The sequence below is a fragment of the Myotis yumanensis genome, unplaced genomic scaffold (genome assembly GCF_028538775.1).
Source record: "Myotis yumanensis isolate MYYU_CA2020_CCGP unplaced genomic scaffold, mMyoYum1.0.hap1 SCAF_13, whole genome shotgun sequence".
NCBI lineage: Eukaryota > Metazoa > Chordata > Mammalia > Chiroptera > Vespertilionidae > Myotis > Myotis yumanensis.
This window is the reverse complement of record NW_027223764.1, coordinates 24,629,338-24,773,516: the sequence shown is the minus strand read 5'-3', so window position 1 is coordinate 24,773,516 and position 144,179 is coordinate 24,629,338. Positions and strand designations below refer to the sequence as shown.

General features: G+C 39.8%; 2 protein-coding genes and 1 non-coding gene across 4 annotated transcripts; 2 read left to right on the top strand and 1 right to left on the bottom strand.

Moving 5' to 3' along the window:
* Window positions 1–7,409: 7,409 nt before the first annotated feature.
* On the bottom strand, window positions 7,410–12,016 carry PPP1R3C (protein phosphatase 1 regulatory subunit 3C). The gene is made up of 2 exons (XM_070431887.1): window positions 11,895–12,016; window positions 7,410–9,874 (listed from the first exon to the last, which is right to left on the bottom strand). Exons 1-2 carry the CDS (start codon window positions 11,906–11,908, stop codon window positions 8,935–8,937), a joined length of 954 nt encoding a protein of 317 aa, XP_070287988.1. The 5' UTR covers window positions 11,909–12,016; the 3' UTR covers window positions 7,410–8,934.
* Window positions 12,017–82,628: 70,612 nt separating this feature from the next.
* Window positions 82,629–137,850, top strand: TNKS2 (tankyrase 2). 2 transcript variants are annotated; one of them, XM_070432713.1, is made up of 27 exons: window positions 82,629–83,075; window positions 90,384–90,608; window positions 92,951–93,046; window positions 94,546–94,582; window positions 94,760–94,835; window positions 95,198–95,292; window positions 96,005–96,071; window positions 100,684–100,870; window positions 101,930–102,051; window positions 105,005–105,096; window positions 105,185–105,263; window positions 108,326–108,497; window positions 108,778–108,857; window positions 110,453–110,598; window positions 111,479–111,644; window positions 113,786–114,005; window positions 116,816–116,925; window positions 117,616–117,804; window positions 119,588–119,840; window positions 120,669–120,751; window positions 121,916–122,036; window positions 124,604–124,701; window positions 125,536–125,610; window positions 128,280–128,385; window positions 130,494–130,680; window positions 132,910–133,066; window positions 134,333–137,850. In XM_070432713.1, the coding sequence occupies exons 1-27, from the start codon at window positions 82,886–82,888 to the stop codon at window positions 134,393–134,395; spliced, it is 3,492 nt and encodes a 1,163-aa protein (XP_070288814.1). In that variant the 5' UTR covers window positions 82,629–82,885; the 3' UTR covers window positions 134,396–137,850. The 2 variants fall into 2 exon arrangements, with proteins under 2 accessions (XP_070288814.1, XP_070288815.1); XM_070432714.1 differs by lacking the exon at window positions 117,616–117,804.
* Window positions 131,100–131,202, top strand: LOC139022282 (U6 spliceosomal RNA). Its single transcript, XR_011473660.1, has one exon. It is a non-coding gene; the product is annotated as a U6 spliceosomal RNA (small nuclear RNA).
* Window positions 137,851–144,179: the final 6,329 nt, after the last annotated feature.

The following is a 144,179-nucleotide window of genomic DNA, read 5'->3' as shown; positions in this document are numbered from 1 at the left end:
GGAGGTGGGCTCAGTTGGAGAAGCAAATCCAGGGCCCAGGGGTACCATGAGCATAATTTAGAACAGGGGACATGCATGGGCTCCAAGTGGGCACATCCCATTGGTCTCATGGACTTCTCACTCTTTGGATGGAAGTTCGGCTGGAGAAAATCAGAGAAAGACCCTCTACAGTGCAGGGGGATTGAGGGGGGGTGTCATGCACTTATTAGTACCAGAAGGTAGAACTGGGACAAGTGGATACAAGAGAGAAGGAAGAATATTCCATAGAGAACCTGTCTGCCCCCTCCCCATCACCAGCATGAATATCTATGTCCAGCTCTAAACTCATCTGTATCTTCAGTTATTCATAATTGTTTGTGGTTGCTACACTATCATCTCTAACTCAGTACACATTAGTGCCTCCTTACCCACATTTTCATTTTCTGCATTTTCCGTTACCCATGGTTAACTGTGGCTCGAAAATATTAAATAGAAAATTCTGGAAATAAACAATTCATAAGTTTTAAATTGTGCACTGTGCTAAGTAGCATGAGGAAATCTCCCGCCATCCTGCTCTGTCCTGCCCAGAACATGAATCATCCCTTTGTCCAGAATATCCACGCTTATACATTACCCACCATAAGTCGCTTAGTAGCCACCTGGGTTGTCATAATTCCTGTCATAACTCCCAGGAGTCCCCTGGTATCACAGTGCTTACATTCAGTAACCCCCATTTTACTTAATAATGGCCCCAAAGTGCAAGAGTAATGATGCTGACAATTTAGATATGCCAAAAAGAAGGCATAAAATGCTTTGTGTAAGTGAAAATGTGAATACAGTACAATAAGATATTTTGAGAGAGATCACATAATGTTCATTAGAGTATATTGTTATAATTGTTCTATTTTATTAGTAGTCATTGTTATCCTCTTACTGTGCCTAACTTGTAAATTAAGCTTTATTGTAGGTAAGTATGCACAGGAAAAACATAGTATATAGAAGGTTTGTAGTTTCGGTCATCCACTGGGGTCTTGGAACATATCCCCCATGAATAAGGAAGGACTATTGTTTATGAAAATACAGTCTTTCTCCCAAACTTTACAATAGTCCCCACTTCAGTCTGTAGTAGCATTGCTTTCCTGTGCCCCAAGCTAAAACAATGGAATCATCTACTCTGTCCTCTCCACCTTCCCCAATACCTAGTTTATCTCTCTGTCTGAGTGGGAGGCTGCCCCTCTCTACTCCGGTCTGACGCACCCTTAGCAGATAAACAAAGGCTGGGAGACCCTGCTCGGAATCAGAAAGCAGGGTGGTGCGGGGGCCTAAATTTTAATAAAAATATATATTAAATTTTAATTTTGTATACAAATTTTTAATTATATACATAGATTCAAGTAAAACATTGAGAGGCCTGACTTTGGAAATTGGCAAAACAAAAACTGCATGTCGAAGCAGTTACCATCTTTGAGAAATAAAAGTATCTTAAGTTTCATCATGAGTCGCAGGAGGCATCAGTCAGTGGCTGCACCCACCTGCAGCAGCCTCACAGGCATATGACAGCTCCAAGGGCATTTCAAGTTTGTGCTTCCAACATAAAGCTCTAAGACCCAAAAACATCTATGACAACGACAGTTGTCACAAAAATAGTTTAATGTGCACATAGAAGAGTTGCTGTTTGCTACCAAGGTGGTTGCTTTGGGAGTTTAGTTCCAATTTTAAAAACTGCCAGCCAAGACTTTGGTAGCAACAAAATCAAGATTCTGGCAAGAGGCTGGGTCTGATTCCACATGACCTAAATGGTCAGCGCCAGAGTGTCAGCTTCCACAAGGCAAGAATTGTATCATAAAGCCAAAAGTAGACATATGAACACATAGCTCATAGCCTATTAACTAGAGCACATCTGAAGATTAACTTTGAAGGTTGCATAGCCAAGAGTGTACCCAACTGGATATTTGAGTCTTTGTGCATCTCTGCTTAAAGCCGTGTCTAGTTACTTCGAATCTGATCAGCATTCTAAGTGGCTGGGATAAAAAAATCTACTGAAGGAAGTAGGTGCATGTGACTCACTAGCTCCTCCAACTCAGTGGACTCAAACTGTCATGAGCTGTTAATGCCAAGATCCATTAACAGAGCATGAGTGGGGCAAAGGGGCTGTGAGACCCTGCGTCGGCAAGTAGCCAGGAGCCCCACCTGCTAGCGTTATGACTATCCTTTTGTGCTATGTAGCATCTATTTCTTTTGTTGCTGTAATGGCTAGTTCCTGGCATAGGTGCAGCCTGATCATTGTTTCCAAAAATGGTAAAACTAGATGATGATATAATGCAGTTGGAACTGATGCTAAAGTGGGAGGCTGCCTCTCTCTACTCTGGTTTGACGCACTCTTAGTAGATAAACAAGGGCTGGGAGACCGTGATAGGAATCAGAAAGGGGTGGTGCAGGTGCTATAGTTGTAGGTGGCAGTACCAACAAGGGGCTTTCCACTCCATGGTGCCATTTGGAAGGTTAAGGGAGGGTGTTTACCATCTTAAATAGGACTTCCCTTTTTGTCAACTAGGACCCCAGGGGTAAGCACTAAGAATCCAGAGGATAGCTGGTCCTTAACAGAAACACCTAAGAATTTAGCTTTATTTTTCATTTTTACATCAGCAATGAGAACACAAAGGAAACTTTTACTCAACTTGACACAATCTGGCATGTCAAAAGAAGGTTAGTAAACCACATACAAGTAAATGGCCCATTGTCATCCTAAAGACTGGCAGAACAATGCTTTCAAAATCCAAATGTTCCAAAACATTTTACTATTCTTAAGAGTTTTACAGGAGGGGAGGAGTGGGTTTATAGTTGTTCATATAAAAATCTATATATATATAAAAGTCTAAGTGACTGACCGGCCAGCCGGCCAGTACATATGACGCGCACTGACAATTTAAAAATAAATGTTGACTCGTGCATGCGCGATACATGTAAGGCTCTCGCTGGTGCCAATCGCACACGAGTGTTTCGATCTATCATTGTTGATCGTAAATTTGGTTGTTTTTGTTGACATTCAATGTGAACCACTTTGCGATTTATTCATCAACCGTCCAACCGACCAACCGGTACATATGACACGCACTGGCAATTTAAAAATAAATGTTGACTCGTGCATGCACAATACATATAAAGCTCCTGCTGGCACCAATCGTATGCATGTTTTAATTTTATAGTACTATATTATATATACTATTTTGACATGTAATTTTTTGGAGTAATGTAATTACCACATGAATCTTTCTTCTAATTAATTTCCTTTCAATGTGCACGAATCCGTGCACCAGGCCACTAGTAATATAATAATTAATAAATAATAATAAAAGAATAAACTCTGGGTTTCACATACTCACAATTGTAAACTTTTTACTTTGCCCCCACCCTGTATAATGAAGAGATTATTCCTACCTACCCAAAAATATATTGAAAATAAAATGAAAGTTTTATATAGGATGCAAATGGGAAAGTTTATACTGTGCTTATAGGTATTAATAAAACCTGTTTAAATTTATTACAAATACATATATAAAAGTATATGTATACATGTATACACATGCGTAAGTACATATGGAATAATATGTATCATGATACAAGAAAATTTTGCCTAAAAATGTAATATTTTTAAATCCTTGTTTGTATCCCTTCCAATTGCCTCCATCTTCCTCCATTAGAAGTAGCCGCTATGCCAAATTCTAATTATTTCCTTGCTTTCCTTTAGATATAGAGATAGATACATAGATAGATCTGTTAAAAATGTAAATATTCAGTTGTGTGTGGTTCTGAACCTTGTGTAAATGGGTTATACTGTATATATTGCCTGCAACCTGCTTTTTTGCTCAATTTTGTTTGTGAGATTCATTTGTGTTGGGAGTAGTAGCTGCTATTCATTTCACTTATGCTTTCTATTCCATTAAAATATAGAATTTTAAGAATTCAGAAGTCAATAATCTGGGAAGGGTGCATGCAAAAAACTAAACCTAACACTCAGCCCATTTCTCACTCAAGGCATTTGCAAATGCTGAAGTTCCAGTATGCCCTTCCTCCATAAGATTTTGTGATTCAGACGTCTGACCTCCTCTAACCCCAGGCTGGCATGGGGCAGAGGGGCATGGGGATGCTGGCTTGTCTGAGCCAATCAGAAAGTCTTGTTATCCTGTCCAGGGTTTGGTTCATGCACGGACATGTGCCTTAATTCTGGTAAAACATGGTGGTGGGGGTGGGGGAGTCTTTGGTGGATGGTGGGATGAATTCCTGGGAAAAGGTTTTTCAGCCATAAAAAGTGACACAACAGCCGAACCGTTTGGCTCAGTGGATCAAGCGTCGGCCTGCAGACTGAGGGGTCCCGGGTTCGATTCCAGTCAAGGGCATGTACCTTGGTTGTGGGCACATCCCCGGTGGGGGGCGTGCAGGAGGCAGCTGTTTGATGTTTCTAACTCTCTATCCCTCTCCCTTATTCTCTGTAAAAGAATCAATAAAATATATTTTTTTAAAAAGTGACACAACAAAGAGATGAGTTTCTTCTACTGGATGGTGTTATGTCTGCAAATAATGCTGGGAAAAGTGGACACCATTTCGTAATGAGGAAGCAAGTTAGCACAGGGACAATCAAAAAGAATGAGGCCTGGCCGCCAGGGCTCAGTGGTTGAGCATCAGCCTGTGAATCAGGAGGTCACAATTCGATTTCCAGTCAGGGCACATGCCCGGGTTGCAGGCTCGATCACTAGTGTGGGGCGTGCAGGAGGCACTCAATCAATGACTCTGTCTCATCATTGATGTGTCTCTCTCTCCTCCCTTCCTCTCTGAAATCAATAAAAATACTTTTAAATAATAATAATAAATAAAAATATTGAGAATGAGAGAGCAAAAACATGGCAATAACCGGAGTTTAAAGCTACTGAATTAACCAACTTTGAAAATACCCTACTTTGGCACTCATATTTATGAGATCATAAATTTTCTTTATTGTTTCAGCTAGTTGAGTCAGGAATCACCTTGCAACCTAAGGCATCCTCATTAACAGACTCTTACATACAAAAGATCATAGAAGAGAAAAAGAGGGACTAGATTGGTAAAACTAAGAAGTCTATGTTCAGGTTGTTTAGCAGGAAATGATTTGGGCAGGGGCAGGGGAGTTGGGAGAAAAGGTGAGGGGTTCAGACTATACCTGGTGATGAAAGCTGAAGAAGACAGTCTGCAGATTGAAGCCCAAACTTGTGCAGAACTTTTGAACTCACAGTAATGAAGCTGCGCCCAGTTTACTAACTGCACTAGGGGTCTCCAGCCTTCCAATTTGGGGATAAACTAAAAGGAAAGCCATAAATTTAGAAAAGAATAGAGTTCTTTCTTAAGTAACTAAATTAAACCTTGTTGGGATTTTTTTTCAAGCCATTCTCCCATCTTAAAAAATTTTTAAGATTTTTTAATTGATTTTTAGAGAGAGGAAGAAAGAGGGAGAGAAACATCGATGTGAGAGAGAACCATCTATTGGCTGCCTCCTGCACACCCGCTACCGGGGATCAAGCCCACAACCCAGGCATGTGCCCTGACCAGGAATTGAACCAGCAACCCTTTGGTGCACAGGGCGATGCCCAACCAACTGAGCCACACCAGCCAGGGTTCCCATGTTACATTTTAAAAGCAGTGCTGTTTCTGCAATTAGGTATCAAGATGTGAAATATGATGACTCTGTTCCATATGAAACACTTAGGAACACACTGCTCTTTGACCAAGCTCTCCTTCAGTCATTCACATGAAGCCTGGGGATAAACCAGCATTGGGTTAAGCTGGCACAGGCGACCAGCAAGAGCTGACCAGAGCCATGCCTGCCTGGAAAGGGGATAAGAAAGGGGATAGCTACAGAGGAGGGTCACTGGGGAGACTTCCAGAAAGAAGTGTGAAGCAGAAGACAAAAAGTCACTGTGCAGCCTGAAGATCATTTTCCAGCCTGACTCAACCGGGCATGGGACCTTGAACAAGTCATTTCCCTGCTCTTTTAAAAGTTAGGCATTGGAACTTTTACCATTTGCCACAGCATGGATGGAACTGGAGAGCATTATGCTAAGCAATATAAGCCAGTTGGAGAAAGATAAATATCACATGATCTCACTCATATGTGGGATATAACGATCAACATAATTTGATGAACAAGAATAGATTCAGAGACAAATGGGGGGGGGAGGGTTAGAGAGCAACCAAAGGACTTGTATGCATGCATATTAACATAACCCATGGACACAGACACTAGGGTGGTGGAGGCTTGCCTGGGGTGGGAATGGCTGGGGTGGGGGGGAAGTCAATTGGGGAAAAAGAAGACATGTAAAACTTTAGACAATAAAAAAATTAAAATTAAAACGTTAGGCATGGCAGTCCCATGTCTTCAAGGTTACTGTTAGATTCCCATTTGATTTTCTCTATCCCATGGGAAGAGTGTATTCTCTTTCACCCAACCATTAGCATGAATAGAGAGCCAGAGGGAAAATAATAAGGGTAATGACCTCCAATGCCAGAAAGGTCAGGCAGATAATCTAAGAGAATGAAGCAGCTGGTGGGAACTGTGACAACATAAGTCAGATGTTCCATGTAGGGACATGTGCCTCATCTAAAGGGGCAGCTACTGTTCAATGCTAGGTAGATGTCACCATGAAGAAAGATCTGGCAAATTTTCCGAGGGGGGAAAAATAGATTTTTAATAAATGTAGTTTGTTGGTTGTTTAACCTTGGCAATAAATTCTGATTTTTAAAAAAGAAAAACAAAATACCTTGTGTCAAATAAAATACATCTGCAGCCAGATATAGCCTGCAGGCCTATAGTTTTACAACTTCTGAAGAAAAGGATGTTATGACATGATATAATTTGTTTTTCATAATTTGGCTTTTCAGTAGGTCAGTAGTTTATTTCCCCTTACATTTACGAGACACTGCAGAAGCTCTTTCTGAAATATTAGGCAAGAACTGACACTACAACTGAGGTTCACAAACCTGCTACCTGTCACCCCAAGAAGCTGAAGCCACTGCCCCCTACTATGCCTCTGTGCAACTCCAAGCTTTGCCCCTTCAAGAAGGTGCTGGAGCTCAAGAGATAGAAGCCATTCCAGCCCTTCCCACACCATCTCCTCCCCCATCTTAATGCTAAGAAGTGGCCCCCAAATAATCCTGACCCAGCAGAGTATGTATGATGAAAATTCAGCACAGACAGTGACAGTCACGGGTACAGTCCCAGCACGCCCCCTGGACCCCAGCCCCAAAGATCAGGTAATAGGAAGTCACCCACAACAAGCCTGGAGACTTGTGAATACCTTCAGGTGACCCAAACTAACCTCGCCCAGTTCTCCTTAAACTAAACAGGAGAATTTCAGTTCATGGTGTCTTACTTAAATATGACATTGACAAAGAAAACATACTTTGATCTTATATCAAACACTTTTATTCTTAAAGTGAGAAGTTAAGATAGCTATAGGAGAGTGAAACATGTAGAGTAGAAAAAATTATGGGTGCTAACCAAACTTCAAATACTGTCACAGCAGAGTTATTCCAATAGCACTTTTCAGCATGGCAGATCACACGTGTTAAAATTAACTACATTCTCTGAACACCTCGCAATGGACATGCACAAGTGATGGAAGCAAACATTTAGGGACTACTGTCCTTGAGATCTTACAGGATGGATTTATGCACACCTCTAAACAAATATATTACAACACATCCAAAACAATTCACATTCACTTAAAAAATACATTTTGACTTGGTACAAAGACTTGAAACAACAAGACGAATACAGGCAAGAAAAAGAATGCTACTTTTATGTGCAAGGTACTGGATTCTTGAATTGAGAATCAGTGTCAGTCCTCACTTCCAACATCACATCGAAAAAGTGTAGTGGAAACGTAAGTCACCTTCAATATGAAGGATGTGAGTTGTATACACTGACAACACTCTCGAAGACACAACAGTATTGCAGGAGGAATGCCAGTATACAGAGTGGACCTTTTTATGAGGCTAAGCACTCGTGAGTTATCAGATGACCCTTCAGATATTTGGGTTAAGTGACTAGAATATTCTGGTTTAATCAAGGCACTTGCCAAGAGCTACCTTTGACATGACAGAGCCCCTACAAGTTGTTAGCCACTGGTGATGGCATGGTTTTTTGGTTAAGCAGCATTCTCTACTGAGAACCCAAGCATGATGCCTTGATCACAAACAAGGTCACTTATAACATTACAGCTGCAAAACCAGATTTGCCTAAACTTGCCCCAAATCATGGTTTTTGATCAATCATGTCTGAATAGAAAGGCTTCACTTAAAATCTTGATTCTCCAGAGTTATAATTCACCTTTCTTCAACACCACCCAACACCCCTAAAGCGTGTTTGGTTCTTCTCCACAAAAACACATAGACTGGATCTTTTTCTCCCTTCTACAAATTACTTCCCCAGGAGAGAACTGTAGAACCAACTTAAAAACACAAAATAATCTTACATTTCTCACCAACAGTTAAGTATCAGACCTCCCACTCCTTCTCTGACTCGAGCTACAGAGTCCTTTGTGAACACTTTACCAGACGTTCCTCATACCCTTAACACAGCTTTCCTTCACCATCAACTGTCCTTCTTCAACCTTTCCTTGCCCAATGTGAAAGCTAGTGAATTGAGAGGGAAGGAGAAATGGCACTGAAAAGTATTACTTTGATAAAAATGGGATTCCAGGCTATTACTTAATCCTCCACAGCAAAATTGGACAGCATCATCCATATAGACCCCAACACTAAATTCTCCAAGTGGCTACCTTTTTTTGTAGCCAGGTCTCAAAGCTCAAACCTAAACCTACTGAAGGAAAGTAGCGAAGACTTCCTAATATTGAGCATTATATTATAGACCTAGAAGTACATGGGGAATATGACAGGTCCACACCATTTACTAGGTTGCTTAATTCATCGATAAGAGGCCAAGTTCTCCATTCTCCCCCAGCTCTGCCATTCTGGGAAGAACCCACTGGCCAGCCTCGGACTGCCAAAAATTGTTGACTCTAACTCAGTCTTGGGGGGCACCTGGTACAAGGCACAGTTCTGGGATGCCGTCTGTGTCTGAACGCCATCAGGTTTCCATTGCACATGAACAATTCTATAATTCTGACCCTCATTGTTGTCCCAGAAGACCTGCCCGTTAGCCTGGTAAGAAATGCAGAACTCAATTTTTTCCTCAGTTGGAATGACAGAGGGTAAGTCAATGGCAAACGAGAAGGTGTCACTATCTGAGCCACCATACACATTTTTCATGTAGACACAGTCCACATTGGTATAGTTTTTCCAAGTATCAAAAGTAATACGGATCTGGACCTTCTTCTCGAAGCTCACATTTTTTACCTTCACAGTCCCAGTCACTGTTCGCTCTTGAAGAGAGCAGTTCTCCAGACACACAAAATTCTTCTGGAAGTGGCTCCGAAAACTCAAGTAATCGATTGAAGGCTGAGGGAAATCTAAAATCAAGTTTTTCTCCTCATGGAGCTTCAAGCCAGAGGACAGATCATTAAGGTCCAAGAGATCAAACTGGAGATCCCACGCTGGTTCTTCTGGAAGGTCAGAGAAGACATGGATGGCGGTGAGGGAGAGGCCCTTGGAATCTGCAAACACAACCCGTTTCTTGGCCTGGTTGTGTGGACTCTTCCAGTCATTCTGTGATTTGGCTTCCTGTTTTATATGGAGACACGGTTTCAGGGGCTTTAATTTGTTGACAAAATTTCTTCGTTGGAGGTCATCATACGGGCCCAGGAAATTCTTCAGAGGTGGGGAATGAGCCAAGCAGAGCCTCATGGCCACATCCACTGGCATGACTGAACTTGTCAAGGGCCGTGGATCTAAAACCTGGATCATTCTGGAATATAAGAAGAAAGGTAGTTGTCACCTGGATCTAGAATACTCTTCCCCTGCTCCCAAATACACACATACTATTTTGTATTGGCTAAATTATTGCCTGCACAGTAAGTATCAAGGAGGTGCTATCATATATATTTTTTTTAACAGTATTATAATCAGATCTGTGTTCTGTGTTTGATTCTACCATTGACTGGTCACAAGGCCATGGGTTAACTGTTTAAAACACTTGGGGAGTCTCAGATTCCCCAACTGAGACATAAAAGGGTTGGATGGGGTAATCTTTAATGTAGCTTTAAAAACCATTGGTTCTGTTCTGGACCAGTGCTTTTCAAACCTGTCTGGTCACAATGGCCTAAGGAGTTGGTTTTCTTTCTTTTTCTTTAATGCAGAATCCTGGGACTTAGAGTCACTAAGGCAGAACCTTTGGGGTTGGGGACAAGGAGTTACATATGCTCTTAAAGCTTACAGTGATGTTAATGACCAGACAGGTTCTGGAGCCATAAGACTCTGTGCTTCCTCTGGCTGCTTTCCTGATTTTGCTATTGAATTGATTATACAACTCTGAAAAGGTAACACACTTGAAAAAAAAAAGTTCTCATAGAACCGTTTTGAGAGTGAGAAGGCTGAAACGAGTGAGTGAAGTCAGAGAATTATCTCTGCACTTGGATTATCATGCTCTTCCTCATAAGCGACTGAAATGCAACCCAGCAAAGCATGCACTTAAAAACTTCACACAATCTATGTTTCATGTATAAAGACATCTATGAAAAGACACATTTAAGTGGAAAAAGCTGATAACCTGAAAACTGAACTGTTTTTACATATATATATTGTGTGTATATATATGAACATATAAATATCAAAAAAGTTCATAGGAAATGCACCAAAAAGTTAATTATCTCTGGGTGATAGGATTGTAGGTGATCTTTTTTTTGTCTTTGTACTTTTGGGGCATTTTCTAATGTTTGGGCAATAGATATTTATAACTAGAAAGATAATAAAGCTATTTTAAAATTTAAACAAAACTATGCTCAGCAATATTAAATTAAGAAGTGCCCATCAAGTAGGATTTTTTTCCCTGGCCGTTAGCCCTCAGTATGTATTGCCAAGCATATGGGCTTTTCTTCCCTATCCTAGCCTTACAGATAAGAGGTGTATGTATACTGTACATGGCATTTCTTAGTAACTCTTCACAGCAGCTCTAAGCAAGTAGGTCATTATCCCAAAATGGATAGTAAAAGAACCTTCACAGAATTTATTTTATCGGTCCTGGGATTTTTCTGGAAGATCTACAAACTTAGAACAAAAAAAAAAAAAAAAAAGAAAGGGAAAAAAAAAGCTAAAGCTATATTTGTCAGTCTAACAATCCTTAACAGGAAGGATTTTTCGAGAAGTCTGCTAAATGTGTCTGAGGAAGCCATTTAAGATGATTTTGTGGGGAGGTTTGCTTTGTGGGTTTGTTTTGTATTTTTTACTTTTTGCACTTATTGAAAGGCAGTTTTAAAATTTAGCCATTTCCCCGAAATTTTAAATCCTGGCCAAGAGTTCAAAAATCATCCTTTGCTCAAACTCGGCCGCTGAGTTTGCTGTGGCAACCCGTGATAAGAAGAGTGGAGGACGACGAATGAATGCAAATATGGTCCTGTCGTTTTCTCCCCAAGCTAAACTCCCCAACCAGCGACGTCAGAGTGCCATTCCCTCAAACTAGGAGTCCTTGGGGGCCTTTGTGCGGGACCAGGAGATGACAGTCGGAATCCATAAGGGAATCAGAACTAGAGCTGACTCTCCTTGAGACAGTTTCTGGTTTCAGATGCGGGTTACCAAAATCAACTTCGCCTAAGCACCGAGCAAATCTCCACACCTCCCAGGCCTCCCACTGCTCGATTCCACTCAGCAATGATTGAACGTGCCCTCCCGTGGGGTCTGCATTTGCAGAGCGGACAGAAGGGAAGCGCAGCCCAACCTCCCCGCAGCCGCCCGCACCCCTGTGCTCCTGGGCAGGTCTGCAGCGAACCTACCTGGTGCAGCTCATTAGGCAGAGAAGCGGCGTCGGACAGAGAGATCGGCACTGGCTGCCTGTGCAAGTTCGCGCCCCGCTCCCAGCTGTCCCAGCTGGGCAGTAGCTCCAGTGGATTGCGGGTGCGGCTTCCAAGAGGCCCCTTATCTGCTCCTGACCACGTGGCCCGATCCCGCGACCAACCAGCTCCCAGCTGGGGCGCGAGCCCTCTCCGGAGTACGTGACCGCCGTGGTGCTGGACTCCTGCAGGGTGCGCTCCGCCAGGCAGAGTGAGCTCCCGCGGGGGCGGGGGCGGGGTGAGGGCTGGCCCAGGGAGAAAGCCGCAAACCTCCCCCAGGCCGGGCGCCAGCTCAGCCCGGCTGCTGGGAAGGAAATGCCTTGAGAGTCTTGAGGCGTCTGTGCACAGTTCCATCTGAGCACAGAAAGCTGTGGCTCTTTCCCCAGGCTTAGAGTATTTGAAACGTTCATCTTGTTCATTGCTAGGTGCATTCTTGCATCTTCTCCCACACCTCCGCCAGAAGTTGGCTGCATATACTTTGATTAGGGGGAATCCATAAAAGCAGCCCGCGGTAGCCTGAAGGCTGCCAGGAATGAACCATTCTCTAGCAGATGTCGCTAATTAAGCCCACCAGCCCCATAAAGGGAGGTGGCATTTAATGAGAAGGCACTTGGTATTGCGATCTAGTCTTCAGTTTCTCTCCCAGGAAGAGAACCCTAAAGCCAGAAATGAAATGGCCTTTTCGGCTCACATGGCCGGTCAACCACAGAGCCAGTTGGTCAACCCAAATCCCTCGACTCCGTTTGCCGTCCTTCGGCAGCGGTGTGGAAACCAACAGGTTAAAATATCACACTCTTCAGTTTCATGACTCTGCGAGCCAGTTACTTCCACTGAGGTTTTGTTATTTGTTTGGTTTGGGGAGTTTTTAGACCATCAGCTACAACCATAAAATTATATTTCTAAGACGAGGACGAATTCTTTTTATAAAACTCACATCCTCTATTCACGTAAATATCCAGGGGTCAGTTAAAAAATACAAAATTCCTTGTGTCTTTTAAGTAACTGTCAAACAGTGGAATTGTTAAAGTGGCGTCATTAGAATGAAGAAAAAGAAATACCTGCTGAGTATCACTGGGGAAGATACTAAAATGCTGGGGCTTGAGTTGTGAAATGAAATATCCAACTAGAGCAGCGGTTCTCAACCTATGGGTCGCGACCCCTTTGGGGGTCGCCTAAGAACACATATTGAATATATAATTACATATTGTTTTTGTGATTAATCACTATGCTTTAACTATGTTCAATTTGTAACAATGAAAATACATCCTGCATATCAGATATTTACATTATGATTCATAACAGTAGCAAAATTGCAGTTATGAAGTAGCAACGAAAATAATTTTATGGTTGGGGGTCACCACAACATGAGGAACTGTATTAAAGGGTCGTGGCATTAGGAAGGTTGAGAACCACTGAACTAGAGCAATTCAGTAGCCCCTCAGCCCAATCAAAGCTAGCAGAAAGCACGTATTCTTTGGGTTTGACACTCACCAGCTACACCAGTGGTTCTCAACCTTGGCTGCACATTAGAATCACCTGAGAATCTTGTTAAAATCCTGATTTCTGGGCCTCATCCTCTGGAAATTCTGTTTCTTTGTTACTAATGATGAGGCCCAGAAATCAGGATTTTTAACAAGATTCCCCGGTGATTCTAATGTGCAGCCAAGGTTGAGAACCACTGAGCTACACGAATCCAGGCACGTTTAGACTCAATTTTCACACCTGTACATGCAGATAGAGAGTAAGGTTGTTCTGAGGATTACATAAGATTGTGCAGATGAGAACACTCAGCACAGTGCCCAGCACAGGTATTCAACCCACATCCGTTCTGGCCGGTCCTCCACTCCTTAGTATTAATTTTCACTGTTACCACAGGAGGCCAGAACCTGAGCTGAGGTACTGATAAGAGCTACTGATAAATGCTTGTTGAGCCTTTATTGTGTGTCAAACACTGCTCTAAGTGTTTTATGTCTTATCTTTTTAATTTTCACAACAATCCTAGATGGTGTGTATCATTATTGGTCCCATTTTATTTATTTTTTAAATATATTTTTATTGATTTCAGAGAAGAAGGGAAAGGAAGAGAGAGAGAGAAACATCAATGATGAGAGAGAATCATTGACCGGATGCCTCCTGCACGCCTCCTACTAGAGATTGAGCATGCAACCCCGGCATGTGCTCTTGACTGGAATCTAACCCGGGACCCTTCAGTCCCCAGGCCACCACTCTATCCACTGAGCCAACCCAGCTAGGGCTGTTAGTCCCATTTTAGAGGAACGATAATGAGTCATTTAAAGGTCAAGAACTGCCCACAACCTCACAAGTAAAACTTGGATTAAAATCTAGCTGATGCCAGAGCAACAACCACTGTACCACACTGTCTTCCTTTAATTACTCATCAGCAATTAGAATGATGGAGGTGGAAGGTGCCTTAGGTAGCATGGGCTTCAAAGTCTTTATTTCACAGATGAGGAATCTAAAACTCAGAGATGCTGAGCTGCTTGCCAGGGCCTGGTTAGGTCAGAGCCCAAATTAGAACACTGGGTAGAGTTTTCTCCTCTACTCATGATCATATGTTGAGCTTAAAAAGTGGATATTACCAATTAAAGTTATGAGAAACATAAAATAATAAAATCCTACTTGGGGGTATGCATACATAGGGAATAAAATATGCTCTACCAAAATTTTAACAGTGCTTATTTTTTTATGGTGAGATTCACGAATTAACAATTGCCTCTCTGTATTTTTAAATTTTTCTACATTGAACATGGACTTCTGTAATTAAGAAATCACTTTAAAGGACATTAAAAGTTTCAGATTTAAGTAACATGTACAGCCTATCTATTAGGTGCCAAGGACTGTGTCATTTATTCACACAGTCCTTTCGAGTTTGCCCTTGCTTCCATTCATGCCACTTTCTCTCCTGCCCCCTGGAGGTGACTGATGCCATAAAAGCCGCTCTTTGAACTCAAAATAGATCCGCAAACAGGGCTCTCCCCTAACAGGAGTCAACACTCAATAAACCTCTAAACCGGTCCCTCACGTCTTTTTTCCCCCCAGCTTAATGAGATCTGATTGACATATACCATTGTTTAAGTTTAAGGTGTACAACGTATTAATTTGATACACTTAGATGTTGTAAAACCATTACCACCAGAGCATTACCTACGGCCATGTAAGTTGTGCTCTCTTGGCAGCTTTGAAGTATATAATACAGTATTATTAACCATTTTGTACATTAGATCCCCCAAAGTTCATATTCTTTGACCAACATTTCCCCATCCCCACCACCAGTTCCTGGTAACCACTATTTTCTGTTTCTATGAGTCTGTTGTTGTTGTTTTTTTAGATTCCACATATAAGTGAGATCATACAGAATTTGTCTTTCTCCATCCGACTTATTTTACTTAGCATAATTACACCCCCCTCACTTCCTGGTTCTTACCACCTTTCATTATGGAATGAGAGGAATTGGGAAGGAATCAGTGTTCCTAGGAGTTGCAACAGTGAAGAAGTGGATTAGGACTTGTGGGGAGTTTTATTATTATTTGTAGGTTTTCTCCAACTGTGGTTTGGCATTACTTTGTCCTGCCCATCTTGACAATAAATCTACCAGTGAGGGTTTGTTTATTTATGTATTTTTAATCCTCACCCAAGGATATTTTTCCATTGATTTTTAGAAAGTGGAAGAAGGGGGAGATACAGAGTGAGAGAAACATCGATGTGAGACAGACATATTGATTGGTTGCCTCCCACACGCACCCTGACCAGGGCCGGGGATCAAGCCTGCAACTGAGGTATGTGTTCTTGACCAGAATCAAATCCTTCAGTCCACAGGCAGATGCTCTAACCACTGAGCAAACTGGCTCGGGCAGTGAGGGCTTATTTATCTACGCAGTATTCCCAGCCATGCCAGGGGTTTCAAGGACTCATAAGTCACAGCCCTTTGGCCTTAAGGACATTATAATTTTCATTACAAAAACCCAAGTTTGAAGTAATGAAACACCCAAGGGACATTTTAAGGAGCTACTAAGCAAGGGCTGAGGATTGCATGGCTTACACAAGTGGGTCTCTTATAGCATTTGCCCAACATGTTACCAGAGATCTACCCTTATGGTAAACACCCTCGGGATTCCCAAGTTGCCAATTCATTTTCTGCAACATTGCCCTTTTTTTCATGCCCAATCAAGACAGTACTTGAGAATTCAACCTTATATTTATATTAAAATGTCAGTACTGTAACCACAATTAGCAGTAATGGGATGAACCTCATAACTGACCTTCATACCCCACAATGTAGATAGAGTCCATGAGGTTGAAAACTATTCATTTTGATTAAAAGGACCAGGATTTCTATTTTTGAGAGCAGAGAGGAGCCAATTCACATGTCTCAGTGAAAAGTAAGCTCGTAAACTAATTCCTTCTTTCTTTGTTAGTGATGTTGGATGGGAACACAACATCAGGTGAGGGAGTGTTAATTTAAACACACACACACACACACACACACACACACTGCTTACTTTGGGCCATGCACTGCTTTAAACACTTTAAAAATATAAACTCATGTAACATTTATAAGAATCCTGTGAGGTAGAGACCATAATGACCATCCCCATTTTACAGATGAGGAAGCTGAGGTCACCTTGGGGGTTTAAGTAACTTGTACAAGGTCACACTGCTAGCAGACAGTAGGACCAGGTTTCAAACCCCTCTAGAGTGCATGCTGCAAGTTGAGTTGCTCTGACAAGCACCACACTGGTACCTCCCAAGACCAAAAGGATGCTCTATAGAAGCCCAGAGAAATTCAGAAAGGGAAGGGCTCCCTGTGGAATATCTGTGGAAACTTCAAGGAGGAAGTGAGATTTGGAAAGCCAGGAAAATGGAAAGAATTTTTTAAATGGTGCAATATCATCTTTAGGGCATTTAGATGATAAGAGTCATTGGGATTCAACCAATGAGAGAGTAAGTAAGACCAGAATTGAAAAGGTGCCAGCAGCCCATCATTCTTTTCAAAGGGCATAATCCCAGAGGACAAGAGAGAAAATTAAGTGTTGCTGATGCAGTGCCCTCGGCGGTCCCGGATCTGTCTCTTATCTCAACAGTATTAGGACGGAACAGACTCAGGGACGCCCCTTCTTCCAGCCTCCGACCCCGCTCCAACCTCATTTCCAGTCACCACCTTCAGAACCACTTCAGCCATCCTCGGCCTCCGTGACCAGCCTACACGGCGTTTCTACCTTAACTCCTTCTTGCTGGACAACCATGAGCTCCCAAACCCGTCAGAATTATTCCACTGAGGGGGAGGCTGCCGTCAACCGCCTGGCCTGCATCTGCAGGCTCCCACCTACCTCTCTCTGCGCTTCTTTTTCGAACACGAACACGACGACGTGGCTCTCCAGGGCGCAGGCCATTTCCTCCGCGAGTTGGTGGAGAAGAAGCGCGAGGGCTGAGCGGCTCTTAAAGTTGCAAAACCAGCGCGGTGGCCGCATTCTCTCCAGGACGTGCTGAGCCTCCCCAAGATGAGTGGGTGAAACTCAGGGCCATGGAAGGCGCCCTGGCCTTGGAGAGGAACCTGAACCAGGCCTGTGGGAGCTGCAGGCCCTGGTTCTACCCACTGACCCTCAGCTCTGTGACTTCCGGGAGAACCACTTCCTGGGCGAGGAGGTGAAGCTCATCAAGATGATGGGCAACACCTGGTTCCCCTCCTCAGTCTGGCCGGCCCTGAGGCTGGTCTGGGTGAGGCTCACCCTCCAGCAGGACCAGGAGCCTTTGGAGCCCAGAGGCCTTTAAAGGAGCCCCCTCTGCATTCCCTGGTGTCTGGCTTTTGCCTGAGCCTCACCCCGAAACTGCTAGGCAACCTTTTAACCACCCTGGAGACCTCTCCCATGCATTGGACCAAATGAAACAATAAAACTCTTTGCAGAAAAAAAAAAGTGTTTCTGAGTTAGAGTATGCTATTAGTCATTCGGTTTGCACTGAGGGAATTATCCGGTGTAATTTTCACTGAAATTTTTTTAGTTTTTGCCTCTTTTAAAACATCCCTGCAAGAGAGCAATTTGGCCACAGGCGCGAAGGCACGATTGTTGTTACCAACAGTAAGTGGTTAAAGAAAGTGCAAGACACTTGAGACATATGAGGTGGCTCAGCGGAGGTGAGGAAGAAGGAGAGGGAAGGGGGAATAAACAAAAGATGGCACATGTGGTCTCTCTAATAATCTGTTGAGATGTAGAGATAAAAAGACTCATACCAGGGTGGTTGAGTAGCAAGTGGGTCTTGTGAATTTTGTACACATTTGCTACATGTGCTTCAGGACTTTAGAGAAAGGCAAGGTCTCAGGGCCAGGATGGCCAAAGAGGACCAGGACATGTAGGGGAACTGCAAAGAGAGCAGTTCGGCCAGAGGGGAGGATTCTAGCTGGGGGTGTTAGGGGAAAGGGTCAAAGGAGAGAGAATCTTTGGACTTTTCTTGAACAAAATTAGAGATCTGAGTGCTACAAAACAATGAATGAAACAATGAGCAATGAATGAAATAATCTAACTGTAGGGGACAAATTATTCTCACATGCTCATAAGTACATCTCCAAGTTGCTGTAGTTTCTCCATATTCATTGGATTTGTCTGTGCTGAGTGAGTCTGATATTCTGTACATGTTCTCATTGCTCTCTCGGCCACAGTGCACACATCTAGTTTCAGACCCATTTAAAAAAAATTTTTTTTAATTGATTTTAGAGAGGAAGAGTGAGAGATAGAAACATCAATAATGAGAGAAAATCATTGATTGGCTGCTTCCTGCATGCCCCCTACCGGGGATCTAGCCTGCAATCCCGACATGTGCCCTGACTGGGATTGGAACCCTGACTGGGAATGAACCCTGACCTCCTGGTTCATAGGTTCACACTCAACCCCTGAGCCACACCGGCCAGGCTCAGTCCCATATTTTGCTAAACCTTAGCATTCTGAATTGCTGTGACTTTGCACTGATTCTTAGCTTGAAAACTCAAGAGCTTCTGAGATGTAGCAGCTCCCTGTCTAACCACTCTACTTGTCAGGCTCATTCTGTCCAGAGACAGGTATTTTTCTGCTTCATAACATGGTTTCTGGACTCAGCTATGAACTGTGGCTATTGAAGGAATTTTAAAGCACGTTGGGCAGAAGGAATCCAAACTGAAACAGATCCCCCATTTATAAGGTATTACAACATTTCCGTTAGAACGTGACAAAATTAAACTTCTCCTCTACCAAATCACTCCCCCTCCCCGCCCACCATATACACACAAACACATCACATCACCCCACCCCCAAATCTGAACATAACTGTTAATAACCACCTGCCCCATAAGATGTTCAAAACCCTTTATTCCCTTCTTTTATTATCTCCCTTAACCATGGAGAGAGAGATAGCCAGAGCCAGGGTTTTGTGCCTATCAGAGAACTATTTCTGTGTAGCTGCTACAGGCCTAGGAAGTGGTGAAAAGCTCCATTTGGGGTAAGATGGTGTCGGGGGGAGCAATTTCTTAGATCCTACCAAGTCCACTATTTTCACTAGGGCTTGAATATTTTGTCTGAAGTGTAGTAAATCCTCTAGAATGTCAGCCACAACTTTAAAAACACATTGCAAAGCCCACTTTTGCCAAGCCTTGTTTACGCTTTCTAAGGGAGACATTAATTTTTTTAAATGAACAATGTTACATTTTTATTTACTAAAATTGGCAATTATTTGAGACTGCCAATAGATAAACAAAAAGTTTCAAATTCTCTAACTTCTCTTATCAAAAAAACACCTCCTGTAGTCAAAAATGATGATGTTGGGCATCAAAGCATTAGGGCTTGCTTTCCTGTGTACATTGTTGAGCTTTTGTTGTGACATTAATATGTTTTTGAGCTCAGACAATTAGTGATTAAAAGAGAAGTTTTTCTTCCTAAAGAAAGGACAGAAGGAATAAAATGAACATTATTAAGAACAAACCATGTGACCAGCACTGTTAGGTCCTTTCAGATATTTATGACATAATCACTGGCTATAATATTGGTACAATATAATGCTTCTTTTTTAAATTAAATGCTATTACATTCAAAAGAATAGAAGACCATTGCTTAAAACAAAACAAAAGGTGGTTTCTCTTATCTTGCTTCTACCCTACCCCACCCTCAAATCCAAAGTGTTTGGATGCTATTTATCGAGTTAGTCTTCTCTATGGTTGATATTGAAGGAGGTTCATATTTTGCAAACTACAAATAGAAAGGCAAGATTTGATTGGTAAAGATGACAGGGGCAGTATTTGAACAATAACGTTTTGTATGCAATTAGTCCTTTCAACTTTACAAATATTTTATTTCATTTAATCATTATTAAAACCCCGAGAAGCCACTCTGCTTATTATTTCATCTTACAGATGAGACTCAGTTGGGAAATGACTAAAGTAGAATTCAAACTATTAAGAGAGGGAGTCGGGCTTCAATGCCAAGACCTAACTTCACATGCAAATACCTTAATCTGAGTAATTAGCTGGTTCATTTGTAGGTATGAAACTAGGATCTGAGCAGGAGCCCTCTGTTGGACACTTCTGTCCTCCTCACTCCCATATTTAATCACCAAGTCCTGCCTGCTGCTGCCTTCTCAGAATGTCTCAAAATTCATGTCTTCTCCATTCCCTTGCCACTCACCATCTCTCAAACTGTTATAACCTTCTAACCAGCCTTTCCCAGCCTCTATGTGTCACTCAAATGGATCTTTCTCACAACTAACAAGCTGTCTAAAATGTAGATCTAATCACAAAATCCTTCAATGGCTGCCCATAATCTAAATAATCAAAAATAAACTGCGGACATTCACAGCCCTCCAGGGTCCCTGTGTATCTCACCAACTTCATCCCCATTTGTCCTTCTTGGCCCTCTCTGTGCTCATACACTGTCCCTCTGCCTGAGTGTCCTCCTTCCATTCACCTTTGCTTGACTCCTCTTTTGAAATTCAGCTCAGCTGTCATCTCCCCAAGATACCTTCCATGACTTCTCTCCAACCTGCCTTAGGGACCTTCCAATGTGCTCCCACAATGCCCTGTGATTATCAATTCACTTATCATCTACTTTTTTATTATATTTATTTGGGTAACATTGGTTAATAAGATTATGTAGATTTCAAATCTATGATACAATTCTATGATACATCATCTATATATTGCACTGTGTGCCCACCACCCAAAGTCGAATCATCTTCTGTCACCATATATTTGACCCTCTTTACTACCCCAACCCCCTTTCCTCTGGTAAACATCTTACTGTTGTCTGTGTCAATAGAAAAGATGAAATACTGCCATTTTCGACAATATGTATGGATCTTGAGAATAACATACTAAGTGAAGTGAGTCAGACAGAAAAAGTTAAGAACCATATGAGTGAAATCATATTGATATGAAACTGAAAGCAGCATATAAACAAGTAAAAAAATAACTTACCATCTACTTTTATAAAAATCTGTTTTGTTTTATTTCGTTTTGTTAGCAATATCCTATAGAAAGAGATCTCTAAGTTGTCTTTATTATTATTTTCTTTTTTAAATAATCATTATTATTTTTAGAATATTAACAATTGCCCACAGAGAAAGAATCAAAAAGAGAAAAGAGTTTCCACTCAAAAAAGAAAAAAGTGCAATTCTAACGGTAATTTTGAGAATTAAAAAATATTCCAGATTTCACAATTATTTTTTATAAAGAAGAAATATTTGGCCCTGGCCGGTTTGGCTCAGTGGATAGAGCTTCGGCCTGCGGACTGAAGGGTCCCGGGTTCGATTCTGGTCAAGGGCATGTACCTTGGTTTCGGGCACTGTTGGGAGCCATTATAAATCACACATGCATCTCCAGTTTACAGCATAATAGGTTTCTGGCTCCTCCAAGCCAACTCCCGGTTTGGCGTGGAGTTAAAAGACAACCTTGCAGTTTGGTCTGGAGTTGAAGGACAACCTTGCAGTTTGGTCTGGAGTTAAAAGATAGCCTACCCTCACCCTAAGCACAAACCTGCTACATCTCCGCTGGTAAGCTCACAGCTGCGACATTCCAGAGCCCTCCTACATCCTTAATGATAGGCTAATCCCATGGACCCTCCTTGCCCAACCCCCCTCCTCTAGAACTACATAAATTCTACCTGCTGTAAAAATAAAACTGAGGCTTGATCAGAACTTTGTCTTGCCTCCATTTCTTCGCGTCTCCTATCCTCTCATTCCTTTGCAGGATTTGGTATGGAGAACCCGCGATGCGTGCCCTGCAGGTCCGGGCAGGGCACATCCCCAGTGGAGGGTGTGCAGGAGGCAGCTGATCGATGTTTCTAACCCTCTATTCCTCTCCCTTCCTCTCTGTAAAAAATCAATAAAATATATTTTTTTTTAAAAAAAAGAAATATTTGCTTAGGGGAAGAACATTATGGGAGATTTTTAGTAGACATTTTGAACCCTCTAGTAAAATATCTGAAAAGGCTGACATAGTTTTTTATTTCTTTTCTTTTTACTTACAATTAATTTTATTCTTTTTCAATTATTTTTATTGAAATATAATTGACATATACATTGTGTCAGTTCAAGGTATAAACGTGTTGATCGAAAACATTTATATATTGCAATATGATTACCACCATAGCATTAGCTAATACCTCTGCAACTTCACATAATTATAATTTCATTTTTGTGGTGGGAACAATTAAGATCTAGTCTCTTAGGAACATGAAAATCTGTTTTATGTTTGTGTCATCTGCTAGCCTTTAAGCTCCTTGAGGGCAAGGACAGTATCTTATTCACCCAGAGATCTCCATCACTTTACACAATACCTAGCACAAACAACACCTGCTTCTTGGATAAGTTGGATACATTAATTTTTTTTAAATGGTTGCTGGCTTCAGAATCCTACACAAATAGAGAAAATGAGAAGATGACATTTAAGCAATGTGAATGGTGAATCAGCAGGTGGGGAGAACATGAATTTCCAAAAGATGCTTCCAGAAACAGTCTGGAAAGGAGTGTTGACAAAAAATCCTAAATGAAGACAGTGTACCGAAGTTGGCAGTCAGGGGGCACAGTTATTTCCAAAATACCACCATGCACTGCCAACAAAACCACCCAATGCCCCAGACTTAGGAGCCTTAGCAAGAGTACACAAGAGTACACATTGTCCTGGGACATGGCAGGCTTGTTTCCAGATCACAAGTTAGACACCAGGACCAGGACGATGTAGACTTGAGGTTTTTAAAGCAATAACTCATGCCTGGCCCATGTGGCTCAGTGGTTGAGCATCAGCCTAGGAACCAAAAGGTCATGGTTCCATTCCAATCAGGGCACATGCCCAGGCTGCAGGCTCCATCCATCCCCAGTAGAGGGCATGTGATTTTCTATCTCTTAATCCTTCTTCCTTCCTTTCTCTCTCTCTCTCTCTCTCTCTCTCTCTCTCTCTCTCTCTCAAAATCAATTTAAAAACATGTTTAAAAAAATAAAGCAGTAACTCATCAGGAATACTTTGGCTACCTATAAGACCATTTGTTATCCTTTAATTCTCCCTTGCTACTTCTGATTGTTGTCCAACTTGCCCTTTTCTTTGGTGGACTTCCAAATGTTTCCTTCCTCCTCTGCCTCACCATGTCTCCTTGCTATTGTCCCTCACTATGTTGTTTGTGTAAAATCACCATTGACTTTAAAACGCCCTGGAACATTCTGCTGACTAGTATTGTACTCCTCTAATTGTGGAAAGTACACAGCTCACCTAAGTCCATGCCTTAATGGGTCATATTCCCTGTCCGTCCCTGCTGTTTCATCTGCCTGGAAGACCTTCACCTGGGCAAACCTTATCCAGCTTTCAAGGTTCATCTCAAATGTCCAATGTTAAACCTCCCCCAACCCTAAAGACAGAGACAGAATGATCTGTTCTCTGCTCGGTGTTCCCTGGACAAACTTATTTAGACATCTAGAATAGCTTTTGTAGCACTATTTGATATTTATTTGTTTACATTACTATTTCCCCCATTAGACTCTGAACTCCTGAGGGCAAGTACCAAATGTTACCCATCTGTGTATCCCTTGAACTTATCAATGCCTAGAATATTGTAGACACTCAAAAGATATTTGTTAAAATATCCAATAGTCTTATTGACTCATTAAAGTATCAAGTTCACACCAAAAGTTAACAACACCTGTTCCCATCAAAACTGGGTATCATACAAGGACATATGTGAAAACTGGACAACATGGGTATTAAACAGTTAATTATGTAACAAATATTTATTGTGTTTCTGCTATGGAGCCCACTGTACTCAGGGGCTAGAGATACAGGGAAAAAAAGAAAAGAAAAAAACAGACCAATTTGGTCCTATGATCTCAGTCTAACAGCGAGACTATTCTTAAACAAATACTTGTGCAATTAATCATTATGCAATTTTAATATGCACATAGAAAGACAAGTAAAGGGTGCTTGAAAGCAGATAATACAGAGACATGAATTAAACTGGAATAAATAGAAGAAGGCTTCTTCCCTGAATTGGTGACATTCAGGCTGAGAGCAGAGTGAAGAGCAGGCATTAGACAGGTGAAGGGAAGAGCATGGAGAAACAGAAGGAAACAGCATATTTAAGGTAAAGGTGCTTGAGAAGAACTATACAGGGGCCTTCCAGATGTACTCTTGCCTGGTAAAGTCACCTGTATGGACTGCACCATCATTGGGCTTCAGTGCCCTCTGGCTTCTGGTTGGGTTTGGCCAAGGAGAGGCACTGGCAAGAGAGCAGAGAGTAGGAGGAGCATGAAATCAAAGTATTATTCTCTCAATTTTCACCCTGACAGGTGGCTGTCATTGGTTTCAGTCCTCTACCTGCAGCCATGACTTCCATTAGGCAATCCTCTCCATGGAGCTATTCTGTCGGCTCTGTAATGACTCTCTCCACTTGTCCCTCAGACCTAGAGATGGTAACAGTTCCTGGCGTTATTACCCCCAGAGGACTGCACTATCCCTTGTTCTTTTCTTCAAATCCTGTCCACACTCTTGTAAACAGCTTCTTTATTAACCACCCATCAAGTTGCCCATTTTAACTTATGCTGTTTTCCTGCCAGAATGCCGACAGCTAGAAAGGACAAATAAGAGGCTAGCTCACACCAAGAATTTTTTAAACATGATAAGGGCTTTAGATTTTGCCCAAAGTGCCATAGAAGCCATTGAGGGGGCTTAAGCAGGTGAGGCAGGTGATCATATTTGCATTTTAGAGAGTCACTCTAACAGCTGCTGTGCAGAGCATAGATGGGAAAAGGTACAAAAGTAGAAGCAAGGAGGCCAGTTAGGAGGCAACTTTTGTCAGGAAGATGGCAAATGATGGGCCATGATGGAATCATTGAGACTGGATACCAAGATTATGACAGAAAACTAGGAGGAACTAGGGAGCAACAAAAGTCCAGCAAGGTCTTCAAAGTAATGCAAGTGACTGCATGACCTCACTGACCAGAGACTAGACCCCAGACTCCAAGACCACCCAATTCTGGTTGCTGAACTCCCTTCTTCCCCTCATGCACCACATATGGGCCAGCTAAAGTGACCTGTTTACCAATTGCAATGTACTGTACACCTGATATACACTATCTAGAATGTTCTTGTTCTCATCCAAAGCTTACCCATCCTCTAAGGCCCAGCTCAAAAGATAATAAGTAATCACATCTAATAATTTCTGAGAACATAACTCTTTTCCAGGCACTATGTTACTAGCATTAGCTCATGTAATCCACCTACCTATAAGGTAAGAGTATCATTCACTCCATTTTACAGAAGAGAAAACTGAGGCTCAGAGAAATTAATTGTCCACAGTCACATCTTATTGGACTTGAACCCGGGCCTGGATGACTCCAAAACTCCTGTGTTTGATCCCAATTTGCAATTTATCCTTTGAGTGTCCATCTTGGGTGCCTTATTATATGTGATTGATAAGCATGTTAACCGATATTTCACATTTTATGAATTGTCTCTGGAAATTCTAAAGAGGAACTCATCTTCTGAGCTATTCAGAATTCACTTCCAGATGGTCTCATGCCACAGTCCATGGGTATGTGCTAAGTTAGTTTAAATTGCTACAACCAGAGATTCTGGTGGAACCTAAATGCTAAGTGAAAATTGAGTATGTTAGCTGATTTCTCCACAGTATCTGCTTGCATCAGCTGAATTAAATGAGACTCCCAAGAAATGAAGTCCAAGAGTATCAATGATTGGAATCCGGGCACATGCAGGCATAGACAGTGGATGTCGTGGTGAATGGGATGATGAGTATAAATGAATAGTGCTATGGTGCAGAATTTGGCATCAAAAAACTTAAAACTAGCCCGGCCAGCATGGCTGTGTTTGAGCATCAACCTATGAACCAGGAGGTTACGGTTCAATTCCCAATCAGACACATACCCAGGTTGTGGGGGCAATCCCCAGTATGGGTTGTGAAGGAGGCAGCCAATCAATGGTTCTCTCTCATCATTGATGTTTCTATCTCTCTCTTCCTCTCTGAAATCAATAAAAATATATTTACAAAAACAAACAAAAAAATCTTAAAACTAGATCTGGTTCCAGAACAAGTCACTTAAACTCACAGCAAAATAAAATTAATAATAATTTGTAATTCAAAAAGATTGTCGCCCTGGCTGGTTTGGCTCAGTGGATAGAGCGTCGGCCTGCGGACTGAAGGGTCCTGGGTTTGATTCTGGTCAAGGGCACATGCCTGGGTTGTGAGCTCGGTCCCCAGTGGGGGGCGTGCAGGAGACAGCCAATCAATGAGTCTCTTTCATCATTGATGTTTCTATCTCTCTATCCCTCTCCCTTTCTCTCTGAAATCAATAAAAATATATATTTTTTAAAAGTTTAATCAATTTATCAGTCATTGTTTTTATATCATGTCTTTGTTGTTTTTATATCATGTTGTTATTGTTTATTTATTAATCAATTTCTATATTATTTCCATATACATTTTACTAATTTTTTTCATCTCTGACACTTCTATTATAAAGGGCAAATAGCTATATTAAAATATTTTGCATTTTAATTTTATAATACTCTATTATATATACTATTTTGACATGTAATTTTTTGCAGTAATGTAATTACCACACAAATCTTTCTTCTAATTAATTTCCTTTCAATGTGCACAAATCCGTGCACTGGGCCACTAGTTAGATTATAAATCCCTACAGTGAGTTTTGACATACCTCAAGCTTATCTTCAATTTCTCAATTTTTTTGTGTTGAAGATTAAGAAAGTGTAGATACAAAGTGCCAGGATGTCAGAAGCCTATTAAATATTTAATAAATCTTGGTAAATGGTTTATTCTTTCATACGCAGGAGACTGTCATATAAGTATATATGCAATCAGATATGGTATGCGTATATAACCACATATATGGAAGGACATACGTAAAAATGTAAAGAGGTTTTCCCTAGTTTTCCCCCAGTCACTATTCTAGATACTGGAGATACAATGGAGAATTGAACAAAATACTACCCTCAATTTTTTGTTATTTACTTCCTTTCAACTCCTCTCTCATATACAAGAATCACTTTTTTATTATAAAAAAAAATCAAACTACAAAGACAATAAAAAGAAAGAGGTTGCCAAACATGGAGGGAGGAAGGATAGGGATGAATAATTGGAGCACAAGGGATTTTTGAGGGCAGTGAATTACATTATCTTTTGCCAAAACTTACGGAAGGGTTGACAATGAGTGAACCCTAATGTACACTACAGACTTTAGATACTAATAATGTAGTTTCATTGTTTCATCAATTGAAATAAATGTACCATATCAATGCAAGATGTTAACAATAGAGAAAACTGAGGCGGATTATATGGGAACTCTGTATTTTCTGCACAATTTTTCTGTAAACCTAAACTGCTCTGAAAAATAGTCTTTTTTTTTTTTTTTTTTTTTTTTTTTACTAAAAAAAAGGTGGGCGGGGGGAAGAAAAAGAAAGATCCCTGAAAGCTCTGGTTTGCTTAGGTGAACACTTTCCAAATACTAAATTGCAATTGCATTACTCTTCCTGGCAGGAAACAACTTGTGGCCTTTTCCCCTTACTAGCAAGAAGTCATTAGGATTCATTTTTCTTTTTCCCCAAGTCTATTGAGCAGTAACAATAAAATGCCTGGTTAGGTATAGAAAAACTGCCTTGTTACCTACTTTATTATTATGTGTGCTTTTGTATTTGTTGGTTATAAGCAATAACTGGTTGCTTGGCAACAAAGTTGGAGGCTGTCTTCCTGGTAGAGATGAGTTCTCTAAGCAAAGCACCCCATTGTCTTCAATGCTGAGTTTCCAAAGCCACCCCAGCATAGAAGGTTATGGAATTGTCGGAGTGAGTGGCATTCTCATCTGGTTCCGTTCTTTTCTTATTCATTTATTCAACAAACATTTAAAGATGACTTACTATGTGCCAGTCACCATGCTAGTGGGCACTGGCGTTAGAGTGGAGAATAAGGTGGACAATGCCCCATCCTCATTCTAGTGGGTCAGGAGGAAGATAAACAATTAAATACAACTTTTCAGTTATGATAATTAGGCAAAGATGCGTGCCATGAAGAAAAGTAAAGTAGGATAAGGAGATATAAAGAGTTTTGAAGAGTTTCTCTTTGTTAGTTTTATGAGGAGGTGATGATTGAAGAGAGGCAAATGAAATGAGGCAGGGGAAGAGCATGCCACAAAGAGGAAACTGCAAGTGCAAAGACCTTGGGACAGTAGCATGCTTGGCATTTCCAAGTTCAGCAAGGACGTCAGTGTGGCCAGCAATGAGAGCATTAGTGAGTTAACAGAAGAGGCTGGGAAAGGAACTCAAAGAGATGGAAAGCCATTAGGGAATTCTGAGCAAGAATCTTTCAAAGGTGATACCATGGCTGCCACATGGGCAGTGCCTGTAGGGGGTGGGCAGAGGGGTATGAAGGAGTCAGACATTACTGCAGTGTGTGGAAGAGAGACCATGGACTGAGTGAACCAGTCAAATAGACAACCAGGAATCCAGGCTTTTTGCATATTTGATGTCAGATAAAACCTATTATTTATCTCCCAAATTAGAGGAGACCAACTCAAGTTGGGAAACAAAAACTAATTGATTATTTAAAAGCAAAGTTTAGTAGTGATTTCTGCAAAACTGAGCTTCAAGGAAACACTGCCTTTCTAAGCACTATTCTCTCTGCATATATTACCTAAATTTATTTCCACTTTACCTTCAGAGTCAATTTCTCACATTCACAAAACATGTATTTCACAAAAGAGCTTATATGCAGAAGACATAAAGAACTACTGCATCTCAATAATAAAAAGACAAACAACCAACTTTTTAATTGGGCGTAAAATTTTGAATGGACACTTTAGAAAGATATATGAATGGCCAATGAGCACATTAAAAGGTGTTCAACATTAAGCCTTAGCTGGTTTGGCTCAGTGGATAGAGTGTCAGCCTACTGACTGAAGGGTCCCAGGTTCAATTCCAGCCAAGGGCACATGCCCGGGTTGTGGGCTTGATCCCTAGAAGAGGGCGTGTAGGAGGTAGCCAATCAATAATTCTCTCTCATCATTGATGTTCCTCTCTCTCTCTCTCTTTCCCTTCCTCTTTGAAATCATAAATATATATATATTTTTTTAAAGTGTTGAACATTAAGTCTGCAGGGAAATGCAAAGTAAAACCTACAATGAGATACTACAACATATGCTAAATGTTGGTGACAAGAGCAACTGGAACTCTCATATCATGTTGATAGGAGTGTTAAATGGCACAATCACTTTGGAAAAAAGTCTGGCAATTTTTTTTGAGCTCAATATAACCCCTACCTTATTACCCAGCAATTCTACTACTAAATATTTATCTGAAACAAATGAAAGCCTTTGTCCACAAAAAAGAATATATATAGCAGCTTTATTCAAAACATCCTCAAACTGAAAACAGACAAGGTGCCCTTGACCAGAATCAAATCCAGGATCCTTCAATCTGCAGGCAGACACTCCATCCACTGAGCCAAACCAGCTACTCCCATTTTAAAGAGAGTGGGGCTCTTCTCTATTCAAAGATAAACATTGTTAACATTTTGATGTTAGTTATTCCCAGTTTTTTTTATACATATTATAAAATTTTTTTCAACTTAAAGTAATAGGATAAACATATACATTTCCCACATGTCTTTTGTACTTACTAATATATGGTAAGCATCATTTCTTTTTATTAAGTATTTTTTTAAAACATCATTTTCAATAACAGAACTATTTAAGGCTCTATTGCCACCCCCTACCCATTCCCAACTACAATGGATTTTATCTTTTCTTTTAAACCTTTGCTAATTTAGGGGGTGAAAATATAACTTTTTAAAAATATTTTTATAATAGTGAGATTTAACTTTTTCATTTTAATTGATCCTTTGTCTATTATTTTTTCTTTTATCTTTTCTATTGAAGTACTTTTATTGATTTATAAAAGATTTTTATTTATTAGATTTGTTAAGTTTTTGTCATATGTTACAAATACACATACAAAAATATATATGTTCCAGATTTTTTTAAATAAAATTTTTTTACTCACAAAAATTTGATATAAATTTTTGGTTATCTATCTACTAAAGGCCCAATGCACGAAATCCATGCAAGGGGCTCGGCCCTCACAGCCCCTCACAGCCTCGGCCAGCCCTCGCAGCCCTGTCTTTGTCTGAAAGGTTGTCCAGGTGATGGTTCTGCTGTGAGGTCTAATTAGCATATTAGCTCCTTATTATATAGGATTGTTTGTTTCCTTACCATGCTGTCTTGAAAAAGACCTAGAGAGATTGTGAGTGAGAGAGAGAAAATAATAAACAGATTCAAGTAGGAAAGCTTGAAGAAGAGAAGGAAGAAAAAGTATTAAGGCAACTGTTCCATGATTGAGCAGACAGACCTGGTTTTAATTTCATCTCAGTATTAACTACTAATCGGGCAAGTGATTAAATCTCTTAGCACTAGTTTCCTCTTTTGTTTACTGAAGATAACAATCCTTTCCCTGAAGGGTTGTTGGGAAGACTAAATTAAAAAAAAAAAAAAAAAGTAAAACATCTCCCTTGAGAGAGAGGGGGGAGGGTCTGTTAGGGGCAGAAGTAGAATATTGGAGACCAGCTATAATTATAAGAAATATTAATCATACTCTGTTAACCATGCTTGTTTTGTTCTGATGAAAGATAGCACATTCTAACCTGGCTGGAAGTTGCTGAACCTGGGAGCTCACCTGGAAATTCGGCCAATCCTCCACATCCAGGAGCCGCCTATTATCATGGGAAGATTAACAACCTTGTTGCAGAAACCAGAGGTGCCAGCCCTTTGCAAACCCCAGCCCTTTGCATACCTGCAGGCCTTTGCAAACCCCTACCCCTCATTGCTTGTAAACTGCCCATTTTGCATACCCATTTTGATCACTTTTGCCTACTTCCCCATGTAATCTTCTACCTTCTACCCAATATAAGCAGTTGGCTTATGGTGAGGGGGGCAGAGCAGAATTTTGTGGATGACCTGTTGCTCTCCCATACTGACGGCATTATTGGAATAAACACCCATATATGATTCAAACCTGTCTCTGGTGAATTGGCTTAAGTAGTGACAGGCAGCCCAGACCCATTAATTGTCCAGTTTCAGGTCCTCAACAAGTTGTAACAATTACTAAAAGGAAAAATGTCCTAAACCAGTGCTTCTCAAATGTTCATGTATCTGTGAATCATGGGACATCTTATGGAATGACTCAGTACAGCTGCGGCAGAGTCTGAGTTTCTGCATTTCGGACATGCTCCCAGATGCTGCTGATGTGAGTTTGAAGGTTTTAGCATCTCCAGACAATGGGAATCTTTGACAGGGAATACTTAAGAACCAAGTTAACAACTGATGTTTATTTTCAAAAGAATTGTGACTCTTAGAACTACACAGAATTTGCAAGATGGAAGAGATGGCAATTCCTTGGAGGGTGAAAATTGAATCCAAAATTAACTAGGTCCATGTTTCATCAGATGAAATGTAATTACAGTCACTATTGCTACACAGAGAAGCCAAACCTCAGATGGATAGATAATTATGCATAAAGAATAACATAAAATATCTACTGACCAAGACCTCTCATAACCTCCTTCCCAAAGACCCATTCAAAACATCCCTCAAAAAGAAAACACCCTTTATGAAAAAATTGAGGCCTTGAGCAGTGTTCAGCTTGTGTCTTTCTCCACCAGTCAGAAGCATCACTTGGAGCATTTGCTCCCACCCCTAGACCTTCAGAGAGTTCATGGATGGAGATGGGAAAGCCCCAAGCTTCTGTATTTCTAACAGAAATGGTTTGGGAAACCCTGCCTTACCGGGTTCATCTCCTTTCTTTTCAGTTTAGAAGTTATAGCAGAGAGGAGTTAGCTCAACCTAGTGGACAGAGGTTCTATTGTAAAAAAACAAAACAAAACAAAAACTGGGTGACCTTTAGTAGCTGTGTAACCTTAAGCGAGTTACTCATCCTCCTTGAGTCTGAGTTTTTTCCTCATCTGTAAAACAAGAATAATAAAAGCATTCACATAAGGTCCTTAGGGAGCCTAGATAACGTGATGGATTTGACAGCCACTTGTAAACTGAATACAAATGCGATGTCTATAAATGCATCTATTATGTCAAATCTTCACTGAACAAAGCCATTGACATGTCCCTGGGGGTTTCATAGTGTGAGATTGTATCCATTCAGCAAGGGGGAGTTGGTAAACTAGAGATCAAGTTGACATAAAACCTGGCTGTTATCCCAAGGTTGCCTTCTCTTATTCGAGCAACCTGGGGAAAGAGAGGCAATCTTCCAGTCTGCTATCTCACCAATACTCCTGATGATGATAGCTCCCTGCTCCCCTCTCAGAGCCACTGAGATGCTTTGTCAATGATAAAAGCTAAAGGTGTCTTGTAAACTACAAAATCCATACACATTGGTTGTGCCTGTCACTGCAAGAGCTGAAAAGGGCAAGGCATCCGTTTTCAGTAATATCTCACCCTAATCCCACCTAATCCCTGCCCCAAAGAACAAGAAGACTTTCCATCACAGTTCCAAAAACACAAGAGTATTCAGAGTTTCTGGCATGAAGGTCAGTGCCCTAGGGTGGAGCAGAGCTGCTCAAGAAGCAAAGAACCACCTCCCTTGGATGACACTTCAGGTATTTATTGTACGAAAACCTTGCTCTCTGAATCTTATGTTAGAGAATGATCCCTCTCAGTACTATATCGAATCTCCTTTCTGAGTAGACAGATTGGGAACAGTCTATAATTTTAAATTTTTTATCATCACCCAAGGATATGTTTTTTAATTGATTTTAGAGATGAGGGGGGAGAGAGAAAGAAACATTAATGTGAGAGAGAAATGTGGGGGAGAAATATCAATTGGCTGTCTCCTGTATATGCCCCAACAACCTACGTATGTGCCCTGCCCTAGAATCAACCCCACAACCTTTTGGTGTATGGGACGCTGCTCCAACTAACTGAGCCACCGGCCAGGGCTTAAATTTTTAAAACTAAGCAGGTGAAATTATTGGCCCATTGTCCACATGCCTGGCATCTTTGCATGTTCCCAAGAGTTGGGTGATGGATGGTGCCACATGTTCCACTGCTGCGGGCTGAACCTGTCATTATGCATCGGATTTCAGGAGTGGAACACTAGCATCTGAGCCTTGGGAGAGCTGAGTTCAGATATCTGTAGAGTTGGGCACGGGTCTATTAAGGGAGTAGGAGTGGGAAAGGCTCACAATGATTAAAAGCGGGGAAATGAGAACAGCTGTCTGGGAAAATAACCCCACTCAGAGATGGGAATCAAGGTGGGGAGCAGACGGGAAGACCAGGCAACCGCCATGAACGCTTCCTAGAAATTCTAGGAAACCAAGGAGTCGGGGCTCTGCAGTGAGGTTTGGAAGAAGTAAGCTAAGGAGACTCATACCCCAAAGAACAGCCTACAACACCTGATATTTTTCAGATTTTTTTCAAAGTTCTCTTTTTCTTAGCAATTTTACTCACTTAGAAACCAGCAAGAAATGTGATGTCACATTTCTTTACAACTTAAAGGTAACAATTTCTACATACTTTTCCTTTCATGGGGTATTACCTTAAACAGAATGAACCTTAAAAAACAAAACAAAAAAACTACTGGGGATATCTTAGGGGTATGAAGATTTGTCAAGAAGACTGTCACTTTAAACTAGTGGTTCTCAAACTGTAGCTAACATCAGAATCATCTGGAAGGCTTGTTGAAACATCTAGTTCCAGACTGCACGCATCCCCAGTCTTTGATTCATTGTGTCTGGGATGAGGCCTGAGAATTTGCATTTCTAACAAGCCCCCAGGTGATACTGATGAAGCTGGTCCACAGACCAACCTTGAGATCACTTCCCTAGATAGTTAGGGATCTTTGACAGGAGGAGAAATAAAAACGCAGAGACTCTCAGGTGGCAAATACATTTCCTCATCACTAGCATTCTAACCTTTTAAGTTGAAGTTCAGAAATGCCACTCCTCCCAAGCAAATCACTTGGCTTACTAGTCAATGTCTCACTGTGTGGAAATGGTCAAAGAAACGCTCAGGGTAATCTGAAAAAGGAATTGAGGAGTGGCTCCCTGGACTAGAACTATAGCATGAGGTGGAGGTCCTGCGGATGCTCTTGGGATGGTGACATCAAGTTCTATCCCCCATGGGGACAGATCTGTCAATGGTAACAAAGTCAGAACCACCTCCCTTGGATGTCACTGAAGGTATGGTACAAAAATCTTGCTCTCTAGCCTGGCCAGTGTGGGTCAGTGGTTGAACGTCGACCTATGAACCAGGAGGTCATGGTTCAATTTCCGGTCAGGGCATATGCCCAGGGTGCAGGCTTAATCTCCAGTATGGGGTGTGCAAAAGGCAGCTAATCAATGATTCTCTTTCATCATTGATGTTTTGATCTCTCCTTTCCTCTCTGAAATCCGTTTAGCTGTAACAATTGGAAAAACAACAAAGAAGTGGAGGCCACACAATAGAGTAGGAGCCCAATTCCTGGGGATTTTGTGGAGCAGAGCCTATGTCCTGACTTTAGAGAGAGAAATTAACTTCTTCCATGCCTGAGCCAATGTTGTTTTTCCAATTGTTACAGCCAAATTGAACTCGGTGTAACTAATTCACATGCACACTCATTCATCCCAGGCTTGTAAACATGTCACAGGTGGAGATCTTGGGGAAAGAGGTACTAACAGATACAGTGTGATTTTTAGCACAAAATAAAACAAATAATAGCTAATAATTAATGAGTGCTTACTTTAAGGGCTCTTACCTCCTTATGCTCACAACAACTCCCATGTGTAAATAAAGAACTTAAAAGAGGTTAAGTGACTTGTCCAAGATCATACTGCCAGAAAACTGCGAAGACAGGATTTGAACCCAGGTCTGGATTGACTCCATAAACCACTTTCTTTGTTAGATGTATCCCCATGGGTGGAGACTGAGCCACACAGCAGGCAAGAGAGTGGGGCACAAGTCCAGTTTTACAAAGTCAGCAGAAACGCTGAATACAAACTCAAATTCAGACTCTTATTCCAGCAAGATTCAATCATCTCATAAAAATGAGAGGGTCGGCTGTGTTCTAATCACTCTGTGAGGTATCCTAAGGGAGAAAGGCTGAACCACATAAAGCTAGATTCCCTAAAATTCAACTCACTTTTGAGGCTTTTTGCACCTGTCCAGGTGGCCTATTATTTCTGTCTTTTTTTTTTACTCTAAGGACTTAAAAATTAATTTACCTAGAATAAAACATCTGGCTTATTGCATTTACATCATTTTAAGTATGATGGAGTTGAGATTGCTTTTGGATGACAGAAAGTGAAAGGAGACTTATAAAAGAGCAATCTTGAGCTAGAAAGTTAATAGAATTTTTTAAAATATATTTTTATTGATTTTTTTACAGAGAGGCAGGGAGAGGAATAGAGAGTTAGAAACATCGATGAGAGAGAAACGATGTGCCTACAACCAAGATACATGCCCTTGACCAGAATCGAACCTGGGACCCTTCAGTCCACAGGCTGACTTTCTGTCCACTGAGCCAAACCGGTTAGGGCAGAATTTTTTTTTTTTTACCAATCTCAACTCTTTTCAGATTATGGAGAATGCAAAAGGCAAGGAGTGCAACTCCACAGAGAAGTCAGGGGAAGAGTATGTGACTCTCATGTTCAAACCCACATCCGTGGAAACTGGAGAGGAATAGCCAGCTTTGAGCGAGCCAATCACATCAGTTTTATGAAGAACCTCAGCGAAGGGGATCAAACAAAAAGAACTGTAAAGGATAACAAAGCTTCCTGTCCACTACAGTCTAAAACCTTGGAAGAAGATACCTATTCCTCTGTCTCCCTGTAAACTGTCACCGGTCAACCTGCTTCACTGAGACATCATGCAGAGCTGGTGCCATCAGTGAAACCTCAGCACCGAGGCCAGAAATAGCTGCACTTGCCCAATTCAAAAGAATGTTCCTGTCATAGACAAGGAGGCCAAGATCCAGGCATGATCATATGAAAATCTAAGGTAGAAATGTCTCTGAAGAAAAAGATGTGGTTCCTGCCCCTGAGAAGAAGGTGCCTGCCCTTGAAGAGCCTACCACCGTCCTCGAGGGAGTGAATACTGTTGTCATAACAACTGCTGCCTGGAGCCTGTGTCGGCCTCTGGGACCAGAGCTGCAGACAAAGCCAGGAAGATCGGAGCAGTGGAATCACCATAAGAGACTTAATATGTCTGGTAGTGTGTGGTCCATGGGAGAAGAGTCCTCGTGGATATAATGGTTGGGTTCACCTGCCGTTTTATGCTGAACTAACCTGGGTTTCTGAAAAATGAAGGCAACTGAGTGCCAAACCAAAGGAGCCAAACTAAAGAGAAAATTGTTATTCTCTTCTTGCACCCTGCCTGCAATTGTCCAATATTCTGTGCCCCAAATGAGTTTAGAGGAAGAATATGTTAATGAAAAGCCTCCAATGAGATTAGAATAGAAAAAAAAATCACCGATATGATTGTAAGTAAGCAATGGTGAAAAGGTTACTACAATCAGCTCACTGATAGCCGACCCCCAGTCCCTTCCACACCCTCCATGCTTTCTGCTACGGGTCTCGTAGACTGGTGGGTTGTAGGTGGTACTCACAGACCCCAAAGGTGCCTGCTTTGGTTTGGGATAGATGGGTTGGGATATGGAAGCTTTTATGTTTTAAAAATGAAAAAACATCTCACTAATCACCAGTAATTCCGCTTAATGCCATGAAAAGGTCATTCATTCTACCAATGTCGACCCTTTTGAAATAGTAATGACCTCAATACCTTCTAAGTGGGAACATCTTCAGCTGAAGACTAAATAACTGAGTAACGAAACAGCAATCATTTGCTCCTGTGCAGGATATTCCTCTTTGGAATACAGACTACTTGGTTGCTACTGGCTTCTAATTGTAAGTATAATAATGACTTCAAGGTGTTGAGTATTTTAAGCCAAAGAGAAAGTTGTTATTCTCTCTCTCCTTCCTTCACTCCCCCAAAACATATGATTCTTAAAATAAAAAACAGCATTTTCCAAGTGGCTGTTTTTTTTAGTAACCTCAGACTCCTATGGTTTGGCTCTGGGTTAAAACACAGGGTGCTTTGCCAGGAGCGTTTTCACTTGTAACTTATTTCTGTTGCTTAAAAATGTTTAAGGCTGCTTCCAAATCATAAATACATAACATGTTGAATTTAAAATATGCATGTAAAATTGTCAACTGTTATATTTAGGGGGATACATTCATCACAATCAAATTACTGTTAGTTAATGCTCTGACTCAAAGTAGGATTAAGCCAAAAAGCATGATTTTTCTTTTGCATGATTCTTTTTTACATTTGTTGTCTACTTCCTAAATTTATAGCCCTGGTTGTCTTGAAAAAGACTTGATGTTTTTCATTTGTCGTATGCTTTCATAGTAATTTCTATGATTGTTTTATTATGAGTAGAGGGTGTCCCCCCCCCCCCCACATCTACCACCACCAGTGAAAATGTAAAAGTAATGCAATAGAAATGGTGACAAAGTTGGAGAGTTTGTAACAATCATGATATAGACTGGTTTGGTCAAGAATTCTTAATAAATATTGACACTAAAGAGGAAAATTGAGCAGAATATTTCCATGGTCTTGCAGTGTCTCTCTACTGATTGCGCTTTAGCACTAAGAATTTTTCAGTGTAGTAAATAATACACACATTTTATTCCCTTTTTAAAAAATGATAGAATCATTTGATGTCCTGGCTTGTGAGCAATTCATGAACAGAGATCTCTGGCTACTAGCTCAGGAGTATTACTCATTTTTAGCAGTGCCACAAAATAAAACTAACAGCTATTGAGAGCTTACTTTGACAGACCTTATGTTAAATTCGCATGTCCTTTAAAGCTCACAACACCCCAAATCAATGAGTTTCCTGAGGGTAGAGGTTGTGTTGTCTTGTCGATCACCATCTCTTATTACTTTACCTGGCAAACAGCAGGTCTGCAACAACTTTTGGTTGAATGAATGAAAGTGTATCAGCTATTTCTTGGTGCCACTAACACCCAGCCTCACCTGTCTCTGATCCAGCTGCTGTAGAGACCAACACTACAGCAGGCTCTGAGCAACTTCACATAAGCACAAAGGATATGCCTCACCTGCAGGCCATACTTCCTGCTTCTTGACTTGGGGCTTCCCTTTAGACACAGAGGTTGAGGCACCATGTAAACTCTACCCTGCATGTGCAGCATGGAAGTGTGGGGGAGTTAACACTTCATGCATGGACTGTAACTTTGACCAATGGGAGACAGGAGTCAGTGAATAAATTTTTCTACCTTTCTTCTCTCCAATGGACTATTCAGATACAGAATTTATTTGGCTTTTGGGATGATAGTCATGATGGTCCTATGGGATCAAACAAGTAGCAGCGACCAACTCGGTAATATACCCTCCTATTGGTATATTACCTACCTCACTTTCTTTGTCTCTACATCCTGCTCCGTAGGCTCACGATCCCTAATAAAAAAAATTGCACATAAGTCTTACCTCAGACCCTACTCTGGAGATCTCAGGCTAAGACAAAGTAAGTGAACCTACCTTTGAATACTTTGTCTAAAAGCATGATCCCGATGAACTATTATACACTGGACCATCATCTTGTTTTAATTGCTAAAAATAAAAAGAAATGATGGATGTCATCTTCCAGAATGACATAGCCTACCACCCTAGATACCAATGGTAGCTATTTATATGAGCTGTGGGAACAGGGCCCGAAGGCAGCTGGGCCCCATTCTGAGTCCTATAAATAAATAGTCTTATTTCTCTGCAGAAGCACCACCTTACAGGATTCTTTGAGGACAGGAGGATGTGATATTTTGTGTCAGGGTTCATCTCATAATGCTTAAAACAGACATTTACAATAAATGGTGACACGGGGATGCCTGCAGGTAATGTCTGAAAAAAGTATACAAATCTCAGGAAGCTTATCAATCCTTCTAAAAAGCAGCAAACCTAAGGAGGCTCTAATACAGCAAATGACTAGTAATAAAATAATAGATGTTATTGTTTTCTAACACTTACTGAATATTTACTCTTTGTCAGGTCAGGGTTCACCCCGTTAGGTCTTCACAAAAGCTCTATGAGAACATTACTATTTTTAACATACAGATATCTGAAGGGTTTGGAAGTTATAAATTCCCCAGGTTCTCACTGCTAGGAAGTGGAAGATCCCAGTCAACTTCCAGGCTTTTTGTAATAAAAGAGAGAAATAAATTTATCTGTTTAAGCTAGTGTTGTGTTGGTGGTTTCTTCTATGGGTAGCTGAACTATAACTGTTACACTTACCCTAATCGCAAGGCATTTCTTATACTACTTTTCATTCTGGACAGTGATCCAAACAGAAGCCAGGAGCAAGGACTGTAGCAGAGGAAAGGTTAAGGCTCAGAATTAGCGGTTAGGGCTCAGTGATAATATCTTACCAGCTAGATGGCTGCAGGGACTGGGGACCCAACAGGTGCCAGGACTCACCCTATCAGATGTTACCTCTAAGGGAATTTTTTTCATATTTGAACATTAACTGCAAAGTCCAAGGTAGATTTATTCCATTAACCTGCTTTATTATCTGCAAAGTCCAAGGTAGGGTTCCAGGGGCTGGGACCTGGTTTGCACTCCCAATGGCTCCTGGTGTAATAAAGCAGCCCTGGCCCCTTTCCTCGCCACCTCCACACACATTGGCCTAAGTGGTGGGGCCCTCCTCAGCAATTCTATGCCGCGTTTCACAGAGTAGAGAGCAAGAAGCCAGGGGCCAGGCAGGGACTGAGTCTGCTTTGTCTACAACTGTATCCTCAACACCTTAGACCAGTGATGGCGAACCTTTTGAGCTCAGCGTGTCAGCATTTTGAAAAACCCTAACTTAACTCTGGTGCCGTGTCACATATAGAAATTTTTTGATATTTGCAACCATAGTAAAACAAAGACTTATATTTTTGATATTTATTTTATATATTTAAATGCCATTTAACAAAGAAAAATCAACCAAAAAAATGAGTTCGTGTGTCACCTCTGACAAGTGTGTCATAGGTTCGCCATCCCTGCCTTAGTAGGTACTCGAAAAATATTTGTGAAATAAACAAATATATTCATCAATTGTGCCTCTGCATATACTATAATAATAGTAATATACATTTATCGTCTTTATTATATGTTCTAAGAATTTTGCAAATATTTTATCCTCAAAATAACATTATGAAATAAGTATTATTATCATCCCCTTTTTACAAATGAGAAACATTAGGCAAAGAGTGGTTAAGTGACTTGCCTAAGGTCACACAGCTGTAAGTATAAACCCTCTATCAACAATAACAACAAAATAGTGTTTGTTAAATGCAAGCTAGCATTCCCGGTTCCTTTGAGACCCCATTATTTTTTCAATTTGGCATTATTAACAGGTAAGGATACATTTGCTCATCTTCTGGATATGAATTACAAACCAAACACTGGAATAAGGGAGTGAGACTCAAGTGGGAGAAAACCCTAAAATCCTCCCCTGTAGTCCCACTGCTCTGAAATGAAATGCACATGCCCAGCCAAGGCCTATCTGATCAGGCCCCAGATGAGGGAGTTGGTCCTCCTGGTCACTGAGGTCTCTGTCACATTGGCCAGCCCTCTACTCTTCAAACAAGCCAACTGTGTGCCCCTCTCAGGAGCTATGCCCCTGCTGTCCCCACTGCTGAAAATGCTCTTGCCCGGGGTCTCCTCACCGTTCAGGTCTCAGCTGACATGTCGCTCCTTGTTGAGGCCTTCCTCCAGCACCCAGGAGAAAGAACTGTACCCAGCCCCCACCCCACCTCTAGCTGACCAGTCAATGTCCTTCTATTCCATTAACCTGCTTTTTTTCTTTGTAGCACTTATTACCAGCAGAAATTATAATTTCTGTTCGCTTGCTTGTTTCCTTATTTCATCTTCCCACTGAGGAATATGAAATCCATGAGATAGATCAGGGACCTTGGCAGCATATAGGAGTGCAATTCCTATTTACTGAATGACAAATAAGTCAACAAGTTACAAATGTTTGCCAAGCACTGGCCAACACACCAAGTCATCTGAGGAGAGGAACCTTGGGTCTCTACCCATATCTCAGTGCCTGGATCATGCAAGATAAAATACCTTCTGCATCAAAGGCTCACTGATAACACCCAGCTGCCCCTAAAGACTCCCAAAGGGCCCCTTGCAAATCTGAGAGATCAAATTGTGGGCTTTGGGCATGAGGGAAATGACTTGAAATCAAACCAAGAGAAGGTTTAGGAGCACGGAGGATGCCGGCAAGGTTCCTGAGGAGAAAAAGAGTTGGTGCCACCTCTAGTTATCAACAGGGAGAGTGGTCATTCTTCCTCCAGTTTTATACACTGGGGTGTAGCGTAAGAGTTCACATGAATAAAAATGTTCCTTTGATTTAAAAAAAACACAGGTTGGAAATCCTTTCCTTTAGAAGAATTTATCCTCATTGTGTACAGAGTGAAGAGGCAAGAGGAAAAAATATATTTTTCACTGAGGTCTTTCTCAATACTCAGAATTAAAATTTTAAATGACCTTCCCAGATATAAATTTGAAAACTTCAAGGCCAAGCACCCTCCTGCAGACCCGGGGAGTTGAACACATTCGCACCTCCATCCACCTTTCTCCTCACCAGGTGGTAAACAGCACGCATTGCCCACTCCAGGCAAGACACATTGCAACTGTAGTGCACTCAAACGTGCTACAGATGTGGGTAATTTTTTCCTGCAGGAAGAGAAACTAGGAAAATAACTGTCCTAGATATAACTCAATCAATGGGCATCCTGCCCCAACCCCACCAGGCACACACACCTCCTACGTGGAAGGTAATGGCATGCTTGCTGGCAGCTGGGGATGCACCGTGTCCCAGAAGCTTTGGTAAAAAGTCTGCTCACAGCCATGGGGACGATTTGGCTGAAAATAAATTCCTTCCTTTCATTTGCACACCATGCCTTTAAGCTCCCCAGGTGTCATTTCCCCTGCTGCTGGGTGCAGAGTGGCAGGGACTTTGCAGCACTGCTCCCCAGCAGCCAAGGCCCGGAAGCACTAAGCAGCCGCCCCACACCTCTGCCTTGTGACTGTCGCCTCACTGCTGCTAGGCGAGAGGTAATTAATTGCTGGTGGCTCTGGAACGCGGCCAAGATTCAGCCAGATGCAGAGCAGGCATCTAAACATGGGGCATCGGGGCCAGCATTCGAGCTCTGACCCTGGGGCAGGTACCAAAGTCACCGCACGGCCTCGTGTGACCTGGCCCCACCTGCTCCGCCTCTTGCTAGGGCAGCAACGGGAAGGTGGTGGGTGACATTCGAATCCTGTAAGGTATGCACGTGGTAGCTGCACACCACCCACGACTTGGATGGCGACAGTCACCACTGTACTTAGGGAAGATTAGCACATCCCTCTGTGGGTACTGCGAGTTCTGGCGCCCGGGCTCTCCGCGTCGTGCCAGAGCCCATCAGCAATGTGGAACTTGCTCCGTGCCAACTGGAAACACAATCCCTTTTCACTTCACCTGGGGAGGGAACAGCATCTGAGCTTTAAAGAGCCACACCTTTGTGGTCAGCCAAACAATTGATTAATTGAATCCAGCAACCTGTGTGTCTATACCTCTTGTTGGGGGGTCACCTACCACCCTACCTTCGGTCACTAAATTGTTATCATGGAAAGCCAGCTACAGCCCTAGTCCTGAGGCTGAGTGTGTGCCATTGGGGACGAGTAGGGACCTGTCCCTCGGATGGAAGGTTTTAAGTGCAGTACCTACCACTCTCAGAAGCAGGGCAGGCATCACAGAAGTTGCCAAGAGACCATCTGGCCCCGGCCTCCATTCACAAAGGCCTCAAACTTAGAATTTTGAAGGGATACCCTGACATGACTGAAAGAAAATTACATTCCAGATGAAACTTGAAAGGAGCAACCTCTAACCAAATGACACTGCTGGGGGAGCATTAAAATAATAAGAACAATAATAATAATGACTGACGCTTACAAAGTGCATCCTGTTCTAAGAGTCTAGGTACTCTTCTAAGACTGCGTTTAATCCTCACAAAATCCTCAGAGGAGGTACTACTGTGCCCATTTTACAGATTAGAAACCGAGGTACAGAAAGATCCAATAATGTGTCCAAGAACACACAGCTCATAAGGTCACCCAGCGAGTAAGTGCTGGGCCAAGATTTGAACTCAGGCTGTCTGGGCTCCAGAGTCCCTGTGCTTAACTACTGCACTATGAAGTAACAGCTTTTAAAAATAAATCCTTAAAAAAAATAATAGTTAAATAATAATAATAATTTAAAAAATAAAAATAAATGATTGGTAACCGCACAATCACACTGCTATTTTACGGGTGCAAAGCAATCACCTGAGAACATGAAACACTTGGCATTTCACTGTTTTTAACATCCCAGGAGCCTCTAAAAATGGAAACGCCCGAGGCTCTCTGAAAGGCATGCGGTCAGGTGAACCACACAGCCTGTGTTCCTCACGAGGATTACTCCTACTCTGGAGAAAAATGATACAAGTTCTGCGCCAGGATGTTGGAGGGGCAGTGAGGGGGCCTTTCTCTGTGCTGCCGAGTCATCCTTTACTTGGTCATGTCAGTTCCTCAACTCAAAGCTCTCAAATTAAGGATCAAGAGAGCTTCTCTGTCCCTAATCATTGGCTGTGCCAAGGCCCCCGAGGGCTCTGGTTCCAACGAGTGGCAGCATCAGAGAGCAGTGCCAGGCACCTAGCCAAGGTGCCAGGAGGCATTGCCCAGTGTGAGCCCTAACTGACCTACAAAAGGAAAACGTGGCTCCTCAAAGCTGGGAGTTCCATCAGAAATAGAGCCCCGTGTATGCTAAAGGGGGACACTGTGCACAATTAATATTTGATATATGGACAGTAGCATTTACTCACCCAAACCCATCTACTAAGCTCCCTGGGCAGGCACTGTGCTGGGCACTGTGGGAATGAAGATGAATGAGACAGGAGAGCCCAGGAGAGGAGCAGTGGACACAGGAGCAAGTTGCTGCGACAGTGTTGTTGGTAAAGTGCAGCTCAGCCTGTGTGAGTGCTGTGAGAGCCGCAGAGGGCACTTTTCATTAAGCAAAGACGTTATGTGGAAGATTCCATTACAGGAGTTGACATTCTCAGGCAGCCTGACCAGGGGGGCAGGGTGGAGGGGGTGGGGGGGGAGGGGGAGGGGACATGCCTTGGGTGTGACTTAGCCAAGCAGAGAGCTGAGTGAAGAACAAAGGGAGGCAGCAGGACACAGGAGGAAAGACAAGGCCCCCAAATGCCATCCAACCAATCATCATCTTTCTGCCTCTAAGTCTAAGCAAACTTCTGGTTAATTAGTTAATTTAACGAGTATTCACTGAGCACCTATGTGACTCACAATGTGCTTGGAAAATTTGAGGGACTACCTGGGATTCTTAATAAAAGCTCAAAAAAGATAAAGAACCAGATGTTTCCCAACTATTTCTAATGCATATTTAGCCTCAGAAACTAAAATCAGCAGAGGCCATAGGACAAATGCAGAGTTGCGGCCTGTGCACGTGTGCGCACACACGCACACACAATCTGCGGAGGGGTTTTAAAGCATTTCCATCTTTGAGCTTGATTCTCTTCTGACTCTGACTCCTTAGATTATATCTGTTGGGTTGGCACTCTTTGGGGGGACTGTTAGCAACAGATCACAGTCCCAGCAGGGCCTTGGGACATGCCCGTTCCACATCAGGCTGTGATCAGACACAAGTGCCTATGTGGGCAAGCATAGCGAGGCCGTCATGCCATCTTTAAGGATGTTGGGTGCCAATCTGACTCTTTGTTCTCTATCCCTTTATTGCCCTTGAACACTTTAGGAAAAAAAAAAAATCTGCTTCCAAAGGAAGCCAAGCTTGCCCTACTCAACTAAAGCTTCCGAGTTTGGTGCAGGCTGGAGCTGCAGAAAGAACTTTAAATGAAATTTAGAGTTTTGACTAATACCTATGACTGGATACCATTATTACTGAAATGGCATTATGTTTGTGACAACAAGTAACTGAAACCCTTTAATTATCTACAGGAAGCCTGCCCTAAACATTACCGGGGACAGAAAGGAACTAGCTCCACAGAACAGTGTAGCAGGTGGTGAGGAAAAGAATTAAGCTGATTTCTCTTTGTACTTTCCCGAGTTCTCTCACAATTTAATATTTGCCTAGTTTCCCCAGGAAATCTCAATTTTCTGCTAGACTAGCAGTTGAAAGACGTCATCAGAACAGTGGCTGGCTGGGCTCGAATCCCGTTTCTACACTTACAGATTTGCATAAAATTAGTCAGGATGTTTATTCTCTAAGGGCCTCAGTTCACTTTTTGGTGAAATGTGGTTATACCTGGAACCAATCTCATGGGGCTGTTATGAAGACTCAACATCTGCAAAGAGCTTAGGACAGGGTATGGCACATAGTAAATGTTCAATCAATAACAGCCAATATCATCATCCTAATCATTGGAGACCTTGGAGTTAAAGGTTTGCTCATTAACAGCTAAAGGAAAAGAGGAGTTAGTAAGCATGTGGAATCTTGCTCCAGCCAAAAGAAAGCTCATGCCACTCGGTGTGAGTCCTTCCAAATTTCTGCCAGTGAGGTCCAGTTCAATGCCTGCTCATAGTCATTGCCAAAAAGGACTTGTTGGGCAAATGAATGAAGGAGTGAATGAATGCCTACTCTTTCTATGCTCTAGCCAAATTGATTTGGTTGATCTGAGGCTATGTGAGTGGTAGAAATCTCTCTCATCTTTCCTTACCCTCAACGGAGGAGCCTCCTGAATCTACTGGGGCTCTTCAGAAACTCTTCCCAGCATGAGTCTCTCACTCCAACCTCTGACAGCAGAAAGGGATTGTTCTAAGCAGTGAATCTCAAACTTGAGCATGCATGAGAATCACCTGAGGTGCTTTTTAAAATATAGGTTGCTGGGCCCACCCCAGAGTTTCTGGTTTACTATGTCTGGGCCAAGAATTTGCATTTCTGATAATTTCCAGGGGATGCTGAACCTGCTGGTCCTGGGACCACACCTTAAGAAACAATCTATCTACACTAATAAAAGAGAAACATGGTAATTAGCGTACGACCACTACCCTTTTCATTGGCTAATCAGTGAGTATATGCAAATTAACTGTCAGCCAAGATGGCGGCCGGCAGCCAGGCAGCTGATGCGAACAGGGAGGCTTACTTCCTCCAGGGACTGCAGACTCCAACGTTCCCCACCAGCCTCTGAGCTTCAGTTGGAAACATAGTAACATTTATAGAAGATAAACAAAACTCCAGAAAACTCCTGTCAGTCAGCCGGGATCTCAGAGCTGGAGTCGCAACATTGTTTCAAATACAGAAAACAAAGGCCAGAAACCTGCTTTCAGCCGAGCCTCAGAGAGAAAGCCGGCTCTCAGCTCCAGTGACAGCCACAGAAGGTAAATAAATGCCAGAATAAAAAAAAAAAGAGAAAAAGGAGAGGTTTGGAGCTCCAGTTGCCCGCCAGCCTGAAAACAGCCCTCAGCCCCTCACCCAGACTGGCCAGGCACCCCAGTGGGGACCCCCACCCTGAAGCAACAAGATGGCGGCTAATTTGCATACTGAAGGCAGGCGGCAGCAGGCAAGGCTGTCTGCGGTCTGGGACCCGGATCTGTGACCCTGCCGGGCGGGATCAGCGGAGCCTCGAGGCTTCCCGGCACCGGGATCAGCGTGACAGGGGGCTGGGCCCAAACCCCCTGATCGCTCTGCAGCTCTGTGTGTGACAGGGGGCAGCACCCCAACCCCCCCCCCCCCCCCCCACGGGCCCTGCTCTATGTGAGACGGGGTAGAGCCATACCTCCCCATCGGCCCTGCCCTGAGTGTGACAGTGGCGGCGCCCCAACCTCCTGATCGGCCCTGCTCTGTGTGTGACAGGGTGTGGCACCCCAACTCCCCCCCCACACGGACCCTGCTCTGTGTGTGACAGGGGGTGGTGCCCCAACTCCCCTATTGGCCCTGCTCTGTGCGTGACAGGGGGGAGCTCCTCAAACCCCTGATGGGCCCTGCTCTGTGCGTGACAGGGGACAGCGCCCCAACCCCCTGATGGGCCCTGCTCTGTGCGTGACAGGGGGGAGCTTCCCAAGCCCCTGATTGACCCTGCTCTGTGTGTGACAGGGTACGGAGCCCCAACCCCCCTGATGGTCCCTGCTCTGTGAGTGACAGGGGGCAGCGCCCCAACCCCCTGATCGGCCCTGCTCTTTGCGTGGCAGGGTGTGGCGCCACAACCTCCCCATCGACCCTGCCTTGAGTGTGACAGGGGGCGGTGCCCCAACCCCCCAATCGGCCCTACCCTGAGTGTGACTGAGGGTGGCATGGCAACCTCCCGATCCGCCCTGCTCTGTGCATGACAGGGGGCGGCGCCCCAACTCCCCAATCAGCCCTGCTCTGAGCCCGACCAGGGGCTGCACCTAGGGATTGGGCCTGCCCTCTGCCACCCAGGAGCAGGCCTAAGCCAGCAGGTCGTTATCTCCCGAGGGGTCCCAGACTGCGAGAGGGCACAGGCTGGGCTGAGGGACCCTCCCCTTCCCCCCCCCCCCCCCCCCAGTGCACAAATTTTTGTGCACCGGGCCTCTAGTATATATATAAAAGCCTAAGTGACCATTACAACCGAACGACCAGAAGGACCAGTCAACCAGTCGCTATGACATGCACTGACGACCAGGAAGCAGATGCTCAATGCAGGAGCTGCCCCCTAGTGATCATCGTGCCCCCACAGTGGGAGCACCGCTCAGCCAGAAGCTGGGCTCAAGGCTGGTGAATGCAGCTGTGGTGGCAGGAGCCTCTCCTACCTCTGCAGCAGCGCTACTGGGCAATGGTGGCAGCAGATGCAGCAGGGCTGGGATGAGCGGCAGTGGAGCTGCGCCCAGCCCCTGCTGGGGCTCCTCCCTGGCCACCTGCCGCTTCAGCACTGCTATATCCCTCAGGGGGATGTCGGATTGAGAGAGGGCGCAGGCCAGGCTGAGGGACCTCACCCATCCACTAATCCGTGCACCGGGCCTCTAATCTTCTATAAACTTGATTGCATCACCCATAACAAAGAGGTTTCTTTAAAAGTCCACAAACTAAAGTTACTACATAAAGTCCACTCTTTGGTATTGGACCCTTTCAAGTTAGCCCCTATCCAACTTTCTGGCATTACTTCCTGCCACTCCCATTCTCTAGCCACACTGAGCTGCACTTTATTTTTTTTTAATCTTAACCCAAGGATAGGTTTATCAATTTTAGAGAGGCAGAGAGAGAGAGAGAGAGGTGAGAGAGAAACATCAATTGGTTTTCTCCCAACACATCCCAACTGGGACTGAACCCACATAATAGTATGTGCCCTAGCAGGAATCAAACCTGCTGCAACCTTTTGGTGTACTGGATGATGCTCCAACCAACTGAGCCACTTGACGAGGGCAAGCTCTGCTTTATTTTGTGAACACTTCCCTGGCTCTACCTCTGTACTCTTCCCTCTCTCTGGAATGCCTTTCTCCCCTTTGCTGATAAAATGCTACTCATTCTTAAAGACCTGATGCAAATGTCAGCCTCTGTATCACTTACTCTGAATCCCTCTGTGCTTTGTGGCCACAGCACATTGTACATAGTCCTACTGTCACCCTTGTACATTGTCTTTTAGGTATCTGTTATGTTATTGGACTGACATTGCCCCTCCAACTGTGACCATGTATTGTTTCTATTTGATGCTCAAAGCCAGCACAATGCTTACCAAAAGGAATAGTTTAGTACACATAAGATAAATAAGTGAACTCCAGATTGCAATTGCCCCGGTTGATATCTGTAGCCTGATCCACAGATGTTTACTGTATCAGCCAGCTATTGCTTTAGTAATGCTGCATCACACACAAACACACAATCTCCAACAACAGCTCTTTATTTTTCTGCCTCAGCGAGGACAGCTCTGCTTCAGGCAGCAATTTGGCTGGGATGGGATGTAGACTGCAGGTTGGGTTTAGGTATTCTCTACACATTTCCTCATTCTGGAACCAGGAGCTACATGAGACATGTTCTTCTCATGGTGGATCACAGGACACAACAGCTAAAGCCAAACCACACAGGCACATTTATAGACTCTGGTCCTATCATATCTGCTAACATTACATTGGCCAAAGCAAGTCATGTGACTAGCATCAACATTAACAGAGTGGGGAATACACTCTGTGTACACAGTATTAGTTAGCAAAGTCCGTGGCAAAGTAGATGGGGGTATAACAGGGAACCAGTTGGGAAGAATGAAGCAGAATAATCCAACCTACTAAATGTACTCTTTCCCATCTTAGGAGCCTCAATCAGCTTTATTTATTCTGTTCAGATGGCACCATAGAGTCCCAGATACCCAGTGAGTCTATTTTTCTAACCCTGGACATTGGGTGGGCTATTTCTAGACCTCAACTTCTATATAAACAAAATGGACCGAGCCAAACAAGGGCCTAGAAAACCAGTGATACTTGGCCTTTTGATAAGAAATAGAAAAACTGTGTCCTATATATTTCCATTACCTTTGTTAAGAAAATGATTGCCACTGGTTATACTAAGGTTTTTTTACATTTTGATTTGTGTTTCTATAACTTTATGTTTAAGTTGTAGCTAATTATTTTGAAATCTCACTTGAACTTCAGCCATGCCTGCAGTTGTTCAAGTACTTTAAAAGTCATCTAAAATAATAAGTTATCCAAAATAAAATGCTGTGTGGTGATTGAAGGGTGATTCTAGGTCAGGGGTGGGCAAACTTTTTGACTCGAGGGCCACAATGGGTTCTTAAACTGGACCGGAGGGCCAGAACAAAAGCATGGATGGAGTGTTTGTGTGAACTAGTATAAATTCAAAGTAAACATCATTACATAAAAGGGTACGGTCTTTTTTTTTTTTTTTTTTTTTTTTTAGTTTTATTCATTTCAAACGGGCCAGATCCGGCCCGCGGGCCATAGTTTGCCCACGGCTGTTCTAGGTGGTCTAATGGCTTATAGACTGTGGTGTAGCAGGCCCAGCTGCAAATGTCCATTCAGAGAGAACTAAGAAATCAAAAGCCTCAGGCAAACACATGTCATTCTCCCCAGAGCCAGGCAGGAAACACTGTCCTATTACAATACTATATACAGTACTTGTGTCCTCTGAAAATAAGAATATGGTTTTTTGCAGAGTGCTGGAGATTTCATCTGGGACAGAGGACACTGTGACTTCTCTCTTCTGGTCAGGACAGACCTACCAACTCCCCAGGGTGGTAACTGGAGCCAGTGAACTTACCCTTGCCTGACAGCTTTGTTCTTGAACTTTTGTCTACCGCAGATCCGGGCTGCACTCAGCCATTGCATTTTTTGTTTGGTTGTTTTTGTTTTGTTTGCTATCCTCACCTGAGGATATTTTTTCTATTGCTTTTCAGAGAGAGTGGAAGGGAGGGAAGGAGGGGGAGAGAGAAACATCGATGTAAGAGAAACATCTATGTGTGGCCTTGAACCCACAGCTTAGGTATGTGCCCTGACTGGGAATTGAACCCTCAATCTTTTGGTACATGGGACAACACTTCCACCAACTGAGCCATCCATCTCAGGCTTTGGCCAAAGTTTTCACCTGCTCTTTGCTTATTTGCTTTTTAGATAATGATGTATCTAGTATGTAGATGATACTCTTGGCACAGAAATGGAGAGCCTGGTCTCCTTGAAAGCTTTCCTCCAGAAAGCTATAGGTTTGTTCCAATGTGCTGACCTCCAAGGACCTTCTAACAAGAGCAAGTACATCTGTGCAATATGAGATGTTCATGGCAGAACGTAAGGCAAATCCTGGTGGTTTGTTTGGAGTGTTGCCTATGTGATCAAATGGCCATCTTTCCTGGCTTATTTCCCAACTTCCTTCACTCTTCTTTTAATCAGACCTAACATTGCTTTGTTCCTCACGCAAGCTTTGAGCTTTCCTGAATCCTTGCCTCCTAAATATTCATCCCTTAAGGTTCAACTCACCTGTGGCCTCTTCCATGAACTATCCTTGATCACCCCAATTGGAAGTAATCTGAACTCCTGTGGGACTTTTATTTCTCTTACAGGACTTTTCTCTTTCTGCCTTATCTACAGTTATTTATAAATTTTCTTCTATATTGACAATAAGTTATTTGTATGTAGGAATCATCTCTTTGTTATCTTTATATCTCACAGGATAGTCAGTGTTATTTCTTGGTTGAATGAATAAATGTGTCTCATTTGTGACATGAGACACCTGTAATATATTTTAAACTCAATACATGTTATTAATCCTATATAATAAAAGCCTAATATGCTAAGTGTCCGGTCGTCCAATCATCTGTTCAACCAATCAAAGCATAATATGCTAATGATATGCTAAGGTGACGCAACTGCTCACTCTGACATGCACTGACCACCAGGGGGCAGATGCTCTGACCGGTAGTTTAGCTTGCTGCTGGGGTCCGGCCAATCGGGACTGAGCAAGATGAGCTGGACACACCCTGGAGCCCTCCCACAGTCCCTCCCCAGCTGGCCAACCTCCTGCGTCCCTCCCCAGCCCCAATCATGCACCGGTGGGGTTCCTCAGGCTGGCCTGCACCCTCTCACAATCTGGGACCCCTCAGGGGGTATCAGAGAGCCAGTTTGGGCCCAATCCCGCAGGTCAGGCCGAGGGACCCAACTGATGCACGAATTCGTGCACCAAGCCTCTAGTTATAGATAACATTCTATCATCCCTTCTGGATTCTAATGCCAGTAGGGAGCCAGGAAGCTAGTTAATGAGCTAGAATACAAGATAGGGAAAGTTTTTTGGTTCAGTGTACATTCGGATGCATAGGGTTTAATCTATAGACATCACAGGGTTATGGCAGGAATATTAATTCACACTAAGTTAAATGATAACTAAAGCTACAAATAGAGGGCATCAGCACTTCCTACTAGGAGAGGCTAGGATATGCAGGTGTTGATAGAGATATCTACTCCAGATGGCATAACTCCCTTTTTTGTCTATTTTGAGTGACTGTTCATGTATTACCCATAAGTTCAGGAGACGGTGGATGAGCATCCACAAAGAAGCATACAGATGGGGTGGGTCCAGGGGCCTACTTAAACCTAGAAGGGTGTTAGCCAAGATTAATCCATGAATGTACAGCCAGACCTGAGAACTGAGGGTAGAGCCCTCATGAATGGAATTAGTGCCCTTATAAGAAGAGACACGAGAGTTTGCTCCTATGTCTGTTCCATACCATGTGAGGACACAACACAAGATGACCATCTGCAAACCAGGAAATGAGCCCTCACCAGACACTGGATTTGTCAGCACCTTGATCTTGGACCTCCCAGCCTTAAGACTATGAGAAACACACATTTGTTGCTTAAGCCACCCATATGTGGTATTTTGTTATAGCAGCCCAACTGACTAAGACAGGGCTGCTTAGTTCTCTAGTGGAGGCAGCGTTGGTGTGAGAACCGATGAGTAAATGCAGACATTCACCAACCTCCTTTCCCATCAGAAAACCTGAGGTCCATGCCAGCTCATCCCAGAGAGGCTCTGCCAGGCCTTCATGGAACCAAGCAAAGAGCAGCCTTGCTCCAGGCCAAGTCGTAGGCCACAGGCCAGGCTCAGCTAGCTGGAGGCAGTTGGATCACGAAGAAGCCTTGCCCAAGTCTGTGCCCCCTCCTACTCTGTCAGGGCAGGCTTTTGTGGGGGCATGTGGGCCAGGAGCCTAGCATAGCTTTCACATGTAGGGCTCCCTGTAGGAATCAACAATTACCAACCTCTTGGCTTTGGTGATGAAGACACGAAGGTGCTCTGCTCTCAACCTCCCCAGGACAATGGTGGCCCAAAGGCCCACAACAATTGCTAGCTCTTACAGGGATCCAGACAAACTGGGCTGGTGACTGAAAAATACAAGGTTTTGCTTGGCTATAGCGGTTCTATGGGAAGGAAAGAGTTTGACCCAGGACAGGGGTCAGTTCTCCTTCAAGCTCCCCACCGTCTCTTCAAGTAAACATGGTCTGTTCTTAAGGCAACGCTACAGGCAAACAAAAGAGATCAGCTTGGACCTACTCATTCTCCTCTCCTCAATTCCCTGGTGCCCCTGGGACATGGATCCTCAGAAAACCGTCCAGCCACAAGTTCCTGTTCCTCAAGAACAGAGGGAAGCCAGCACCTCAAAACCTGGGCTTGGGGCTGGAACCACTAGGGTTACCCAAGGGAGAAATTTGCAAATGGCCAAGCCTGAGAAATCAGAAGACTAAGAAAGGAATCTAAGAACAGGTCATCAACTTACAAGCTGAAAACAGAGGCTCCACAATCACAAACAAGGCAAAAGAAAGCAGAAAACTGTAGGACAATAGAGTAGTGTGATGGTTCATGGCAAACCTTACAGAGGCCCAACATCTCTCTGTGTGAAATTCTGGAATGCTATCATTGGCTCAGGCCAGGGTCCTAAGGGGCAGCTTCTCTGGACAAGAAGGACCCCATCAGCCACTCTTGGGAAAATAGCATTCAATTTACAGTATTGTTTAAGCACCACTGTATGCTGAGAGCTGTGCCAGGCACTGGGGTATAGTGAAGAAGACTGACCTATTCCTGTCCTCCCATGCAGCAGGAATTATCAACATTACACTACTCTTACAGGTGCTCTGAGCAATGCAAAAAAAGTTCAGTTAGAAAAAGAAGAAGAAGAAGAAGAAGAAGAAGAAGAAGAAGAAGAAGAAGAAGAAGAAGAAGAAGAAGATTTTTTCATCACTTCTCTGCTAATTCTTTAATGAAGAGCATTTGAAAATAGGTGTGAGACTTAGGAGCTAGCGAGCCCTAGTGTCATGATAGTGACTTCATGGTGGTGACTTCCCTGAACAGCCTCAAAGCTGCTCAAAAATTCATTTAAATTTTATCACCCATGAATATCTAAATACCTCTTGAAGTTTACTACTTACCATTTAATCCTATTCTACCATTGTTGGGTTAAATATGTCTTATGAATTCATTCATAGTCTCTCAGTCTCTATCCTTCTGTGTGGGAAAATCCTTATCTCCTCAATGCATCTTCTCACAGAAGTCTTCCCCTTTCCTTCATCACTTACCTCTCCTTCCCTGGATTTTTTCCAACCACTTTTAGTCATTCTTGACAGGGGTGGTCAGAAATGGTAGAAAACCCAGTTTTATTGCCAATACCCTTTGCCAGAATCTGCCCACATACCCCACTGGCCAGGAGCAGCCCCTTCCCTGCTTGCCCCAGCAGGCTCAGGACAGTCACGGCCAGTGCCTACCCCTGCAGGACGGAACTTCTCATTAATTAATATCACCATTCTTGTTCTCAGGTTTCTTAGTTTACAAAGCTCTTTCATTTTCTCATTTGCCACAACAATCTTGAGAGGTAGGCAAGGTACTTACTAGCTAGCATCCTCATTTATAATAAAAAAAAAAAAAAAAGGTTCCCTGGCTGGCATGGCTCAATGGTTGAGCACTGGCTACCTGGGGGCGGGGGTGATGGGGACGGAGGTGCGGTGAGAATGCGGGGTGCCCCCCAAGCTCGCTCTCACTCCCCCTGCTACCCTCCCCCAGGACGCCTGTGAGGAGCCCGCCCCGCACCCATATGACCTCTTCCGGGTGAGCCGGACCAAAGCCACCGGGACTGCAGGGGTCAGTCAGGCTCCCTGTGCCTTCACGCAGGAGCTGGTTTGCAGGCTGGCTGGCAGAGAGCGTGCTGACCACCTGGCTTCTGTGTGGCACCACTAGGTGGCCCAGAGGCCCATGCTGAGCCCTGGCCTACAGCGTCCGGCCACACTCACCGCATCTCTGTGTGGGGACTCGGGCGCTGTGACTCAGGTAGAGGGGGGCACATGGGGGCCCAGGGGCCCAGGTGCTGCCCAGGGCCCAGAGGTCAGCTGGGACCTTTCCTTCCATGCCAGATGCTCGCTCTTTGATCGCCAGCCAGGCCTAGAGAACACACCTGTGCACAAATTTCATGCACCGGGCCTCTAGTAGTGACAATAATATGGAATCTTTCTAAAATTCATTTCCTAGTCAGGAGTCCCTGGATTTAATTCAGTAATAGGAAAGTGTCTTCAGTGTTTAGATCACATATTAATCAGGGATCTCTCAGGAAAAAGAAGCTCATGCTAGATGGTTCAGTGGAAATAAGCAAATACAGGGAACTACTTATAAAGGTGTTGGGAAAATTGAGAGGCTAAACAAAGGACAATGACATAACCCAGAGACTCAAAACTGCAGGAATTGCTACACCATATTATCAAGACCCAGAAGCCAATGCAATGGGGCAAAAACTGGAAACTCAAGACACCTCATGGAGCAGACAAAGGAGGGAAGAAATACCCTGATTTCTCCCTTTCTTTTCCCTCCAATCTCCCTTCTGAGCTCCTTACTGATGAAATGTAAAGAGAAACCAGTTGTCCAGGAAGCTTGGGAAATGCAGGGGCAGCCCTGCTGGGATTTAGAGCATTGTGGAGGAGTAAGCAAATGAGTGGCACAGTGCACTTGTAAAGAGCTAGAACTTTGCCATGAAGAGGGTACTTTGTTAATGGAAGAGAGCCCAGTGCCTCAGTCTCTCCAGATGTTCACATTTCTTGGCCTTAAACTCCAGCCTCCACATGAATATGTCTCCCACCCCAGTCCCAAGCCCACTTGTACTTCCCACTATTAATCTCTGTTTGCGCCTTGGCCAATGGTACTCACATTTCATCATCTTTGTCCATGGAGGCCAATGTAGACTTTGACCAGCTTTGAACTCTATGCACCTCTTCAAAGACTCTGGACTTCGGGCCCATATCCAGATTTCTGACCTTTGCCCAACCCCACAGGTCTGTCTGCACTTCCAAATTCCAGTTTTCTCTCTCAGAATCAATAGAACCATAAATAGAAGCTTAAGTATATTACAGCAATAAGGGTAACTAATACCATAACTAAAAATATCATACATAGCTATCCAATATTGGGAGGAGCAGAAGGGAATGTGGGATTGTGTGAGCTAAATCTTCATCTGATGCTAGAGGTAAATAGATAACATTTAAAGCTGATAAATCAGCCGAAACCGGTTTGGCTCAGTAGATAGAGCGTCAGCCTGCGGACTGAAAGGTCCCAGGTTCGATTCCGGTCAAGGGCATGTACCTGGGTTGCGGGCACATCCCCAGTGGGAGATGTGCAGGAGGCAGCTGATCGATGTTTCTCTCTCATCGATGTTTCTAACTCTCTATCTCTCTCCCTTCCTCTCTGTGAAAAAATCAATAAAATATATTTAAAAAATAAATAAATAAAAAATAAAGCTGATAAATCAAAGTGTAGTTATTTGAGCATATAAATTAAAGACCTGGAAGTAACCAACAGAATTAAAAACAGAAACAATTTTAAAAAATAAGATGGCTGCCTTTGAGCAGTGGGGCTGCAAGGTGAAGCAAGGACCTGTTGTTTTTCATTATAAACGCTTCTATAAGCTCGGATTTTTTATTTTTTTTGACCATCATGTATTCTGTACTCAGAATTTGCACTTGATGTTCCCTCTACCTGGAACACTCTTTCCCCAGATATTCACATGGTTGATGCTCTCATTTCCTTCGGACCTTCCCTGAGCACTTCTCCCCAACCTGTATTTTATTTCTCTCCATACCACTTATCACCTGTTAATATCTTATAGAATTTTATTATACTTTTCTGTCTGCCCCAATTACAATGCAATTGCCATAAGGGTATGAGGCTTGTTTTGCTCATGGATAAAAGCCAGCACCTGGGATGATGACTGGCACTGCTGACTGACTATATGAACAAATCGTGTGTGCGTGTGTGTGTGTATGTGTGTGTGTGTGTTGAAAAAAATTTTAATGGCCAATAGTTGTTTTATGAAAATTTTATTTTTTGCTTGTTCGTTTTTGTTTTGTTATGTTTCACATTGAGGTAGTTCTTGGAAGATCAATTATGCCTAAAGTTTTTCAAGTGGATTACTCTTTTGTACATTTTGTCCTTCAAAGACTCCTTTGAGTCCAGCCTAATGAAGCATCAGGCTGGTCCAAGTGCAGGGAAATGACATAATTGGAGAAAGGAAAGAAGTTCCCTGCCAGAACACTTCCGTGCCCCAAAATGTCACCCAAGAAAAGAACCTTTAAAATGAGGGCATGCTCCATTGAAAAAGGACATAACCAAAATAACACAATGTCTTAACGAGTAATAGATTTTGGTGTGTGTGTTTTTATTTTCTTAAAATAAAACTTTCAATTCTTTAAATCTAAAAAGCTAGAGAATTAAAGGTTAGACAGCCTGTTTAACATGCAGGTCTTCTGGATAAGAAAGTCTAAAAAACCACATCTTTCAGGGACCTTAAACTCATTGTAGAAAGTGTGATCTTACCCAATTTCTTCTGGAAAGACCAATAATTCCTCACAAAGGAATTCGCAGACATTAACAGCATCAAAAACATCCACCCTCTTCAGTTCCTCAAAGGACTTCACTGCGACTTTGCTGGTGAGTCCCCAACCGATGGGACTGAATCACTGACACAATCAAGTAGATAAGACCCAGAATGCAGAGTAAGACACCCCAGTCTGGGTTCAAGACCAAGCCCACCACTTACCATGGTGTGACCTTGAAAGAACCTCCCTGTTCTCAGGACTGGCCCCTTCAAGCTTCAATTTCCTCGTTTCTATGGAAGGAATACTGGAACCTACTTCTACTACCACAGAATTAGATGGAATAAGGCATATAAAATGCTTGCCACAGCATCTACAACATAGTAAGTATTCAATAAGAAATGGGTATTTTTATAATTATTTTTATTGGGTAGCTATGACATTTATTAGAGTTAGAAAATGTCTCTTAAAAACAAATAAATCTTAGATTCCAAATTTGATGTCATACTCTTCTCCTCACCAATTCCTTGCAAATTGCCTGTCCTTAGAACCCTCGAGTAAACATGTTTAAGCTTTAATTACGTCTCTTCAAGAATAGAAAATATAGCCCAGCCGGTGTGGCTCAGTGGTTGAGCTTCAACCTATGAACCAGGAGGTCACAGTTCAATTCCTGGTCAGAACACATACCAGGGTTGCAGGCTCAATCCCCAGTGTAGAGCATGCAGGAGGCAGTCAATCAATGATTCTCTCTCATCATTGATGTTTCTCTCTCTCCCTCTCTCTTCTCTCTGAAATCAATAAAAATACATTTTTTAAAAGAATAGAAAATATAACCTTACCTTTGACTCAAATAATTTTGCCCAGTATTAATAGACTTGTGCTTTGCTGAAAAAACAAGTGTTATGTTCTGCTGCCAGTTCTCAGGTGGTGTCCCCTAAAATTTTATACTTTAGGATGATTAGCAGATATCCATATATTGACTACCATTTGTAGCTAGTGGTTAGACTTTAAGATGACCAACATCTATGTTTGGATTTCATCAGCCAGGCAGGCCAAACATTACTTAGGAGCTTGACTTGACCAGAAATTTCTAAGAGAAAAAGGCTTTCTCTTTCGAAAGGTGAACAATTCAGGTTACCAACCAAGTCACTGACTAGACAGAGGCCCAGGGGCCCTAGAATTAGAGTCTCCAGATAAAATAAGAATGCCCAGTTAAATCTGAACTTCAGGAAAACAATAAATCAGTTTTAATAAAAGTATATCCCAAATATTGCTTCATTATCTGAAATTCACATATAACAGGCATCCTATATTTTTATTTGCTGAATCTGGCAACCCTACCCAGAGTCTAGAGATAACCACTAACCTCCCCACTCTTCATCTCCCATAATGTGATCTTCTTTACTAAATTTTTGAGTTTCTTGAAGTGGGCCCTGCATCTTTTGGTTCCCATGCCTGCCACACCATAGTTGCTCAATGAATGTGTCATAAATGAATGTATGAATGAGTGAATATATGAGTGAATGAATGAAGCATTTAAACCTTTGAGGACTCAGCAAGGGTCATGCTGTCAGATTGCAACACCAGAGCTGCTACCCTGAGCTCAGCTCCAGCTGACCCCAGCTTGACCGCAGCTTCTAGTCATATAATTTATCCTGACTCCCAGAATCTCTGTGGACAGAACAAAGAAAGGCAGGTGGTCTGAACTGTACAACCATACACTTCAAGTGTGATAATAAACAACACTGATACTGGCCCACAGTGCTGGAGACTAGAGAGGGAATCGAAGGGTCTGGATAGAACTGGAGAAGGGGCCCGATGCTGCTTAGTTGCAGCTCATTGTTGCCAACCAGAAGTATCCATTCTCATCATGGCTAGATAAGCCAGCTTTTCAAGTGAAGTCAGAAGTCCGTGTACTTATGTGAAATCTCTCAGTTTTTTATAATAGACAACTAATTCAAAAATTATTTTATTAATACTCTATATCCAAATAAAATATATCTGCAGGCTGGATTTGGCCCTCAGCCTTCCATTCACACCTCTGGACTTTGTAACTCAAATTTCCTGTCTCTGCAGAGTTGCTGATCAGGTTTTTTGGTTTGTTTGTTTTGGGTTTTTTTTTTGAGATATTTTTATTGATTTCAGAGAGGAAGGGAGAGAGAGAGAGAGAAACATCAATGATGAAAGAGAATCATTGATTGGCTGCCTCCTGCACACCCCCTATTGGGGATACAGCCTGCAACCCAGGCATGTGCTTGACCGGAATCGAACCCTGGACCGTTCAGTCTGCAGTCCGACGCTCTATCCACTATGCCAAACCGGCGCTGATCAGTTTTAAACTACTCTGATTGAAGTTATTGTTGTACTAAGTAAGTAACTTGAAGGCATCACACCACTTTTGTGGCTGTTTAGTTAAACTGGTTTTAAAATAGTGCTGAAGAGATCAAGGATGAAGGAACAACCATCCCATTTTTAAATCAGCACATTTCACTCTTAGTGTTCACCGGTCCTCCCGCCTACTCATGTCATTAGTTACATAAAGACAGAAAGTAGGGGTGGGAAGTAAGAATATGGATGGTGCAACATAAACCATTCCAACTCCTGCAAAGGCAACCCTGAGAGTATGATCTTTGGATATCATGAAATCATCATCTATGTTTTTACCTAGAGCATAGTTTTTAATACTTAAACTGCCCCAATGAACCATTTTCAAATCCAAAAGTTCTTTTTTGTCATACTGTCCTATCCTTTTATTGTAGTTTTTATTACTTCATTAGAAGCCCAGTGCATGGATTCGTGCACATTGAAAGGAAATTAATTAGAAGGTGGCCAACAGAGTGGAACTGGGCTAGATGGGCTGGACATGCCCTGGAGCCAACCTCCGGTGGTCCCTCCCCAGCCAGCAGCACCTGGGGCAGCGTCGGGGCTCAAAGGGTGTCTGCGGAGTGAGTGGGGTCCCTCTGGCAGGTGGGGTCCCTTGGCCTGGCCTGTGGGGATCAGGCCGAAACCGGCAGTCTGACATCCCCCAAGGGGTCCCAGAGTGCGAGAGGGCACTCTGCAAAGTTGCTGTTGCTTGGCACCTCCTGCGTTGAGCATCTGCCCCCTGGTGGTCAGTACGTGTAATAACTACCCACCAGTTGGCTGGTCAGCCAGTTGCTTAGCCTTTTATATATAGACTGGAGGCCCGGCGCATGAAATTCATGCACGGGTACTGTCCCTAGGCCTGGCCTACGGTCAGGGCCATCTTCCCCAGCTGCCTGCAGCCGGCCCTGCCCTCTGCCGCCACCCACCCCTGGTTCCCGTTCACCATCAGGTGATCAGTGCCTGATGGCCGGGGGAAGGGATCAAGAGGGGGTCAGGGCGCCTCATAGTGACTGGTCCAGCGATCATTCTGGTGTTAGAGTCAATTTGTATATTACCCTGTTATTATATAGGATAGAGGCCTGGTGCATGGGTGGGGGCCAGCTGGCCTGCCTTGAAGGGGGTTCCAGATCGGGGTGGGGGGTTCCCGCTGGGATGGGGCTGGCCTGGGTAAGGGGCTGCCGGGGGTTTGCAGGCTGGTCACACCCCTGACCAGGGTGAGGGTCCCTTCTGGGGGCGGTGCCAGCCTGGGCAAGGGGCCATGGGCAGCTTGCAGGCCAGCCACACCCCGATTGGGGTGAGGGGTCCCCGCTCAGGGGCAGGGCTGGCCTGGGCGAGGGGTCTGGGGTGGTTTGCAGGCCGGCCACTCCCAAGGCTTTGTCAGGAAGGATGTCTGGAAGGCATCCAGTCTAATTAGCATATTACCCTTTTATTAGTATAGATTATCTATTTTGTAATTGTACACATACTTTTTATAGTGTCTTTGACCTCAAATAATTGATTTGCCAATGCTATTTGTTTGTTGATCTGTTGACTCTCCCTCATAGAGTATTCTTTCTTTATGGGTTTGTGTTTTTTACTGTGAGCATATTTTCAACAGGGATTTTTAGGGGGAGGTAAAGGGACCTGGGGAAGGGCATTGCCTATAGAAATCCTATGTATCCTGTTACAGAAGTGTTGCTAAAGAGAAATTTGGTATTTGTTTCTACAAATTTCACTGAGTTGTTACCTTTTTTATGTTCTCTCTTAGAATGAAAATTCTGGGACCAAAGCCACATCTTCTGTCCTTAAATGAACATAAATATGAAATCCCCAGCTACTAGTCCCTTCAAGTCTATTTCCAGCCCAATATCTTCCTGAGCCATTGTCACATCAGATGATGAAGTTATACATCTGGTTGGTTTAACATTCCCTTGCTGTTTTTGGCTCCCACAGAATTCTCTGTCTTTATTTTGAGCTCCTCTATTGCATTTTAAATTTTTGTTGCAATATTTTGTCCTGCATTTATATGTTCTTGGAGTGAGGAAAGAAGATAAAATGGGGGATCTCAGTAAGCCATGTTACCAGAACCCAGGAAAAAATATTTTTATACATTTTCCCATTAAATAAAAAGCACACATTATCTTGGCAAGATTATTATCAGAAAATGGTATTTCCATTACCAAATCACTTTGGTTCATTTCCTCAACCAAAGTTCCTTTGTTGAGAATCGAAGATGGCGGCATAGGTAAACACGGGAGACTGCTGCCGCAAACAACCACTTCAAAAATACAACTAAAAGACGGAACGGACATCAACCAGAACCACAGGAAGGCTGGCTGAGGAGAGACTCTTCAACTAGAAGGAAAAACAACAGCATTACGAGGCTCAGAGGAGGCACAGTGTGGAAAATTTAAAGGTACGGTGGTGCGGTGGTGCGCGCGCAAAGCGGGCTGGTGGCTGAGGGCGCAGTTGTCGTTTTCAATCAGGAGGGAGTCTCAGACTCTGGGCTACAGATCCGGGCGAGTCTCTAGGGACCCAGACTCAAACGGGAGAAGCAGGACTGTCTGGCAAAGTTCCTTTGTTAAGTGGTAGATCCAAAATTGGGCAAAAGTTGTATAAACAATTTTATAAATCGCCTTTTTATATGTGGTTTTTATCTTGAAATATTAGATAACTACCATTTGCTGTATCATTAAACATGGACATATTTTCCAACGTTTTATATAACTAATACTATGATTATTATCCTCATACTTAAATATTTATCCACATTTTTTATTATTTCCTTAAGATATAATCATAGAAATATCTATATAGGGGAGTTGTATTAACTCATTTAAGCCAGTGTACTACATGGGGAATGATTGTTGAAATTGTATCCCTGCCAAGAACTGAACTGGCTAATTTGCCAGCAGGAAGAGAATGATTAGCAACTACCCTTCAGCAAGCCACAATTTCGTAAGATTCCTGTTTGTTTTACTGTAGTTGTCCCTTGATCGCAAGTCATTAAAGGCCAGTGGTAATGAAAACCCTATGCGGGTTTCACAGTGTAATTAAATTTCACAAGCTTTGCATAACCAGAAAGCTGATTTAGTTTGGTGCTGTCCACCCTGCTTCCCAAAGATTGCTCTCCCCTTCCTCCACCACGTTCCCACGTGCCATCAGTTTGTAAAGATCCAAATCAAATGCCATCTCCTTCAGGATCCCATCGACCAGGAGAAAAATATGCCAACTCTCTGTTCTCCCACAGCACTCACTATACGTTTACATCAAACACTTTTCACTCTGTCATCCCGTAGTTGTGCCCCTATCTGATCTTCCACACTCAACTATAGGCTTTGAGGACAGAATCTTTTTCCCCCCAACTGTATTAAGAAATAATTGATAAACAGCACTACATATAAGTTTCAGGCGCACAGCATGATGGTTTGATTTGCATGTATTGTGAAATGACTTCCATAATATGTTTAGTGAACATCCATCATCTAAAACAGAAAGAAAAAATTGCTTGTGGTAAGAACTCTTGGGATGTACTCTCTTCACAATTGCCCATATATATCATACAACAGACATCATGTTGTACATTACATCCCTAGTACTTATTTATCTTATAACTGGAAGTTTGTACCTTTTGACCACCTTTCTCCAATTTCCCATCCACCTATCCCTGGTAACTACAAATCTGATCTCTTTTTCTATAAGTTTCATGTTTTGGTGTTTTGTTTTGTTTTGTTGTTAGATTCCACATATAAGTGAGATCATGCAGTATTTTTCTTTCTCAATCTGACTTATTTCACTTAGCATAATGTCTTCAAGGTCCATCCATGTTGTCACAAATAGTAGGATTTCCTCATTTTTTATGGCTGAATAACATTTCATTGTGTATGCTATATATACCACAACTTCTTTAGCCATTCATCCATCAGTGGACACTTAGGTTGTTTCCATGTCTTGGCTATTGTAAATGATGCTGCTATGAATAGGAGGGGGAAGATATCTTTTCCAGTTAGTGTTTTTATTGAGCACAGACTCTTTGATTCATCTTCACATCCCCCAAATTACCTAGAACTCTCTTCCTAAAGCATAGAAAAGACTCAAAAAACAGTTCTTGTGAACTTTCAATGCACAAATGGTAACAAACCTAACTATATACAATTTCATTAACAACTAACCAACAATATATTTTTCTACTATTAAAAAGTGGAAATTTGTTTTTTCCTCAACTAGGATGACGAAGTTTCTCTCTTAAAATATATACTGCCTTGATAAAAGCTACCTAATACTAGATTTGTAGACATAAACCTAAATGAACCACTATGATTCGAGCAGAAATAAAGTAAAATTCAAAAATTCAGTTCATTTGATTCTTGATTTAATGTTGCAACTAATTTTATCTACATGATGGGAATTTTAGTAATAATTCTTAACTATTAGAGAAATGACTCTGACTACTAAATTGCTATTTTATATTTTTTCTTTTAAACAATAAGTTTTATAGCTTGATTAACAGATAGATTTGTGATATAGCAACCTTTTAACAACTGAATCACTTAAAGCAGAGGTTGGCAAACTTTTCTGTAAAGGGTCAGATACTAAGAACTTCAAGCTTTGCAATCTCCATTGGACCTACTCAAGTCTGCTGTTGTAGTGCAAAAGCAGCCAGAAACAAGAATTAATGGGCATAGCTGTGTTCCAATAAAACTTTATTTACAAAAACAACTGGATTTGGCCCATCTGTAGTTTGCCAACCCCTGATTGAAACGGTGAGTACATGGATGTTTGCTATACAATTCTTTCAACTTTTCCACGTGTTTTAAAGCTTTCATAATAAAATGTTAGAAAAATGTCTACGAATTATCCAGAGGTTTTAATTATTATTCAGATGTTTAAATATTAAAAGCTTATAAATTATCCCCAACTTTTTGTTTTTATCTATGCCTGTCTCTTATCTTTCCTTATAGTCTCAGCTTAAATGTCATTCTCTCAGAGGGACTTTCCCCAACTACTATTACCCCCAATCTAAATTAGATCTCTCTAGTATAGCATCTTGCCTTCATAGAATTTCCCTTAGTTTGTATTATATACCTATTTATGTGATGATTTCTCACTAGAGCTAGATTATATACTGTATGAGAACAAGTGCCAGGGAATATTTGTTTGGCTTATCATTTTTATACCCAGCTCTGCCAGCACCTGGCAGATGGTCTTGGAATTTGTTTTTCAACATTGGATTCATGAATACTAGTACATAAAGATTCAATTTAAGCCTCACTTCTATAATCCCTTCCTCAGCCACCCTCCCTGCTCCCCAACACTGGTAGATTTCAGAACTTGCTTCCTTGATCCCTACTGAGCACTGTGCCTACAACTCATATTTGACAGTCTCACCAAACTTCTTTTGGGTTCTTAGATAAGCCAATACTACATGTCACTTCCAGGCCTTCACTCATGCTATCCCCTCTACCTGGACACTCATCACCTAGCCTCAACTTCCTCCACTCTGTCTTTATCTGTTCCTTACACTAAAATAGAGGATCATAAATGAAATCTACCACCACACTCTAAAACCTTTAATGGCTTCTCAAAACCTATCAGATAATGTTCACCTAGTTAACATTCAAAGATTGTAAAACCTAATCACACCATACCATTGGATTTACCTATTTCCTAATAGCTTCCTGCTCAAATAAATAATAAAAAACTTTTCTTATTGTCCTCTATTCCTTATTATATCTAAGTAATCGATGTCACCATTCCCAGTTGCTGGATAACATAATAGACAGAGTAAGTAGGTATTTAAAACATTAGCAAAGCAGAGGGGAGAGAGAAAGAGAGAGGAATTTTGCAACCAGAGAATCTGGAATAAGCTATTTTATTTTCATCATATGTGCACATTTTGTGCTTTACAGCTTTAAAATTGCCTTATTTTGAATTACATATGTATATGTACATCATACATTTTCTTCGAAATGTTAAATCAAGTGCTGGCAATTTAGAACACATCTCTCCTATCAAAATCCTGCTCCATCTCTTGAGCCCAAGTCAAAATCCAATCTTCTCCAGATAACCTTTCCAGACCACAGTAGAATTTTTTTTTATTAAATTTTTACAGTTTTTAGACTCAAGCATTCTCATATATACATATTACTATAAACCGTTTTGTGTGAGTTATAGATGATTTCCCTTACTAGACTCAAAATTTCCTGCTCACAAATAAATCCCCTAGAATGCAATGTACTTTTTAAAAATCTTCCACATTGCAATTAGAACACTAAGAATGAGATGAATAGTTGTTGAATGGAAAGAGGACAGAGCCCTGTTCTGCCAGTTTGTTTGTTTTTTTAAATATGTTTTTATTGATTTTGGAGAGGAAGGGAGAAGCAAGAAAGAGAGAGAGAATCATGGATTGGCTGCCTCCTGCACGCCCCCACTGGGAATCGAGTCCACAACCCGGGCATGTGCCCTGACCAAGAATCAAACCATGACCTCCTGGTTCTTAAGTCGATGCTCAACCACTGAACCACACCAGCTGGGCTGTCCTACCAGTTTACATGACCACTTGGCCAATGAATGTTTGAACATAAATGTCTTATATTTCAAGAGTTATCAGAAAGCTATTAGGCTAAAGATAAGTTGTAAGGTAGGAAAACTATAAGCAGCATCAATAAATGAAGAATCGCCGAACCGGTTTGGCTCAGTGGATAGAGCGTCGGCCTGCGGACTCAAGGGTCCCAGGTTCGATTCCGGTCGGGGGCATGTGCCTGGGTTGCGGGCACATCCCTACTGGGGGCTGTGCAGGAGGCAGCTGATCGATCTCTCTCATCGATGTTTCTAACTCTCTATCCCTCTCCCTTCTCTGTAAAAATTCAATAAAATATATTATAAAAAAAATAAATAAATAAATGAAGAATCAAATCCTCTTTTCAGGAAATTCTGCAGGATTCCACCTGTTTTAACCAATTGCTCACAGCAAAGTCTTTCCTTCACAAAAACTCATTTGGTTAGACATTTACCGCCGCTACCCAGTCCCACTCCTCCCCTTTTACCCAGCACCACTATTACCCTCACCATCAAATCAAAAATATGTGTTTGAAGTCAGAACATGAATTGGCACCCAACAGCATTTAGGCTGTGCCGAAATTGATTACCAACACATGCCCACCTCCATGCTGCCTACGACTGTCTGCTACCTGCCTCTTCCTCCACTTCAGTATTATGGGCTATCCTGCTCCCTCTCTGTGTAGAAGCCATAGCCAAAGGTGCTCGTCATGAGCTGCCTCAACATGCCAAAGGGAAGGGAGGAGGAACTTTGGCACCCTCATTTTAAAAGGGTGCCAGTCTATGATGTAAAAGGAAGACAACATTCTTCTCCCAATGTGGACACTGCCTGCTTTCTTTATTGCAGTCATTAGGTGATGTCTTTGGCAGAGGACATACTAAGTAAGCTTTTCCAGGTTGGGTTTGTAGCCTTGGAAATACAGCATCCAAAACAAAAAGCCAAACGTTTTATTGTTTCTCAGTTTGTACCCACATTTCACCAAGCCACTTGACTTTTTGAAATATTTTATAACAAAGAAAGAAAGAAATTTATATTACTGGTGTCCCCTTACCAATGGTGAGTCACTCCGATTTTTACTTCTGTTTTTGGTCTATTTTCTTTCCCCATTCAATTAAAAGAAACATTTTTTGTCAACAGTAACTCTGGCTTTTCCCATTTTCCCTTTTCTGTTCCCTGGCCTCATTTTTTTCCTGTCCTCTACTTAAACAAAAGAAATTTTAAAAACTAAAGTGAATTGTGGATAATCTGTAATTGAAATTTTAAGGTCAATATATAAAAACTGCATATGAATAGGATCTGACTCAACAGATCATTTATTTCTTTATAAATCTGAATACAGGTATGTTTAGCATTCATTATAAAGTGCTTTTAAGGAGAAATGTGAACTTTTTATTCAGGAAATTTTTATTTTGGAAGGTTGCATACTCACATTATACCAATATCACATTATGATAACAAAATTTAACCATTATAAACTTTTTTCCACTGGATCGATGACATGAATTTAATAGGCAATCAATCCAGAGTTCCAACTTCAACTTTAACCAATTCCAATGTCAAATCTCTGATTATCATATGCTCTACTTAATGAGTAACTAGCTGGAGAGTAAGATTTCAGTTTGATTGCAACATTATATGTACAAACTAGAGGACTGGTTTTTCTATTTTTAACACAGTTATAGAGTAACAAACAGGCTTTTAAAGGCCATGAAAAAATATCACATAGCTAGGAGAATTGAAAAAAAAAAAAAAGATGCTTCTAAATACAAGATAAGTTCCTCTCATATTCTGGGTTTGATTTTTCCTTAGGATATAATATGACATATTGTGCTATAGAAATAATAAATAACTCCCAACAACATCTATATTATGTAAGCATTGGTTGTCTAGTGTGAGGAGTAGGCCAAACAGATTCAAGCATATCCATGATTTTTATTAACCCTTTCCTAAGAATTAATCAAGATTTGAGTCCCAATTCCACCATTCAAAAACTATGTGATATATGATTAGCTTTTCTGGGTCTCAGTTTTCTCATTTGTAAAATAGCGATAATAACCCACCTCACAGGACTGTTGTGAAGATTTAGTGAGAGAATATATATGGAATACCTAGGGAATCTAGGGAACTTCCTCCAAACCCCTCCCCATCCCTAAATTTCCACTCTTACTATTATGAGCCAAGAGGGACGTGTGTGAGCATCCCTTCCATTCCTCTGAAGCAAGTAAATAAGTATCTTTTTGTTTATAGGCATTCTTACAAAATATGTCATATACATGTGATTTTACTTTAAATAGTACTATATAACTTATTTCATTTTATTTCTTATTCCATTTACATTTTGGTTTGAGGCTTGGAGCTCTTTGTTTCTAATTATTGTGATTTGGGAAAAATATAACATCTGTTATAAATCAGTTTTTTACAGCTCCTTTTCAAAAGCAAATTCAAAAGCAAATTTTTTTTAAGATCAGATATGTCCAAACGTGCTTGGAACAACTTTATCTGAAAAGATTAGATATATAGGCAAAGCAAATACATGATGAAAGGGTGCAGGAGATTTTTTTTTTTTTTTTTTTGGCAGAGGGGTAAGTGGGGTGGATGCCCCAAGTGCATCCACTTTGAAGACAGAGAATAACTTTTAAACTTTGAAGAAAGAGAATAAAATATCGTCCTACCCTGAATGGGATGATCTATTCTGATCGTGCTGTAAAGACCATTTTTAAAATTGCAAGTGGATTCCTTAAACTGTATGTCTCAGAAATATACCTGGTATCTTGACTAACCAGAACCTCTTGTTTTTAAGATAAAAAATATCATGATGTTTATAATGCTGAGGTTAAAGGACTGATATTTCATAAGAAAACTGAATCGTAGTGAAAAATGATTCAATAGTCAATAATTTCACTCTGTCAGCACTTGATTCTCTTTACTCTTCAAAGAAAGAAATCTATGATATACAATTGGGCATGTTTTAATGTTACAACCAGATGCTACAACAGAATATCAAGTAATATTTCCTAGAGCCACATACAACCAAAGAGTGTGTTGCTAGACATCCAACTGTTTGAAACATTTGAAACAATAGCATCTGACTGAGAAGAAAACCAAATGTGCTGTTCAGAGAAAAATCTCTCCAACACTTTTGAATCTGTATTCAATCAAAAAAATCCAAAACTATCTGACAAAGTCTGCAAACGTTAGCTCCCACTTCTGATGACTTATAATTGTGAATTTGCATTTTCTAGTTTAGAAGAAAATAAAGAGCAAGAAAAGAAAACTTCTGCATAAAATCTGACCTACACCCCTGGCTGCTGTGGCTCAGTTGGCTGGAGTGTCGTCCTAGGCATTGAAGGGTCACAGGTTTGATTCTTGGTCAGGGCACATGCCTGGGTTTTGGGTTCCATCCCAGGTTGGAGCACATAGGGGAGGCAACTGACCAATGTATATATCTCTCTCTCAGGTTGCTGTTTCTCTTTCTCCCCCCCCCCCCCTTCCATTCTTCCCTCTCTAAATCACTTATTTAAAAATCTAAACTACAATTCAGGTCATCCATGATCAAACCTGTTGGAGATTATTATTAACTAGAGGCCTAATGCACGAAATTAGTGCAAGAGTAGCCTTCCTTCCCCCAGCTGCCAGCACCAGCTTCCCTCTGGCACCTGGGACCCAGGCTTCCCTTGCAGCCCTGGCTTCATCTGGAAGGTCGTCCGGTCTAATTAGCATATTAAGATTTTATTATTATAGATAATTTTAATATGCTTTATTTTTTATTTATTTTTTAAACTTGCTTTCAGATTTTAATGCATTTGTCAACAATGGTGGTACAAGGCTATGTGCAAGGGTAAAAGGAAGCACACAACATGGTTCACAGTCTTCAGAGGTTGACAATATAGTCAGGAATACAAGATTCAAACATAGAAGAGGATGGGCAAAATAAAACTGACTAGTAAATAACAAACAATTGGATAGATAATATTTACTACAACAGCATGAAGGGTTGAAACAGCAGTAAAGACCAAAGTTTTGCCATTCATAAGAAAGGAGGGACTCGGGCAAGAGTAAGAGCAAGGAAGTACAAGCTATTGAGAATAGCAGGAGTGCAATGCTAAGTCCAAACAGTAAAAGCATGTTAAATAAATTATCAGACCAGTTTAGCTAAAAGAAAAATATACAAAACACGAGTGGGACAGCATTAGAAAGAAAAATGAACTGTGGAGGGCACCAAGTCACTGAGTGTTAGGCTAATGTACCCAGAAGACAATGAGAAAAATCACTGGAGACTCAGTATAGGGTAACATTCCCACACTATGGAGGGGTGAGGGTCAAGCCTGCAGCAGTGTTTAACAGACTGAAGACAACTGAGGGACGAATCATGCTATTTCAGTAGTTCAGAAATAATGCTAAAAGCTTGAAGTACAATGATGAATGGGGGGTGGGGGAGGGGATGAAATTTGGTGAGGGAACAACTGATATAACCTGGTCAATGACATAAAGCTAGACATGTACAAGGCAGAGGAAGGAATCAAAATGTTTCCAAAGCTTTAAAACTGGGGACAGAAGTACCATGAAAAGAAACATAAGACAGAAAACCATTACTAATAAATTTTCCAACAATTGAAATGTTTTTAAACCAAAATTCTATTTATGTTTTTATTTAACACAAAACAAAACACCAACCCAAAGGTACAGCCAATTTCTGCAGTTGAATACAAAGAGCATTCATGCTCAAATATTATGAAGAAACATCTTATACTAAAGAATAAACCACAATCTGTCATAAATCTGCGTGAATTAGTAGCTAGTTGATCCAGATCCATGTTGCTATTCTTTTTGTCCAAATGGCTCCCATTACTTAAATTACCATACACTTCATATTTAAAATAAACAACTAGGCAGAATAACTAACTGACACCCAAGAACTATATGAATAAAAGCAACACATCCTGGAATACATATTTCTCAAAAGGCTAATCAACAGCCCTAACTGGTTTGGCTCAGTGGATAGAGCGTTGTCCTGTGGACTGAAGGGTCCCAGGTTCGATTCTGGCCAAGGGCATGTACCTTGGTTGCAGGCACATCCCCAGTAGGGGGTGTGCAGGAGGCAGCTGATCAATGTTTCTCTCTCATTGATGTTTCTGGATCTCTATCCCTCTTCCTTCCTCTCTGTAAAATATCAATTATATATATATTTTTTTTTAAAGGCTAGTCAACAGACTAGAAACACTAAATTGCAAACTGAGTTACTATCAAATCCTTTATAAATAAATATAGACTCATACCTTTCTTTTCCTGGAAGTCTCCACCAAAGTAATCAAATTTTGAAAAGAATAAAAACTATAAAATACCACATTCGACAAGTTTCATGAGTTTCTTGGTTACCTTTACTTTATATTTCAAGCAACAGAATAGACAATTTTCATCAAAAGTCCAATCTGAAATGTTTTCAGGTTCACAGCTTTTAAATAAACTGAGATTTTTTTAAAATGCTGGTCCAAAGAGCCCTTCAAGAATACTTTCTAACGTTTTTGGAGGGGGGTTGAATATACTAGTTAAGCCGTATGGTCCCCGCCAGCCGCTGCACAGGGAAACGGGACCTACAGTGAATGAGCTTGTGGCACCAGGAGTCCAGTTCTTGCATTGATCTCAACAGGGCATTGCTGCCGCCTACACACCCTCGCCATCTCTTGCCTATGCTTTATTTTTTAAGGCTAATAGAATTTTTAACCTAAAATTGGTGGTTTGTGTATGGTCTAAAATTCTATTAAGTGGTCCACAGACATCAAAAGTTAGAGAAAACACATTGATGGCTAAGTATGATGACAAAGTGGCTTGGTCTGTGCCTCTGGGTAGCACTGATTCACAACTGGCATCAAAGTTTTAGGTAGGAACTGAAAAAACAGAGTTGTCTTCTTCCATGGGAATGGGTGTTATTACTACACTATACTATCCCTATAAACAAACAAAACCCTGTAATTTGAATAAGTAAAATGAACAGTCATATAAACTGTACACACCAAAAGCAGGCCTACCTCAGGTCTTCTCACCCCTAATTCAGACTCTGCTTTAAACCGTTCCTTCTCATAACTGGAGTCTTTTGGGCGTGCTTAGTATAGCACAATGCTTTCGTTATTTAAACCATCAGCTGAAAGGACATTTTATCCTGGGACTCTAATCGAGTTGATGACTATTAACTAGCTGGACTTCCTACATCACAACTAGCTGCTAGTTGTTGAGCTTTCATTGTAAAACTTCCTTCCATCCCACAAAATTGTCTTCTTCTGCTGCCTTGAGAGAGCATTCAACGCAGTCAAAGCAAGGTTTATTGGGGTCCAGAGCTCTCTATTCTAATGGCACCCTATTCCCTGGACCTTGTACAAAGCACTAATTTATCTTCTGACCCCGCAACCTGACCCTCAATTTTGCTACCAGACCTGGACATAAGACAAGGAAGTATGTGAACACTGAATACTTTTTTAATTTCTTTTTAAGCCTTAAACCAGCATTACAGTTCGCAATTGAACTGAAGGTTCACATTCACTCTATTTGCCAGTCTTTAAAAAAATCAGTAGAACTATTTCCACTAGATGGCAGACTTTACCAAGAACTGTAAGAGTAATGCCCCCTCGCGGCAATTTGCACGTTTTAAAAATTACCTTTTATGGAGATAAGTATACATGCAGCCATTTAGTAAACTCACTCAGACAAAGCTTTTATGATTCTATTTTTTAGGCCCCACTTTGGAAAAAGTCAATAAATGTTAAATGTGTAATGTACACTTAAAAAATAGAAATTTTGTTTGTTTCATATTAAAATTTTTCTTTTTAAAATTGAAATATAGTTGCGCTATGGCATTATGTAAATTTAACATGTATAACATGTTAACTTGTTACACTTATATATTATAGTATAATTGCCATTGTAGAGATAATTAGCACCACTATCACTTTATATAATTATCATTTCTTTTTAGTGGCTGGAATAATCATCTCTTAGCAAGTTTGGTTATTATCATACAACTAGAGGCCCGGTACACGGATTTGTGCACAAGGGCGGGGGGGGGGGGGGGGCGCCTTGGCCTGGCCTGCACCCTCTTGCAAGGCTGGCCTGCAGGGATGGGGCCTAAACCAGCAGTCAGACATCCCCCGAGGGATGTAGCAGTGTGCCAAGCGGCAGGCGGCCAGGGAGGAGCCCGAGCCAGTGCACTGCTACATCCTGGCCTGCTGCACCTGCCACCACCGCTCAGTAGCACTGCTGCGGAGTTGAGAGAGGCTCCCACCACTGCAGCTGCACTTGCCAGTGGTTATCCCGGCTTCTGGCTAAGCGGCACTCTCCCTGTCAGAGCACACTGACCTCCAGGGGGCAGCTCCCGTGTTGAGCATCTGTCCCCAGTGGTCAGTGCGCATCATAGTGACTGGTTGACAGGTCATTCCGGTCATTCCGGTTGTTCAGTTGTAATGGTCACTTAGGTTTTTATATATATAGATAGATAGCGTTGTCTATATTCACTATACTGTGTATTAGATCTCTAGGACTTATTTAATACTTGTTTTGAGTTTGTAGCCTTAAACAACATCTGAGAATTTCCTTAAATAAGGAGTTTCACCCCCTCCCCCCAAAAAAGACTGAAAGACATATATAAAAATTATCTCTGGAATTGTTCATATTTTCAGATCAAAAAGTACTTGTTGCCCGGCCAGTGTGGCTAAGTGGTTGAGCATCGACCTATCAACCAGGTGGTCACGGTTTGATTCCCGGTCAGGGCATATGCCTGGGTTACGGGCTTGATCCCCAATGTGAGATTTGCAGGAAGCAGCTGATCAATGATTCTCTCTCATCATTGATGTTTCTATCTCTCTCTCCTTCTCACTTCCTCTCTGCAATCAATTTAAAAAATATTTCTTTAAAAAGTACTTGTTGATTATAAAAATTAAATGTTTGATATTTGGGAGAAGAGATTGGCTATTGCTATTGAGTGTTGGCATTTGTTTTGCATCTTTTCTCCAGTAATGCTTATTTCCAGTAATGTCTGCCTTAAAGTGTTCTTTTTTTAAAAATATATTTTATTGATTTTTTACAGAGAGGAAGGGAGAGAGATAGAGTCAGAAACATCGATGAGAGAGAAACATCGATCAGCTGCCTCCTGCATATCTCCTACTGGAGATGTGCCCGCAACCCAGGTACATGCCCTTGACCGGAATCGAACCTGGGACCTTCCAGTCCGCAGGCCGATGCTCTATCCACTGAGCCAAACCGGTTTCGGCTTAAAGTGTTCTTATATGATATTGATATAGCTGCATCAGTTTTCCTTTGATTAGCATTTGCATGATATGCTCTTTAATTCCTTTACTTTCAAATTTTCTATGACTTATATCAAGGTATATTTCTTATAAGCAGTATATAGTAGGAGTTTTATTATATCCAAACTGACAAGTGTTTAATTGGAATATTTGGTTCATGTACATTTAATGTAATAATTAATATATAATATTATGATAATAACTACTACCTTATTACTTGTTTTATATCTCACCCAGGTGGTTTTTAATCTTTCTTATCTTCTTTTGGGTTAATTAAATAATACTATTATTCTTTTTTTCCCATCTATTAGTTAGTTATACTTTTTTGTTTGTTAATCCTCACCAGAGGATATTTTTTCCATTGATTTTTTTTTTTTAATCCTCACCCAAGGATATTTTTTTCATTGATTTTTAGAGACAGTGGAGGAGAGAGGGAAAGAGAAAGAAATATCAATGTGAGAGAAACACATCGACTGGTTGCCTCCTGCACAAGTCCCTGGGCCAGGGAGGAGCCTGCAACCGAGGTACTTGCCCTTGACCTGAATGGAAACTGGGACCCTTCGGTCTGCAGGCCAACGCTCTATCCACTTAGCCAAGCTGGCAAGGACTCTATTGATTGTTTAGAGAGAGTGGAAGGAGGGTGATAGGGAAGGGAGAAGGAGAGAGAGAGAGAGAGAGAGAGAGAGAGAGAGAGAGGAGAGATAGAAATCCATCCAATTGATTCATTGCCTCCAACACTCACCCTGACCCACACTCACCCTGACCGAGCAAGTGAGGCAGGGATCCTACTCAACCTAGGTACTGCCCTTGACCAGAAATCGAACCCAAGACCCTTTGGTGCATGAGCCAGTGGTCTAATCACTGAACGTACTGGTCAGGGCTAGCTATTTATACTTCTTAGCTATTTTTTAGTGGTTAGCCTAAATATTGTAATTTTTTAAGTCTGTATTAGTTTCCTAGGACTGCCACAAAAATTACAACAAACTGGATGGCTTAAAACAACAGAAATGTATTCTGTCATAGTTCAGAAACAAAAAGTCCAAATATCAAGGTGTCAGCAGGATTGGTTCTTTCTGAAGGGGCCTGAGGAAGAACTATTCTATGCCTCTCTCATAGTTTCTGGTGATAGGCAGCAATCCTTGGCCTCCCTTGGCTTATAGAGGAATCATTCAAACATCTGTCAACATCTTCATATGACATTCTCCCTATATCTCAGTGTCTTCACATGACTGTTTTCTTTTTAAATATATTTTCATTGATTTTAGAGAGGAAGGGAGAGGGAGAGAGAGATAGAAACATCAGTAATGAGAGAGAATCATCAATTAGCTGCCTCCTGTATGCCCCCCACTGAGGATCAAGCCCACAACCCGGGCATGTGCCCCTGACTGGAATCAAACCCAGGATCCTTCTGTCTGTAGGCTCCATCCACTGAGCCAAACCAGCCAGGGCATGACTGTTTTCTTATAAGCACACTACATTGGATTATGGTCCCACCCTACTCCAGTATGACCTCACCTCTATTTCAGGAACTATACCTGCTATGACCATATTTCCAAATATTAGTAAGGTCACATTCTGAGTATTGGGAGTTAGAATATCAATATCTTTTTGGAGGAACACAATTTAACCCTCAATACAGCCTTAAATTAATTATTACTTTTACTACTTCCCTGACAATGCTGGGACTTAAGAACACTTTAACTCAATTTACCACTTCCTGCCATTTGTGGTATTGGTATCATGCATTTAATTCTACATATTTTAAATTTCAAAGAACATTATTGTTCTTTTATACCATCAAATTCCATTCATTTTCACCCATATTTTTAGCTTTTCATTGCCCTTCACTTTTTCTGTATTTTCTTTTCCCATCTTGGATCATTTGCTCCCCCTTTCACTCCTAGTCCCCTGAATCTTTCATTATATGTATGTTAGATCTGTTTGCTATGTCCCATTTGTTTCTGGTGAAATTCTCTTTTTCTTAATCTATTTTCCCCTTTCTCTCTGTTTTCTTTATTTATTTTTTATTTTTTAAATATATATATATTTTTTATTTCAGAGAGGAAGGGAGCGGAAGACAAAGATAGAAACATCAATGGTGAGAGAGAATCATTGACTGGCTGCCTCCTGCACACCCACTACTGGGTATTGAGCCCACAACCCAGGCATATGCCCTAACAGGAATCAAATCATGACCTCCTGGTTCGTAGGTCGCTGCTCAACCACTGAGCCACGTAGGCTGGGCTCTATTTTCTTAAATATATTCATCACAGTTATATTTAATATTTGACTGGTATCTGTAACTCTGAATCACCTGTTTTTTTCTTATGTTTTTGGTCATTTTTCTCTATTTCTTGGTATGCCTGGTACTCTCTGATTGATATTTAGATATTGTGTTGAAAAATTGTAGAAGCTCTGGAATGAGGAAATCACGAGTGCATTCACCATTTTCTTTCCTGGGGAGGCAAAGTTAGACTGATCACCTTAGTCCAAGCAGGGGCTGAGCTGACTCAAGATTAAGCTGCAGTTCTCCTAGTTCTTTCTGCCTCCTCTCATCACTCCCACAGGACAGCATAGCCTCAGGGTTCAGACTAAAAGCCTGGATGGTTCCCCTCCTCCATGACCTGTCTTAAACTCTAATCCTTGACCCCTTGGTTGCCTGGGACAGCCAGAAACTCCACACTACTTTTCAGAAAATTTCTGCCTAGCTTCTTAGCCTCCTTCCTGTCTTTCACAGCTTTAGAATTCAGCAAAATGGCTAAAAACAAAACAAAACAAAAAACAAACTCTGACCAATTGGGCTCAATTTTCTGCCCCTGCAGCTTCCACTTTGTCTCTTTAAAACCAAAGGATTGCCAAATGCTCTGATGGTTTCTCTGCCTTTCAGCAGATGGTTTCCCTTTGCCCAAGACTTTAATTGGATATCAGCACATTCCTTGAGCACAGAATTGTGAAATTCCCCCATGGAAAAACATGGCTGTGGAATGTTAGTTCAGCTCTTTATGGTTTTCCCCTCTCCAGAATCTTGACCTCTCAAATGCTTACTTGTCTTACCAATATGCATAAAGAGAATTTTTTTTAACCCAACTTCTCTAGTTATTCTTAAAGAGTGCAATTTTCTGCCATAAGTTAATCTATCATGCTAAATGTAGAAGACCCAACCAAAGAGTTTTAGAGCTTCCCCTTCAGTGAAGTTATTGGTTATGCTCCGGAAACTTCGATTGCTGAATAGGAAAATTTCTCATTTTTAAAAAAATATATTTTATTGATTTTTTACAGAGAGGAAGGGAGAAGGATAGAGTTAGAAACATTGATGAGAGAGAAACATTGATCAGCTGCCTCCTGCACACTCCCTACTGGGGATGTGCCCACAACCAAGGTACATGCCCTTGACTGGAATTGAACCTGGGACCCTTGAGTCCGCAGGCCTACGCTCTATCCACTGAGCCAAACCGGTTAGGGCAAATTTCTCATTTTTAAACATCAGATATATGATGGTCTCTAAATCCCAACCATATAGTAATTAGTGTGCCCTATAGCAAATTATGAATTTAAATAAATTATGAGAACTTGCCATTGAGCTGTCAAGAAACAAACAAAAAAATATATATACATAATTTAAAAACAAATATATAATTAATAAAGCATGTTGAAAACAAATTTTATTCAAGATTGGAGCAAAATAAATGTGCTAAGTTTTTCAGAGAAATAGAAATGTTATTAAATGTATTCTGGCCGAAACCAGTTTGGCTCAGTGGATAGAGTGTCGGCCTGCGGACTGGGGGGTCCCAGGTTCGATTCCGGTCAAGGGCATGTGCCTGGGTTTCGGGCATATCCCCAGTGGGAGATGTGCAGGAGGCAGCTGATTGATATTTCTCTCTCATCGATGTTTCTGACTCTATCTCTCTCCCTTCCTCTCTGTAAAAATTCAATAAAATATATATTTTTTTAAAAATGTATTCTGCATTAACCTAATAAAATAATTTGCCATTTTTAAAAAAAGATTGAAGCAAAATGTTAAATTTATTTCATTTATTTCATATTGGTATAGATAACCTAACTAAATATTTATAAAATAAAAATAGAATTCTTTCAAAAAGTGTTATACCTTGGTGAATTTTTTTTACCTCAGGTATATAGAATTGAATAAAAAATATTAATTTCATGGCAAGTTAGTATTATCCATCCAGGTTAAGCCTCATTTTTTAAAAAAATTTTATTTATTTATTGTCTTTTGTTAATCTCTGTCCCTGGTCCCAAACTTCATTTTTCACTTTTTCATTGCCCTTCACTTTTTCTGCCTTTTCTTTTCCATCTTAGAGCATGTGCTCCCTCAAGATGAAAGCTTGCATCAAATCATAAGGTCTCTCTTATGCATTTAATGTATGTTCTTTCAATCTACCTTCATACATGTATTTGTCCTTGAAAATATTTGATAGTATTTTTGTGTATTTCTTAACTTACATACATGAAACTGTGCTATCAATTGCATTGTTTTTAATTTTTTGTGAACCTTGTTTATTCATATTGCTCTATGAAAATCCAGCTCATTTCTTCTGATCATTGCATCATATTCAAACCTATACTTACATATTTTCCTTATCCATTTTTTTATAAAGGACATGTAATTTATGCCCAACTCTTGATTACCATAAGCAACTGCAATAAACATCCTGTGCATGTCTCCTAGTGCATCCGTGTAAGAGTTTCTCTATCAATAAGTGCTGGTGAGGACGTGGAGAAAAGGGAACCCTCGTACACTGCTGGTGGGAATGAAGACTGGTGCAGCCACTATGGAAAACAATATGGAATTTCCTGGAAAAATTAAAAATGGAACTGCCTCTTGACCCACCAATCCCACTTCTAGGAATATATCCTTAGAAACCTGAAACACCAATCAACCCAATAGAAAAATACAAATAGACCACAAACAATGAAGATATTCAACTTTCTTTGCATTTTTAATGCCATCTTAACCATTTTTAAATGTATAGTTCAATAATGTTAAGTATATTCACATTATGCAACAGATCTCCAGAAATGTCCATGCTGCGAAACTGAACCTCTATACCCATTCAATAATAAACCTATTTCCTCTTCTCCCCAGCCTCTGGTAACTAACCATTACTCACCTTTCTGCTTCTAATTTTTGCCTCATGTTATGAACTGAATAGTATCCTCCCCCCAAATTCATGTTGAAGTCCTAACCCCCAGTACCTCTGAATGTGACTATATTTGGAGATAAGGCCTTTAAAAATGAAATTAAGATTAAATAAGGCCACATGAGTGAGCCCTAATCCAATCTGACTTGCTTCCTTTTACGAGAAAATTTGGACACAAAGACACCAAGAATGCATATGAACAGAGAAGAGACTCTATGAGGGCACAGCAAGAAGATGGCTATCTGCAAGTCAATGAGAGAGGCCTCAGGAGAAATAAGACTTGCCAACCCTGATCTTGGATGTCAAGTCTCAAGAACTGTAGAAAATTAATTTCTGTTGTTTAAAAAGCCACCTATTCTGTGGGTTTTATTATGGTAATCCTAATTAATACACCTCATATAAGTGGAATCATACAGTATTTGGGGACAAAGGGGATTGACTTATTTCACTTAGTATGATGTCCTCAAGGTTCATACTAGTATATGCTGCAGCATGACAGGATTTCCTTATTTTTAAAGCTGAGTAATATTCTGTTGTATGTATACACCACATTTTGTTTATCTAATCACTTGTTCATGGACATCAGGGTTGCTTTAACCTCTTGGCTATTATAAATAACTAGTGGCCCGGTGCACAGATTCGTGCACATTGAAAGGAAATTAATTAGAAGAAATATTTTAATATTGCTATTTGCCCTTTCTCTATAATAGAAGTGCCAACCAAATTCATGATCGACAGTGACAGATGGAAACACACGAGTGTGATTGGTGCCAGCGAGAGCTTTATTATGTATTGCGCATAGATATAGAATAAACTTGCCTAATTAGACCTGCTTTTTGATTTAGCTAAACTTTTTCCAGCCCAGTGAAGCACCCCAACTTCTCTTTCAGGTACTTGTCAGCAACACAGCAGTAAATATCAACACGAAGCAGATTATTATTGTAGATCACACAGGAAGAACAAAGGGTAAAATATTTAACTGTAGCAGTGTTTGACTATATTCTGCTCAGTGAGAAAACCTGAAGTCATTTTCAAGGTCCACCATTTCTTACTTCTTTTCAGTCAGGTCAAGTTTCTAAGCTTTCTAAATCTCTGTTTTCCGGCTAACGAAAAGAAAATAGGATTCCACCAAGTCTCCTATCTACCTACTCCAGGATTTCTGTGAGGATCAAATGAGATGAGGCACGGGAAGTCCTAACCCCCAGTACCTCTGACATTTGGTTACAGTGTGAAATGTTTCCACCTGGCTATAAAGCAAGTCGTGTTCCTGGGCTGAAGAAACTTCAAGGAGGCTAGTCGCCAGGGAGAGGAAGCTGGGCATTGCTACCTGATGTCATTACCCAGACAGACACTTAGCATATTAGCCTTTTATATAGAGAGATGCCCCTATGAACAAGGGCATGCAAGTATCTCTCCAAGACCCTGCTTTCAATTCCTTTCTCTATGCCCAGAAGTGGGGTTACTGCATCACATAGCAGTTCTATTTTTATTTTTTTAGCAGTTCTATTTTTAAAGGTTTAGTAAATGCCATAGTTTTCCATAGCCATTGCACCAGTTTATAGTCCCACCAGCAGTGCACAAAGGTTCCAATTTCTCCATGTTCTCACCAACCCTATTTTATGGTTTTTTATAGTAGTTATTCTAATGGATACATATATTTTTTGTAACTTTCATAATTATAAAAATGCTGCCAAAGTGTACATCCTCTATCTTTTAGCACAGTAGTAAGTCAACATTTCCAAACAAAACCTGAAAAACAGGTTAAAGAGGTTCAGGCAACGGAGGAAATTCTTTTGCAGTTCATTGACCTTTGCCCCATACATCCACACCTCAGCTACGTCAGTGTAATACTGGTTTACCTGTGGGCCACTGGATTAGTCCTCAGCTAATAGCTCAACTATGGGAAGAAGAATTAACCAGAGCCATACCTTGCAATTATTAATTTAGAATTGGAACAAACTTCCATTGCCTTCCTAATTTCACTTAAATGATCCTGAGGCAGCGCACCCAAACTTCCCATCAGGTGGAGAGCGGGGAAGAAACAGGGAAGGAAAACAGAAGATAAATCCCCCAGAAGAAAGGGATTGTGGAAGCTGAAAAAAAGGGGGGAAACTTCCACAGTGAGAATTCCAATATAATATGCAAGATCGCGGGGGGGATGACGCTTTCAAAGGCTCTTCTCGGTGTAACAAAGGAAATTCACGCTTTAAAAAAGGACAATAGCACAGTCGTTCTACTTCAGTAAAACCCACCGCAAAGATGGCGGTGGGCCGCATCCCCTTCTCCTCCCGCGGCCACATTTCCCACAAGCCCCTCCGCGCGCCCTCGCTCGCCGAAACGGGTCCGGCCGGGCTGCGACCACTGCGCACGCGCAACACGTCGTCACTCGCGCTCCCAGGACGGCGCGGTGCTGGCGGGAGGGAGGGGCTTTCCCAGCTTCCGCCGCCGCGTCGCCTCGGGTCTCGAACGTCGGGTTTGAGCTTCCTCCGCCGCCGCGGGGCAGTCGGGGGTTCCCGAGTCCCAGCGAGGGGCGCCCGGCGGCGCGGCCATGGGACTGCGCCGACCCCGGTGACCGGAGGGAGCTGAGCGGCCCAGGCCCTGAGTGCGTCTCCTCCGGGGGGCCTCGCCCTCCTGCTCGCGGGGCCCGGGCTCCTACTGCCGTTGCTGGCGCTGCTGCTGGCGGCGGCCAGGATCATGTCGGGCCGCCGCTGCGCCGGCGGGGGCGCGGGCGCGGCGGCGGAGGCCATGGAGCCGGCCGCCCGCGAGCTGTTCGAGGCGTGCCGCAACGGGGACGTGGAGCGAGTCAAGAGGCTGGTGACGCCCGAGAAGGTGAACAGCCGCGACACGGCGGGCAGGAAGTCCACGCCGCTCCACTTCGCCGCAGGTAACCCGGGCGGCGCCGCCTCGCCTCGCCTCGCCTCGCCTGGCGCCAAACCCCACCTGCGCACCGGGCTCGCGGGCTCCTCTGCCCGCCGTTCCCCGCTGGCACTCCGGGCCTGGGCTTCTCCTTCTTATCCAGGGGGCTTGGGGAGATTGGGGAAGGGGCTGCACGGAGCGTGCCGCTCTCAAGGTGTGTTTTTTTGTGGCTTTGTTTTGTATCTTCAATACTTGGATCAACTTCCGGTCTTGCTCCCCTCGAAGGCCTCTGCACACAAGAGCGGGGACGTGGTAGACCTTGTAATCTGAAAGGCCTCCAAAATCTGTCCTCCTCGCGAATTCCACTGTGATTCTCACCAATCCTTTGGTTAAGGTGTTAAAGGCCTTTGTAAAACGCAAAGATGTAATTTAGAAGGAGTCGCTTAATGGGCCATTGACACATTTGCGTGAATGGGTTTATCTAGGTATCATTAGCAACTTTCTGGAGAGACAAGTACTGGAAATGGTCAAAATCGGGAGAACTGAAGTCTGATTTAGGCCGGATCGGGATGGTGGTCTCTGCCACACACGCTCACACTCACACACACACACACACACCCTTGGGGTGGAAAAGTAGTAGGAAGAGAGGAAAGATGGTGCAGATACTTTAGCTAGGATCTAGAGTTACATTGGGACTGACCTTGCTTCATTCTGAGATTTATATCGTCTGAATGACTTTTAGTATTGACTAGGTTCACTTTATGATATAAGCATATTACATTTCATTGAAGAATTTAAAAGAACTAGAAGTGAGACACTCAGCTTATTTCTATACTTTTCACTTTTAGGAAAGATCAAGACTATCCCTGTCCTTATAATTGAAAATGGGATTAGGGTTTTATACTTCTGATAATCCTGGTGTTTTATTTGTATTACTTGATTGCTTAAAATAATTATTGATTTGAGAGAGAGAAATTATCTATTTGTTGTTTACTTATTTATGCATTCATTGGTTGATTCTTGTATGTGCCCTGACCCAGGATGGAACCCTGGAGCCTTGTCATATTGGGAGCTATCAGGCCAGGCTAAAATAGTTTTTTAAGAAACAGAAGGATATATTTTAAAGCACTCTCCTCTTTTGGAATAGGAATGATGCGCAAAGAAGGAGCATAAGAAAGATTTCCTTGTTCACAGACCTTTTACTACCAACAGAAATTTGTTTGCTTTAACCTGTACCAGTTTTAAAACATAAATATTATTAGGAGGTATGCTTTCTTGATCAATTACAACTTTGTTGGGTTCCCAATGGGGAGCCTTTTTAAAGAGAGAAGGTTTGAGGGGTTGTTGGTGAGAGAACTAGAAACAGCCTGTGGGCAGCAGAAAGGGATTAAGAATGTTCAAGTCAAATCTAAGCTGTTTAGCCATTTTGCCTAAAATTTTGGTGTTCAATGCTGCCTTTGCTCACCTAATTTGGATTGTCCTGTTTGACCATATATTCAACATTTAAACAACTGATTTGACAAACTGTCATAACCAACTGATATGTAATCCAAAGGGTAGTAGTGTTACTTAGATTCTGTTCACTTGATATGTGGGATAAAAATAACCAAGGAAGATCTTAGTTGCTACCTTTCAAGAATTTGATGTATTAATGAGTTCATATCTGAAAATAGGAATATTTAGAGGTTTAAGATTATGGGATTAGCTTCTTATTGATTTTGTCACCCCCCCCCTCCCCCCTTCCTCCACCCTCAGTCTGTCCCAACATTTCAAAGTGCTTTCTACATAGGTTTATTGTGGTTTGTTGAGAATGAAATGGAAAACTTACTTTGAGAACAAGCCCACCCCTCACAATTTTCCATATTACCCGGTACAGATTATACAGTTAAGAATTGAAGGTATGAAAAGAAAATAATAAAATAAAAATTGCTAATGGTCTACATATACTAGAGCTTTAAAGTCCTGCATTTAAAACCAGGCATAGCCCTAGCCGGTTTGGCTCAGAGGATAGAGCTTCAGCCTGCAGACTGAAGGGTCCCAGGTTTGATTCCGGTCAAGGACACGTGCCCAGGTTTTAGGCTTGATCCCCAGTGGGGGGCATGCAGGAGACAGCCAATCAATGATCCTCTCTCATCGATGTTTCAATCTCTCTCTCTCTCCCTCTACCTCCCTCTCTGAAATCAATAAAATTATTTTTTTTAAAAAAAAGCAGGCATATAACTCCATATATAAATGTCTAATCACTATGTTGTACAAATAAAAATATATTGTATTTCAACTATAATTGAAAAATAATGTTAATTTTTTTTTAATTTTAAATTTAAAGTCCTTCCCAAAACTATTTAGAAGTTGCAAATGCCACATCACAAAAAAGAAACTTTTAAATTAGCTTTGTAAATTTGATCTAAATTTTAGATGATGGGAGAGAACTTGTTTTCTCAATTTTTAAATAAATGCATCCAGTTGCATTTTCTCTTACTATATGGAGAATACATTGTATATCCCGGACGGTGAGTTATCAGTCATGTTAATGTGCATCTAAACATGCCATTGGAAACTCAACGTAGGTGGTGAGACTACGTAGCTGCCTGACCAAGCTGTTTCTTCGGTTTGTACATTACAGAGTAAGCAATGGAGGAAAACAGGTTTTTTCAGCCAATTAAAGTTTAGAGGTTTTATTGCGGGGGGGGGGGGGGGGGGGGGGGCGGGGGAGGAGCATGTTTTTGTCTTTTTGTTCTGATGTCCTGATGTCCAAGGAACAGGAATAAGTCTGTGCAGACCAAGGAAAATGGATAGAAGAACAGTTTCAGAAAAAATTGTATCTTTTCATCTAAAACATTTAGTTAAAAGAATAATCAGTTGCTATCCTCAAAGGAGTTCTGTTAATGAAAAATGCAATCAACATAAACTGGAACTTTTTCTGTTAGGTGTATTTTTTTATTGAACTGGATTACAATCCTTGTAGATAAGTATGCTTTAAGAAGTCATTTTTATAAGAAAAATGGTTTCCTCTTCAGTCCCGCCACCACCAGCTCCCTTCCCTCCTTATCCTCTCCCTACCCCCACACCCCAGCCCTCATACAGAGGATATGAAAGAATTTTTGTTACATGTTGCAAAACTTGTAGAGGCAAGTTGGTGGAGAGAGGCTGCAGCTTTAATTTTGCTAAAAACAATAGCATCTGAAATGCTTGACAGTGTAATCCCCTAGAAAAGAGCAGATTTCAGTAAAAGTGATTGTTTCTCTAACTTGTTTAGAAGAGGGACAGAAACTTTGGGAGAAAGTCATCTTATTGTCCATCATAGCCAAAGAAATACATAGCATTCTCTAGAATCTTAGAACTGGGGCGGGTAAAATAGAATCCAATGGTTTGAGAATTTTAAATATTTTGGGAAGTGTGCAGCGTGGTATCATTCAGTAGAGAAATGTGTAAAACCATTTATCAGGTTCAAGAATTTTAGATATAGAGATGGTGACAGAAGATGATATACATATCAAAATATTAGACAGCACTAAGCAAATGTTTATTAAGTCCTATATACATGTATATTAGAAGAATGACAAGTTGGAAAAGAGCTTGCATTGTAGAGTTCTAGATAAGCAAGGTAACACTTGTTTTGTATTTGTAGTGTGTTATGTTACTGTTCTGTATTTGTAGTATGCTACTCAACTGTCTACATTGGACCAGTCAGACTGAACCTCAATTATTGTAATCAATTGTGTGGATTGCATATAAGAAGGATTTTTTTTATTATTATTCAGAGAAGGGAAGTGGGATTAAAGCCTCTGGAATTTATTATACAAGCAACAAATGAAAACTAGAGTTACTTATTCTAGAGCTGAAAGAAGACTAAGGTCAGACAGTGTTACTCTCTTCACATATATTTAAGACATTCCAGTAGAAAAGTAAATGGATATGAGTTGTATAGCTTCAACAGTCAAAACAAGTACCAGTAGATGGAAGGTTGCAATGAGTTAGACTCCCTTTAACAACCTGTTTAGCTATAGAATTGGTGGGGTTGGCATCTTTCAGAGATGTTGTAGAAAGGATTTCTGCATAGGATGGACAGTTGGACCAACAGGTCAGACTCTGACTGGTATAACAAAGTGGAATGATTGCCCCAACTGAAGGTTTTAACAACTCAGCTATCAAAGATATAATAGCTTTTATACTTGCTGTTCATATCCTTTCTCATAGTGGTACTTTTAAAGACATCCAGTATGTTTCAATAGTATTTCCTTCTTTTGTCTGTAGGCCAACATCATAATTATGGGAGATTCATAAAATGTACCCACATTGCTTACCTAGGACTAGAACTAGACGTTATTGTTTCCAAAATTGCTTTTTTGCTTTGTGTGTGTGTGGGGGGGGGGGGGGGGTGAGTAAAATCCTACATCAGTAAAAAACCCAAATCCTATATAATAAAAGCCTAATATTCAAATCCAACGACTGGTTGCTATTATGTGCACTGACCACCAGGGGGCAGATGTTCAACGCAGGAGCTGCCTGCAGGCCCCAGGCCAGCCAAAGCAGGGGGCGGCAAGTGGGCGGCGCCAGTCGGCCAAGTTGGGCGCCAGCGGGGGGACCCCCGATTCCCCCACCAGTCACCCTACAGATCGGCCCTGATCACTGACCAGGCCTAGGTACCCTACCCATGCACGAATTTCGTGCACCGGGCCTCTAGTATCAAATAAACACCAGTATATTTAAGAATTCAGAATCTTTCTTGACTTAGCAGATCTCCCAATATATTATCAAGATTTGAGCTACACTTTTTTCCTCAGCTCTTGCTGGATTTAGAGGTAGGCGATTGACTTCATTCACAACTAGTTTGGAGTATGTACTTCTCCATTTAGATAGTTAGAATTTCATCAGCCCAGAGGTCATGGCACCCTTTTCCAAGTTTCTCTTAGTCTGATCAGATAGATGGTATATTGTCCTAAGTTGAGCTGGGCAAAACCTTCTCCTTTGTATTTCTCATTCGAAAGAAATATATGTGGAAAATACCTTTCTGGGTTTTTGCTAACTAAAATTATTAGTAAGTTTAAAATGATATCCCTCAGAAAAATCTGACAAGAGTCCTGACAAGAGCCTAAGACTGCTTGATTATGCATCCAATCTCCCAGACTACATGAGCATTCTCTCTTTCATGGCATTTATTGATATTTCCTGTTTCTGAATATTTTTTTTCTGATAAAGCCGTATATGACTCCAGCTTACCTTTAGCTTGTCAAGGCATCACTATCATTTCATACTAGAGGCCCAGTGCAGCGGGGGGCAGGGGGCAGGGTCCTTCAGCCCGGCCTGCTCCTCGCAGTCTGGGAGCACTTGGGGGATGTCCGACTGACAGGGGGGAGCGGGCCTAAGCCACAGTTAAACATCCTTAGTGCTGCCGCAGAGGCAGGAGAGTCTCCCACCACCTCTGCTGCGCTCACCAGCCATCAGCCCGGCCTGTGGCTAAGTGGCACTCCCCCTGTGGGAGCACACTGACCACCAGGGGGGCAGCTCCAGCCCTGCCCTCCCATCACCCCTCCCCTGCTGCTGGTCGCCGCCGCCCCCTGATTGCTGTCCCTTCCCTCTGCCCGCTGGCATCCACCTTGGCTGGCCTGGCGCCGCCCTCTCACAGGCCCTGCCGACCAGTCATTCCACTGTTCGATTTGCATATTAGGCTTTTATTATATAGGATTAGACCAGTTAAATCATCAATGGCCCATCTCGTCTTCGGTCTGTAAAAACTGGGAGGTGGCAGCTCTCAGTAAGATTTTCTGAGAGTTTAAGTTGGTTTCTCAGTAGTGACTTCCACTGCTTTATAGTTTTTTTGGAAGCCATTCACTTGAAAGGATGTTTCCAGTATAGCAGCAAAATATGATACTGTTAATAATAGTCATGGTTAGCAAGACAGTTCCTGGAACTGCTGAAACTGATGGCACTAGGTAGTGATGAAACTTGACAAGAGAAATTGAATAGACTGCTTTTCTTTGTGGTCACAAATCATCAGCTCCATATTCTCTCTGAGAGTCATTTGCTTACTATTTCAAAATATTAGGCATGTACTAAGCAAATGTTCATTAAGTCCTATATGCTAGATTCTGGCCTTGGCCAGTGAACAGAAATAAACAGGACACAGTACCTGCCATTAAGTGACACAGTTTATTGATCAGCAAGTATGCTTTCCAAATATTCCTGCTTTATTTCATTGTTAGTGCTTTATAGTAGATTCAACAATGTATGATTTCATCAGTATCTTCATACATGACATTGAGCAGTGTTTAAAGATGACTGCTCTTCCATAATTATAAAATAAACCACAATATATCTTGAGCAGCCATGACTACTAACTTTAGGTTTCTGATTCCTTTATACAGAGATCCTTAGGATATGGAGGTTGGCATTGATTCTAAGGTATGCCTATTCATGTTCTGCCTGGCTAGTAAGAACATGATCAGAAAAAAAAACCTGCAAAGCTATTTTTCCTCAAGAAATGAGTACTTAACAGATGCTTTGAACTATTTTTGAGACCATAAGAATGGGATTTCATCAGGGATTAGAGTTTAGGAAGTATCTTGGATCTAAAGGTTTCACTAAACTAACAGTGGAAGATTTTAAAATTTTAAATAGCTACATACTCACCCCCTCTAATTTCCTTTTATGCCAAGAAGTGGCTTCAAAGTTTCAGACTCTTCATCTACTCTCAGCATAACAACATGATGTCCACTCACATGTACAGTCCTTACAATGTAACTTTGAAACATGCTCATCTCTGCTGTCAGTCTCCAGATGGGTTTCAGGCATCATGTTGATACAAAGTTATAGAAGTATAAGTTATCTGTGTCTTGGACTGTTTGTAACTATCCTATATAATAAAAGCCTAATATGCAAATCAACCGAATGGCAGGATGACCGGTTGCTATGACGTGCACTGACCACCAGGGGGCAGACGTCCAAAGCAGGAACTCCCCCAGCCCGCAGGCCCCAGGCCAGCCAAGGCGAGTACCAGCGGGGGGCCCTTGATTGCCCCGCCAGTCACCCCACAGATCCACCCTGGATTGCCAGCCAGGCCTAGGGAATTCGCTACCTATGTACGAATTTCATGCACCAGGCCTCTAGTATAAATATAATCACTTCACCCTTTTACCCAGCTTAAACTTCAGTTTCAGTATTGTCATAAGTGTCAGTATTGAGTCTCCCTCTCTTTATCTCATCAATGAATTCTTGAATTGTTGAATTCCTCTTTATTATTTCCCATTCAGAAACATTTTAGCATGGCTTCTGCTTAATTCTAATTTATGCGTTTTTCTTTGGAGGACTTAAATATGAATAATTTGTTTTCTTTTAGGATTTGGGCGGAAAGATGTAGTTGAATATTTGCTTCAGAATGGTGCAAATGTCCAAGCACGTGATGATGGGGGCCTTATTCCTCTTCACAATGCATGCTCTTTTGGTCATGCTGAAGTAGTCACTCTCCTTTTGCGACATGGTGCAGATCCAAATGCTCGTGATAATTGGAATTACACTCCTCTCCATGAAGCTGCAATTAAAGGAAAGATTGATGTTTGCATCGGTAAGAGTGTTTACTTTCCAGAATTTTCCTGAAATAGTTTGTAACCATTCTGAATCTAACTGACTTCATTCATTAATATGATCAAACTCTGCCAACTTAAATACTTAAGAACACTTCATAATTTAAACTAACCACTATTTACTAATTGTCATTTTGTGTATAGTACTGGGCTTAAGCTCTTTAGAGAATAGAGACAAAATTCCTGTTTTCTGGAAATTTGAATTCTCTTGGGAAATAGCACACACACAGAATCAGATAGTCATGACAGTGAACAGGGAGTGTTCGAGGAAAATGAGGGCAGTGAGTTGGCTGGAGTCCAGTCACTCCTTTCTGGAGTCTTTCCAACAAGCAGTGGGAGAAAGGTTGAAAAGGTAGGCAGGGACATCTTTATAAAGAACTTTGAATTCCAAGTTAAGGAGCTTGATATTATGAAGACAGTTAAGGAAGGGAAGAACAGTGTGATGAAAATAGTGTGTTTTAGCAAGAGTGATCTGATAGGTGGCTGGTAGAATGGATGGCATCAGAGAGATTAGCTAGGAAACGGTAGAATAACCCAGCTAAGAAATGAGGTTATGAACTAGAGTTATTATAGGAGAATAGAAATGGCAGGATACATAAAGAAGCATTTGAAGGAAAAATTATCAGTCATTTAGAATACTTTAACAAATGAGATAGGATTTGCTCAACAGTTAGATCATTGACAGAAAAGTATAAGTGAGAAGGCCGCTTATTTGATTGCGAGTTTTTATTAACCTGGTATGACTTTTCTGAACCTAACATAGTCAGGGATTTTGGACTCTGCTACCTTAGTTCTATTTCCTGACATAGGGGCAGTTGAAATTCTTGAGGCAGATAGAAAGCCTGTGTACTAGGAAAAGTCCAGGGCTCTGTGCTGGACTTACATTGTTCTCCCCTGCCCTCCAAACCCCAAGTCACTGTTTAGATTAAAGTCACCATCTTAGTTCAAATTAGGTAATTTATAAAGATACAAAATAGATTACCTAATAACCTCTGCCCAGTGTATTGTCTTATATTGTTATCTTTTATTGTTACTGCCTTTTGCTAGTTCCTGAGTCTCTGACATATAAATAACTAGTTTTAATATGTAGGGTTTTCTAAATATAGTTATAGATCTGCACTATCCAATCCAGTATGGTAGCTGAGGACTTCTTGAAATTGAGATCTACTCTAAGGGGAAAATATACCAGATTTCAAAGTCTTAATATGAAAAAAGGAAATGCAAAGTATCTCAATTTTATGTTGATTATGAAATAAATATAAATATTGAAATGACAGAATGTCGCCCTAACCTGTTTGGCTCAGTGGGTAGAGCGTTGGCCTGCGGACTTGAGGGTCCCAGGTTCGATTCCGGTCAAGGGCATGTACCTTGGTTGCGGGCACATTCCCAGTGGGGAGTGTGCGGGAGGCGGCTGATCGATGTTTCTCATCGATGTTTCTAGCTCTCTATCCCTCTCCCTTCCTCTCTGTAAAAAATCAATAAAATATATTTAAAAAAAAAAAAGAAAGAAAGAAAGAAAGAAGAAATGACAGTATGTCGGGTAAATAAAATGTGTTAAAATTTCGCCTGTTTCTTTTCATTTTTTATTACATATTTAGTTCACATTAATGCCTCACATTTTATTTCTGTTGGATAGTACTGTTACAGATAGGAATAGAGTAGAATGAATAGTAACCCAATCAAAGAATGGACTTTGGGCTTCCCTTTCTGCGTGTACTTGCCTGTCTTTCCCCAGCTCCTTATTTGTAGAGTATGCTGTAATATCTTTACATAACAAATAACAATACAGAATATAGCACAGGTCTTTCTTTTTATGTGCTTTGGATTATAGTTTTGATTTGGAGTTTGTTAACCCTACAGAGAGTGTTTTTGTTTCTTGTTTTCTTTTTTTAAGAATTTGCCTACACAATTTTTTTTTATTTTGAATAACCACAGATCCATATTTCTATAGGATTAGAAATTTTATTTCTGTTACGATAGAACAACCTTTCTAACATAGGCAGTATTCATTTGGAATGAAAAAACAAACCTTCAAGCAGACTTGCCTTTTATTTTCTTATACACTCTTATCTGTCCTTAGTCACTTGTCTAGCAAAGGAAAATCTGACTGAACTTAGGAGACATTAATGTGTATAATACATTAAATAATAAAATGTATAATACATTAAATGTGTATAGTACATTAAATAATAAAATGTTTTATACTTATCTTTAAAATAAAACATTTACCACACTTTTGGGATATGAAATATCTTTAACCTTGAGTCAGAAATCAAATTGTCATGAATACCATCTTGAAAAAAGTAGTATTGCTATTTTTCAGTGCTCTTGCAGCATGGAGCTGAGCCAACCATCCAAAATACAGATGGAAGGACAGCGTTGGATTTAGCAGACCCATCTGCCAAAGCAGTGCTGACTGGTAAGTTAAGTTTGTGTACTCTTTTTGGGTATTCCAGGAAGAATATAAAGAATGAACTTCCTGTGGTTAATGACCTCAACTAGATGTTTTTAAATAGTGTCAGTTGTTATTTTTTTTTTTTTTACTTCTGTACAGTTGACATTTGATTCTTATCTAAGAAAGGTAAAGCTTTTTTTTTTTTCTTTTCAAAATTGGTATTCCTCCTTCCCTATTCCATGCAATTCCCTGCTTTTATCTTTTAAAAAAAACCTTGGGGTTCAAATGAAACCTTGCACTAGTAGACAATATGCAATTCATATTATGGGCAGCAGTTTGGATTTCATTTCAGCAAATCAGTAAACACTATCCATTTTGTTAAATTATGTCAAACTGTATTAATTGTAAAGGTTTCTTTGTATTCATTATAAATATAAAAGCTATAGGCATAAAGTATATATTTAATCCTGTTTTTATTTATATATACAGTTAGCCTTCATTGTCCACAGAGCGCCTCTTATTCCCCATGGATACAAATATCTTTGGATGTTCAAGTTCTTTAAGAAGGCACAAATCAGCCCTAACCGGTTTGGCTCGGGGGATAGAGCATCAGCCTGCGGACTCAAGGGTCCCAGGTTCTATTCCGGTCAAGGGCATATACCTTGGTTGCGGGCACATCCCCAGTAGGGAGTGTGCAGGAGGCAGCTGATTGATGTTTCTCTCTCATGGATGTTTCTAACTCTCTATCCCTCTCCCTTCCTCTCTGTAAAAAAAACCAATAAAATATATATATATTTTTTTAAAAAGGCGCAAATCAATGCATACTGTAGGCTCTCCAAATTCATAGATTCCCAACTGTGGATTGAAAATATGATTTTCAGTCTGAGATTGGTTAAATTCATGGATTCAAAACCTGCAGATTTGGAAGGCTGACTATTTAAAAAAGCATTGTAATAATAATTTTAGTCTTGAAAAATCTTTTGGGTTCACAAGAATGTTAATGGTTATGTTCAGTTGGTGATGCTATAGATTATCTTGTCATTTCTAAATGTTGGTATATTGGATTTTGTTTGTTTTGTTGGCTTTTGAATGAAGTTGTATATGCATTTTGTGTGTTACGCGAATAGCATGTTGGTTTTCTATAATAATTTAAGGAGAAAAAAGAAAAAAGGTTCACCCATAAACTCCCACCTAAGACAGACTTGTTGAAAATTTTGTATATTTCCTCCTTGGCTTTCTTTTTTCTGTGCATATTGTTTTCATATAGTTGCAGTGACACTTTGTTATATATCATTGAATTTTTTTCACTTTTATAACAAAGGTATTCCATGTTCTTCATATAAATATTTTTAAACTGTACAATATTCTACTGATTAACCGTTTTCCTTTTATTGGGAATTTATTTTCAAATTTATATACTTTAAATATAATTCAGTGAGCATCTTTATGTATAAAACTATCGTTACTTTTGTAATTGGAATGTTTAATTTCTGGTTTTGTTTTGTTTTTTCCCTGATTCATAGGTGAATATAAGAAAGACGAACTCTTGGAAAGTGCCAGGTGTGTTATAAATATATCCCATGAAATCTCCATCATTTAAATGTTTTACTTATTTACTTTTTTGCAATAAGAAAACTATAAAAAAAGAATGCATTTTTTTAAGTGTTCACATAAATGTCTTCATATGGGATGTGCTAAAAAATAGAAATTGCTAATAAATTTTCTTTTGTGTGTTAGGAGTGGCAATGAGGAAAAAATGATGGCTCTGCTCACACCATTAAATGTCAACTGCCATGCAAGCGATGGTAGAAAGGTACTTTCTTTTACCCCTAAGTTTGTGTTCATCTCCTGGTAACATGAAAATACGTTTATCTTATTATAAATTAAAACATTTGATGAGAATGCTGATATATTCTTTTAAGCAATAATTTGGATTCTTAAACCTATTAAAACTTTTTTGATAATAAATATTTAGTTCCTATTTGCAATAATGAATTTATAAACTTTTATTCTATACCTTCAGTATATGTGTTGGATTTTTTTAAAACCAAGTTGATGACTATTTAGACAATAAAGTTAAAAGGCTTTTTTCTGGATTTTGGTTTTATATTTTTAGCTTTTCACACCTTTTTTTCAGCCAGTATTTGAATTTCATTAATTTTTCTGATATTTCAGTCAACTCCATTGCATTTGGCAGCAGGATACAATAGAGTAAAGATTGTACAGCTGTTACTGCAACATGGAGCTGATGTCCATGCTAAAGATAAAGGGTAAGTATTTGAACAAAAATTAGGATTTCTTAAATATTACTATCCTTATAGTAATTTCTGGACCTTATAAAAATCATATTTTTTACTAAACACTATAAACATGTATTGAGCTTTTATGATATTCAGATATATCTGAGGGCATAGGGAATTATAAAACATTAAGGCAACCACTCAGGCTTACACTACACTTTAGGGGGCATGAAAAGATACCTGACAATACAAGTTCTCTACTAAGTGTGAGGTGTAGAGGCATTCAGCGTTTGGTATACTGTTATAGAAGGGTAAGGTAGAGAGCATCAGATCATTGTATGCTAGGCTGAGTAGTTGGAACGGTCTTTTGAAAGCAAGGAAGAACCAGTAAAGGACTTAAAACAAGAAGTAACTACATCGGGTAACCTTTTGAAAAAATCTGGCTATAGCTTCTAGGACAAATTGAAGTGGGGATTATTTCACTAGTACAGGGAGAAATAGTAAAGGCCCAAACCAAGACAATGGCAGTGCAGTGGCGGGGGGAGGGATGATGAAATGTATTGAAAGAGACTTGGTAATTAGAATTGCTAGGACTTAGGGTTCAAATGGATGTTATTAAATTTTGTACATTTTTATTATAAGGTCACATAAGCAATTTGCTATTTAAGTCTGACTGTAAATTTAAATTAAATTAAGTCTAAGGAATCTCTAATAACAGGCTTTCCCCCTTCTCATATTGTAGTGATCTGGTGCCTTTACACAATGCCTGTTCTTATGGTCATTATGAAGTAACTGAACTTCTGGTCAAGGTTAGTTCTGTTGTACTTTTCTTATAATTATATAAGTTATTTTAAATACCTAGTGTATCTGTTTTTCTATGTGTTTTTGTTGCTTAGTGGATATAGGAGTATTTATAATTATTATAAAGTGTAGATGGTTGATAGGTCAGCATCTGACTGCTTGAGATCTTTGAGATTCCTTAAGATTTTAAAGTAGCACTACCATCTTACGAATAGCAGATTAAGTGATTCTATAATTTGTAGCTAAAGTGAAATTTCAAAACTCTTAAAAATATCAAAGCAATTTTTAGTCAATCATATATTAAAACTACAATTTACATTTGCAAGACTTGCCCAGTTGTACTTTGAGTTGGAACAGGTTTGCTTGGATAGCTTTACTTCTTCCAATATGCTGGGTGGCTGTTGTTTAACAAGCAGGTTCCTGGGACTGGCAAGAGATTCCTTATTGCCCTAACCGGTTTGGCTCAGTGGATAGAGCGTCGGCCTTCGGACTCAAGGGTCCCGGGTTCAATTCCCGGTCAAGGGCATGTACCTTGGTTGCGGGCACATCCCCAGTGGGGAGTGTGCAGGAGGCAGCTGATCGATGTTTCTCTCTCATCGATGTTTCTAACTCTCTATCCCTCTCCCTTCCTCTCTGTAAAAAAATCAATAAAATATATTTAAAAAAAAGAAAAAGAGATTCCTTATTTTGCTCCCTATTGGATGAGAATAGAAGATATATATTCTCCTTAGAGTGGATCCAGGGATGTTACCCATACCCCAACATTTTTTTGTCCCCCAGTCTTTATGTATGTATTTGACCACTCTCTTTAGACTTCTCTCACTCTGTACTCACTCTGCCCCTTGAATACGTTCCCTCATTCTATATCGGCAGCTGTCATAGGAACGGAAAGAAGACATTTGTTTCCAATGCCTCTATGCTTCCTTTGGAGCATGTACTACCACAGAATACATTTTCCCACAGAAACAACTTTGTTATAATGGTTAGATACTCTGAATAGTCTATAAGTCTTTTAAAATTTATTATGTGGCTGTAATATTATATATATTTATAGCAGTAATGCTTTTGCTTATTGTAAAACTGAATCTTGAATACAGCAGGATATTTGGAATGTTATGAATGAGAGTGAAACATCAGACAGATTGCAGTGAGACTTTTATAAAAAGACAATTGAATGGTGTTTTTCTAAGATGTAGTGTTTACTAAATAAGTGTGGGAAGTTGACTAGAGGTTATGCATATAGATAGAGGACATTAGAAGAGGCGAGGGTACAAACAGTTACAGAGTACTCAAGTTCAGGACAGTCAGGAGAAAGCAAGTAGACAGAGACGGCATACAGGTAGAAGTCCTGGGCAACACAGTCAGTAAGCAATCCTTGCTAACAAGTCTGGCTAGCACAGTGGTCGGCAAACCGCGGCTCGCGAGCAACATGCGGCTCTTTGGCCCCTTGAGTGTGGCTCTTCCACAAAATACCACGTGGTGGCGCGCACGTACAGTGCGATTGAAACTTCATGGCCCATGCACAGAAGTCGGTTTTCAGCCTGGGCGAGTCTATTTTGAAGAAGTGGCATTAGAAGAAGGGGGGGGGTGTCGGTCGGTCTGGGCTGCGAGGTATGCAGCGCGGGGAGGTACATTGTTTTGAGGTACGTTCGCTGAGGTCGACCCCTTCCAACTCCCACCCACACTCGTCTATCTGAAACAAGTGTACAAGATGAGTGTGGATGGGAGAGTTGGAAGGGGTCGACCTTAGCGAATGTACCTAAATCAGATTGAGGACATTTTTAGCAAAGGCCAGCTTAGGAGTACCTTAATTAAGTTAATAACAATGTACCTACCTATATAGTTTAAGTTTAAAAAATTTGGCTCTCAAAAGAAATTTCAATCGTTGTACTGTTGATGTTTGGCTCTGTTGACTAATGAGTTTGCCGACCACTGGGCTAGCACATGATGGCATTTAACAACAAACATGCAGTAGACTGCTTTTCATGACCATGATGCATACAGATTGTGATGTGACTGCTTGAAAAGCTAACATAATTTTATGCCAGTAGTAGAAGTATAGTATCAGGAGCAAATGTACTAACAGATGCATTATACTTGTGCAGTCAAACCGATTGAGAATCTATCATTCTAGGCTCTTAATATTTTTAAGTGAATTTTTAAACTGAAGTCTATTTAGTTGAGGGCCACAAAGGTGATAGGAAGTCTAGAAACCATGAGTGAAGGAGCTGAAAGTGTTTAGATTGGAAAAGAAAAACATAAAGAATTGCCTTCAAATATTGCAAAGAAGAATATTGATCTCTTTTGTTCCAAAGACCAATAGATCAAAGTTTAAAGTACCTAACAACAGAAGTTATCTATTAAGTATAAAAGTTATGTTAGTTGAGAATTAGTTTCCAGGAATTAAAAGTACTAAGAGTAAGTAGCTGGTTCACCTTCTACAGGTAAGTGTGGGGGTTTATTTTGTGTTTGATGAGAGATTAAACTAGAATGACTTCTGTGGTCCATCCAACTCTAATACTTGGAAATGGCTAAATTAAAATACCAAGTGTTAGAAAGGCAGTGGAGCACTGGAACTCAGACATTCCAAGTATTTGGCACTTTTTAATAAAACTAAACATATCTCCCATATGACCCAGCAATTCCATTTCTAGGGGTATATGCAAAAGAATAATGTATCCATAAAGAGACTTGTACATAAATGTTCATAACAGCTTATTCATAATAGTCAAAAACTAGAAATAGTCCAAATGCCATCGACAGGATGACATTATGGTATATTTTGTACAATGGAATGCCACTACTCAGCAATGAAAATGAATTATTGATCCGACAACATGAATGAATCTCAGAAACATTGTGTGTGAAAAAAACGACACAAAGTACATACTGAGTTATTCCATTTTTATGAAATTTAAGAACAGGTAAATCTAATATATGCTAAGAGTCAGAATGGGGACGGGAGTTGTCCATAAAAGAAGCATGAGGGAACATTCTGGGATAATGAAAGTGTCTTTTTTTCTCCCCTCCTCCCCCCATTCTTTTCTTTAGCTGTGAGTGTCTTAGATCTTGAATTGGGTGATGGGTATCATGAATATGTACATTTCTCAAAACACATCAAACTACATTAGTCCCCCTGTCTCCCCTGAACCTATCTACAGTTTCATTTCTCTGCAGTTTCAGTTACCTGCAGTTAACTGATCTGAAAATATAGTAGATGAAAAATTTCAGCAATAAGCAATTTTTTAATTTTACGTCATTCTGAGTAGTGTGATGAAATGTCACGCTGTCCCACTTGAGACCTGAGTCCAGCATATCCCCATTGTATATGCTATCTACCCATTTGTGTCTATTGTCAGATCAACTGTCCTGGTATTGCACTGCTTCTGTTTAACCCTTATTTTACTTAATAATGGCCCCCAAAAGCAAGACTAGTGATAATGGCAATTCAGATATGCCAGAGAGAAGCTGTGAAGTGCTTCCTTTAAGTGAAAAGGTGAGTACAGTACCATAAGATATTTTGAGAGAGAGAGCACATTCACATATCTTTCATTACAGTATATTGTTTTAATGGTTCTATTTTGTTGTTATTAACTTCTTGCTGTTACCTAATTTATGAATTAAACTTTATCATAGGTATGTATGTATAGGAAAAAACATACACATGGAAACACATTTCTCAAACTTAATTTGTCCCGGAAGGCTGTTCAAGAATCAATTTGTTTGAAAACCGAATCATTTTTTTCCATTAGAAGTAATGTAACTTGAATTACTTCATTCCAGACCCCAAATGATTCCCTGTTTTAACCCTTCTTTTATACAGAACATGTCTAATGTACTGTTTAATCTGTAATTAAACACTTATTTTCTTAAACTTATCAAACCATCCCCTACTAGCCTTAAACTTTTTCATATATCACTGACTCTGATATACTATCACAGGTTAACTGATAGTATTTAAAAACAACAGTTTTTCTGCCTATTAAGTTGTCTGGGATTGTTGTTTTGTGAGCACTTTTACTCCCTTAGCATCATTAGCACTCTTGGTGGCCTCTTTATGATTTAAAATTGTGCTTTGTTTGTTGCCTGAGGGGTGCTTTTTGAGGTATCAGCATGAAGGGAAGGGTTGTCAGGTCAAAAACTGAATGTTTGGTCCACAATCGAGACATTTTTTCTGTGAAAAGCTTGGTGGAGAACAGAAAGATGTTCAAGAACTGAGGTTTGATTGTATAGCGTTTGGTGCTGTCCATGGTTTTAGGCATCCACTGGTGATACATGGATAAGGAGGAACTACTGTATATACTTAAGAACTGTGCATTTTTGCCATATGTAAATTACATAATAAGAATTTTTGGAAAAGGTGCATGTTAAATCTAAAGCTTCATTCTCAACTATTTTTAACAATAAAAGAGTTAAATAGGCCTTTGTGCATAGGCCTAGCAACCAGTAACTGTTCATGGGGAGAAAATGTATTCTTTTTCTGAAATAATTGGTTTAAAAAGTGAACTTTAGGAACATAACTTGTTTAAATTTCCTTGATGTTATATTATAGACTACTACTAATTCTAAATTCTCTTAAAAATTGGACACTAAATATGTGCTTCCTTTCCCCACCCCCAGCATGGTGCCTGTGTAAATGCAATGGACTTGTGGCAATTCACTCCTCTTCATGAGGCTGCTTCTAAGAACAGGATTGAAGTGTGTTCTCTTCTCCTAAGTTATGGTGCAGATCCAACACTGCTGAATTGTCACAATAAAAGTGCTATAGACTTGGCTCCCACACCACAATTAAAAGAAAGATTAGCATGTGAGTATAAAAAGATGAATGTTTAGCTAAGATATTATATCAATAAACTAAAACTATTTCTTGTTTGTTTCTAGAAACTTTTAAATGATAGAATAATTTCCTTAGCTGTGGATATCTTTTGTTCAAACTAGCATATCTTAATCATTCAGAAGTTTCTACTTATTCTGCTCTTAAGATGAAAAGAAAATGTATTTGTATTCTTTTTTTTTTAAGTCAAGTTAAATGCATTTTATATGTATTGGTCTTATAGGTGGTATGCTTTTGAAAAGAATTTGGGTTTTATTCCTGTCTTTGATGTGACTTTCTACGGAAACTGCCATGAAGTCGAAGTGTTATTTGTAGGATTGCCATCTTGTAAATCTAGTCCCCAGATTTTTGTCATCTAATGTTCTTTGGTATCTGGACAGTTCTATGGTCTTCTATGTATAGCTGAAATAGATGTAATGAGACATAGCCACCTAGTTCAGGTACAATTTGCTATACATAAATAGGAAATTTACATTATTCTGGAATAATAAAGGACACTGCATGGTTTCACAAATCTGAGACATAAAAGAGAGCAATCTTGAGAAAATACCCTCTTTCATTTGTTCATCAGTAGGTACCTCTTGGAATATCCAGCTTGTCTAGTCCCCAGTTCTCTGATGTGTGAGCAAAGCCATCTGCTATTGCTGTAATGCTAGTGTAGGGACTGTGATCACCCTCTGTTTTATTTATTTACTGAGAAAAGTTCTATGCTTTGGAAAATTATGAGAACTCTCTGATCTGGGAATATGTTGCAGTACTCCAGATATTTCCAGACCAAAATAGACTTTGAGTTGGCCATGGGCTAAATCCGTGTATACAGTTGGAGATGAATTGGATCATAACAGGGGAACTGGAATACGACTGTCTCCCTTTTTAGGGGTTATATTTGGAGAATATCTTTAGACTCTCTATTTGGCTATTTTGGTAGATAATTTTGAAAATAATTTAAAGGAAAATATTATGTCTTTTACTAGGTAAATCTTACCAATTTGATAATTCTCATGCAGATTTATATACTTTTCCTTCATCTAGATGAATTTAAAGGCCATTCTTTGCTGCAGGCTGCACGGGAAGCTGATGTTACACGAATCAAAAAACATCTCTCTCTGGAAATGGTGAATTTTAAGCATCCTCAAACACATGAAACAGCATTGGTAATGTTTCAGATTTAAGTTTTTGTAATACAGTAACCAAAAACATGCAAAACTAATCATAGTGTCCTACTTCTGATGATACAGGGTAATTACTATAATGTCCTATTTTTGTAATAGCATCTTAAAATCTGTGCTTTTTAAAAATTAATGCCTCCACATATATATAGAAAAATTTCAAATAATACAGAAAAATAGACAATCTACCTCACTCCCCAAAAGGCAATGTTGTTATTCATTTGAGTATATTTCCAGAAACAAGTTTTGTTTATGTACTGGTATATATTATGTGTAATTTTTTATTATGAGTGGTTCATATAATTTGTTTTTTATTATGTTTATGATTAAAATTTTGGAATTCACTGAAAATAATGGAAAAAGAAAACAATTCTACCACCAAGATAAAAATCACTTGGTTTTCTTCTAGAATTGTCTTTTTTTTCCCCAAAATTAGATCTACAATATTTTTCCTCCTCGCTCGAGGATATGCTTTTTATTTTAGAGAGAGGAAGGGTGGAGGGAGAGAAAGAGAAACATCAATCGGTTGCCTCCCATATGCCCAGATTGGGGATCGAACCTGCAACCCGGGTATGGGTCCTGACCATTCCCGCAACCTTTCGGTGTACAGGATGATGCTCCAACTGAGTCACACCAGCCAGGGCAAAGTGAGATCTAAAGTCTGTATGTCTCTCCTCTATCCTGTGTGAATAAAGTGTGTGAGTAGAGGCCACTTCCCTGATAGAGGTAGAGGTAATAACCACTCTGTGCAACTGTAACAAATTAAATGAGAGAATCAGGCAGTCTGTGGAAAAGCAGTCAGAAAAGATGGGAGCTAGCAAGGATAAGTGATGATCCCTAACTGTTTTGGCTCAGTGGATAGAGTGTTGGCCTGAGAACTGAAAGGTCCCAGGTTCGATTCCAGTAAAGAAGGGCATGTACCTTATTTGCGGGCACATCCCCCGTATGGGGTTTGCAGAAGGCAGCTGATCGATGTTTCTCTCTCATCGGTGTTTCTAACTCTCTATCCCTCTCCCTTCCTCTCTGTAAAAAATCAATAAAATACATTTTTAAAAAAGGATAAGTGATGAAAGAGAGGAACGGGAATGGTATAATCAGAGCCTATCGTAGAAGTAGAAATTAAAAGGAACCAAGTCCTGCTGTATGAATTGCAGAATGTGTTTTGGGTGAGGAAAAATGGCCCTACATAAATTCATGTGTTTAGGAGCAAATTTAACTCATAGTAGCCTTACTTCCCTGATAGCTTTTATGATTAATTTTCTTCCTAATGCTATGATGTAAACTATGTGAAGGTTATGTAGAAATCTATAAAACATTTTAGACCGTTTTGCTACTTAACATGTAAAAAATACCCAGTAAAACAATAGCAAAGCTGCAAGCTAATAAGAAATGCTAGTGCAAAATTTAAATTGTAGGAGCATTAAGATGGTACAGAGAAACTTGGAAAGATTGACATGGAAAATTTTAAAGTAGCTACTACTTGTTGTTTTCCCTAAATATTGCATAGTTGTGATTCCAGGGGCACTGCCTTCCAAGTTTCCAGAGACTGCAGGCCCTGTCCCAAATTGTAGGAGCAATTTGAAGTAGATGTGATCAAAATTCTTGAAAATAAACTATTTCCATTCTGTGTGCTGTCCTGCTAGATGTCCTGGGGTGATTACTTATACCATATCAAAGGAACAATGTTCACCATATAGAAATGGTTTCATTGAGAGCAAAGGAATGATTTTTGTGACAGCAGCAACATCGACGAATGAATCTGAAACAAAGTCATGACTATCAGATATGCTTTGTAATTAACAGGTCAACATCAGAATAAATTTCATGTGTACTGTGTATTTAGATATATAAAACAACCTAGCTTAACAATTATCTGGAACTTTTATTCCGTGAATTTTTAGGTTTCAATTTTAAAATATACATACATGGATTTAGTCATTCACTCATTTAGACATTTATTGAACACCTATTGTGTATGAGTGTCATCCTGGATGTTGGGGATTCAAAGATTTGGGACATGACCATGAGGTATTTATAGGTTTAAAACTAGCGGATCTCTAGCTTATGTCTCCCTTCCTCCTTGATGTATCATGCACATAGATGCTGCCACATTCAACTTAAAGTGTATCATTTTCTACCACTGATAATCCAAGTTCCTTATTCTGCTGGAGCAGCTAGTTGAAAGAGAAACAAATACTACTCATCTGGCCAACTATTCCATCAGTGCCATTACCAAGCAGAAGCCAGAACTGATGAGTGCTGTGTTATTTCTTCCTGTAAAGAAACCCCAGTCTTTGGGCTGTTTTGTCAGTTAACCTTTAAAAAAATGATATAAACAGTGTTCTCAATGGGAACAGTTCTGAAAAGAGTATTGGTCACATTAATTTAAATTTTTCATCACATCAATAGTGGCTTTTTCAAAGATGTAGGACAACTATAAGCTTAATTGGAATATTTAGTAATAGATGTTATCAGGCAAATAAGATTTTCAGGCCCTGCCAGAATTTGGTAATTGTTGCACATTCTATCCAATAGAGAGTCTTTGAGTAGCAAAGTTAAAAAAAAAAAGTTAAAGTCAAACATAAAACACAGAAGTAAAATAACTTACAGCCCTGGCCAGTTTGGCTCAGTGGATAGAGCATCGGCCTGTGGTCTGAAGGGTCCCAGGTTCAATTCCAGTCAAGGTCACATGCCCAGGTTCTGAGCTCAATCCCCAGTGGGGGACATGCAGGAGGTAGCCAATCAATGATTCTCTCTCATCATTGATGTTTCTATCTATCTCTCTCTCTCCCTTCCTCTCTGAAATTAATAAAAATATATAAAAAATAAATAAATAAAAGTTGTTTCTTTAAAAAAAATCTAGATTGGAAACAGATGTTCTTAAATAAAAAGCAGTCCTGTATAGTCCTTGATTAATGCTGCAATTTAAATTATCTAGCATTGTGCTGCCGCCTCTCCATACCCCAAAAGAAAGCAAATATGTGAACTGTTGCTAAGAAAAGGAGCGAACATCAATGAAAAGACTAAAGAGTAAGTATACTTATAATAATTAAAAATTATTGATATTTTATGTTTTGAAAAAATGCACTTATTGTCTGGCTGGCTTTTTCTCTTTAAGATTCTTGACTCCTCTACACGTCGCATCTGAGAAAGCTCATAATGATGTTGTTGAAGTTGTGGTGAAACATGAAGCAAAGGTATTACCTTTTTGGTAATCTTTGGTAATCCAATGAGTTATTTTATACTTAGCAGATTAAATGTCTGACTTCCTAGACTGTTTACTCTCTTATAAGTATTACCTTTTTCCTCTGAATCAATATTTAAAAATAATCCTGCAGATATTTTTTCTTCATTTTTTTTGCTAGAAATCCTATGGATTTACTCAAAAGTACATTATTCCTATATATCCTTCCTTCTCTATTCCTTTTAACCACACCCCACTGGTCAAGTTATCCTTAAGGTCTTTTTCTAGCAACTATACTCTTCAGGAAAATGTCTCCAGCTGGAGACATTCTGATTCTGACCTGTCATCATTTCTAGTATTCTTTTCTCAAATCTTCTGTTCCTTGATTACCATGATAACTCCTGTTATTTACCCCAGCCACAGCCTTTCTTACCCTCTGTTATTTCTCCATATTGGGAAATAAATACTATCATATTGGGAAGTTACTGTTTTTTAGTTGGCATTTGTGCACAAAGTATTTTATTCATGGAATAATTATGTTTTCATCCAGGCTACAAATTATAATTTCTTACCCAGGAACTTTAAAAAATAATACTCAGTAAAAGATATACATAGCATCCCAGATTGGGATGATAGTCACTTAATTCAACGGTTTTTATAATTTTTAGCCACAGATCATTGCCTTTAAACAAAATCTTTAGTAGAAATGTACAGTAAAACAGGAAGAATGGAGCTGCCCTGAATGAGGGAGAAGAATGGAATAGAGACCCTTTCCCCTTCGGTGGGCCCCAGGCTCTTCTATAAATGTGCTTTGCAGAATCGTTTCTGTCTGTCCTTCCTTGGGTTTCCCACCCAAGGGAACACTTAGAATTCTATAATTTTTTTTCTGTTGCCTCTTAGTGTCTTAATTTCTCTTTGATTTGGGGGAATTCTTGATAATGTATAATCTCCATCTTTGCTATTGTAAATTATTGAATGAAATAAAGTTATTTCTGCTTGACTGCTTGGCATATCTCATTTGTCTATTCTATAACTTTTCACTGATTGCTTTTTTAACCATGTGATCTATTACTAGAAGAACATCTGGATGCATATTAAACTTGAGTTATGAAACTCAGCGAATCAGTCTTGACTAGGGTGGCCAACCATCTAGGTTTGTCCAGGACTGAGGGATTTCCAGATACACAGGACTTTCAGTGCTAAAACGGGAAGTCCCGGGCAAACCAGGACAAAGTTGGTCACCCTAATCGTAAAATAAAGTGGTACCCAAATAAACTTTTTTAAAGTGAATGTATTTCATATTTCAGTGAATTTTCATATATGAATAAATAGATTAATTGCCTTGAGCATTTTAAATGGCCTTTTCAGGCCCTGTAAGCCTGAAGATTAGCCATTTATAGTCTAGTTTTGGATTCATTGAGAAAGTCATACTATATTCCTGTTGAAATATTCTCCACTTCCATGAATACGAATTGAACAGTTTCTCAAAACATTAGTGGCCACAGGATTGATTACCAAGAAACTTAATTTCTCAGTTATGTTTTGAGGAATTACTTCCTTGATTGGGAGGGGTGGAGTAGGGATGAATAAGGAATGTTACAGGTGGTGTGTTTTTTTTAATTAGGAACATTTTTTTATTTTTTTTAAAATATATTTTATTGATTTTTTACAGAGAGGAAGGGAGAGGGATAGAAAGTTAGAAACATCAATGAGAGAGAAACATGGATCAGCTGCCTCCTGCACACCCCCTACTGGGGATGTGCCTGCAACCAAGGTACATGCCCTTGACCGGAATCGAACCTGGGACTCTTCAGTCCAAAGGCCGATGCTCTATCCACTGAGCCAAACCGGTCAGGGCAATTAGGAACATTTTAAAAAGTACAACCAAGTTGGAAGAACTTTATAGAGGATAATTATATACCCACCACTTAATTTTCTCCCTCTATCAATATATCTTATTTTTTGACACATTTCAAAGTAATTTGCAAATTATTGTGCACTTCTCAAATACTTCCAAATAGGCACATCTAGAGCAGCGGTTGCCAACCTTTTGGACGACTGCTGATCTAGAGGTCAATATTCATTTACAGGCATTTTTTTTTAGATGTAAAATTTGCGTGTAATTAAATGCATAATTCTTAAATGTACATTTACTGAATCAGCAAGACACAGAACATTATCTCATGGCAGAGATAGGGCAATCTCCACCCCTAGAGACAATACCCCTTGTAATTTTTTCCTATATACATTACATTTGCTTGTTCAAGGTCTTCATGTCTATGGATCATACAATATGTACTCATGTGTAAGGCTTTTTCCTCAATATACTGTCTTGGAGATTCAGCCACTAATCAATAGTTTGTTCCTTTTTATTGCTCAGAAGTATTCCATTTTGTGAATATACCATATTGTATTTATATGTACAGATTACATTTTACATGATTTAAAAAGGTAGAAGATTAAGCCAGTAGGAATAAATGTTTTCGTGCTTATCTAATCTCAGGCTTTGTTACTGACTATAGTCTTCAGGTTATTGTCCACATTTCTGGAACTCAGAGAGCCATAGAAATACATGGATTAGACTTAGGCAATGTTCAGCTTTAAATGCAGTGAACTTTTTAATGCTAAACACAACTATTATTCAACATCTCATACTGTTAACCCAAAATTGAATCTTCCTTCTGATGTTAGCCATCATGAATTGGTGAATTTATGTTCTAGACCAGGGGTCCTCAAACTACGGCCCGCGGGCCACATGCAAATACAAATATTGTATTTGTTCCCATTTTGGTTTTTTACTTCAAAATAAGATATGTGCAGTGTGCATAGGAATTTGTTCATAGTTTTTTTTTAAACTATAGTCCGGCCCTCCAATGGTCTGAGGGACAGTGAACTGGCCCCCTGTTTAAAAAGTTTGAGAACCCCTGTTCTAGACTTGTGCATAAATACTTGCTTTGAATAGGCTTCTTAAGAGAATAATTGAGAATTTTAAATTAGTAGCAAATGCTAAATACATGATTGGGTGGTTTAAATTTTGCATTGAAGGCTAATTTCAGCTTTGTCTGCATTGTTAAGGTTAATGCTCTGGATAACCTCGGTCAGACTTCTCTGCACAGAGCTGCACACTGTGGTCATCTACAAACTTGCCGCCTACTCCTGAGCTACGGGTGTGATCCTAATATCATATCCCTTCAGGGCTTTACTGCTTTACAGATGGGAAATGAAAATGTGCAGCAGCTTCTTCAAGGTATTACATGCTTCTGTGAAGTTAATTTTGTTAATTAACCTTTATATTTTTTCCACATACCATGTAAGAGTTGGTAGTAAAAGGAAACATTTTTAGAATTTTTGGCTGTTATTTCTTCCTAACTCATTATACTGTTTTTTTCTTCTACTCCATAGGGATTTCCTACATAATCTACCAAACTCTGAAAGAACTCTACTTTCAGATAAGGTGCCTCCTCCCTTAAAGCTTGGTTCTACCTCCTTAGTAGTAGTTAATTACTCTCTTCTCTCTCTCTCTTTAGAGGGTATCCCATTAGGTAATTCAGAAGCTGACCGACAGTTGCTGGAAGCTGCAAAGGCTGGAGATGTAGAAACCGTAAAAGTAAGATACGATCTTACGTTTTTAATTTTGTATTTTTATTTTGATAATGTTTAATGTGTTTGTATTGTTATAATGAAGAGCCTAGTTATTTATATATGCCTTGTTTTAAGAGGTAAATAATGCTAATCTAGTTTTCTGAAAATAAGAATCATTAAATAATAAAAGAAACTTTAGTTTCACATGTATCTCTGTAAATGCATCACAGTCACAAATTTAAATAAATTGCATGTTCATGGAAATGAATTTTGTTTAAAGAACGCATACATTTGTTTCTTTAAAAGAATAAGGTGCCCTGGCTGGTTAGCTCAGTTGGTTAGAGCATCATCCCAACACACCAAGGTTTCAGGTTTGATCCCCAGCCAGAGCACATACAAGAAGCAACTAATGAATGCATAAGTAATTGGAACAACAAATCCTCCCTCTCCCTTCCTTCCTCTCTCTCTTAAATCAATCAATAAAAATTTTTTTAAAGAGAGAGAAAGGGGTTTTACTAACACTAATATTCATTTGACCATTTTAAAAATATATATTTCTTTATTGATTCAGAGAGGAAGGGAGAGGGAGAGCAAGATAGAAACATCAATGATGAGAGAGAATCATTGATCGACTGCCTCCTGCACATCCCATACTGGGAATCAAGCCCACAACCCGCGCATGTGCCCTTGGCCAGAATCGAACCTGGGACCCTTCAGTCCACAGGCCGACGTTCTATCCAGTGAGCCAAACCAGCTAGCTTCATTTGACCTTTTTTGAGCACTGTGATTTATTATTGGTGTTGCTTTTATTCTCCAAATGTTTATACTTTTCATGCAAAATACTCTCGAGTGTTTTGAATGTGACTCTTACGGCCTTTTCCCGCTAGGCTTTGTTACCTAAACCAAAGAACACAAAAAAATTATTTGATTGACTGTTTTCTTAATTCTCCCAGTTAAGAAACAATAACATTCTATAGTTAGTTCATTCCATGTAGTTCATTAATTTTCTACCAATGTAATTTCTTGGCTACCAGCATCAGCACTACCTAGAAACTTGTTAGAAAGGCAAATTCTCAGGTCCCAGCCAGCACACTGAGTTAGAAAATCTGGAGGTGAGAACCAATGAACATGAAAATTTGAGAATCATTGATCTAGAGCAGTAATCCTCAAACTTTAATGTGCTTGCAAATCACCTAGGGATCCTATTAAAATGCTAGTTCTGACTCAATAGATGGGGTCTGAGATTCTGAGTTTTTAATAAGCCCGGGGTGATACTGATGCTTTGATGATGCAGTATGCCTCTACATATATTTGCCAAAAATGCAAATTACAATTGCTGATAATTGATACTTAGATTACCTTTATGTAAATAGTAATTGTGACCATGGTAAAATTTACCTACTAGTCTTAGCAAAAGATAATACAGGTACTAGAGATGGGAGGAACAGAGGGATTCTCAATAAATGACAAGATGAAATAAGAATAAAAAGCAATAGTTTCTGAGGATGCTAATTTGATGAGGCAAGAAAATAACTCAGACATTTGAAATTTCTACTAAATGAATGAAAATAAGAAACCAGAATAAGTAGCATTGTATGTATGCTGTGTTCCATCCTACAGAAATTGTGTACTGTTCAGAGTGTGAATTGCAGAGACATCGAAGGGCGTCAGTCTACACCACTCCATTTTGCAGCTGGCTATAACAGGGTGTCTGTGGTGGAGTATCTGCTGCAACATGGAGCTGATGTGCATGCTAAAGACAAAGGGCAAGTACCAGCCATTGCCATGGTCTCTTTCTTTTATCAGACCTTTTTAGGAAAATCTGAAAATATTTTTATGATAGTTAGTAGTTGTTTTATTTTCAGGGAAATCTATTCCCTAACATTAGCTTAAATATGGCTTCTTCATTTTAGTTAAGATTTTATGATGGTTAGCATTTACATACAGGCTTATTTGCATAATGCCTTATTTATATATATAAAAGCCTAAGCGACCTTTCGACTGGTAGCTATGACATAAACTGACCACCAGGGGGCAGATGCTCAATGCACAGGCATGGAAACATGGAACAGACTGATGAATCTCAGAGGGAAGAGGAGCGAGGGGAGGGTGGGAAGAGATTAACCAAAAATCTTATATGCATACTAGAGGCCCAGTGCACAGATTCGTGCACTGGTGGGTTCCTTGCCCTGGCCTACGGGGACCAGGCCGAAACTGGCAGTCTGACATCCCCCAAGGGGTCCTGGATTACGAGAGGGCGCAGGCCAGGCCGATGGACCCCACCGTGTACCAATCTGTGCACCAGGCCTCTAGTATTTTATACTAATAATGACTAAGGAGATTACAATAGTGTGGTTGATGTAAAAAATGTTTTAATTTGCTTTGGTAATAATTTAAATTCTTCCAGTTTGTTTTAAAATTATTTTTCTTTAAAAATATACAATTCTAGGTATTTAATATATTCTCTGCAATTTTAACTATTCCCCCCTTGCCCCCCAAAATAATTCCATCTATGCTTTCATTAAATATTTAGATTCTATATAACCAGCATAATCTCTTTTACAGTTCAAGAAATTTATCGGCTATATGTAATTATTTAAATTAAAACATATCTTTGTGTTGCATGGCTTACCTTTTTTTTTTCAGAGGCCTTGTACCTTTGCACAATGCATGTTCTTACGGACATTATGAAGTTGCAGAACTTCTTGTTAAGCATGGAGCAGTAGTTAACGTAGCCGATTTATGGAAATTTACACCTTTACATGAAGCTGCAGCAAAAGGAAAATATGAAATTTGCAAACTCCTGCTCCAGGTATATTTAAGCACTTACTGTTGACAGGGTGTATTACATAGAAAATGTTTAATATTTCTAATAATTCTAATATTAATTTAAACTAATAAAGGAATAGGAAGCAATATCTAACTCGCTACCTAGATATCAGAATAAATGCCAGGAACATTATTTTAATATGAGTATGTTTACCACACATAGATTTATTATTTTATTTTATTTATTTAAATTTTTTTATTGTTGATAATACTGCAGTTCTCCATTTGCCCCCCCTTTGCCCACCTTCACCCAGTTCCCACCTTTCCCTCCCCTGGCTCTCACTACACTATTGTCTGTGTCCATGAGCTATACATATATGTTCTTTAGCTTATCCCTTTACCTTCTTTATCCAGTCCTCTCCATCCCCCTCCTCTCTGACATTTGTCGGTCTGTTCCATGTAACCATGCTTCTGGTTCTGATTTGTTTATCAATTTATTTTGCTCATTAGATTCCACATATTGGTGAGATTATGTTTTTTGTGTTTTCTGACTGGCTTATTTCACTTAACATGTCCAGATCCATCTAGTATGCTGTCGTAAAGGATGAGGTTTTTTGAGGGTTTTTTTTTTAATCCTCACCTGAGGATATTTTTTTCATTGCTTTTTAGAGAGTGTAGAAGGGAGGGAGGGAGAGAGAGAGAGAGAAACATAGATATGAGAGAGATACACTGATTAGAACCTGCAGCCCAGTTACATGCTCTTGACTGGGAATCAAACCCAAGACCCTTTGGTGTGTAGGCCAATGCTCTAACTCTTAAGCCACACCAGCCAGAGCAAGAGTTTTCTTTTTTTACAGCCGTGTAGTATTCCATTGTGTAAATGTACCACAGCTTTTTTATCCACTCATCTGCTGATGGGCACTTGTCAGTCTGTTCCATGTTTCCATGCTTCTGGTTCTATTTTATTGATCTGGGCTATTTCCAGATCTTGGCTATTATAAACACTGCTATGAACATAGGGGTGCATATATTCTTTCTGATTGGTGTTTTGGGAGTGTTGGGATATATTCCTAGGAGTGGGATCACTGAGTCAAAAGGCAGTTCCATTTCTAAGTTTTTGAGGAGCTCCATACTGTTTTCCACAGTGGCTGCATCAGTCTGCACCAACATTGCATTAGGGTTCCTTTTTCTCCACAACCTTCCTCACCAGCACTTGTTCTTTGTTGATTTATCGATAGTAGCCATTCTAACAGGTGTGAGGTGATACCTCATTGTAGTTTTAATTTGCATCTCTCTGATGAATGTGATGTTGAGCATTTTTTCATATGTCTATTGGCCATTTGTATGTTCTTTTTGGATAAGTATCTATTCAGGTCTTTTGCCCATTTTTTAATTGGATATTTTGTCTTCCTAGTGTTGAGTAGATTTATTATTGTATAAAGTCAACTATTGTTATATTAATAGTTTTCTGATTATGTTTTTTTCTTAGTACTTCAAAATAGTTGGTGCGTTATATAATTAATAAGCCAGATTTATTTATTTACTTAATTCTTTATTGTTGAAAGTATTACGTATGTCCTCTTTTTCCCCCCATTGACCCTTTCCAGCCCGCCCCTACCCCCTTGGCCCTCACCACCCCATTGTCTGTGTCCATGGGCCATGCATATATGCATACAAGGTCCTTGGTTGGTTACCTCCCTCCCCCCACCTTCTCTGCTTCCCACCTTCCCTCTCCCCACGCACCTTCCCTCTGAGAGTCTGCACTCTGTTCCATGCTTCCTTGTTTCTAAGCCAGATTTATTTGAATCTAATCAAATTGATAGTGCTGATTCAATACAGGTACCAGTGTACATATTTTACAGTAAAAACAAGAGTAAAGTTAAATTTATTTCAATGTTTGTGGAAACTAAAAATGGTATATTTGAAAGTTAATTTATTTTAAATGTAGTTTAAAATTTTGACTAGTGTTGCATTATAAAACCCCAGTATATTTTAACTTCCTCTATATTCTTTTTATTATAATTTTCTGTATATTAAATTAAACATTGATAACAATCACGTTAACCTTTAAGGTAGAGTCTCAGTAGGCAATAGTTTTCTTTAGTATAGTTACATTGACTGTTTCCTTATTGTCCAAGGACAAACCTAAGTCAGTTCCTCTTTGTTCTTTTTTCACATGCCCAGCATGGTGCAGATCCTACAAAGAAGAACAGGGATGGCAATACTCCTTTGGATCTTGTTAAAGATGGCGACACTGATATCCAAGATCTACTGAGGGGAGACTCAGCTTTGTTAGATGCTGCCAAGAAGGGCTGTTTAGCCAGAGTGAAGAAGTTGTCTTCTCCTGATAATGTCAATTGCCGTGATACCCAAGGCCGACATTCAACACCTTTACATTTAGCAGGTAAGGGAATGGAGTTTCACAGATTTAGGCTGGTGAAACCTAAGATTCATTTTATCTGAGTAAAATATCTTCTACAAATAAATGTAAAGGGTTTAAATCAAAATCTCCTAATATCACTGTTACACTCTAGTGCAGTGGTCGGCAAACTCGTTAGTCAACAGTACAACGATTGAAATTTCTTTTGACAGCCAAATTTTTAAACTTAAACTATATAGGTAGGTACATTGTTATTAACTTAATTAGGGTACTCCTAAGGCTTAGGAAGAGCCACACTCAAGGGGCCAAAGAGCCTCATGTGGCTCGCGAGCCGCAGTTTGCCGACCACGGCTCTAGTGTATTTGTATAGGGCAGTGATGGTGAACCTATGACACGTGTGTCAGAGGTGACACGCAAACTCATTTTTTTGGTTGATTTTTCTTTGTTAAATGGCATTTAAATAGATAAAGTAAATATCAAAAATATAAGTCTTTGTTTTACTATGGTTGCAAATATAAAAAAATTTCTATATGTGACACGGCACCAGAGTTAAGTTAAGGTTTTTCAAAATGCTGGCACACCGAGCTCAAAAGGTTCGCCATCACTGGTATACGGCAACTATACGTCATGGTCAATCTAGTAGTAGTAGTTGAAAGAGGCTCTGCCAGTCACCATGTGTGCTTTGGAACCTTTATTTCAGGTCACCATATTTAAATCATCTTTGGTGAGTGAGTTTTAGGTACAGAAACTTGAAAAATATGCCTGCTTGACCCAGCTTTCCTCATGAGAAGCTAAAGCTTTTCATTCTTCTGATGATAGCTGTTAAGCACAAGCAGAAAAATAAATCTTAAAAGACTTTCAGAAGTAACATAAACCTCTCACCAAAGTTATTTCTTATATTAATTATAAAATACTACAGATTGGTGGCTTAAACAACAGAAATTTATTTCCTCACAGTTCTGGAGATCAAGATTTTTTTTTTTTTTTTTTTTTTTTTTTTATTTATTTTTTACAGAGAGGAAGGGAGAGAGATAGAGAGTCAGAAACATCGATGAGAGAGAAACAGCGATCAGCTGCCTCCTGATGTGCCCGCAACCCAGGTACATGCCCTTGACCGGAATCGAACCTGGGACCTTTCAGTCCGCGGGCCGACGCTCTATCCACTGAGCCAAACCGGTTTCGGCAAGAGATCAAGATTTTAAGGATTGGATTCTCCTGAGGCCCCTCTCCTTGCCTAGCAGAGGGCCACCTTCTTGCTGTGTCCTCACATAGCTTTCTTTGTTGTGAACACGTCCCCGTCTCTCTCACTCTATGGGTCCCACTCTCCTTTTATAAGAAACCAGTCTGCTAGGATGGTCACATTCTAAGGTATACTGGTGCTCAGAGCTTCAATATAGGAATTTTGGAGGACACACTTGAGTACATAATATTTGTTCTGAATTTTCACTCAAAATTGGCACCGTGCACCTTGTTTTTAGTGCAGGTATACAGCATTGTGGTTTCAGTACAGCTTTTTCAGCTACATTGAAGGTGCTAGAGAATGGGCCTTTAAAATCACTGAGCCACAGCTAATACTTCAGTGGATTTGTGTCCCACGCCTATATTACTCACACAACTTTATCTAAAACATGTATTAAAAAAAGTAAAAATCTATTCATTTCAGTCTCAGTATGAGTGTGTTCCTAGTGTTTAAGGGATAATTTTGATTAGATGTGATTTTTAACTTCTCGCCCCATGTAAGTTGGGACCCCACTCTCCGAGGAAAAGTATTACTCTATCTGTGTCTTTTCGAGAATTTTGGAAGTGATAAGCCACATGGTGATAAAAAGCTTTTCTGCTTCTACTGGCAATCAGGAGTTTCTAGTTCATATAAGACAAGAGTGACCTAATCTCTGATTTGAATTGTGCTGTGCATATTTATTTATATTAGCTTTTTAAATTTTTATGGAAGCTTATCTAGAACATTAACATCACTATTTAATTACGTTGTTTTTGTAAATGGCAAATACGTTGTATGCACAGAATATTTTTGCCCACCTGGGCAGTGTTATACCTTGAGACCTAGAAGGGCTTGTACATTTAGTGCAACACTTAGCTTATAATAGTTTTGTAGGTTTGTCTTTCTTTGCTTGATTTTACTAAAATTGTTTTGCCTTAGATCCTTCAGCAAAAGGATAAAAACTGCAATAAAAATTAAATGTAGATAAAATATTTTCAACTATTTTAAAGTTTCAAGTCATATCTGGTTTTATTTTGGCAAAGTTAACTTCCAGATTTGCTTTCAGCCTGTGAGTATGTGTCGGACTATACCATAAGAGTGTGTATTAAGATAGCTGACAGTTTCAAAGATGACAGATTATGGCATATTTATAAAATATTGTTTCACTTCATGGGTTTAGCAACACATAGGTTCTGCTGCCAGACTTGTAGAGATAAAAGCATGTTCCTGTGGCCTTCTGGGGAATCGGTGCCCTAAGACCCATGCTGGATGCTGTCTCCTGCTCTGTATTAAGGTCCTAACTTAGCTTTTATATGATTGAATGCCTTTAACTCGCAGCCTGGGAGACCACGTATCTGAATTCTGGAAGTTGTATATAACAACATGAAGGCAGGGACTTTGGGAAGAAGGTTTTAAAAGATACAGTCATATCAATCAGATTTCCTAAAATGAATGAGTATCATCCCTGAGAGCTTCCAACTTGAGGCCAGTGGGCAGATTTTATTTCAAAGATAAATTTTTTAATAGACTCCAAAGGGGAGTTTCATATTTCTATAATTGTATGTAACTTTTTATATTAACAATTAAAAGTAATTTTACTTCTTTTCTAAATCAGCTGGCTATAATAATTTAGAAGTTGCAGAGTATTTGTTGCAACATGGAGCTGATGTGAATGCCCAAGACAAAGGAGGACTTATTCCTTTACATAATGCAGCATCTTATGGGGTAAGTTCTTCCATGTTACCTTTAAAATCCTTTGAGATTTTCAAAGTGAAAATCAGTATTACAGTTTAATGGGAATTTAGCTTGACTTTCTCATTTTATAGAGAAGTAAATATGAGGGCTAAAGAGGTTAAATAACTTCCAAGTTTCAATTCTGAATCTATTGTAAGCCTACTATGAGATGTGCAGCACATTTGTCATTCATTTTACTATCTTACCACCAATCTTTTACTTTCACTAAGCTGTTGATTTATTTGTTGGTGCCTAGGAAACTTCATTGGGATTCATAGGAATCTGTAGTTCAGATGCATTATTCCTGACTTTATAACCCTAAATGTTGCCACCAGTATTGACAATCTCCAGTAGTATAATTTGAATAATTGAGGAAGGCTGCTTATTTATAAATCATTGTTCAGCAGTTATAACATCTGAATAATTGAGAAATTATTAAAGTCATATTAGTTCACTTCTTTGTCAAATTCTTCATGTTTTCTCGATAATTTCTCAAGTAATTTAAATATCTACTGTAATTTTTAATTAACTACCTATACATTGTGATGTTGGGAAGAAACAGTTTTTCATTTCCAGGTTAAGTATGAATACATGGAAAAATAGGTATATAGGGCTAGTTACTTTTTAGGAACTAAAGTGTAATAAAATTTCAGACTGTAACAGGAATATTTTCTTTTACAGCACGTAGATGTAGCAGCTTTACTAATAAAGTATAATGCATGTGTCAATGCCACGGATAAATGGGCTTTCACACCTTTGCATGAAGCAGCCCAAAAGGGACGAACACAGCTTTGTGCTTTATTGTTGGCCCATGGAGCTGATCCTACTCTTAAAAATCAGGAAGGACAAACACCTTTAGATTTAGTTTCAGTAAGTGATGGGCTCTTTGAAAAATCTCAGTGCTTTTCTCGCTTTTTAAAATTCACTTGGTATATATAAAATGTCTTCATGGTGAATGTGTAAAATCTGTTTTTTAGCCCAATTTAATTGTAGAACATTTTTGGTATTAAAGTATAATAACTAAATAATAGAATTATTAGTTATTGTGTTTTAAGTACTTTGGCAAATGGAAAAAAGAAGTATAAAGTATAACTACTTATATTAGTTGGGAACCAAAATAGGCACAAGCTCCCATTGAATACTGGCAGTGCATACAGGTGCAGGATAATACAGGACATGAGCCTTGAGGAATTTCCCTAGCTGGGAGCATTGCCCTCAGGTGCAGCCACAAAACCTGCTTCTAGATTCCCTCTCACACTACCTCATCCCAAAGTTCATATTTCTTCCCCAGTAGAGCTGTTCACGAAACAAGCTTGTTTCTCCAGTTTTCTGTGGAAGTCTTTTCTTCCTCTCCTGAGGGAACTCCTGTAGGAGTCTCCATACTAGCCTCTACCTCTGCTTTGACCACTGTAACACAGGTACCTGTCTTGCCTCCACCACTGGGGATATTGAAGAGAGCAGTGAGGGAAAGGAGAAGAAATTATTGAGGTAGGAAGGGAAGTCTCTTCTGCAGACTGCTTTCACTGAGAGAGATTCCATTGTTACAAGTTATATTGAAAAGCTAATTTAGTTGAAATACATTGGAGGTTAAATAGATTTTTCTCAGGTTGACAGCCCAACCATATTTGCAACTTTCTTTTCAGGGAAATGTCTTTCCCATTCCAAACTTCCTTAAAAGTCAACTTTTCTTGTTCAATCCACTCGTTTATCAGTCCACCAAATATAATTGACAATGAAACAAAGTGCTCTAGAGAACATGTGTGGGCTTTAGAGTTGAACAGACTGCCTTAGAATTCCACCTCTACCACTTCTAGTTGTACAATCTTGCAAGTTGCCTAACCTCTAAGCCTCAGTTACCTCATCTATAAATGGGGATAAAATATATTTGGTTAATATGAGATTTAATGTACTTAAAGTCTTTGGCATGTACCAGGTACATAAAAAGCACCCAAAAATAAATGGTGCTAATATTATTTTTAAATGTTATATACAAACCATGAGTCCCATGAGAGTCCTCAGACTCAGGGGGAACAAAAGAATAAGGATCGGGTAGTCAGTATAAATCACTAACCATGAAAACAAGTACTGATTTGCTTCTTGCTGAATGTTAATTACTTAGTGTCTTAATTGAGCATTATGAAAGAATGGTAATGTCACTAATTAAATTAACCTATCAGTAAATTTGGGGATTTTTTTCAATTCTAGCGAATTTTATTAAAATAATTATCTTTGTTAACCCCCCAAAAACATTCAATATTGAGGAACAAATATCATTGAATATTTTCCAGTAAACAAACGATCATGATGTTTGCTAAAGTTTAATGTAGGTTAAATTACTTCTCTCACAGTAATTGCAAGTGTTAAAAGCTCTTACCTTTTTAAATTGATATTTTTCATTGTAGTATCAAAATTATGATTTTTTTAATGCTCTGCCACATTTAACAGTTTTGATTCTGTGTCTTGGAAGAATTATGTTTTATATTGAATAATAGTATAGCTGAATATCACTTATTTGCTTCACTTTTTAAAATAATCATTTTTATATTGAAAAGCAGTTCTAGAGCAAATATGTAGGGGTTTCGTCATTTGAAAATGCATTCTACTGGGTGTAGTAGAATTTTAACAGATTTCATCTCTCTGGCATGTAACCTAGGCAGATGATGTCAGTGCTCTCCTGACAGCAGCCATGCCCCCTTCTGCGCTGCCTTCATGTTATAAACCTCAAGTGCTCAATGGCATGAGAAGCCCTGGAGTCTCTGCAGATGCTCTGTCTTCGGGTCCATCCAGCCCATCAAGTCTTTCTGCAGCCAGCAGTCTCGATAACTTATCCGGGAGCTTTTCTGAACTGTCTTCAGTGGTTAGTTCAAGTGGAACAGAGGGTGCTTCCAGTTTGGAGAAAAAAGAGGGTGAGATTTTATGAAAATACTTTCTAACTCAGATTGTAGGCACATATTTGATATTTGGAATGCTAAAAAGTCTTTTTTTTTTAACTTTAGATATAACTGTTAGTATCAGGTTAACATAGTCGGAAAGTTTTAGCATTTTGTTACTTTCCTTACATTATTATAATTCCTAATGACATTTTCTCCTTTCAAGTTGAGACTTGATGCTGTTAACCTACTCTTTAGATGTAAATATGCTTTCTAAAAAGTTTAGAAGTCCTTTTGGTAGAGTAGCTGTGCCTTAATTTACCTCTTATATACAAATTTATGGAATACTTTTTATTCCATGTCAAAATACCCAATTTTAAAAAGATAAAAAGACACACACACATATCTGCAGTCTCTAAAAGCTGTTCTCTTTAACCTTTTACCTGTCAAAATTTATCTCAACCTATGTGACATTGTGAAAATTTTTTTGTGAAGTAGCTTACATGCTCAAAGACAGGGAAGCTTCTTTAATGGAGATAAAATTTACATATAACAGTAGTTTCAGCTCTATGGAAACTTATTTTAAAGATAGTTAAAAATAAAGTTATTTTAATTAAAAGATTTGTTTTAACCTGAGAGTGTCCTGTTGGTTAATTGTTTCTTCTAGTGATGAACTCTTAACAGCATTCTTTGAAATTTGTAATGTTTTGTTCAATATTATATCCCTAGTGGCTATTCACATTTTGCTTTATTTTTACTTTCTTTATGTATATAGTAATATTACAAAAATTTTGTCATAATGTTGATATCTATTATTCTGATGTGTGAATTTTTTTTTTTTTTTTTGGATTTTTTATTTTTCAGTTCCAGGGGTAGATTTTAGCATAACTCAATTTGTAAGAATTCTTGGGCTTGAACACCTAATGGATATATTTGAGCGAGAACAGGTGAGTTGGTTAACTGTTTTTGCTTGTTTTGGTGTTTTATGGAACCTCAAGGAAAAAGTAGGGCATACTTGAAATGCTCCACTTGTTTGGAGTGTAGGGAGGATATTTTTTTTTTTTTAAGAGACTGGAAATCACTCTTCTAATTTGGCTTGATCTTGGAATTTCTGTTCAGTTTATTAGCACATAAAATTAACTCTCGTGTAGTAATAGTAAAATAACTTTTTTGAATGCAAAGTTTAGCTTATTCTACCAAAAATAAGTTACCCTTGAGCCCTGTTTGTTTAGTTCTGTTTTATCAGTAACTACCCACTGTAAGCCTGATACTTCACTAGCCTCTATATACAGGGTGTCCCAAAAAAGTGTATACACACTTTAACAGCTGATAGCTCAATTTAAAAAGTGAAATGTATTTCAATAAACACTGCCTTTATAATTATTCAAACTGTGTGTATACTTTTTTTTTAGATACCCTATAGATATGCCATCTATATATCCGGTCTTTTCTAGAATAGTCCCAATTTACAGTACTCTGTCAGAATATAATTACAGATTTTTTTTATTCATACCCTAAGGAACTTCTGATCTAGTTATAGAGCTATAACAAGAACATATGAAGAGTTAAGTTTTGGGCATCTATTTTAGAAATGCAAAGAAAGAAAAGATTACTGCGAGCTGGATTCCAGAGAAAACATAGTATAAATAGAAGAGGATTTTTTAAAGCGTCTTTAGTTTCACAAAGTGGGAATAAGATAATTGAGATAAAGGATTAGTTTGAACAGTGATGCAGAAGCACTATCTGGAGCCTGGAGGAACAATTAAAAGCCTTGTATACATGAGGGATGGTGGAAAGATATAATAGTGTACCTAAATATGAATTTGAAAATACATTTTTTGTTTTGCTGCTTTGTTCTTCTCAGGTTCTTATGCTAAATGATAGTGATATTTTTGGTAGTTCATGACTCAACTTTAAATAATTAAATTAGCTAGTTAACTAAAATTAGCTGCAGCTTTTCATTTTGTTTAACAGCTGATTTATTTTCATTCCTAAGCTGTTCAAAAATTAATTTGAAGTAAATGTATGAATCTAGTACATTGTGAGATCACCAATATATGAATGTTCACTAAATGAGTAAGTCTTCTAAACAATTTATTCTCTTTTGTAAGATCACTTTGGATGTATTGGTTGAGATGGGGCACAAGGAGCTGAAAGAGATTGGAATCAATGCTTATGGACATAGACACAAATTAATTAAAGGAGTTGAGAGACTTATCTCTGGACAACAAGGTATTTCATTTTAAATCATTGCTATTGTCAGTTTAACAGCTTCCATAAAGGCAGTCCTCAACTTACTAATTGATAATTTAAAAATCTTAAGAGTCCATTTAATAGGAAGAGCTCCGGGAAACCTGGAATCAAGTCTTAACTCTGCTACTACTAAGCTTCCTGAGCTGCTGCTATTTACTGTGTGAACCTAAGAAAACTTCTGGGCCATTCAGAAATTTAGGGATTGCTTTAGCGCTGTTACTTCTATTTAGTTATTTCTGAAGTTATCCTAGCTCCAAAGTTTTGATTCTGAAAGATCTGAAACTTGGGTATCTCGTATCTTATAGTAATAGGCAATGATTAGGTGTTCAGGACTGCCCATAAAAGAGTTTGTAAATTTCTCTTTTGTAGTAAATAGCTAAATTCTAAACACTTCCAGTGAAAATACAGGGAAACAATGTTGCAACTGAGGAAATTTAACAAAACAAAGTTGAATATTTTTATTTCTCCCGGATGTTATGCTTAAGGAATATGCAAATTGCATTCGGTCAACAGATGTTAACCCTTCCCATGTACCAGGTCCTGAGTATAAAAAGGTGAATTAATTTAAGTTTCAGAAATCACATTTTAAGTTCATTGTTAAATTGAGGAAATTATTTACCCTGGGGTCAGAAGCATCCTAAAATTGAAGTCCTGGCTGTACAATTAGGGTTGAAGATAATCCTCCGTTAGCAAAAATGAAAATTTTCCGGAAAGAATGTATACCTGCCAGAAGAGGATCTAGCTCTTGAAGAAGGTAAAGGAGTGCCTTTAAAAATTAGGTAACGCAAGCTAAGGAATGCTGTATACTAGAAGTCTGGAATAGGATCGGTTAAAGGTAAATGCATCCTACTTATCTGGTAGGGTGTAGGGCAAAATGTTTAGAGATGGTCTTGAATATTTACAGTATAGATGACAAAAATTTTATAAGATAAAGAGGAGGGAAAACCCATGGCTCCCTGGAATGTTAGTATAAATATAAATAGTATCACAAATGAAGAGAAACTAGAACCCTCAGTTGTGGACTGCCATCCTGACTCTATTACAATAAAACCATCTGGTAAGGTACCAAGTGTGATGGAAAGAGGTGGGTTTAAAAAGGAAAGCAGGCAGTGTTTGTACATTAAGTACATCATAGTATGTGGCACACAGTTATTAAGACTGTTGAAAGGCTCAGGAAACCATGATGGAAACAGATACTGCCTCCAAGTGGCAAGTATACAGTGGGGCCTTGACTTACGAGTTGAATTCATTCCGTGACGGAGCTTGTAAATCAAATTACTCGTGTGTCAAATCAAAAAGTGAACGAGTGAGACACGTGATGCTGGGCTGATGTTGTGGCGTTCACTGTGACGTTCGCTGCGCCAACTAGCAGTGGGGTATCTGAAGCTGGCTCGTAACCCGAATTTTAGCTCGCAACTCAAAGCAAAAAATCGGCCAAGACGGCTCGTATCTCAAAAAACTCGTTAGTCGGGACACTCGTAAGTCAAGGCCCCACTGTATGTACCTCCATGCCATCTCTGGTCCTGACGTAAAAGCCTTATTAGCTATTATTTAGTGCAGCAAATTAATAGATTCCCTGTCCTGATATTTCAACACCGATAAACGTCTTTCTTCAGGGAGGTCCAAAGATGCCTTATTCAAGCATATGTCAGTCTTCATTAAGTGTTTCTGCTGTAACCTATTCACCTCTGCATAGTCTCTGTACTTCTTAGAAACCTAGTAATTCAGCCATGCCTATAAATCTTCAGCATGTTGGTGGTAATCCAGTTAATTCAGACCAGAACTCTAAATTCAAATAGCGCTCTTAACCTCCAGAGGCAAACCGCCCACCATGCATTGACCCAGCAGTAAGGGACGATCCATACCTGGAAAAACAGCAGAACTTTGGAGATCATGTTGTAGATATTAAAGGAGAATTGTTATAAATATACCAAAGAAATGGGAAAATTCTGTTTAAGATTCCATTTAAAAAGTTTTATGAGAATAAAGTTAGAAAAATATATGTGGTTATCTTGACCATTGATATTCAGGAAATAAGACAAGTTCATTGCATTGAATTAAAGAATCTACTGGTAATATGGGTAAGAATAAGTGTCAGTAGTTAGTAAACTTTATGGAGTTCTTATTCTAGGATGACTTAAAATTACTTGAGGTTATGCAAGTTTCTGTCATAATTCTTCCTCATAGTTTCAAAAAATAAAGGGATTAAATGCACATTTAATAAAGGAGATAATTTGAAGAAGACATACTCATTAAGACTAGGAGATAAAGAATAGAAAGATTTTCTGAACTATTCCCACAAAACCCTTATGACTTGCCAGGTCAAATTAGTAGTTTAAATGCAGTGTGATGTTCTGTTTTGGATACTGGAATACAAAAAAGGACATTAGTGGGGAAAACGGTGAAATCTAAAACATCTTTTAAAATTGGTAATAAGAATCAGATAAATCAGGTTATTTTTGGTTGATGTTTTTTGTTTGGTTGGTTGGTTGTTTTTGTGTGTTTTTTTAACAAATGAATTTTTGCCTTCAAATTTCATTCAATAGGTCTTAATCCATACTTAACTCTGAACACTTCTGGAAGTGGAACAATTCTTATCGATCTGTCTCCCGATGATAAAGAGTTTCAGTCTGTGGAGGAAGAGGTATGTTCATATATCTTAAATAAATGTTGGTTCAATAACTAAGTTTCCTGGAGATTTCCAGATATACTTGAAAATGTCGTAGAGTATTTTAATTATCCCTAACTCCTACCTGGAAAACTTTCAAAACCTTAATTCCAGTAATTTAATTCCAGTTCAGCACTATAGTTAATGCTAACACAGAATTCCATTCGAGAAGAGGTTGCTGTCATTTGAAAGAAGATGCTAATGTCACCTCCCTTCGTGAAGGCAATTGCAAAGCCCAGTATCTCAGACAGGACCCAGAACAGTGGAGGACACACCCAGAAAATTTTTCTTCCAGCTTTCTTTCTACAAAATTCATGGATCCACTAACACCTTTTAATAGTGCTTTACACTTTGAAGAACTTGTACCCTTTATATGTGTGAGTTGACTACAAAGATACAAAATTGAGTGAGACTTAGTTCTAAAACCCAAGAAACTCCAACTCTTGATAAAATACAAATTGTGCTTTATTAGGGCAAAACAAATGGAAACAAATAAATCTTTGTATTTTGGTATGTCAAGTGGTTAGTTAGCTTTGTATGTGTAGCTCCCTGTGCTTCTAGCTGTCTTTTCTTCCTTTCGTTTGAATTATATAGTTTTCACCTATAAATACGTTTTCAGATTGTTTGTACTAGCTAACAGCTATCACTAGAAAATAGTACTTGTGAACTTATAGAACTCATATTTCTTAAACCACAAAAAATATTAAAAATCCATTTTATATTCAAAAATAGAGTCATATAAGTCAAGAACCATGTTCCCCAAATCAGAAAAAACATAATAGCTAAATATTTGAAATGTTTTTCCATCAGATGCAAAGTACAGTCCGAGAGCACAGAGATGGAGGTCATGCAGGTGGAATCTTCAACAGATACAATATTCTCAAGGTAATAAGTTAGTAAAAATAGTTTGCTGAGACCATAGTTTTCAAAGCCTAAAACCATAATTAACTTTCATAAGAACATAATGATCTATCCAGCCCTATAAGTCTGTGACATGGCACAGGGGATATTTTGGGAAAGAATATACCCTTGGAAAGCTTAAGATTCTGAAAACCCTGTATACTGTTTTTATGATCAGTAATTCAGTGCTTGTTGAAATATTCAAGTTTAGCAGTTATGCTTTACCTTGGGGTAATGATAAGTCCTGTAGAGTTAGGACTTTATATAAATTATTAAGGCGCTCTGTGGTAACAAAGTTGGATTTTTTTGTGGCTCCTAAAAGGACTTCATCTTTATAGTTATACCATGCTTTTTTTTATTTGTCCTAACTGACTACTCCAGGTTTCTGTGAGTCAACATACCTATCACTTTTTCATAATTTTAATAGTATTCCCTCAGTACCTTCATCTTTTCCAAAAATAGTCTTTCAAAAATGTTTTTTAGTCATTCTAATGAGAGTTCTGTCTCCTTGTTGATACCAGTGACTTCTCAGGACCTTTTCCAACTTTGCTGTTTTTCTTTAACTATAGCAAGCAAAAAGTGAACATTCTACTTGAGATGCATAATGATTTTGTAATTGATATATTCTTTTTTACATTGATATACTAATATTCCTAATCATTATAAATATAAGATGGCTAGAATTAAAATGTGGTAAATATCTAGATTTTAAACTCAAGAGTGAGCATCATCTTTCAGTTGTATATACTACTGTTTCACAAATATACTATTATGAGTATAATATTAGATGCCATATTTTAGAGTTAGTGAATACTAAAACTATACATTGAGGTTGCTATGCTCATACTATTAGAAATTAGATGATTTAAAACAAACGCATTATTCAGGTAAAGGATCATACTTCTGTGTGTTCCTTTTCTTTTTTTTTTTTTTTTTTTTATCCTCACCTGAGGATATTTTTTCCCCATGAATTTTTAGAGAGAGTGGAAGAGAGGGGGAGAGACAGAGAGAACCAGAAACATCAATGTGAGAGAGGCACATCGATTGGTTGCCTGCAACCAAGGCATGGCACATGCCCTTGCCTGGAATCAAACCCAGGCCTGGCCAGGGTTGGGACTAATGTTTTTTGTTAGTTTTTATCATAGTACTAGAGGCCCAGTGCATGGATTTGTGCACTAGTGGGGTCCCTCAGCCTGGCCTGCAGGGATCAGGCTCAAACCAGCTCTCCGTCATCCCCCAAGGGGTCCCGGATTGCGAGAGGGCGCAGGCCAGTCGTTGAGACTGCAGGAGGGCTCCAGGGCTCCAGGGCTTCTCCGGCTTGTCTCACCCAGTCCTGATCGGCCGGACCCCAGCAGCAAGCTAACCTACTGGTCAGAACGTCTGCCCCCTGGTGGTTAGTGCACAACATGGTGACTGGTCGAGCAGTCAAACAGACGGTTGGACACTTAGCATATTAGGCTTTTATTATATAAGATGACATAAGAATGACATCTTGAAATTTCCACTCATGGACATATATAATAATTTTAAATAAAACAAATAATTATGCCTATTACAAGCAAATTTTCAGTCAAGTCTACTTTGTCTGCAAACAGTAACAAGCAGTTGTTAAGGGTGAGGGCAGGAGAGAGAACATATGTTTGATTTCCAAAATACGGGCACACCTCGCTTTATTGGCACTTTACTTTATTGAGCTTCACAGATTTTGCAAGTTGAAGGCCAGACCCTCCACCAACAAAAATACAACAACTCTCTTTTTTGTGATACTTGCTTTATTGTGATGGTCTGGAACTGAATCCACCATATCTCTGAGGTATGCCAGTAGTTGAATTTGAGAAAGCTGTTTTTTCCTCTATAATATGTTTTAATGCAGTATTTAATGAAAAATTTTTTTTCAATGGTAAGACTTTTAATTTTGTTACTTTTTTTTTACCTAAATGAGATCCCCTTGTGCCTGTTGTATTCCTCAATTTTGTCTGTGGCAGTATATTGGCTTATTTTGAGTCAGAATTAAAACCAGCTCCCAGGTGTGCTCTAGGACCAGCAGGGGGTTATAGCACCTTTAAACACAGCTAAGAAACAGCTCAAGGATTATGAAATTTGACGTTGTAAATACTCTAGATGAGACTAGCATCCATTTTGAACTCTGCTCCAGACAAAAATTTTAGGAATTGGAGAGATAGGGAAAGATAGAGGGAGTAATAGGGGATATGTGTATGTATATTTTAAGAATGTTTATTGGTGTGGGCTATTTCAAATATTTTCATTAAAAACAGATAAAGATAGTACTTTGAACCAGATAAAACAAGGGAAAAACATATTATCTTTTTAATACTTAAATACAGAAAACATATCTGAGTTGGAAATATTTAGTAATAATTGTAAATTAATGAGAATGGAAGCATTTTAATCAATTAATGGTATTATTGACCTTTACATATGGCCTGTATAGCTTTTTTCCCTTTGAAGTTTTCAGTTTCCAAAATGTAGCTATATTTCCATCTTTAGTTGATTAAAATAACATAGTTTACATTTTAAAGAAAAGTTTTGCCTCTTCCAGCTATGTGGCTGGCCCATTTCTGGTTAAGATAAGCAAGAAGGTAAGTAATTATTATGAGCTAAAGGTGTTATTTTTCTGGTTCCTTTTTTTATAGATTCAGAAAGTTTGTAACAAGAAACTATGGGAAAGGTATACTCACAGGAGAAAAGAAGTTTCCGAAGAAAACCACAACCATGCAAATGAAAGAATGCTATTTCATGGTAAGATTGCTCCTACCTTACCACTATTCTCCACATTAGAATAGCTTTTTGTCAAGTATGAAATAATAATGAATCCATATAGTCCTTTTGTCATTTTTTATTTTATTTTATTTTTTTTAATATATTTTATTGATTTTTTACAGAGAGGGAGGGAGAAGGATAGAGAGTTAGAAACATCGATGAGAGAGAAACATCGATCAGCTGCCTCCTGCACACTCCCTAATGGGGATGTGCCCACAACCAAGGCACATGCCCTTGACCGGTATCGAACCTGGGACCCTTCAGTCCGCAGGTTGATGCTCTATCCACTGAGCCAAACCGGTTAGGGCCCTTTTGTCATTTTTTAAAATTATTTCTGTAAATTTTATATTTATATATTCGTATTTTTTTTCGTTGTTTTGTGTTTGTTTTTTATTGATACCAGAGAGGAGGGAAGAGAGATAGAAACATCAATGATGAGAGAGAATTATTGATTACCTGCCTCCTGCACAGCCCCCACTGGGGATTGAGCTTGACCGGGAATCAAACCATGACCTCCTAGTTCATAGGTTGACGCTCAACCACTGAGTCACGCTGGCTGGGCTATATTCATATTTTCAACCTCTTGAATTTGTATATTTCCCAATGGATAGCTTCTATAATTAAGATTGCCATAATGGAAAAAATACAGAAATGGGAATGTTCACTATTCATATTTTCCTCCTTTTTTTTTTTTTTTAAGTCCTAGTTTCTTTTTTTAAAATATATTTTTATTGATTTCAGAGAGGAAGGGAGAGGAAGAGAGATATAGAAACATCAATGATGAGAGGGAATCATTGATTGGCTGCCTCCTGCATGTCCTCTATTGGGGACCAAGCTCCCAACCTGGGCATGTGTCTTTGACTGGAATCAAACCCAGGACCCTTGAGTCTGCAGGCCGATGCTCTATACACTGAGCCAAACCGGCTAGGGCCTTTTTTTCTTTGTATAATATTTTGCTTATTATGACACTCTGAGAAATTGTTTTATTTTTAACTAGTTGATTGAATTAAAATTAAAGTAAGAACTGAAAATCACCTCAAAAGAATGTATGCATCCTATTCTGGCATTGACTTACAAAAATATTTATGTATTGACTTAAATGGTTTGTTATTCCTATTTCAAATAAGTGATTCTGTTCTTCAGTGTTTCTGTAAAGTGGAATTCATTGTATTTTCCTGTCTCTTAATGAACAGGGACATTGATGTTGATGAATCAGTTAGCTATTTTATATTGGCTTTTCCCAACTCCCATCCTGACCCCACTCCCTGGCCCGGTTCCCATGCTCAGTTCCTCCCCTTTGGCTAAGCTCCCTGACTTTGCACACGTGCAAGGAAGAAGGAGAAAGAAGTCACTGTGCAGGGAATGAAGGCACAGCTCTTTTGCAGATGGAATCTGTTAAAGCAGGTGATGAAAGGCAGAGCACTGGAAAGATAGGAAAAACAAAGTATAAAGAAGAGAATGAACATTGAAAAGATCACTTTGGTTACTTTTGATATCTAAAAAATGTACATAGACATGGGTGTCATTCTGAGACCTAATGAACTCATCCTTGCTATATGAGGTGAATTATAAGATTACTAGAAGCCTGGTGCACGAATTTGTGCACGGGTGGGGTCCAGCCAGCCTGCCCTGATGGGGCCAGGTGGGGGAGGGGCCATGGGCAGTTGGTGGGTCGACCCCACCCCCTGGTCTAACTTCTGGTAGAACTCCTGGTCAAGGGGACAATTTGCATATTAGCCTTTTATTATATAGGAGGATTGATTCTGATTTGTATATATTTAGGGTTTGGAATTTGATTAGCATTTGTATTTCAAGTGATCTGTTTGTTATTCTAGTTAAATATGTATGTGTCTTTATTTTACCAGCTCAACTACTACCACCCTATTAGAACATTGGTTGACTTGTGTAATTCCTCTAAAACAATTATTCTAAAGTAGTGAATCAGCTGACAGTTAACTTGTCCTTGTCTTATGATTTTGCTTTATTGTAGTGATGTATGTATATTTAAGAGTTTAACTTCTAAGAAGCTTTAGTTTTTGTTCGTTTTCTTTTAAGATAAAATTGTTATTCATCTATGTGTGTTTTAGGGTCTCCCTTTGTGAATGCAATTATCCATAAAGGCTTCGATGAAAGGCATGCCTATATAGGTGGCATGTTCGGAGCTGGGATTTATTTTGCTGAAAACTCTTCCAAAAGCAATCAGTATGTATATGGAATTGGAGGAGGTACTGGGTGTCCAGTTCACAAAGACAGATCTTGTTACATTTGCCACAGGTAAGAGATCACTTGTTCTCATTTATTTTTATAAGAATCAGATAAGAACTGGTTCCATATTGAAAATTTTGGGGTGTAAGGCTAGGTGAACTTTATGGGCCAAGCACAGTTCTAAGCACTTGATCTGTTTAACTCATTTAATCATTAAATTACATTTGGTGTTTTAAAGAATATGGAGAAGAACATATCATTGGGCATGAAAGATTTTATTGTGGGGCTGTGAACTCTAAAAATTCTAGTATTCACATGCTAAAATGGTACTACTTGCCAAACCTAATTATTTCATGGCAATGCATGAAGAAGTCTCTCTTCCATTATGATATGCTCATAATCTTCAATTTATAATATTACTACTTGAAAAGTTATAATAAAGCACATCAATCCTGTAGAAAGCACATTATTATCAAATAACTACTTGTGTGCTCGCTTCAGCAACACACATACTGAAATTGGATTTAGAGAAGACTAGCATGGCCCCTGTGCAAGGGTGGCATGCAAATTCATGAAGTGTAAATAAGAAAAAAGGGCGGGGGGGTACAAAGTAGTTATCCTGGTCTAACTCGGTTGTTAAAAGCATTCAAATAACTTGGCTCTAATTGATAAACTCCTGATAAATAAATTATCTTTTGCCATTTGAAAAATCAAATAAGATCAAACATTGAGATATATTCTACAGTTAGGGCACTGCTTATAAAGATCTAGAGCAGTAGTTATCAAACATTAGCAAGTTTCAGAATTACCTAGAAGGTTAATGAAAATGCCGATTCACAGGCCCTATCTTTTGAGTTGCTGATTTAATAGTTCTGGGGTGGGGTCCTAGAACTTGAATTCTACCAAGTTTCCTGATGCTTCTGATTACAGATCTAGAAGAAAAAACAACAACCTAGAGCAGTAGTTCTCGGTCTTAGCAGCACATTGGAATCACCCAGGAAGCTTTAAAAATGAATGTCTGTGTCCCACCTTCAGAGAGTCTCATTTAATTGGACTGGGGTATGATCGGGGCATTGGGATTTTTAAAGGCTTCCCAGCTGATTTTGAGAGGTTGCCAAGGTGAAGAACTATAGTCCTAGAGAGAGGTCTGTTTTTGTTTAGTTCTTATTGTTTTCCCCCTGAATTTAGACTTTGTGTAGGTGTCTGAAGTCAGCCCTCCTGGATATGACTTCCCACCCATTTCTATTTTAGATCATAAATTGGACTGGTTAGAAGACTTATAATTTCTTGATATTTTATAAATTGAACATTGCTATTTTTACTTTTATTATCTGGAGGCTAAATAGCAAGTATAGATTGTATCTCTTTGGAGAATAGAATCATCAACTGGTCCACCAAAATCAGGAACCGAAGATAGTTCTTTGGAATTAAAGAAGGCCAATCATATGCCAGAGGGGAGTGGGAGAGTAACCTACTTAAACTTCTGGTAGAGAAGACCTAGTTGAGGAAGTAACATTTCACCTGAAACCTGCAAAATGAATGTTAGCCATTTGAAGAGTGTTAGAATGGCTGGTAGAGGAAACAGCGTATTATGTATCATGTCCGTGGGGGAAGAAAGTTTGACTATGTGAAAGAAGAAAATGTATCTGGGGCATGAAGAACACATTAAGATTAGAGAATTTGGTACCATTGTAAGGGAATTTGGGGATTTCTTCTAAGTACAGTGAGCAGCCTCTAAAAGGGTTTAAGCAGAAAAGTGATGTGATCTGATTTATGTTTTTTGGTTTTTGTTTGTTGTTGTTTTTTCCTAAATCACTGGTTGCTTGAATGGAAAATAGTTTAGACATTAATTAGAGTAGAAACAGGAAGACTAAATCAGAGGCCATTGTTATAGTCCAGGTGAACATTTAAGAGAAGAGAATAGATTATAAATATATTTTGAAGGTAGAATCCACTGGACTTAACTGGAAAAATGTTCTTTGCAAACCACTTCATGGAAGTCCCTTAAAGCTCCTCCTTCCCACTTGGGCTATGATTTGTACTTTTGCTGAAGCAGGATGGCTGAGTCTGGATACCTATACGGTTATTACATTTTCAGGTTTTATAATTAAAGTGAAAAATTCTTTCATTAATGAGAATAGTAGAAGACATTCTTATAAAGTTCATTTAGAGTGAAATGATAAAAACAATCATAAATGTTTATGTATAAATGTATTAAAAAGTGTAGACAGTGTACACAAATAAAATTGTCATATGCTACTTTGTATTCAGTAAGATCTTTTCCTTTTCACGCTATAGGCAGCTGCTCTTTTGCCGGGTAACCTTGGGGAAATCGTTCCTGCAGTTCAGTGCAATGAAAATGGCACATTCTCCTCCAGGACATCACTCAGTCACTGGTCGACCCAGTGTAAATGGCCTAGCATTAGCTGAATATGTTATTTACAGAGGAGAACAGGTAACTCATTTTTATTTGTTATCTTCAAAAATACTTTAGAGCCATACTTTAATCTCTTCTTACTAATCTCTTAAATTAACAAGGTATATTGTCTTGAGAAATGGATTTCTTTTTAATTTTTTTTTTGGGGGGGGGATAATTTCAGACTTACAGAAAAGTTACAGAAATAGTAAAGAATTCCCTTTACCCAGATTTTTCAAATATTCATTTTTTTTAAGATTTTTTTTAAATTGATTTTTAGAGAGAGAGGAAGGGAGCGGGAGAAATATCTATATGAGAGCGACACATCATCAGCTGCCTCCAGCACACCCTCCACCAGGGATTGAGCCCACAACCGGGCATGTGCCCTGATTAGGAATCAAACCAGCAACCTCCGGGATGACGCCCAACCATCTGAGCCACACCGGCCAGGGCCCAGATGTTAACATTTTAACATTCTCTCTCCTTTATCAGTCTCACCCTCCTGAGTAGGTGTTTATACTTTTTTTTTTCTGACCTACTTGAGAGGACAGTTCCTTTACCCTTAGGAACATAGGCATGTTTTTTTACCCTTAAATCTGTACTATAAGTGTATTTCCTAAAAACAAGGAGATTCTCTTAAAATTATCAAAATCAGGAAAATACCTTATTCAGATTTTGCCAGTTATACTGGAATTTTTTTTTTCAGCTTTTCTAAAATACAGTTAAGTAGAATTCAATATTTAATAGTTAATCTGCCTATAGCAAAGAAATGTGTAATTCCCTCTTGCTCTTAGTGACACATCTGGTCAAAGCATCTCTAGATTGTGTTCTGAGTTGGAGATATGTATTAGAACCATCTAGGTCAGTGGTTGGCAAACTCATTAGTCAACAGAGCCAAATATCAACAGTACAACGATTGAAATTTCTTTTGAGAGCCAAATTTTTTAAACTTAAACTATATAGGTAGGTACATTGTTATTAACTTAATTAGGGTACTCCTAAGGCTTAGGAAGAGCCACATTCAAGGGGCCAAAGAGCCGCATGTGGCTCGCGAGCCGCAGTTTGCCGACCATGAATCTAGGTCATTAAAAACAGACAGACACATACTTAGTACTCCTTCCAGATCTGAAGAATCTAAGGGACAGGAATCAAGGTAGAGGTGTTTTGAGAAAATGCTCTCACATGAATCTGATCCACAGCACTAAGTTTTAGAACTTCTTCCCTGAAGCTTAGGAATGCTTAGAGTAAGTCTCTTCTAAAAAAAATTTTTGTTTACCAATATTTGAATTAATCTTTCTCTTTTAGGCTTATCCTGAATATTTAATTACTTACCAGATTGTGAGGCCTGAAGGTATGGTTGATGGATAATTATTTTAGGAAACTAATTCCACTGAACCTAAAATCATCAAAACAGCTGGTGGCCTCTTAATTTTTACTCCTTTGCTGAGAAAAATCATTGTTCGACAAGCCTGTGGCAAAAGGATAAAAAATGTGAAAGAAGTTTTAACATTCTGACTTGATAAAGCTTTAATAATGTACAGTGTTTTCTAAATATTTCCTGTTTTTCAGCACTTTAACAGATGCCATTCCAGGTTAAAACTGGGTTTGTCTGTACTAAATTATAAACAGTTAACTTGAATCTTTTATACGTTATGCATTGATTCTAACAGAAACTGTAATCCCTCAACAGAACTCATTTTACTAATCCAGTACTGTGTTCTTTAAAACACAGCATTTACACTGAATACAGTTTCATTTGTAAAACTGTAAATAAGAGCTTTTGTACTAGCCCGATATTTATTTACATTGCTTTGTAATATAAATCTACCGTTTCAGAATTGCAGTGGTTACAGATTTTTTTCATGTGTACCGCTCATCTGCACTTCATCCTGCATCATCATGATTGATCTTTACATTTGATTTCAGAGGCTGTGTTGAGTTGTCAGCAGAGACTTTGTCAGTTGGGAAAGATTTATTTATCACATTTAATTTGCTGATGGAAGCATTTATCTCTCATTAGAAATCTTTCCCATTTAAGAGCCTATTTCATGAACTCTCTGGGGATTTAATTTGTGCTACCTTTATATGTATAAGATACATTCCAAAGAGCTCTAACTATGGTAGTCCTGAATATTAAAGATGCTTCTTTACTGGCATCAAACTCTAGGTTTCACGTTGGAAAAAGTTTTCATATCGTTCTGTGAAAATTAGAGCAAGTGCTTTTATTTTTTTAGAAAGGTTATGTCCTGCCACTGAACAATTATGTTGTTCTTTTAATGGAATATAAATAGGAAGTTAAATTTCAGAGGTGGGAAGGATAATCTTGAATAATTTTCCAATATGTTCTAATCACTGTAAATGTAAGCAGAAAAAAATTGCAAATGGGAGTAGGTGGTTTTTTGTCCTATTTTTTTCCTGTTCTTTTTCCTTGGCCTTACTCTTATACTTACAGCCAGTCTATACACGATAGGTAAGCTCCACCCAGAACATGAAGTGTAGGTGTCCCAGTTCTCTCCTCGCCTCCTGAATGGGCAGGTGCAGTGAGAAGGGTGCTTCTGCTCTGGGCCACCTCATCATGACATTACATCCAGTTGGAGATACGCTATCCCATAAAATGCCATTCCTAGTTTCTAATATTAACTATCTTTTCCATGAAAAATGCTAAGGCATCTTGGTACAGAGACACAAGTTACGGCTTGGCAGTCTTTGTTGACTCTAGCGTCCTCATAAGTCAAAGCAAGAGTTTTACCCACTTAAGTCTTTGTAAATGAGGATGTTCCCATTCACTCTATACAAATTTACCTTTGTTTTACATTTCATTCAGTCTCTAACTAATTGGTCCTTTACAGTAACTTGTACATAAACTGCTAGAAAATCATGGTGGTTTTTTTGCCTTGATTAAGAGTTAATCAGAGTAAATGCATATCTGGAGTTTCTGTGATGTAAGTTGTTTGGCAGCTGTAGAGAGAATGCTATCCCATAAAATGCCATGTAAGTTGTGATTATTATTTGAGGTCAATCCTGACCTTTAATACAGCTTTCTAATAATTGCAAACATAATCCTAAAGTCATTTCTTGGAACTCAAATGAAGTATGCCAAATTTTATATAATTTTTCAGATTCTGGAAGCTTCCATGTTTTATAATTAAGATAATGAGATGAATTGATGGAGTTTATATTTACATACCTTATCTCTCATCATTTAGCCCATAATCCTCACCCTATGAGTGAATCTGGAATTGCTTATCATGTAAAATTATCGTGGTCTATGAGTTTACAATATTGCAGCCTGTGTTGTTTCATCTAATCCATTGCTTAATTAGTGTGTTCAAGTTTTTCTATAAATGATTATATTGTGGTTAATATGTTAGCATGGTGATATTTTCAGATAGCTTTTTGTTTGTTGGGAGCTTGAAGAGGGGGTTGGAGGGATTTGGGGATTTTTTTTTTTTTTTGGAGTTTTTGCATGAAATACCTTACTTTATAATGATGGAATTGCTTTTTCTTTGTTTTGTGAATTTTTTTGAAGTGAGATTTAACTTTTTGTGTGAGTAGTACTGTTATATTCATCTAGAGTGTCTTACTTGTACTGTATCACATTCCATACCCTCATTTAATTCTTAATAAACTGTTCACTTGTTTTTTCAGGTAGCATGGTAATTACTGGAGTAGTATAAGTGTGTTGAATGGAATTTGAGAAAATGGATTAAGATTACAATAAACCACAATTGCAGGAAAACATTGTATTTCTGAGTCTAATAGTGATAAAGAATGCAGTTTAAAGATTGAAATATTGAAGGTTGTGACCATATCTTCTCAGCTATTTTAAGATTGAAAGTAGCTGTAATATGCTTTTAGACAATTAGTCTACCCAACACTACTTTTGGCAAACCTTAAAGCTCATTCCTGGGAAATCTTTCTTCTTATAAAGAGGAGTATATTTTTGTTCTCTATAATATATAAAAAATTCTTTATAAGTTTTCAAATCTTAAAGTTAGTGGTATTTATTACTCTTGAAAGAAAGCATAATAAATGTATTATAGATTTTGGTACGCTGAATGTCCAGGTGTGTGTGCTCCATTCTCTGCTTTCATAGTAAGAGAATAATGGCACAAATAACCCATAAATCACGGCTTTAAATATATTTCAGCAGTTTGATCTTCCTGCTTCAGTTAGGACAGTATTAAAGTGTTTGCTGGCTAGTTCCTAAGCATGCATTCCCATGTATGATGTGATCCACTTATTTGCAGGGAGATGGAGAAAGAAAACATGCAAATAAAGTTCCCTAAGCCTAGTGGTTGGGTTTTCTCACTTGTCATGGAGACATAGAACATAGAATTTTTAAAGCAGCAAGATTAGCCACTGATACCTTCACCTAAGTGAAATCTTTTCCTGGCCAGTCAGCTCAGTTGATTAGAGCGTTGTCCTGATACACCAAGGTTGTGGATTCAGTCCCTGGTTAGGGCACATATAAGAAGCAACCAATGAATGCATAAATAAGTAGAACAACAAATCAATGTTTCTTTCTCTCATGCGCTCTCGCTCTCTCTCTCTCCCTCCCTCTCTCCCCCCCCCCCCACCCCTCTCGCTCCCTCTCCCTCTCTCTAAAAATTAATAAAAAATGTCAGCCCTGCCCTGGCTGGTTGGCTCAGTGGATAGAACGTTGGCCTACCGACTGAAGGGTTCTAGGTTCGATTCCGGTCAAGGGTACATGCCCGGGTTGCATGCTCGATCCCCAGTAGGGGGCATGCAGGAGGCAGCCGATCACTTACTCTCTCTCATTATTGATGTTTTATATCTCTCCCTCTCCCTTCCTCTCTGAAACCAATAAAAACAGTTTTTAAAAACCCTATTTTTAAAAATATGTTTTTAATAAATGGAATCTTAAGCTCAAAATGTAAAGTATATAAATCTCTAGGTGCCTGAGGATCCCACTTTGAAAATTACTCATAAAAGCATCAGATGAGACATGGCAGCCTGGTTGGATAAGGAAAATATACCCATAACCCAAGCTGTAGCATTCCTACAGTGAAGAAAAAAACAAGCTCCACTCAAATGGACTCATTCAAAAATCCAAAACAGCCCAGCCAGTGTGTCTTAGTGGTTGAGTGTCGACCCATAAGAGGCCGTCTGTTCAATTCCCAGTCAGGGCACATGCCTGGGTTGCGGACCTGATCCCCAATAGGGGACATGCAGGGTGTTTCCATCTCTCCCTTTCCCTCTCTAAATTCAATGAAAACATTTTTTAAAAATCCAAAACTATCTGTTTTGAACACAAGTCTTCAGACACAATCTTGGAAGATTAGTGCGCGCGCGTGCACACACACACACACACACACACACACTTAGAATAACTGGGATAAGAATGTTTAAAATGGGAAGGGAAAAGCTTAAAAACCATTAGAAAAGATGACACTGAAAAAACTTTTGAGGACTGAAAAATATATAATTAATGAAATTAAGAACTCAGTGAGCCGATTAAACCACAGATTGGGCATATCTGAAGAATTGGTGAACTAGGAGATAAACCAGAGGACCCAGATTGTAACAGGAAGATATTGGAAACTAGAAAAGACATAAGAGACTTGGAGAACAGAATGAGAAAGTGCAATGTAAAGAACAGAATAGTTCTCGGCCGGGATGGCTCAGTGGTTGAGTGTCGACCTATGAACCAGGAGATCATGGTTTGATTACTAGTCAGTGCATGCCAGGGTTGCAGGCTCAGTGCCCAGTGTGGGGTGTTCAGGAGGCAGCCAATTATTCTCATCACTGATCTTTCTCTCCTTCCTCTCTGAAGTCAATAAAAATACATTTTAAAAAAAAAAAACATGATCGGAGAGATTTGAAGATTTTTCTCATAATGAATGTGAATCCTTAACGAGGCATAACAAATATCTAGTAGGGTGAATAAAAACAAGTCTGCTTCTAGACATGTAGTAGAATTGCAAAAGACAAGAAAAATCTCAAAGCAACCAAAAAGAGCCCTGGCTGGTTTGGCTCAGTGGATAGAGCATTGGCCTGTGGACTGAAGGGTCCCAGGTTCGATTCCAAACAAGGGCACATGCCCAGCTTGCGGGCTTGATCCCCAGTGGGGGTGTGTAGGAAGCAGCCAATCAGTGATTCTCATCATTGATGTTTCTCTCTTTCCCTCTCCCTTCCTGAGATCAAAAAATATTTTTTTAAAAATAAAAGCAACCAAAGAGGAAAGACATTAACAACAAAGGAATAATACACGGACAGCACCCTTTCCCTGGCAGCAATAAAGCTGGAAGACATTAAATACCTTCTAAGGCCCTAACCAGTTTGGCTTAGTGGATAGAGCTTCAGCCTGTGGACTCAAGGGTCCCAGATTCGATTCCGGTCAAAGGCATGTACCTTGGTTGCAGGCAGTGATGGCAAACCTATGACACGTGAACTTATTTTTTTTGGTTGATTTTTCTTTGTTAAATGGCATTTACATATATAAAATAAATATCAAAAATATAAATCTTTGTTTTACTATGGTTGCAAATATTAACAAATTTCTATATGTGACACGGCACCAGAGTTAAGTTAGGGTTTTTCAAAATGCTGACACGCCGGGCTCAAAAGGTTCGCCATCACTGGTTGCAGGCACATCTCCAGTAGGGGGTGTGCAGGAGGCAGCTGATCGATGTTTCTAACTCTCTATCCTCCCTTCCTCTCTGTAAAAAATCAAAGTATTTTTTAAAAAATATATATTTTATTGATTTTTTACAGAGAGGAAGGAGAGGAATAGTTAGAAACATCGATGAGAGAGAAACATCGATCAGCTGCCTCCTGCACACTTCCTACTGGGGATGTGCCCGCAACAAGGTACATGCCCTTGACCAGAATCGAACCTGGGACCTTTCAGTCCGCAGGCCGACGCTCTATCCACTGAGCCAAACCAGTTAGGGCAATAAAGTATATTTAAAAATAAAAATAAATACCTTTTAAGTGCTGAGAAAAAAGTAAAGGATGTTAGCCTTATATTTTCTTTTCTTTTTTTAAATATATTTTATTGATTTTTTACAGAGAGAAAGGGAGAGAAATAGAGAGTCAGAAACATCAATGAGAGAGAAACACCAATCAGCTGCCTCCCGCACATCTACTGGGGATGTGACCGCAACCAAGGTACATGCCCTTGACCGGAATCGAACCTGGGACCTTTCAGTCCACAGGCCGACGCTCTATCCACTGAGCCAAACCGGTTTCGGCAGCCTTATATTTTCTAACATAGATAAATTGGTATTTCAAATTTATGTCCAAAAAAGAGGACAAAAAACACATTTTCAGATTTTGCTGAAAGAACTCAGGATTGTTCTTCAGAAAAGACAAATCCAGGATGGAGTGGAATACAATAAGCATGGTGAACAAAGAGATTGGTGAACAGACTGAAATATATCCATGTATAAAGAGAAGATATGAAGGGTTTTATTAACCCCCAGCAATAACTATCAATCATAGTTACCATGTATTAAATTCCTGCACCATGAGCCACATAATTCCACGTGGATCCTCTTTCAGATAAGGGAACTAGAGCTCAAGAGTTAAACTTGCCCAAAGCCAAGGCTGATAAGTCTCTAGGATTCCCTTTCCCCATGTTCCTCAACCCTCCAAAGTCTGCTGTGCTCTTGGGAGCAGTTCATCAGTCCTAAGGGGACAGGAGTCCTTCCTCCAGGCTCTGGGGGAATGCCATTTGTTGCCTGTACCATAACAGATCCAGGATGGGTAGATCTCTGGCTTCTGGTACTTAAGTCTCAGATCAACTGTCTTTCTCTCCTGGAGCCAGCACTCCGCCCCACCTCCATCAGCCTGCGGATTTGGTCAGAGGAGCTTTATGCTCCTAAAGGCAGAAAACTGCTCCAACTTTCCTTAGAAGGGGCTTGAACTGAGAAGGAAGTTGAAAATCAAACTGCCTACCTCAGTGCCTTCCCTCTTGAAACATGCTGGAAAGAATGTTTTTACTTAGAATCTCTAAACAGCTGAATTTAAAACTGAACAATGGAGGAACAGATGGATTCTGGGTGAGGCTATCATCCAGAGGTTGAAACTGATTTCTATTGGCAATTTCAACCATACATATTCCTCAAGAGGGAATAGTGGGAACTCTTCCTGGGAGTGTTCTGTCCCAGAAAGTTGAATGTTTCTGTTCTGACCACAGAATGAATAAAGGAAATGACCTGGCTGAAGTTTAAAAGATTTTAATAAAAACAGGCTAGCAGATTCCAGTGGAAGCGAATATAGTCCATTTGTATTTACAGACGATTAAATAAACTAGTCTGACAGTCCATGTGGGCAGTTGTTGGGGAACCAGATAGATCCATCTTCGTGCAAAGAATTGTGAATGAATGAGAATCCATGGCTCAGTGAGCAGGCGGGGCATAGGGGAGACCACCAGTCCAGATAATCAGACATTCACATTCCCCACTGTTTTGTTCTATTGTATCCAAATGTGAGAAGCTGCTTTCCTGTCCCCCACATACAAAGCTCTTTATTGGACTTTACTGATGCATGATCCCTGCTGCTTTACCCAAACTGCCAGCCTCAGAAAGAGTTTTGCTTGATGGTGTCTGGCAGCTCAGCTTTGCCCCCAAGTAGATTTATGAGCTGTGAAAGGTGGTCAAATTAACACGCTAAGCATTCCTGATAGGATTAGAGGATTGGAGACGAGCTGGCATTTGCATACCATCCTGATGTAACACAACATCTTCATGTCCTCCCAGCCCTTCCTGGTGGGGCTTGGAGGGGGCAAGTAAGAGGTGACACCACACACCCTTCTCCCAGCTGACAACACAGAGTCACCGTGATTCCAGATTATGTAATTTGGCATTTAGTAGCACCTGTCAATCAAAAGGACTGAACTGAAGTGGTAACAGCACTTACTTTCAGGGCTGGATACCTGTCCACGATCCCCATCTTCTCTGGGATGGGATTAATTCCTCCAAGTGCTGTGACAGGTGCTAGGGGTGAGCCTTAAAACATCCATTTAAGTAATAACATGAATTACTGATGGTAACAGTAAAGCCCATTTTATTGTAGAAAATTTGGAAAAGGCTATAAAATAACAGCAAAGTAAAAATCACCCATTATAGAAATAACCCACCATCAACATTTTGGTGCAATTATTTACAATCTGTTTTCTATGCATACAGACAGATAATTTGTTTTTAACAAATCCAGATCATATTGTTCAACCTGAATCTTTTCTTTTACATTGAGTGGCCAGATTATTATGACCACTCCATCAGGACTTCGTTGGGCCACCTTTTGCCTTCAATACTATGGCATTGACTCCACGAGATGTTGAAAGTTGATGCAAGGAATCTGACACCATGCCTGATGAATAGCACTGTCCAGTTCTGTGAGATTTGATGGCTGTGGCTCTTTTAACTTCATCCCACAAATGCTCAATTGGATTGAGATATGGTAATTGTGGGGGCCACCTAAGCAATGTAAAGTCTCCCTCACGTTCTTGAAACCACTCATGCACAATGCGAGCACCATGGCATGGCGCATTGTCTTGTTGGAAGAAGCCCTCTCCATTGGGGTACACCATCAAAATGATAGATTGAACTTGATCAGCAACGATACTTAGGTATGTTGTGCTATTCAGACGTTCCACACGAATTAAAGGGCCCAAATCATGCCAGGAAAACATGCCCCAAATCATAACACTGGCCTCACCAGCTTGAAGGGTTATACTCATGCATGTGGGTTGCATGCTTTTATGCTGTTTCCACCAAATTCTCTCTGCCATCTGCATGATGCAACTGGAAACGTGATTTATCTCCTGCATGATGCATTGGACCACATGACTTTTTTCCAATGCTCGACTGTCCAATCCTTGTGTTCCTGTGCAAATTGGAGACGTTTTATCTTGGTAACTGCAGACAGCAAAGGTGTTTGAACAGGCCTTCGGCTTTCATATCCCATACGATGCAGTGTACGGCTAATTTGCCTAAAAAAGTCAGGTGGTTATAATAATCGGGCCACTCAATGTAATGTATCCATAGCATTTTCCCATTCACTAAATATTCTCTTTTTGAAAAGGTTATTTTTAATGACTGCGTTGCATTCCATCACATAGAATAAAGTATCTCAACTTCGGTTGTCCGGGGGTCAGGAGCAAGTGTCCTCAGAACATCCCTGCAGAACTATGGGAAGGATGTTAGGGGGAAAAGGTAGTAGGTAGATGTCTGATCTTTCCAGCAGCACACAGGTCTAACTGGTACAACACCAAGAAAATGTTAGATCCGCCTGGCCATTGTGGCTCAGTGGTTGAGCGTCTACCTATGAACCAGGAGGTCACAGTTCGATTCCCAGTCAGGGCACATGCCCAGGTTGTGGGCTGGATCCCCAGTGGGGGTTGGGGAAGCAGCCAATCAATGATTCTCTCTCATCATTGATGTTTCCATCTCCCTCTCCCTTTCTCTCTGAAATCAATAAAAACATATTTTAAAAAGTTAGATCCAAGAGCTCACAAGAACCATGAATCAAAATGAAACACTCCTGAATCTTGTCTAGGTGCGTTGCATGATAGTTACTAAACATGATACTTATCAGAACCACCTGGGCAATCTGCAGGTTAAAAATAGTCTCCCAAGTGCTGCCCCAAAGGGTCACTCTGGCAAGATCAGAGTGGGGTCCAGAAATCTGTGTTTTCCACCAGCACTCTGGGTGGCTCCAGTAGAGCTTATGCTCAACCCAAACCTGAAAAAATACCAGTGAGTAGAAAGTGCTTTACAGTCAGATGTGGGCATAAGGGCTAGCTCTTTCCCTCTGAGCCTCAGTTTCTCACAGTATTAAATGAGGGGAAAGATTATGCATGCCCTGCCAACCATGAGGCTCGGCTGAGGTAATGTCTGTGAAAATACTTGGCAAATTATAAGCTGCATGTAAATGTGAGGAGGCGTTACCTCATTGTGCCCAAGAAGAAAGGGTATTTGGAAAAGCCTGATTTATTTTCAGGGCTCGACAACAGCTCCCAGCTACTTTGGGGGGGTCTGCTTCAAAATCCACATTTATTTTCTTACTAAACATTCTCCTTCCCTGTCAACGGGCTTTGCCTGTGACTGACTTCATTTTACTAGTAGGTCAGCTTTCGCTTTTCAGGGCTTTGTGCTGATTGGTTGGTTTCAGAGGCTCAGAC

What these genes read in the sequence shown, in the direction of transcription:
- TNKS2 (XM_070432713.1), top strand. Translation starts at nt 82,886, where the DNA reads ATGTCGGGCCGCCGCTGCGCCGGCGGGGGCGCGGGCGCGGCGGCGGAG. An exon ending in ACAGATACAATATTCTCAAG is followed by an intron (nt 125,611 to 128,279) that starts GTAATAAGTTAG and finishes CTTTTTTTATAG; the next exon opens with ATTCAGAAAGTTTGTAACAA. An exon ending in TCTTGTTACATTTGCCACAG is followed by an intron (nt 130,681 to 132,909) that starts GTAAGAGATCAC and finishes TTCACGCTATAG; the next exon opens with GCAGCTGCTCTTTTGCCGGG.